At 34.9% G+C, this 144,179-nt stretch overlaps 1 protein-coding gene across 1 annotated transcript; it reads left to right on the forward strand.

Moving 5' to 3' along the window:
- Positions 1–7,633: 7,633 nt before the first annotated feature.
- LOC140748133 (neuroligin-1) lies at positions 7,634–88,631 on the forward strand. The gene is made up of 15 exons (XM_073080868.1): positions 7,634–8,143; positions 68,522–68,580; positions 68,757–69,091; positions 69,350–69,567; positions 72,331–72,477; positions 73,908–74,096; positions 75,399–75,484; positions 77,170–77,337; positions 77,696–77,816; positions 79,359–79,555; positions 81,555–81,677; positions 82,143–82,288; positions 83,791–83,918; positions 85,488–85,640; positions 85,915–88,631. The coding sequence occupies exons 3-15, from the start codon at positions 68,901–68,903 to the stop codon at positions 86,802–86,804; spliced, it is 2,757 nt and encodes a 918-aa protein (XP_072936969.1). The 5' UTR covers positions 7,634–8,143; positions 68,522–68,580; positions 68,757–68,900; the 3' UTR covers positions 86,805–88,631.
- Positions 88,632–144,179: the final 55,548 nt, after the last annotated feature.

A 144,179-nucleotide genomic window follows, 5' to 3' on the forward strand; every position in this document is an offset into this window, starting at 1 on the left:
ACGCAAACAGCGGGCCCTCGAGGACGCGGCAAATATCGTTCGAGTGCCACTCGCTCACGATATCGCCGCGCGCTGGGCCCTTATTCGAACTGTACTTACATCGCTTTTACAATATTTTCAACTTTACCCTCTTTTGACGCAGAACAATTTGACAAAGATTTGCAAGAACTTGATATTCAATAGCTTAAAGATTTTCACCTGTCCTTGGAGAAAATGGTAGGGAAAGCAATCGTGTACAATAAGAACTTGACAGTGTTACCTACAACAACAACAACAACAACAACAAATACTCTTTATTTGTACACCACAATACAAGAAATACATAAGAAAATATTAGAGACGGTATACAAGAAGGCGGTCTTATCGCTAATGAGCGATTTCTTCCAGACAACCTTTGGACGGAGTTAAAGATATATGAGACATGTAGAAGGTAGGGTGTACACAAAAGCAGAAAGTATATAATTAAACTACAGATATATCTTATGTAAATGGTATTGCATAGGTATAATAGGTACACTAAAAGGAAATACGTGTTGGAGAAGAAGGATGAAAAGAGGAGGAAATTCAAATCAAAGCAAGTAATGAGCCTTGACTTGATTCTTGAAAACATGTAAGGAACTAGATAGTCGGATAGATTTAGGGAGTGAATTCCAGAGACGGACAGCAACAACAGTAAAGGATTTATGGTAGAAGGAGGAAGAGTGCATAGGAGTGCTGAGGACAAGGTTTTTTGTAGAACGTAGAGAGCGGTCATGGGCTAAGTGGAGGTAGTTGAAACGACATTTAAGATAAGGAGGAGTACTTGGATCAAATAGCACACGATAAAGTAGTGAAAGGACATGGGCATTCCGACGAAAGCGAATGGGGAGCCACTTGAGTTTAGTGCGGTATTCTGAAATGTGGTCATATTTTCGTAGGCCAAATATGAACCGTATACACAAATTTTGAAGGCGCTCAAGTTTATTAAGTTGCTCTTCAGTAAGGTCAACGTAGCACACGTCGGCATAGTCAAGAATCGGGAGAAGCAAGGAGTGAGCAAGCATAACTTTAGTTGGAACTGGTAATAGATTTTTTAATCTCCGTAGTGAACCTACCGCAGCAAACAGTTTCCTGCTTACCTCTGCAATCTGTGGCGCCCAGGACAAATGCTGATCAATACGCAGGCCAAGGTTTTTCACCTGACTGGTGAAGGGTATCGGCACATTGTCCAAGGTGAGTGATGGTAGGTCGGACCAATTAATTTTGACTACCAGCCTTGAACTTCCTACAATTATAGACTGAGATTTACCTACAGAGTCAAAAGAGACTAATTTAATTTAGTTGTATACAAAACCCAATGTACTAAAACTTTATTACAGCTACACAATTCTAGTACACGTATATGTATACACCCGCTGATATGAATGGCGTTTATCTCCTTAACATTAATTAAATCGAGATTATCCTAGAAGTAAGGCTGTAATTACCTTTTCATTTGATTAAGTTATTATAGGAGTACTTAGCCCGATGATAGTTAACGGATTTAGCCATTTAGATGGCATTGATTAAACCTAATTACCTAGTAACTATTGTCAAATTCATAGCAATAGATGATTTAGTGTAAGATAAATAGAGAGGAAATGGTGATTTAAATAGTATTGTAACATAAAAGTTAGTGTCATAGTTTATATTTAGTAAACTAAAAGTAAATAAATTTCATATAAACGAATTCCGTAATTTCGTTGTGGGTTTTAATAAAACTGTAATTAATTCAAACGGCAAATGAATAATTATAATTGAAAAATATTACTTACACATAATATTATGAAACAAAATAACTTCAGTTAAATATTAATCGTATTTGTAGTGGACTAGTTCACAATTAGTCAAAAATAAATGATTTTCCATTTACAAAGCGGTCTCGGGTAATTTGTGGCGTACGTAAAGCTGGCTCGTTAAAATTGGTTGTTGTATATGGGCTTGGCGCTGTCTGATAAGCCTTTCGTTGTTAATTAAGCTATGAATATAATTTCGCACTGTTCTTTAAGATTTAGGTTTTGTGTATTATCATTCTTATGAAGTTCTAACTTAGTTCGCGTTAACTTGACTAATCAATGTACAAAGACTTTGTAGCAGTTTGAATTATAATGAAACTATGTAAAAACTTCGACATCAATTTGATTACAAATGCATAACGATAGAGATGTTTCATATATGCTTGTGTGGGTGTTGCTTATGTAATATATCAAACTAAACCATAAAAAGATATAAGTGTGACGGTTTTCTTAATCGAATTGGCGTTAAATCCTGCAGATTCTATCACAGCTTATCTCATGTCTTAGGGGCTTCTAACACTACGCATTAATAAGGTTATATGAAAAGAAAAGGAAAGTGACTCCTCGGAGGTTTGAGCACGAGGAAATAAGATTCTCACTTTACACATCAAACATATTTAACCGACTTCCTTTAAGAATATTTTATAATTATAATAATATAAATTGGCTTACTTTGAATATAGTAAAATAACATATTTGTTTGCTTGTTACAAGGTTGTTACTCATTTTTTAATTAACAATGAATATTACGCGCCTTCAGTTTTCTCTAATCAACTTAACTATAGCTTAATAGAGATGAATTGTTATCCTGTGATGTTTGTACAAAAGTACGTGTGAGGCAAATTGCCTCACAACTTACTCGTGTAAAAAGTTCACGACATACATACATAAGTAATACATAAAGCAATTTGTTTTAGGTACACTTAAAATAATAGCTATTTAGTCAGGCATTTTCGAAGTATGATTAAACATACACGCATTCCGTAAAAGACTTTTAACATGAATCAGCGAAGTCAAATAGGGCTTTGTAAATTTTTTACTGAATCACGACAGCCTCGCACGCTTTTCTAAGAATAAGGACACACTATGCACTGAGGTCGAGGGTTAGAGTCAACCTCCCCGCAGCCTGACTCAGCTCCTTGTGGCTTCCTTTCTTTGCTCGCTAAAAAAGAAAATAATACACAATTCCAGTGTAAGAAAGCCGACCAAAGTTTACAAAAGTTACAAAGGTTTGTTACATAAATGTAACATTTTTGTTAATTAATGTAAATTTACGAGTATATTACAAATTACGATTGTTTTTTGTAGCAAATTGTAAATCACGAAATAGCTTAGACGCTCAAACGAGCAACTATTATATTATATTGATGATAAAACAGCTTGGGGCTGCTCAATAACAAAAGTATTAGCTAATTAAGAAAATGTCAAAGTGTAGCGTATCTTGCCGAACAAACTTCTTTTTTTAGATAAATGTAAAGCAACATACTGGAGCTAATGCTTTATTCATTATATGTAAAAATGATGGCATTTAAAAAAAAGGGAAAAAGAGAATAATTATTATTAAAAAAAAGACAAACCCACTGAGTTTCTTATCGGCTCTTCTCAGCAGAGGTCGCGTTCCGATCCGGTAGTAGTTTAAGAAAATATTGTAACTGACAATTTGTAAGTGCCGCCGTTGGCCTATACAAAATAAATATATTTCATTTCATTAAAATTATAGGTTCAAAAATATTCTCCTGTAAAAATGTAACGCAATACATAGAGGTCAGTTGCGTATATTATTTAAGGCGAGGGTAACTTCACTGTGTTCCTTTTTATAGGCACTTTATTGTCTGGAATATTCACCAAGAGAAAGTAATACGAGGGCAGTAAAAAGGAAACCAATAAATATTGTTTTTTGTCATCGGCCGAAACACCTGCTGTATAATGAGGTTTTAGTTGTTTTAGGTCCAAGGTAATATTGCCGGATGATAAGAAATATTGTATTCAATAAAAATATTGAAGAACTGTTGATCGTTTCTAATGCTAAGTGGAGTATTAAATATCAAATTAATATCTCGCAATAAATTCTGTTTTCAATAAAACTGGATACTAAATCAATGTTGTCAATCATGTTATCATCAAATAAGTAAAATACGTACCCACCTATAAAAAGTACAAAAGTACGAGCATAATAGAACAGTCTGATCTACAAGTCTAAGTTAAAGATATTTCACACGATTCTCGGTCTTTACTTGATTTTATGTTTTCATTTTAAATGCATCATGCAAGGTGCATATAAAATATTAAAATTTTAAGGTAGTTTTATGGCCGTATTGTTAAATTGCACAAATTTTAACGAACATGATACGAAAATATCTTGTCTACATGTAATGTAACACTTTAGATAATATAAAGTCATATCTATTTTCTCGAATATCAAGTGTTGTTGTTTTTGTATTATCAGGAAATGATAGTATAGGGAGAAATATTTTCCACACACATAGCTGATGTCTGAGACAATTATAGTGTTATGCGCACTATTTGTTAAATACAAGTAGGAATGCCTCATGTAAGATCTACAACATAAGCTCAGAATCCGAGCGCTCTAGGAGTCTACTGCTTTAATTTAAAAATTGGTATAGTCGTAGTGTCAACTAATTTTAATTTCCCTATATCAAAATAAATAATAAGCTACATGCAACAAATATTTTTATTATCAATATAATTAGTAATAATCATTGTGTGTGAAGTCCATGCATTTTAACTAGTAAGTCTTTAGATGAGCCTTAAGACAACGCTACCTAGAGTCCCTACACTCCACCTTGTTACTCCTCACGCCTCAGGCTACGCAAGATACAAAGACTCATGAAGTTTGCTGTCTTCTAAATAAATACAACAATGTCTTTATTTTTCTTTGAATTTATTTCAAAAGAAGAATAAAATGATTCTATTGGTGTCTTTGATTTGATGTAATAATAGTTAATCCCTAATAGAGGAAATTGTTTTGTGTGCCTTGGTAAACATTCTACAATTCCTCAATATTTTTGTGTACTAAAATCACTCTAATCCAACCTTTATTATCATGATAACAAAGACGTCAAACTGTTAAGTCCTGTGAATATTGTGTCGAAAGCGAAAAATATTTAGGTGGTGATTGTTACAATATTTTGTGATATGACTTAGTATTTTGGCTTACAAGCACTCAAGCTTTAGTAGCTAGTGAAAAGCGATATATGGTTGTTTAAGTACTTCTAGTCTGAACTGATCAATCCTTGAATAGGTGATCGCTTTACGGCGCTTTCAGTGCACTCGGGAGTAATCACTTAAGACGTTTCAATTTTACACTCCTTTTTATGTCTGCACATGCTATCTATACAGGAACCGAGATACAAAATATGTTTAAGGCCCGGTTGCGAGAATCGTGTCCGTCAATGGGACATATATGGGTTACTGTTATATAAGTTTTATTTGGGAGTAAAATTTCAGCACAGTATGGCAACATCTGGTCGAACCAGATGTTAGATCTCGAGAATTCCGATCGCATATACGTGACGCCGAAAGAGTACTGAATCGAATATTTGAAATTTATTTAAGCGGCTATTTCTGCGCTGTTTGTCACGAAATGTTGAAACATTTGTGTAGAAAGCAAGTATCAAAAATACGTGCATTACTTATTTTATATTCGTTAATGCATCCCGTCTAACAACTTATTGCCAATTTCCCCGTTTTCTTTGCAACGTGTGGTGTAGAAATTGCCATAATTGATCAATAGGCGAGTGCTTGATTATTAGGAAATTGTCGTTAGTGTAATAAATAAAGTAAAATAAATTATTATTACTTTTGATAAGAAACACCAAGTAATTGTTATATTCTGTTCGGTGTTGCAAATAGTATTAAAAGTTCCTTAATGAACATTACTTTAACGATTGTCTGTCGGAAATCCTACAACATCAACCTTTTGTTAATTAACTTGAGGAAAACCTACAACTCGTTCATTGATCATTAATTAGGTACAGTACATGGCTTAGCTTAGTAGTCTTAAATAATATGTCTTAACATTCGTCTTGTCGGATATCTGTTGTGAGGAGTTTTAAGACTATCTAATGATGTATTTAAAATAATATATTTATATATATTATGGATATCTACATATATGCCTATTAAGGATCGGTATTTGACAGTGTCTTCATAGTAAATATTGTCAAATGTACATATTTGTTACGAAAAATTTGATAAAGGATTGATGTTAATGAAGTTTCTTTGACTTTGAATTTTAAATGAATATTTAAGCATTTCTATTTCTGTTGTATCGTTAGTATATAGGTCCAGGTAGTATGTAGGCCATTTGTACTAATATGTGTAGATATTATAACGTATTTTATTTTATTCGGAACTTTCTAACTTCGTCCGAATGAGATGAAGTTGAGATGAGATAGTTTATGTACACTTAACAAAATGAGAAAGTATTATTTTATGACAAATTTCATATTTTGATACCTCCTTCACCTCATTCACCTTTATTTTGATTTAATCCTCAATGATTATTGCTAAATCGTTTACTCGTATCTGTTGAACGGTTACGACATATTCGTGTATTATCCATTACGACAGGAACATTTTAATATTTTACAAACAATTTTAAAGATGGATTATATTCTCAGAGATGGAAGCAACCATGTATATTCTATTTTCTTTCTTACCATTCAGTCTTTATAGTTGTTTCGCCAGTGGGGGTGTTGTTATCGGGGTCTGACTGAGCATGCAATAAATTTGTATTGCTTTTCTACATGTAGGAAACTCGCTCTCTACGCCTGTACGCGAATAGTTATGGCCTACCTACTTGAAGGTATGTTGTTCTTATCTAGTTTCACGGATTCTAGGGTAAAGCCAGTTGTCCTTTAGTCAACGCCTCAGCGAATGGTTTACTTCGAAAGCAAAACAACGAATTAACTTACTCGGTGTAGTTCATGGTTTAATCTCATATAATTTATTACGAGTTGAAAAATTACAAACGTTAAATATAGAAGATGTCTGTTTCATTTACCGTCTGGAGTCTCTGGCTTGTGTCAGGGACTGATAACTTTTTATTGTAATATTTATATTTAATCATGATAAATAACTCAAAAAATGATTATTTTTTACTATGCTATAAAATAATATTGTATAAATAAGAATTAATTTAAAGCTGAGACCTGGGTAGTACGAGAATACGAAGTATTTTTCTAATCTACGACATAAAACTTTTTTTTTTATTATATCGCTTGAAGATATGAGTTTTTCCAACAGTTGTTGTGAAATTAATAAGAATAAGAAACTTTGTGAGCTATTAAATTACGTGTAATTTGAACTTCTTCCCTACATTTCTCATCCGTACAAATACTTTTCAAGAACCGAGAAAAAGTCTGATTACGAATACAGTTGAAAATGCGCAAGATATACTCTGAGAACGTTCCATTTTCCAATTTGTCTTTGTTTACAAGTGGCTGTGTTATTTTTGCATTTCAACAGATGTTAAAATAATACTAAGTAACAGTTAAGTATATTTAAGTTTGAAAAGCTAAAGATTGCATAAGTGTTTTCAAGTTATTCTGAAGCTTTCACCGTCGTCTTAACTTTACTGCAGAGGATATCTGAAAAATCAAGGGGCACAGAAGAGAAGGCATGTCTTAAGTGTGAGCGTCGCGACGAATGCGTGTGTGGGCCGTAGCGCCCCCTGCGGGAGTGTCAGTGGTTGGGGCGGGGTGTATCGATCCCCGGCGGGCGCGTGCGCCGCGGCGGCGGAGCGGGCGGCGTCGAGCCTCGCCATCGGAGCCAGTGTCACCCGCGCAGTCCCCAGCTGGCCGCCAGGCGAGCGACTGCCGACGAACTTGGCGCTCGCGTCACTCACCGCGCGACACCGCAACGTTTGACATTTCAGACGCAGCGCGCGGCAACACTAGAACAACCTCAAACCGTCTCCCTACCAGGAATTGCCCTAGTGTTATCGCTTTGCTCCTATTGGATATTTCAGTTCGAGGACATTTTTGAAAAACTTTTTCCGAATTTTGAGTTAGCGTAGTGGGTACCTGATTCTAGAAATTTGAACTTTATTTTTCTCGAGTACGATTGACGAAACTGTGTGTAAAATATTTATTTGTTGGAAATCGTACTTTCGTAGTGTTGTAAACATACCGAAACAAGTTTGTGTGCATAATTACCTTCTTAAGTGATCGTGCCAGTGACTGAAAAAAAGACATCCGGAGCGTAGCTTACGAGTTCACGGCTCGTTAACTCGGCGGAGGAGAAAAACCGAAAAGGAGGTCTTCGGTAGCGTCCGCTCATCGGAGTGATAAAATTTATGACTAACGGTAAGGAGCCTGTAGTGATAAGGGTCAGGCGCGTTATCGCGGGCGCGCGGGCGGCGTATATCATACGCAGTCGAAGGCGATGTTAATTACTGCGGCCGTTCTCCCCTAGGGATCTTCTCTACATAAGTGACTCTTATCAGATGACACTCGAATATCATAATGGTAATACTAAATGATATATTATTTCAGTAGTTCTTTTCTTTTTCTTCGTAATGAAAATAGAAAATATTTAGTATCTGCATAACACTTAGATATTTATTGACTTAGCATAGGTCGTTACGGGGAGAAATAAATAAATATTATACAGTAATTACAGGTAAATGGTTACTAGATTATCTGTTACTGATGATTTGATTTCGACATACAGATAAAGGCAGATATGCGGGCTGTTATTAGTAGGTACCTATCTAACGTAGACACAATATGCAGAATCCGATACGCCTACGAGTAATCTACGGAGGTTAAATCTACAAATCACCTCCGCAGTATATGCATCACGTCAGAAAGCAATTGAAATTTGATTGCTTTTGCTATGTGTTTTTAATATACGAGTATATGATATTACTCGTACGTTACGCCAACGGTAAATCATGAAGTTGTACAACTTGGCAACATGCTAAATAGCCCGGCGAATGGCTGCGGAGCATAATAAAATAAGAGGTGGGTATTCAACCCGCTTGATTGTAGGGTTTTGTGGAGCTTTCCTCGTTTAAATCTCTTCATGTATCTTTATTTTCAGGCAGGAAATTTGGAATGAAAATTTCTTTCTTACATTAAAAATTTCTTTGATACATTGCTCCAATTTTGGCAAGCGGTTGCAAAAGTGATAAGGCCGAATAGAAATTCCGAGATGGCGTACTCACTGAAATAAAAAAAATGCCCGCGCGGGCTTCCCGGAGCGCCGCTGGTTCAGATTGTGTGAAAATTTACGAGCGTGTAGTAGCGTATGTCTTGCTGAAATATCAGTAATTTTGGAACCGGGTGTCGGGTGAGGAGTGTCTAAGGGTCTTAGGACTTGGATGTACTCCCACTGACCTTTTCCTAATGGCTCTTAATCCCTTGAATTTGATACCTTATCGAGAGTAACGTCCATTAATCTGAGTTGGCTGAAGGTTACATAAATAATAATGCCATAATAAACGATGAAAATAGCCTTTTCGTGTTTAAAAAACTCTTTTAATGTGAAAACACCTTAAAGTGTTAATAAGTTAGCAATAAAAATACTAATCAATAAAATTACAACATTTCAAAGTCATCAACTTGTTTCTTTGGGGTATCTATTAAAATCTAATGTATGACTAATATCACCCAAAGAAACAGACAAGCAGGAAATATAGATATCTGTAAATATACATAAATGGAATTTAGAGATACTTTTAGTAAGCATAATAATATAATTTTCAAAGTACTTAAAGATCAAATTTATTTTTATGTATATATTGTAGATTGTAGTTTAATAAAAAAGTAATTTTATCTATTTCTAATTACTTATTTTTAACTGGAATTGAAATCGTTATTATTCCTGATTGGCGATCGCCACAATGGCCCAGAAAATATAATAGTATACACAATATCTTTTCGAACCATTCTTTTGCCAGTATAATGGGGTGGGTGTTATTGTCATTCCCGTTCGAGCCTGAGACAATACACCCGTTTTTACAATGTTTTCCTTTACCACTATACAACAGAGGATGTCATGGATAAAAGTAGAGAAAACTGAGCCAAAATATATATTATTATTTTTTTTAAATCTTTGCCTTTGATTTTGTTATTTGTATGACACATAATTGCTTGATTCGTAATGTTACTTGTACTTCGCTTTATGTATATGCTATTATTTAATGGTATATTAAAAGTAAGTTATTTAAATAAGAAGGTAAAACTAATAAGGTGAAGTTAGGAATACTTATAAGTAAGTATAGGGTTCCATCTACATCACGCCAGGAATGAATGTACACTATTGCTTTCTAGCATCACCAACACGCCTATTTCTAGGAGAGCCACAATAACCACAGCGTGTGGGACCACAGCTTGTACCCATTCTGAAAGACCTAGCCCATAGCACAACATAACGGATCAGTTACAGTTGAGTAAGTCTGAAGCTTATAACAGAGTAATTTCCCTCTGTTATAAAGCTCAGGTAGGATACAGCTAATAAACCTCAACTAGTAAACCTCATTTAGGGATACGATTAGTAAGACTAGTAGTTTTCCTATGATAAAAAAACAAAAGAAAGCTCAGGTTAAAAAAAATGAAACGTCAAGTCTAGTCGTTTAGTGAAGATACAGTGATTTCGGTTCTTTCTAGCCGACTACGGAGAGTAATATTTTCCCAACTTACGTATGAAGTATATAAGGAGTATGTATGTTTCTTTGACATGCCCTGTAGCCCAATGACTGCTAATAAATATTATAATATATAAATATTAGCAGTCATTGTTTTCTGTTCTTATGATAATTCTCACTTCCAATAAGTTGAAAAATGTCATAGTTCCATGTTTGATTAATTGTGTGCATCAATTCGCTATATTGTCTTATAGCTTGTGAATATGCTAATTTAACAATGTATTTTAAAATGGCAGGTCAATTTAATTTATTTATACCCAACTTATATCCAAAAGCTTTGTAAAAACGCAAATTTGTTGTTATTCATTTATTCGCATATTTTGCGACAAAAGGTTTGACGACCTGTGAAGACTCTTAGTAATCGAGTTTACAAGTAGGTATAGTTGTTTCATGTTTCCAATCGAAGCAAATGAGGCCTACGCTATTTAGTACTATTGGAATAAATAATAATAAGAATGGTTTATTGCCTCAAGAAGTTACACAAGTAAAGTAAACAATTAATTTGGAATATTATATATCTTATTGAGAGCAAATGGAAACGTCTCAGCTAATGCAGACCCAGGACCTAAATCCAGAACTGCGCTGATTTTCAGCCGCCCCGATTTCCCTGAGATGTGCGGGAATTGATGATCAAGGCTCCCGAATGCTGCCACTATACATTTTACATTGACTTTTAATTGATTAAATAGTATGAGAACAAAGAAAAGGTACACAATAATAAAAGTGTCCTCATCGTTTAAAAATGAACGGAAACTGTATCTATATACTTAAAAGACCGTAGCAAGTTCGAACAATAGAAGCTGTCGTAGAGATAATATATCCCATTACTTTTTACAACTTTGGCAAATAAAAGATCGGTACCCAGGGGAACCTAAGTTTTCATCAGTTGTTGCGTCTGAGTATCAAGCGGTACCTACAACGTTATTCATTTTTATCTGCCAACGCTATCCAGAACGTGTCTACAAAATAAATCGCCCCATGACGCGGTAAGTTCAATTTCGTGTGAAAATTAGGGTCATATTTCTTATATCTTTTCTTAGGGCTTGCTTAGATTCGTATCACGTTACCAAACCCAACGGAGAAGCGATCGCACGCTGTTTACTTTGGCTTAGATATATGAAAAGGAAAGGGGACTATACCGTAGATGTATGAAACTTTAATGATTGGAGCATAGATGAGTAAAAATACTTCGCCGCCTTGAAATTGAATGAAGCCACATAAGGCTGATTTGTCATCAGGCTGAAATAAAAAACATATTTACAGAAAATTTACGAATAAATAACGAACACTGCATAATTTACATAATGAATAAGTATTTCAAATATTTTAGGGACATTTTAGCACGTAGACGTGGCAAACTATTTCAATTCTCAAAACTGGTTACATTTTCTTGTTGGGAGTGAGTAATTTTTACTAATCTATGGATTGGAGGTACTCTTTGTGTGAAACATCTAATGTGGCAACTCCGATCGGCCATTGGCGTGGCGACTCTATATGAATATATACTTTTACATAAAGAATATTGTATACTTCAAAGTAACACAATTTTTAGGTCTAAATGTCCTATGTTATATTTATTTTCTTTCTTAAAAATCCTTTTTCAAAGTCATTGGTAGTTTCGATGTCTCATTGGCAGATTCTAGGCGTCTTGTGGCTGTTCATTTGGTTTTTAAGGTAAAAAGAACCTAGATAATTTTATTGTGCTAAATAATGTATGCTAAATAATTGTGCTAAAAATAGTCCTACGGTACTAAACCTAATTGTTGGTTATTAAAAAATAACATACGTTTGTTCGTTTTGCTTTGTAGATTTTGTTACATTTATTACCAATTTAATGGTTTGTATTTTTAAAGAAAAAAATATTCGGTAACTGTTACTGAAACCACATATTATGAGTATGTTGTTTCAGAATTTATGGACATCGCTTACATCTTAGGTATTCTTTTTTTTTATAATATAAGAGTAGCAGACGAGCATGCAGTCCATGGTAAGTGGCTACTGCCGCCCATGGACATTTGTAATAAACCCCAGATAGGATTAGATATTCCTACCTGAGATCGGCCACAGATGCGCCGCTACCCCTGAGGACTAAGCTGGAATGCCTCAGAAAAGTCTTTCTCCCTTACCACACCCTTCAAACCGGAACACAGCAGCACCTAACACTGCAGTTATTAGGTAGAAATAGGTGTGGCGGTGGTGCCGCCGGAGTCGAACCACAAAGGGTTCTACCACCTTCATTTTACGAGTAAGTGCACGATCACGTGGAAAGCACTATATTTTTTCACACGTAGCCTACTTAAATACATACTCGTAATTGCTATAATGGCATTTAACGCAAGTTTTGTTGGATAGCATTAGAGCTGCAGTATACGAACATAAATTTGCTCATTTCTATCTATTTAACATTTTTTGACAAAATTTTGTCAGGTATATTTTCAATCTGTTGTAATATGATATTAATATATGATATATGATGATAATATCTTCCAATATCGTTCCCAACTTACATGGACCACTATTTGTCATGAGTCTTTTCAATTCCACCTCTGTTTTTTGAGTAGGTACTCTATTCTTTCAAAAATGTGAGCTTCACTTAATATGATTGCTCATTCGTTAATTTCTTTATTATTCAACTCATAAAATGCTTTACCGTACCTGAGACGTATATTTTGATAGTTTTATTATATTTATAGATTTATATTTGAAATATAATTATATTACAATAAAATATAAAGGTGGTAGAACCCTTTGTGGTTCGACTCCGGCGGCACTACCGCCACACCTATTTCTACCTAATAACAGCAGTGTTAAGCGCTGCTGTGTTCCGGTTTGAAGGGTGTGGTAAGGGAGATAGACTTTTCCGAGGCGTTCCAGCTTAGTCCTCAGGGGTAGCGGCGCACCTGTGGCCGACCTCAGGTAGGAATATCTAATCCTATCTGGGGTTGATTACAGATGTCCATGGGCGGCAGTAGCCACTTACCATCAGATGGACTGCATGCTCGTCTGCTACTCTTATATTATAAAAAAAAATATATATATACGTATTTAAGTGTTAAGGTTAACAATATTTATTGTAATGTATCCTTACTGTTGCTCATTGGATTTACCTATTACAATTAATAGTATAAAGTTCGACCTTTTTATTTATTTCATTGCAGGGTTTAACAATAACACGGTAACAAATAAATCGCTTACATTTTTTATATTGCAGCAATTATAACTCAATTTTACTTGTATAATAAACACTGCTAATTCACACTGCGGTCGTGTGAGTTTATTTTTCAAAAACCGATGGCGGCTGGCTAAAACACGTAGTTAATTGAAATTTCAGGAAAACGAGTAATTGGATAGGTAAAGGGTTACCGTATAATATACTTCGTGAGCGCTGAGAATCTCCCAATTAGATTAATTGATTTATGTTGAAATTTAAATGTGTAGTTAATTTTATTGAAAAATTTATATTGTATTATACATAAAATACAATCATAACTTTAAAATACGTACAGCTCCAGTCAGAAGGCATTATGGTGAATAAATGAAGCTATACGACTATATGAAATGTAGAATATTATTTAATAATTGTAGGAAAGATTATTTATTTTTTTCAATAATTTTATCAGACTGAGGGACCTGTGCTTTGTAGTGGGATAGTAATGGGTTGACGACATGCCTACATACAACATTTCCTACTATTATAAGATGTAGATAGTCTCAATAATAAGTAATACCCGTATTTCTGAGTAAAAAGAAGCTTCCAAGTAATTATGGTTTATCTGTATTCGGAGCGACTGAACTCGCATTGAATTATATCTCATGGGGCCTCGCCCGTTATTTTATTCAGTCCGTGAAGCGAACTGTAAGAAGGTGTTAAAGAGTGAATTGGCAGAACGAACAGATGAATGGAATATGCGAATAGGTCGGCGCGTTTGCTTCATTCGATCGCCAATCGCGACTGAATAATGAATGGCCCGGGACCGATTACATTCAGCGTTTTGCCAACAAAACCTTAGAAATGTATGTTAGGGTACAGGTTCCGAATTAGATTCTACATTGTGCTCTTTCTGCAAATTTCCATTCACGATTTATTCTTGTAGAAGAAATAGTATTTCTTGTTTTATACTGTGTTTATTTCCGTATATTTGTAAAAATCTGCTATTACTATCTATTTATAAAATGTGTATGTTACCTTTTCTTTTATAGAGCAGAAAAGGCGTCCCTGTGTATCGTCGTTATTTGTGATCTTCACATTGATCATGTCTTTATATATATATATATATATATATTTCTTATGTGCGTGTGTATGTAACTGAACTCCTCCTAAAAGACTGGACTGATTTTGATGAAATTTGTTGTGTGTGTTCAAGGGGACTTGAGAATGGTTTACATTCACAATTTAGTCCGTGGGAAAAGATTTTTTTAATTAATTTTTATTCGTAAGTAGTTGTTAATTTTGGAATGTTTCACATTGGATTGCGGGCGAAGCCGCGGGCACCACTAGAGTATCATATATATTATTGTAAATATACTTTATAAATATAGAAGATGATTCTTTTATAATGACATGTATGCTATATATTAGTAATTGTTACATTTTAGTGGCGATACAGCTATGTGCTTTATTACCCTGGGTTAGCCACAAAACAGGAAAAAACTTCCTCCTTTGGTGTTAGAGGCAATTTTAAACTGACGTATCAATATTTAAACTATGTAATAGTAGATAATGTCGATTATAATGGATAACTAAATAAAAATTACAAAATATATAACAAAATAACCAATACACCCCAGACACTTGAGTCAATATATGAAGTTGTAATTTTGTGCCTAGTTAACCAAAACCTTAGCAAATTACAGTAAAAAAGGTCGGTATATTTTGCGAAGAAGTTGCTTTTCATAAGTATATAACAATAGCAATCATGAACCCTTCATACTGTATGAATCTTTATTTTATGAGTTCCATTACTCTAAAAGCATACCTGTTTGTTGCTCAAGATAACAATTTTTTGTCCACCCTTCTCAAATATAGTTGAGATGCCGTTTTGTATTGAATAAAATATGAGTAATTTTGAGCGTAAAAAACTTTTGGAGTTTTCCTCAGTACGTGGCGAATATTATGTAACCATTCATTCTGGTCACGCGCCTCTGCGCTGTTTATTCACATTCGCTTTGGCGTACACAAATAATGGGGTAACTCCTTGAATTCACCTCACCAGACCAGCGTATGACTTTACGTATTGCTTTAGGGAGAAATCAAATTTCGATTCTGATTGTTACGCGTTTACAATATTGCTTACGTTCAACATTATAAACGTAATGGAAGCATTAACGTTTTCAATTAAGGTGTATTTTATACGCGCACATAATTTAAGTACACATAACTGGTAGAAATCTTTGTAATTGCTTACTAGCTTTTTTAAATGAAGGTGTGTTCTGGTTTGAAAAGGATGACAAGGCAGGGTTATTTATAGGACGCAACTTAGTCTTCAGGACTAGCAAAGTATCTGTGACTAACCAACTTCCTAAATTAGTTACAACTCCAGTTCTACGGTGAACAACATAGGTTATTCTAAATTCAGGAATTTTTGAAGTCTTTCAAATTTTATGAAAAAAGTATTTTTCTGAATTTCAGGAGCACTGTTGAAAGATCTATAAATTTCATAAAATGGGACCACCTGTAGATCTAGCCTTGCACAATAGCGTGTAAATCATCTCAATCAGTCGAGGCATCGCCGTACACAAAAGAAAATTATATACACGCGACAAATTGACTCTACCCTTTGAATTTGGGGAGTCGGTTAAAATAGAAATTGCCAAGATTCTGTATTTGTCACAGTTTATCAAAAGTGCGTAAGAAATGACGTGTGCTAGTATAATATATGGTTGCTCGCTATACTTTGCAAGAAATATGTATGTATTTTCAATCTTTCAACTTCTTAGAACTTTCAACTTCTACGCGTGAAGGTATGCTTGTAGTAAAAGTTCAGAATTTTACACAGCATTTTGTAGGCGATGATCTGAATACCACAAATGGTCTCTATAAAGATAAGAATTTTGTGACTTCATTTCGCCAGTCTTAGGGACGTATTTACGACCGTATTTCATGACTTTGTTCGCATTATGCTGGCCCTTGGTGAGATAAACTGATAAAGGAAAAGTCGCAGACTAGAAAAAAGGCATCAATGAAGCTTCGTGGATAATTGCAACGAAGCATAACTAGCACTTGTGTGAGTGTGATGTGACGTGTGTGATCTGACGTGATGTGTGATGTTAATGTTATGTAAGATTTTTTTTATATAATGTAGGAGTAGCAGACGGGCATGCAGTCCACCTGATGGTAAGTGGCTACTGCTGGCCATGGACATCTGTAGTCAACCCCAGATAGGATTAGATATTCCTACCTGGGGTCGGCCACAGATGCGCCGCTACTCCTGAGGACTAAGCTGGAACGCCTCGGAAAAGTCTCCCTTACCACACCCTTCAAATCAGAACACAGCAGCGTTTAACACTGCTGTTATAAGGCAGAAATAGGTGTGGCGGTGGTGCCGCCAGAGTCGAACCACAAAGGGTTCTACCAACCTTATGTGTACAGTGGTGTATAGTGTCTTTGTTATGTGGTATGAAAATGTATTGTGAGCGCTAATTCTTTTGATTTTTTAAAGATCGAAGTAGCAAACGAGCACCCAGCCCACCATGCGGCAGTGATCATAAGTTATGGGCATTAGGGGCTACATGAATCTGATAACAGATTAGTTGCCATTCCTGAGGTCTAAGGTAAGAAACATAAGAACTGCCTCACGCTAGAAATAGTCGTGGCTGTGTAAACCAACCCATACTATAGTAGTTAGTAGTAACCATATCGTAAAAGTATTTGCCAAGTACTGAAAAGTATTTTGAGGTGGCTATAAATTCTACAATTTATGTATGGGCTTTAATTTTGTTGAACTTCTCGTAAACCTGGCAATGAAACAACTCACGTCGTTGTTTTTGTCGCATTCGTAGGCTTTGGAAGCACTTACAGGGAAAAAGAGCGTAGCTCCTGGGTTTTTCTTACATTCTCGAGTACCTTTTCTTTGCAAAAGTTTTCAACACGTTTTATAAGCGGTAGGTACTTAGCACAATTTCTGTGCTATGTAGGCTGAAGTATCTATTGGAATAAGAAGCAACTAAAATTGCAAACGTTGTTAAAAATAAAAGAGTACCGAGTGAGTAGTAGTAAGAGAAGGTGGTTGCACCATTTGTGGTTCGACTCCGGCGGCACCACCGCCACACCTATTTCTACCTAATAACAGCAGTGTTAGTCGCTGCTGTGTTCCGGTTTGAAGGGTGTGGTAAGGGAGACAGACTTTTCCGAGGCGTTCCAGTTTAGTCCTCAGGGGTAGCGGCGCATCTGTGGCCGACCTCAGGTAGGAATATCTAATCCTATCTGGGGTTGATTACTCGTCTGCTACTTCTATATTATAAAAATAAAAAAAAAAGTAAGGTAAGTGAAATCAATGTTAAAACGTTAATATATTATCTTCTCTACGACGCCATGTAACATAAGATAAAACCTACACCACGCCATTCATTATACCCACGTAAGATTTGGAAAAAAATTCAATGATCCGTATTTATATCAGTAAACTTAACAATCCATAAAAATATATGGATATCAAATCAATTTGACTGTGAATATTAAAGAAATGTCACCGCGGAATGCCTTTAACGTGAGCGGAGGCATTTTTGTAATACGATGAAAAGATGTTAGTGCGGCAATAGCGTACGCTGATGTAAATAATATTGCGAGGAATTCGCTTGGCAGCCAGAGTGGTATGTGTCCGTAGAAATTGCGGTAATCTTAGAGTGGATCACATCTGTATCCTATAATCTTATTTGATATATCTAAATATATATAACTCAAAGTTGACTGACTAACGTAGTGATCTATCAACGCACAACCCAAACCACTGGACGGATCGGGCCGAAATTTGGCAAGCAGGTAGATATTATGACGTAGGCTACGAAAGGATTTTGATCAATTCTATCCCCAAAGGGATAAAATAGGGGATGAAAATATTACTTCGTAACGCGAGCGAAGCCGCGGGCAAAAGCTCGTCAAAAATATGAGGATAAGAGATCACATCGACGTTATTGAAAATGGCTGATTTTTAATTTTGTTGCATTTTGGTTTTCGTACCCAAAGGGTAAAAACGGAACCCTATTACTGAGACTCCGCTGTCTGTCCAACTGCTCGTTTGTGACAGGGCTCTATCATAATAGATACGAGTAGATGATAGATACAGGTGTCCATGGGCGACACTTGCCACTTAAGATCTGGTGGACTGCATGTTTGATTATTTAAAAAAACTTAAATTTAATTCAATTATGTTTCAATCCATTGCAATTGGCCTATAGATACAAGGCAGAATCGTGGGAGAACAATTTGTTAATTGAGACACAACTTTTTTTGCAGTTCACGTGTCACTTCTATTTTATTTTTAGTCCCATTACAATATTTTGTTCTATAATGAAAGTTCAATTTAAATAAGTGTCCGCTTAAAGAACGACGGGAATGGCGAAGGAGCGACGTAAAAATTATAAATAATGGCGTCATTCACAGGATCACATTATTTCCAATCTAGTAACCATGACAGCGTTTCCAAAGAAGCGGTAAGGAGCAAAATAAATATTTTACTTCCTTTTGACTTTGCTCCTCGTTACGTTCGCGATAAGTTCCGTAACTTGTAACTTGTTCATAAACTTATGAAAAAGTATTTGTATTTTTGATTTCAACACACTCAACTAATGCTGAACTTTCTTTGACCGTCATTTTTACGACAAAGTATTCAAGGGGAAAGTTTTATGAATTATGAAATTTTCAACCCAGTATAGTCCGCGTAAAACTGCTAGTCTGCTCTGAATATAGAAATGAATCGCATCCATGGCAACATCAGAGCACGGAGCTTCAGAGAACGGACTAGCAGTTTGGCGCGGACTATACTGTCCCGCAGTTAGGCGGGTTGGTCGAATTCAGATATATACTTAAGAAATTTTTTGAAGATATTCCAGACATCTAGGTTTTCTTGCGATGTTTTCTTTCATTGATGAAGCATGTTTTAAATAATTATTACATTTTCAATCTGAACATATCGTCGAAAAACTGAAATGTGTGTCTGGGACTTAAACTCCGGACCTTTGGCGTGACAGGCCACTTGGCTTACTGCATGTTTTATGAAAAGAGAACGTTATGCTTTCCGGAAAACGATAATTGTTTCAAATGAAATGCAGGTAGACACCGTGGACTGTTGTTTTGCTCTTAATAAAATTATGAGGGACAAAACGAGCTCGGTTTCGTTACGGTTCACTAAAAAGGGACTGGTCTAATTGCTTTGAATAATGTAATTATACCCACGTATTCATGGCTTAAATAACTCAAACAAAACTAACCACAGCTAAAGGGTTTGGGTTTTGTTTTTTGCTCGTTTATAGTTAGGTACTTACGTGTATGTCATGGCCGTAAATTTATGTATGTGAAACATTTGTACTTATCTTAAATTGATTTAGATTACGTTTATGAGATAACATCACGCATTATCATTTCGTTCATATATTTTTTTATAAACATACATTTATTTTTACATTATTGGGTATTTAATAGGGTTCTGCTGGGTTGCTTATAAATTATTATTTTTATTTATTAAATATAAAGTTATTTTTTTCGACTTTGGAATCAACACAATTAATTTTAATTGCACTTTGTATATTCACTTATTATTTACAACTTAAGATAAAATTTCAAAAAATATTATATTACTAAGGGACGCGTCAGGAAATTATTTACAATCCAATTTTTTGTAAGCTGGGAACCTTAACTTTTCTAGTGTAATTTATAATTTCTAAATAAATGAACAAAATAACAATTAAACACAATTTTACAACAAAAGTGGCAGAGTAACATTTTGTACAACGATCGGAAAATAACCCTCCAGTAAACGATCTACAGTGCCCATTTATTTATACTTATCTATACGCCCATTTTTTGTCGTCCTCGTTTGACAATATTTTAATACTAACTTGATATTTCTTAAGGTTTTAAATTTGCAATTCCAAATGCATTAAAATTCTATGATATTTTGGAACAGTCAATGCAATGGAGAATAATTGATAGCTCTCTATTCATTGGAACGAATGCAGCCGTTTGAGCTTTGTGTGATTCAAGAAACAAAGAGAAATGAAATAACGATCTACGTTCTGAATTTGAATGATGCGAGACTAGCGAACAAATACAGTTACGCAGAGAAGTGTAAATTTTAAGCATTTGTCTTAACTTAAGCCGGTTTGAGCTGGATACTAAGATATTAGCGTTAGAATACTAATAAAAGACAATTATGCTTGCATACCCATATGTTAAAATACATATGTTTTATATGCATTAATATTAGTACCTCTATTCATTGGAACGAATGCAGTCGTTTGAGTTTTGTGTGATTCAAGAAACAAAGAAATGAAATAACGATCTACGTTCTGAATTTGAATGACGCGAGACTAGCGAACAAATACAGTTACGCAGAGAAGTGTACATTTTAGGCATTTGTCTTAACTTAAGCCGGTTTGAGCTGGATACTAAGATATTAGCGTTAGAATACATACTAACAAAAGACATAATTATGCGTACGAGACCATATGTTAAATTTTATATATCATATGCAACAAAATTAGTAAGTCTATTTATTGGAACGAATGCAGCCGTTTGAGCTTTGTGTGATTCAAGAAACAAAGAGAAATGAAATAACGATTTACGTTCTGAATTTGAATGACGCGAGAATAGCGAACAAATACAGTTACGCAGAGAAGTGTAAATTTTAGGCATTTGTCTTAACTTAAGCCGGTTTGAGCTGGATACTATGATATAAGCAGTAGAATACTAACAAAAGACATAATTACGCGTATTTGACAATATGTTAAAATACATTTTTATGTAAGTTGTACAAAAGTTGTAAATGATCATACGACCCCTCTGGTATTAAGTAAGCCCTCCTTTCACAGACACCTATTACCAAATACGAATTGGACACGTGTCTTACCTGACGTTACTCATACATGAGTTATACTTGCTGCTGATGCTACATTTTTCAAAATGAATTTAGTGTGCCAAATAAGTACTTGTTGCCTAATTACACTCTGATACTGTTCCTACAAATATGTATAACAAATATGCGTGGAAGCAGTTGGCGTGCTCAAACCTGGAAAAGATATCTTCAGACACGCAGACAATAATAATGAGGAGAGTTGAGATTATTTATAATTTTAAAGTATACTGTTTTAATAAGTTGCTTTAATAATTTCCCAATAACAGCCGTTTTATGATGATACATATATCAGAAGATAAGTGCGTTTCCTTTTACACGCATGTGCGTCCGCGTGCATCATCTTGTAACATTGTTCAGGGGTAGCAACTCATCTGTGGCCAACCTTAGATAGGACTCTAGTTATCTGGAGTTGATTAAAATGATCATGGGCGGAGGTTGTCACTTACACCAGGTGTTACTGCATGCTCCTTTGCTATTTCTCTGTATATTAAATAAAAAAGTGAAATCATTATTAATTCGAATATTTATCCAATCGCTAATGGTAGGGAAGGCGTTATGACGTCAAGAGAATCCGAGTCCGTGGTGCAAGTGACAGGTGCAACAATGGCGTCGCCAAACTGTCGCCAAACAATTAAGTTTTTGTAAGTTTTCTCCGAAGCCATTCCTTTTACGGTTTCGGCGGGTAACTTTAGACGACGTTTATGCGTTTAAGTAACATTTGTTCAAGTAATGCTTGAGGATTTTCAATCGAAAGAAAAATCGAATGTTTATATCACTTTGTAAGATATTTGAATAAAAGTTTTTTTTAATTGCTTTAGGAAAGAAACGCTAAATTCCATGATAAATTTATTTTTAATCATTAACAATGTAACAAAACTATTTATCAACTAATAAATTAACACTAATTGATATTTATTTCACTCGAAAAAATGCAATTTAAGTATAGCCAAGTATTTTAAAATCGTTACTATGCTGCAGTTTCCTACTTCATAGTACTTGATTTACGTTGAGCAAAGTTAGGCATGGTTCGTTTCGTTCCGTTATTTCATGTCGATAGAACTACGATCATTTATATTACCCATCAAAAAGTTATCGCACCGTATACTGGCCGAAAATAGACGTCAATGTGAACACTCTAATATTAGCGGATATAATCAACGGGGCAACGTGCAACAGGTGTGACAATGTAGGCTATATTATGAATTATAGTAGCAGTAAGGTTCCGGCAGACATTCGACTTTCACCATCGACAATCAACGATTTAGCTGCTTCTCAGATGGTAGGTGCACTGAAAAATTGCTACACACCGCACACTCTAGACGCAATTGCTTTTGGATGCTCGAAATGGCAATTGAACGCAAAAAAAAACTATGCAGAATTTATGCCAAAACGTGCGTTTTCGGAACCGCGGCCGAATAGAGCAAATAGTCAGAACCTAATGCAATTTCGATGCAATGCTAAAACGCGAATCGCCGATGCTAAAGGTGCTAAATCACGTCTGCTAGGGCCGTAAGGTGTGACTTCGGTGTTGCTAATTGATTCTTGAACTTTACTTTGCTTGTTAACCTCGGCGCATCGTTAATAGTCAGCCCGCTCTGCTTTGTAACTTTGTGTACGCTTTTACTGATAAATATTAACAGACTTACGAATAGAGTTTGTTTAGAAACTATCCAGTGATTAGTGAATGAATACACGTATAATAAAGACTATCTCGGGTTTTCAATTGCTCTGAAATATTCTGTATGAAAACCTATAGGTACTACGGTGGTAAAATCCTTTGTGGTACAACTTGTGTGGAACTATCATTACACTTATTTCTGCTTTGTAACAGTAGTCTTAAGACACGAACTAACGGCAATTTTACGTTTCTGCTATAATCGTAGGACATAAATAGGCAATAGGCAGAAATACTGGTAAGGCCGCCAAGATGCAGCCATAAGCAAAAACAAAGTGAGAAATTTAACTTTTAACAAAGTTGTGCACAATCTCCGAGTTGTGTATCTGCATATGAGTCATAAATATGTAGTGTCTGAAACAGCAGTCACCTTTCACCCAATTACTATATTAGTTCTGTAGCACTACCATGAGTTTACAAAAGTATTACTCGCTAGCGACTGCGTAAAATAAATGTATGAAAAATTGTACAGCGCCTCTGGTGGTTACTCGTAGAACTAAAATCTGTAGTGGCGTAACTCGATACGTAAAAAACCTATCGAAATCAAATCGCTAGCGAATGTCATTATTATCTATTGCCATACAAATTCGGTCCCATGAGTCATTAATTTGACAGACGTTGTCAAGAAATACCGTAACCATAGATATATCAGTAGGACTACCATGAGTTTACAAAAGTATTACTCGCTAGCGACTGCGTAAAATAAATGTGTGAAAAATTGTACAGCGCCTCTGGTGGTTACTCGTAGAACTAAAATCCGTAGTGACGTAACTCGATACGTAAAAAACCTATCGAAATCAAATCGCTAGCGAATGTCATTATGATCTATTGCCATACAAATTCGGTCCCATGAGTCATTAATTTGACAGACGTTGTCAAGAAATACCGTAACGATAGTAGTTATGTTATTCACTAGCAAAATGACAATAGTTTTCTATTTACCATTTCTATAGTGGCGTTTCTATGCCAACTCATGGTAATGCTACAGTAGGATAATATATCTATGACCGTAACGATAGTATAGTCTGATCATAGATATATTATCCTACTGATGTCTGATTCATAATTAGGTGTCCAAAAAAACGACCATTTGACACATATTTTCTTGATAGGTCAACACCTTTGTTTACAATTTGGACACCTAATTATGAATCGGACTATAATTATGTTATTCACTAGCAAAATGACAATAGTTTTCTATTTACAATTTCTATAGTGGCGTTTCTATGCCAACTCATGGTAGTGCTACTGAATAGCGAGGCAAACTCGCGAGTAAACTTATGCAAAACAGGTGCAACTAAAACAATATTCAAATGTGTATTTACTATGTATTTGAGTTTAATTATCTTTAGGTATATAAATACGAGTAAAACGCTTGTATATACAAGTAGTGCTTGTATATAGCTTATTTCATTGCTATTCAGTTAATTTAAGATATAACTTTATGCATATGTAAAGTTTACTTTGAGGTTTTGTGTCTAATAGTAAATTTATGCAAAGTCACCGAGGTCATTGTACAGAAAAAAATGAGAAATAGTCATTGTTTTAAGACAATAAAAATTGGGCAATTCGGCAAAACTATTGGGCGTTACATTTTATTCTTCATAGTTAAGCAGTCCACTAAGTTACAGGTTTTTAAATTACATAACTTGTAATAAGTAGTATGAGTTACCTACATCTTTATCACCTCGTGTAAAAGTGACAGCTGTCAAAATCTACCAATCTAATTCAAATCGATGAGTGTTATGACTAAATTACTTGCTTTTTTTGATTGCTGCGCCATCTATGAAGAATCTAGATAGATCTAACCAACAATAACAACTATAAAAAAGAAAATAACGCATGTATGTTTTTTTATAATATAGGTAGCAGACGAGCATGCAGTCCACCTGATGGTAAGTGGCTACTGCCGCCCATGGACATCTGTAATCAACCCCAGATATAATTAGATATTCCTACCCGAGGTCGGCTACAGATGTGCCGCTAGCCCTGACGACTAAGCTGGAACGCCTCGGAAAAGTATGTCTCCCTTACTGTTATTAGGCAGAAATAGTTAATGTAGATGCGAATATACAAGCAATCTTGATAAAACATTTTTCGTAAGATGTAGTTTTTGCAAGTGACCTAATGACCTACTTGAAGGACGTTTCACGTCAAAACAGCACGTAGACTTCTGATGTTTGTATTACGATATGAAACATCTAACTCATATACTATTAATTCAGTTTAGGCTATATCTAAACGTTTTGAGAGTGCAGTCACCATTATTATGGCTAAATACTTCATATTATTGTGTGATAGTTCTTTTTATTACTCAACAATCCATTATCATATCACATCACAACCATGTAATTAATTTGTACGAGAGATTGGGGGTACAGAATAGAACAGTCATTACCTTTTAAGTGTTGTAGGAAATTTAAAATTATTTCTAGAAATAATTTTCGTTTTAACTAATTCAAACGTACCTTAAAAGTGTGTCAAGGAAAATTTGAATTTTAATTAGCTATTTGAAGTTGTAGTAACGGTAATATTTTGTAGAAAGTATACTCACTGAAACTTGTTCTTTACAAAGTTATTCCAGAATATTTCTTTCTTATTCGTTGCGCATGCAAAATAATGCTATGACATCGTCTTCCACAACGTACAGTGGAGTCGGTCAAACGGAAGAATTGTTGTTGGCATTTCTCAAGTATTTTATTAATATACATATTGTTTACAGTACACAACTGTTCAGTACAGCCGCTGGCCTTCATCGTGTTCTTATTTGTGCAGTATTTTTCAATAGGCGAGCTTTTGTTAAAGAGAACAGTGCAAGACAAACGAAACAAATACAACGTATACGTGAGCTTTGCTCATTTCAAACAACAAAGCTCGCTTATAGATCTGAGAAGTAACTTTTCTCTGTAGCTTCATCTGAATATATTTTATATTGTAATTCGTCGTCTGCTCGTAAATAAGACTTTTGGTTTTGTTACGCTTATAACATCGAGGTTTCTGAAACTCCAAAGTTTTTGTTTTAGAATAGATGTGCTAATGAATCATTTATGACATGTTCATTACTTTTATGAAATAAATAAATGTTTACAGTTGTCACATGAGTTGAAATTTGTCATTAGGATTCAAAATGTATTTGAATCATCTGTTGTCTAACAATGTTAGTTACCGTACTCCTCCGAAACGGCTTAACCGATCTTTACCAAATTTTATATACATATTCAGTAGGTCTGAGAATCGGCTACTATCTATTTTTCATACCCCTAAGTGATAAGGGTTGTTCACCCTTAACATTTTTTTATTTATATGGCAACACAACGTTTGCCGGGTCAGCTAGTATTACCTATATACAATCTCTCAGACAATATAGAGTTCTACAAACTCTGTAATAATTACCCGTAATACTTCAACCATAAGTTAATTGCTTTATAATTTGGTTATACATATGTGTTGTGTGGTCGGCAATGTCATTGTGGACAGCTTGAAGATAATTAATGAACTGACCGCCTGGGCCACGACACTGGCTAATCAATTGTCCCGTGCTTCATTAGTATGCGAACAGATGTTGTGTTTAAACGGTTTGACTATCTTGTTATTACAATAAATTATTTCTCATATCAATATTGGCTATATGCATGTAAATATCTACGTATTGCAATAACATATTTATATTAGGCAATTTTTATGACTAGTCTTGACTGGTTGAAAAAATTTGGCTACATAAATTATTGAAAACATGAAATTTATTTAACGTTATAAAGCTTGCAATAGATAGCAAATACATAGATATCAGAACCATATAGAAGAGGAATTCTATCTGAAGTCAATATAATTTGTTTTCACTCCTGCGTCTTAAGGTGATCACTTTATCCGGCATCCACAACCGTCCTCCGAAACGCTCCTTCATGCTAGAAATAAGGATGGTTGTGGTATCTCCCTGAACAAATCATTCACACTGATTCCACCATTTTTCAAGTCGACCGATTATTTATTCTACTTGATGTTTTATCGAATAAAACTATTTGAAGAAAGGTATAAAAACGATTCCACCCTTTGCTACCATGAATGATTATAAGCTAAACCCTTCCCATTCTCAGAAGATACGCTTGCAATTTAAATTTTAAATGTAATGTTTTCACACGAAAGTCGCAATTGCCAATTAGCGAGGATAAAAACGGAATATTTTCGACGTGAAATCTCTCAAATTTCAGTGTGAATTATTCGGTTATTACACGGAAATAGCGGTCTCGTTGGACAAAGCACGCACAAACAGTCTGGAGGCGAGCGATATGTTCGCAAATTATTATGATTACATCGTAAACGTAATCATTGCCAGGTGAAACTGACGATTTTAATTTTTTATGTCATTTTTTGCACCCGACGCAGAAAGGGTTGTCACAAATTTAACGTTTATATCTGTGTGCATGTGATAAACCAATTTTGGTTTAGATCTTGACTCGATCAAAAATGTTCTTGCATATACTTAAATAAAATCTGTTCAGCTGTTTAAAGATAGATACTCGGCTGATTTAGTTGGATCTTTTTTTTTTAATTTTACTTTATATTTAAGTTTTCTTATTTGTGTCTACGTAATACAGTAACAGCATTTTAAATGTATTCTTCGATACAAATGCCAGTAACCAATCTCTTCCTGTGCAATACTGAACTGAAAAGATTCTTAATGACGGGGTCAGCGGTATAATTGGCTAATTGATAGATGTTGTTGCCTTCATAAACATGAAGACAAGACAAGAAGAGAGTGAGAGAGTGGAAGAAGCATGTTTATGCTTCTTCCACTGAGCACTGAGCATAAACATGCTTCTTCCAATCTCTCACTCCGTTTGCTGTGTTTTGAACTCATGTGTATTTTACAAATTATAATATGCTAACCGTTGAAAGTTATATTATGATAAAATCTGAATATTGCCTGAGGGTTTTCAAAGGTGTGTCTATTTAGCAACCCGCACTTGTGGTTATACTAGGCATCGTGGTGAACCGCGACCTTAATCCTTCTCATCCTGAGGGACACCCGAGCTGATATAAATATATAGAGCTGACATAAAATATATGTAAATGAGTGAGATTTTCAATAAAATTCATTTTAGGCCATTTGGGTGATACAGTAACTAATAATTTGAAATGTCTGTTAGTGATAGTTTTAACAGTGGTTGAATTTATTTAAAGTTTTTGACTACAAATTTTAAGGTTTTGATAAAAATTATGAACTAGTCTTAGTGTTGAAAAATGTATCCTATCTATGCAATAGTGTAGGACGATGATTTGCGAAAACTTAGTAATTAATAGCAGTACGCAAACAGTAAGACGGAATGATATAATTGATATTCGTAGAACGAAGAAATAGTTGTGATACCACAACAATGCAATGTTGCAACTAGTTGTTAGTCCAAGACCGTGGAGCGGTCCGTCTCTCGCTATTTCACTTTCAGCTCATTTCACTGGAGTTAGGTACGACTTCTCGGTCGGTTAATTGAAATGTTTCGAATGGATGCTTTCAATAAATTGTTTGTTTCTTTATATTAAAACGTAAAAGACTAAAGTCGACGAAGGTTCCAAGAAACAACAGCGTCTTTGAATGTATTGTGTAAACCGTACCATCCTCCATCCATAACAAGCTTCTCTCGTCCTTTAAGAATTGTATTTATTTTTAGATTACCTCAAATGTGTTATTTCTAAAAGAGTGGATAAAAGAAAATTCAGCAGTAAATGTTTCAGTTATTCTTCATTCTAAGGGCTTACGAATGATATCTACTGTACAATGCAGCTATTTATATCATGACCGCAATGGAGACACTTTATTTTTAACCTTTTTATTTGTTAGTATATTTGGATACGTTTTGGCCATGAGTATAGATAAAGTAATATGAAAACATGGTTACATTCATATAGATTGAATAAAAACAGCAAAAATCATATGCGCCCGTGTTCACCCGCTTACCCGCTTCAGTCGGTACCTGCATTTTACATTTTATTACAAAAATTAGTAGGTACGAGCACAATTTTATTAAAATATTCTCAGAACGGGGATCAAAAAGAAAGAGAGTAAGGCGGTTTCAGTATGAAGCCTCTTGTAGAATTTAAAATGTTTAATGTTATTCCCCTGAGGTCGCGTTTTTACTCTTATAATAGTACGAATTGCTACTTAAACAATATTAACCATATAATACCCTATTAGGGTTGGAGCTAATTAACTTAATTACTTATAACGCAAGCCCTTGCCAAGCACTTTTCAAATTTACTTTTGTAAAGGCCTTACAGGTTTCATATTTTTTGTTACGTGAAACTACCACTGTAATAAATTTCTATGTTAAAGGTCTGCATTGCTTTTGTAATAAAAATGATTGAAATATCAGTTTGTATTAAGAGCTAAATGTCATGCTACTAACATTAAAATGTAACGTAGTTTTTTTATGACTAACTAATGTTTAATTATTGTAATCTGAGTTGTTCGTTAACAGGTTTCAGTACAATAATTTTCATTGGAAATACGAATGTAACCCTGTCAAAATACTAATTTTGGTAGTTTTTTAAAAGGCCTTTAGTTAACTTTTAGAGGTTATATATTACTCTGTTACTTTAATAAATGATTTTAATTCACTTTTAGGGGATAAATAGTAGATCAGAGATATTACAAATTCAATTCAAAGTCGTAATTTGTAAGACCTCCCCGTTTGCTTAATGTTTTAATTGAAACTTAGTGTGCAATAAAAAGTATTCCATCTTCTATCTATTTAACTTTTTACTAATTAGAAGGTACCATGGTAACAAAATCCGTAAAATATTTTCACACATCACTATAGGCCTGCTCTGTAGAGCTATTAATATGTGACGCATATTTAAGCCGATTATGACGACATGGGCGATGACGTCTATTGTGTCGAAAGCTGTGCAACAGTAGCACTACCATGAGTTTACAAAAGTATTACTCGCTAGCGACTGCGTAAAATAAATGTATGAAAAATTGTACAACGCCTCTGGTGGTTACTCGTAGAAGTAAAATCCGTAGTGGCGTAACTCGATACGTAAAAAACCTATCGAAATCAAATCGCTAGCGAATGTCATTATGATCTATTGCCATACAGAGTCATTAATTTGACAGACGTTGTCAAGAAATACCGTAACGATAGTAGTTATGTTATTCACTAGCAAAATGACAATAGTTTTCTATTTACAATTTCTATAGTGGCGTTTCTATGCCAACTCATGGTAGTGCTACAGAACAGTATTTCAGGCAGACGTGTTGAGTTATTAAATTATGCTTTAGGCAAACCAAACTATTATAACTTAGTAGTTTGATTTTTAAAATGTCTCCCTAGCTTCCTTAAATATAAAAAAATACGGTAAAATTGAATAACCTTCTCCTTTGGACGTCACTTAAAAAGTAATAAATGTTAATGTTTTAGACGGAATCAAATCTATATTTGGATTTATGTTTCTTAAGTACTTCTTTCCATTTTTCCTTCATTTTCTTGTAAAAGAATATTGAATTACAGTACAAACTATAGCTAACTAAAAAACACGTCTTTTTTTTTCTTCTCGAGCGGGAAACCTTCAAAAGGTATCCGGTGCCGTGGGAGCGACACGGGGTTATGTGGTATTTTTACCACACTAAAACCCCCCCGGTGGCCGTCCTCAGCGCTGCGTAGAGGACTCCGGGATCTCCAAAGGAACGCAACCGGAGTCCTCTCAGCGCACTGCCCCGTCGGGCTCCGCCCAAGTGAGATTGAATCACCCCACCGTCCGATGTACACGACGGTATGCGACCACACATACCGCCGTCCTTCCCGGGGAATATTGAATTACAGTACAAACTATAGCTAACTAAAAACACGTCTATCTGATACTTATCCCCATTATAATTTATTTTAAAAACATGTATATATTTTAATAGATTTTACATTTAGTTTTTGTTAATTTTTGTATCTATGTATATTTATGATTCGTAAGTAACAAAAGGTGTTTGTTACTTAAATTATAAATATAAATTTTAATTTATATAAATTATATAAATTTTATAATTTATATAAATTTTGCACTTTAAAAAAAAGAAAAAAAATGTTCTAGCAACAAGAACGTCAGCAGACAAAGTAAAAGTGATATAAAACTATAATATGTATCTAGTAATTTTATTACGGTAATAAAGTTTAAGTAAATTCCACCCAGACCCTCATAAATTTTTATGTTACGAGGGTTTACGAGTGTGTGTCACCAGTTTCTTGCCTGGTCCTATTATCAAATTTTTCAATTACGGGGGTACTTATGTTTTATTTATTACAATATTAGCGGCAAGCACCGTTACCTTGCAACGCTGCTTAATATTACAATTTTGTAAGGAAATAGATTTTCTCAATTACTATTTACTTTAAAAAAGTTCAATTTTTGTATCAGGAAAGGATGTGTTTGAGTTTGTGTTTGAAATATACTTTAATAAATAAAGAGTAACTGATTAAATGCCAAGTTGGTAGTTTTTTTCTTAATGAGGGGTTCCGCGCGTCTCCTTTCGCGGGTATCTTCTTGTAAGATTCTTCAGTTTTTACATTGGAGTTGCAAATATTTGCGGGGTAAAAATACGTATGCCACTAAAGTATTCTTATTAATTCCCGATATTTTTATTGTAGTTTTTTTGCCTTATGATTAATAAGGATATAACGATTTATGTCACCAAAACAGCGCTTCATTTATGTATAGAATTTATGTTTTTAATATAAAAGACTCGCCTACCAATATCAGATGTCTTTTGTTACCTTAATGCACATATTCTCTCAACTATCCCTTAAAAGCCTTCGTTCTCATAATTTTATTCCAATGTACAACTACAGGTACAGTGCAATAAAATTTACAAGTGTAGTTTTTCAAACTAGAATTTCTACAGAAATAGTTAGAACTTTGCGTTTAAATCACCACAATGAGTTTATTACTAGTGCTGTGTGATTTATATTTAAGTTCTGTTAAACCTAGCATAGACGCCGAAGTTGTATTCAACTGTCGAAGTATTCAGCTCTGAAGCGAATCAAACTCAATAGAGAGTTGCGTAATTGCCCGGTTCGAACAGCAAGACTCTTGTCAAGCTTGTATTGTTGGTAGAGTTCTAATCAAGCGTTACGAGAACAAACAACCTGTCCTTTTTGATTATAATTAGTTATTGATCTTAATAATTGGTTCAGGGATCTATTGTAATGCATCTATTTTGAGATATTATATATAATACGCTAATATAGGTGTTCAAATTAGTTGTCAAGTCTAGTCCATATACTCGTAAGAATTTATATGTATATTTTAGTAATCCTCCCGTTTTGCCGTGTAATTCCACTATTCGAGGAGTCTCAATGTGCCGACTTCGAAGGAGAGCGAGAGTGTGGGAAGGAGGCACGAAGAAACTAATTTCCGTTTTAGTTTTAATATTTGATAATTCGAAATATACAAAATTTAGGAGAACGTCACGTACACAGCATAGTCCGGAAATTGTCATGGCTCTCGTATAAAACTGGCTTTTGCTTTGCAAACGTAGCTCAACACTAAATAATATAGGTTCAGGATTTACTTCATTTAAACCCAGTACGTTAGTACAAACTATTAGTAGTTAGACCCGTTACGGCTACATTGCTGCCAAAGAGACTACGTTTACAACTGCCATTGTTTAGAAATGTAGTGTGTCCGCATTGCGCGTAATCCGCTGAACGAGATAAATCATTGGGCTAAATCTCACAATGAATAATATAATTAGCAATCAGTGGGCTAATATTAATAGTGGTTTCTGCGGTTATTTGTGTAGTATATTATTTGTGGTTTTAAGTCATATATAGTACACCACTACATTAGGACTTTTGTTCATAAATATAGAGAGATCAGTTACATGTGTACTTTTAATAAATAATTAGCACAGTGATAAGAGCCAAAAATAAGATTTTAAAATGCCTTATTTTAGCGAAATACATAAGGCAAAAGATTTGTCAACTGACTTACTTTTTCATAAAAAGCTCTTGACGAATAACACTAAATAACACTTAGTTATTAGTGTCAGTCAAAACATAGACGAGCGTTATTTTTTAACGCTAAGTACACATTTAAAACGTACATATGATGATGTAATTGTAAATCTATTTGTATATTTGAAGGTGGTAGAACCCTTTGTGGTTCGACTCCAGCGGCACCACCGCCACACCTATTTCTACCTAATAACAGCAGTATTAGGCGCTGCTGTGTTCCGGTTTTAAGGGAGACATACTTTTCCGAGGCGTTACAGCTTAGTCCTCAGGGGTAGCGGCGCATCTGTAGCCGACCTCAGATAGGAATATCTAATTCTATCTGGGGTTGATTACGGATGTCCATGGGCGGCAGTAGCCACTCACCATCAGGTGGACTACATGCTCGTCTGCTACTCCAATACTATATAAAAAAATCTATTTAAAATTTTAATTGTATGTAGCACGCGGCTAGTAATATTTGCTTTGGTTTTTACATGAGCACGACTATATAAATCAATATGTTACTGCGGTGGCGAGCGGACATTAATGTACGGTAAATACGCAAATTTAACACACAATAAAGTATTTTTGATAACCGTAATAGGGTGGGCCGTGACCACGTTTCAATTCGGAGTGTAATGGCAGAACAGATAAAAATAATTAATGGGCGTTTCATCGGAAAAAGCTTAAACTGATAATGTATCTAGAGAGAATAGATTTTTTGTATTAAAGTAAAACTTTAAGATGGTATTCTGACTTTCTTAAACTACTGCTGTCTGCTTGGAATGACTTTTTAATAGATACTTTTCATTAGTTACTATATAGGTACAAAATATTATGAGAATTTGTTTTAAGTGTAATACTTAAAAGACTAAATTTATAAAACTACTCGTGAAAATTTTCCGTCTAACATAAAAATAATATGATGATATACTTTTAAGATACGCTCTTCGCATCGCCTACTTCGTCTATGAAGGCGTAGGTCGCGAGTAGTTTCTACAAACTACTTACCAACGTCTTATGCGCAAGTTAAAGTAAAAATATACACCTCCATACTTAGTATAACGGGAAAACGGAGCATGATTAGTGTAAGGGACTCTACATTGATGATTAGGTTTAAAGATCTTTATTGATGATTAGTCATTTAAATACGTTTTCTTTATAATATACATAAGTATGTCTAACACGTAGTAAATGGGTCTCATTCCTATGTCTGATCGTTTAAAAGATATCCAGGGACTACATCTATGGACATATTTACAAACAAGTATAGCGTTTCTATACTCAGAAAATCTTTTATATTTCGAATAATTTCAATATCCAGACCATCCATGATCTCAATAACTGTATGATAACGGTACGGTAACAACCAGGGGGTAACAACTTTACCATGCGTGTCGTCACGTCACACATTTCAAGTTTCCAATACTTAACAGTTCTGCCACGTAGTATTGTAACAAAGTAAGAAGCTTTCATTTCTCCTCAATTTAATGGTGTAAAATTTGGGTCAGCGCATGTGTCGTCAGCTCCTCTGTCAGCACCTTCGCACACTTGAACAATTTTCTTTATCCTTCGAAAAATTCTAAGAGAAATGGTTTTAGTTACTACTTTTGTAATACTGAATGGAAAAGATTTGAACGTATTCTTGAGATTTACCTTTTTTTGATTAATGGATTCAAAATACTTAAAAGGAAAATAAATACTTGGAATATATTATAAATGTGTTTACTGTATCTTGTCACGCGAGTTTTAGTCCGCAGTCCGTTTAATCAAAACATATAATGTTTTGACTCAAAATACTTAAAATCAAAAATGAATAAATACCTAAACTATCTCATTAACGCACTGACGTATGTATGTATGTGAGGACAGTTTTCTTGTCACAGCTTTACCTTGCGCTTCTTCCCCGATATATTCACCTGCTATAGTATCTCTGCGTCTCGCATGCACATAATAAAAGTATGTACGAAACGATGGTATATGGGTGGAGTGCCTGCGGACCGTATCCATACGTCTACACAAATCTGCGTGATAGGAAAAAGTGCCCTAAGTTCACATATATACAAAAACATATTGGCCAAAAAATTCTATTATTTCAAACTTAATAATAATGACTGCGATTGCGATTTAATTGCGATTAAAGGCTACAAAGGATTATACACGACTTGAGCTGGGAGATAAGTGAATTTGTAGAGAAATCTATCGAGATGAGCGTAGCTGAAATTGTAGCCGTGAAAGAAACTTGGTCGCGAAGCGAACACCTCGCAAACTGTGGACACTGAGCTATGATCAAACATTTTAACCAGAACGGGATGAAAATGCTTGTTTTACTTTTATTTTATAAAAGCGAATATACATTTTGTTGCCAGAATTATCAAGCTTGCTTAACATGAATATAAATTATAATTGTCTTTTTAAGTTTTAAAATTAACAAATACTATCTGTCTCTGCTTTAATATCAAAAGTAATTAGGACATTGAAACCACAAATTTCAATTTCATTAAAAAGACATTTGAAAATTCAATTCAATCAGAAGTTTAATTTGAAATTACTTTCTCTCATTTCTGTTGGTTTGTACTACGTGATTTTTTTCTAGTTTTTTTTTCAACGACTATTTTGTTTAGAATACGATTTTAAGTTAATAAATGCTACTAAAGTTCTTTACTTATATTTAACTACCAGAGACTATAATCAGAAAGTAATGAGTAAAATTTAATTCGATTAATTTTCTCTTTAACAATTGTCAACGAATATATTTTTAAAGACAAGTGCACAGTTTGTTTCGGAAAAATATTTAACAGGGCTTTATTGAAATCATGCAAGTTAATGCATCGAAATTATGGTCGAATACATTTATTTGTATTGCCATTTAACAAATATGTCGACAGTGATTTATTTCAATAGCAGGGTAATTGCGTTTACCCTGATGTCGACAACTTGATTTATGTATGTGTTGATTACAACAACTTTATCTTTATTTTATTGATTTTAATTCTTTAAACGCTTGTAGTAGAACTTTTCGTCTTCAACTCTGTATTTATCACCGCCATTATTATTTGTACCTTATAAAAATAGCATTAAGAGCTTTTTTTTTGTTCACGAGGGGGAAACCTTCTAAAGGTACCCGATGCCGTGGGAGCGACTCAGGATTATATGGGACTATCGCACTAAAACCCTCCCAGTGGCCGTCCTCGCTGCGCTGCGTAGAGGACTTCTGGATCTCCAAAGGAACGCAACCGGAAGCATTAAGTGCTGCTGTGTTCTGCGTTGTGCGTAGAAGTGTTGTAAGGTGAATGACGTTTATACAAAACGTTCAATTTAGTCCATAGAGGTAGCAAAGCATCTATGACTGATATCAGACTGAAATACTGTCTGGGAACGATTACTCGAATATCATAAATGGAAAATACTGTCTTGGAATGATTATCTCCTAGATGATCTTGAGCGGTAGAACTCCTCTAATTTCTAAACTATTCACATCGTTAAAGATTTATTAGTATCTAAGCCTCTATGTACCTAATTTTAAGCACGCACTGACTGATTTTAAATTCTTGTTCATATATTATACTTCCAATTGGCAGAATGTTACACTATTAGAGATGGTCTTGGAATGATTATCTCCTAGATGTTCTTGAGCGATAGAACTCCTCTAATTTCTAAATTATTCACATCGTAAAAGATTTATTAGTATCTAAGCCTCTATGTACCTAATTTTAAGCACGCACTGACTGATTTTAAATTCTTGTTCATATATTATACTTCCAATTGGCAGAATGTTACACTATTAGAGATGGGTCTCACTACAAATGTAAAACATTGGAGCATATTCCCTAATGCCATTAGAATAACGTGTAATTGCATTTAAACATAGTTTTGCATTTTGGCGAGAAACATTGTAATCGATATATCTGTGGTAACAGTGATAGAATGATAATAGTTCTAACAGTAACAAATGACAACGAACGCTCGTGAGGCGACTGTTCCGAATCCGGCAACACGCAGTGAGTTACGACGGAACAATCATCAATATTAATGCGATTCAGTTTCGGACGCCGTTACATTCGCATTGAACGGCACGATTTCATCAGCAATTGATTGCAAATGTTAATGCCTCTGTATCTATGTATTATAGTAAGGTTTCAGCAATAGTAAGGCAATTATAGCTTAGTGGTTGGAACTCAGTCTCTCAAAGTTCAAAGCCCAGACTCACAAACCTGATATTACAAAATCATGTGCATTTTAGAAATTAACGTTTTAAAAAAAAATCTGTTAGTTGCATTAACCTATTCGAACTTGGCTAGCGCTAGATTATTGCCTTAGCCCCTGTCACTCCAAGAAGTGACCTGTGCCCAGTAGTTGGACAATTATGGGCTGACGGTGAAGAATAAGAGCTTTTCTAGAATATTACTCTTGTTACGCGGTTATACTATAACTTACGTATACAATACCTTTTGTGTGCCATTCTTAAAGCAGCACATCACATTTTACAAGGTAAAAATAATAAACCTGAAATAATAAAAAAAGTATGATAAACTTTATTAATATTTTGTCTAGGGAATTTGTAAGTATCTTCAAGCCTAAATTTGCAATTTATAGCTGGAAAAATTCTTTGTAGTAGACGGCCAGGCAGACTTATTTATAAGACGCGTTCCAACTTATTTGTTGATATAAGATAGACATCTAGATGATGAATTTTGTTTCGAGGTCGGAGTATTTGTTTACATGGCATCTTTAACATAAAAAACCCTTGAGTTGGCCTTGCATGTTGAAAGATTCAATTCATCATTATTTATGTTTAACCTAGCAGAGGTTCTCGTTATTTCAGATTTTGTAAAACAAACGTTTAAATGACGCGAAGCCGCTTAAAGAAAGAGAGCGTGAAAAAGATTCGTTCATTACCAAGACAAATGGTTGAAAGTTATTTAGCAAATTCCGTTTCTGTTGAAGAAATTTTCATTTTCTGTTTCATTAGTAAAATTTAATCTTATTAGAACGCAGAAAAGAAAAGCAATATCCTGGAGGAATCGCTGTAACGAGTGCGCAAAAATGGTCGTTTTTTTCCGTAGCTGCGGATTTAAAGAGGCTATGAGGAATTTTGCCCGCTTAAATACTGACCACTTTGTGAAATATTTTTTCAACTGCAGTTTGGATTATAATTTTTATTCTTTCGCCGGAGCAGAAATATAAAGGGAGGATAAATCCTTGCTTTAATTTCGCCCATTCAAAAGGCGACGGCGATGAAAATAATATTCCTGTTGTTGAAATATTGTGTGAATATTACTGTAATTGGCAATTTGGTAGTAAGATGAACTATTTTTTACTTATTATAATCTGTTTTTTGGAAACGTGTTACTGTATAAAACATATAGAAACAAATTGTTAACAATTAAAAATATTTGCTACTTTTGAAGGCTTTTAAGAAATCCTTTGCATTCTTGAATGTATAATAATATAGTTTTATCATTACCACGCCGTAACAGCGACTTTCGTGTAGACGTTACAGCATTTTCTGGTTAAATTAAACTTTCAATATTTAAATACTAATTCTTATTAAACAAAGTTCTCGAACCACCTTCCTGTGGAATAGATCAGGTGCAAGTTTAAATGGGATAATCGCTAGGTGCTAATGAAAGCTATCAGTCAGCCGTGTCACGCATCAGGGCAACTTGGGTCCGAGTAACTACGAAATAAGATTAAAGGGAAGATAAATTATTGTACATACATGCTTCTAAATTGCTACTTCCGCAATGAATCCTTTATTAACCTTTTGTATACAATGCTTACACGAGAGTGTGGTTGTGTGGTTATATTCATTCGTTATCTGAATGGATCGTTATTCAGAATCGTTTTTGTAACATAAATATATTTTAGGTACACATTTTGATAACGTTCCCGGAGATAGTAATTATTTACGAGTACCTATATTTAAATATTTAAATATAGTCACGAAATAAAGAATATTATAAATTGTACAACATACTAGTAAAATAGTTACCAGTTATATTACGAATATTGCCAATTTGTATTAATGTACTATCGTCTGATTATTAAAAGCTTTTAATTTTTTGGTTCTTATTGTAGTTGATACTTTGGTTATTAGTTACTATTATTTAAATAATTTTAATTGAACTAGTAAACGTGATCCCATCCATCTGGTGTTAAATTATTGCTGGCGATTTGCAATTAACCCAAATAGAAAAGATTGGATATCTGTATCCAGCATGGATACAGATATCCAATCTTTTCTATATTATCCTGCTTTGTTATCCTGCTTTGCTTATCCTGCTTTGATGGTCACGATAAACAAATTGGAACAACACGTGTAAATCTTTGTCCTATCACACCCTACAAACAAGAAACCTCAAAAACCATTTAGCATGACTACATATGACTACATTTAAATAATGTGATAATTTTCTTCTATGTTTGTATAATTTATATAAAATATTTCACAATCTTTATCTTTCGTAGTAACTTCAGCTTTTTAAGCAATAGGCTTAAATAAACTTACAGCGTGAATTAAATTTTGAAAAAGCCCATGTGACCTAAACACACAAGTTGACGGTTAATCTTTTAATAAGTATACGTCTATCTTTGACGTCGACAACCCTTTTTACCTTTGACCCCTCGGTCAAAGGTTTCGGTCTTTATAGTTCAGCTAGCTACTTCAAAGTAAACTATCTTTAAGCCGTATTTTATATATTATACAATATATCATATGCTACAGGGTGGAAGGATACGCGAAGGACATATTTAAGCCGCTGGTTATGAAAATGTCCCCCATGAAAAGACTACTGCGTGAACGAACCATGGTATAAAATGCGGCTTTTTTAAACAAAATTAACTTACCTATTTTGCCACAAGATCGCATTACAATTTGTGAGTTTTCCGCGGTCAATGTTACCCAATAATGTATTTAATGGATAATCCTGTCAAAAGTTAAAGGCATATCCTTTTAAGTATTTAGGGCGTGAGTCGAATATTGAATAGTCTCCTGAAATAATTCCCTTTGCTTGCCGACCTGAAAATCTATAGCGCCATACAACGTCTACAACCTAGTACGCCCCTGTCAATTGCGAGCTTATACCGAGCTTTGTGGAGAGTAGGCGGCGTATTGCGGTCCGGACATTTTTCGCTTTTTATTCAAGAAGGAATGCCACATAAAACCTTTATCTGTTCTTTCCTCTATCTGTCTTGACCGGTCCCAAGCGAGTCCTTTGCTTGAAGTAAGAAAAACGAAATAGTATTACGTGCTTATGTAATCACGTACGCTCGCTGCAAATGTTTTCTACTTAGGTGTATACAAAGAATTGCACAAAGAACGTCCCCCTAGGTACTAATATCTTGAACGTACTAAACTGCGAGACCTGAGTTTATTTATACTTTACTCTATTCTAGCTTTTTAAATTAAGTTTCCGGAGAAAAACCTTAAGTTTTGACATAAAGGTCGGCGAAATCATATTTTTGACGACGAAAAGTGAATAACGGTCTTATAATTATGATCTTATGATTAATTGATGAATTATTATTGGTTCGTGATTTACAAATGTCACTATGGTTTGTAGCTGATTAAGAAAATATTTCGATATTAATGATTAATATATTCGTTAAAACAGTACGTTTACTTTAGAAACCCTTTGATAACATTTACGAAGATTACAATTTTCAGAGTAGAATTTAGTACTAACAGGCATTCAAATTGATCGACGCACGATCGATAGGTGATATACAGTGGAAATCTAAAATGTTTCTCTCTGGATTGGAGAGACGGATTTTCAACCGAACTAGCGACAAAAGTGCGCGAACAAAATAAGTAAATTGCTATCCGCCAGGCGAGAAAACAAAAGTTAATTCGAATGTCTAAATCGTTTGCACAAGAGTACGCTTTGGTAAAATTACCCAATCAACATATAAAGTGGCCGTGGAGCGTCGCTTTAAATCACAAAGATTAATGAATATCCCTGATTAGATGCAATAAAACCTTAATGTTCCGTTCGTATCCGAACTAATTGTAGACGACGTGGTAAGGGTTTTTATTCTTACTTACAAACCTACTACAGTAAAGGTTTTGTTATTTGCGTTGTGAATGCTTATTGAAGCTTGGATTAAGCTCTCGGTGAACAATAGTAGTTAATATTCTTTCACTAATACATTTTCACATTCCATTCATATGAGCGATGCAGCCAGTTGACTTATAATGACTTATATGTGCCTATTTAACGTTGGAAGCGGCAAGCTTACCCGCTTGATTGTTCACTCGTTAATATGCATCATGCTCTCATTCTACGTACAAAGGACTATTATGCTACAAAATGCCTATGTTACGTTATACAAAAAGTCAAAGATAATGTTACTTTAATTTTTTATACAAACGTAATATGTAAATGAGAACCAAAATCAGCCCACTAGGCTGTAAAGCAAACTAGGTTTCTGTGTTACTGATTGTTTATATAATATTTTTTGGATAAACCCGATCCCGTTTTTACCCTAAAATGGATATGGCAGCTATAATAACAAATCCTAAAAATAAAAGAAAGTTTTTGTTATGAAATGGTCTAAGGTTACAATTTAGTTGACCTAATTATTTACCTGTCTCCGAGACGGAGAGCACTTAAACAAACATAGCATTTGTTTCAGTTAATTAATTGTTTTTACTGCTGTGTTCTATTACAGTTTATGCAACTGTAAGTGAATATAGTTTTTAAGTATTAAACAAGCTAATTGGGCTGGAGTTACATATTTTTCATAATATAATTGCTAAGTAAAAAAGTTAAGGCCACAGTCTAATTTACGCTGCCCAAATGTGCAGAATATACATATATTATGTAGAGGTCTCGCAGATCACAATGATCACAGTGAATAAATTATAATAAAGGTAAAGGTGGTAGAATCCTTTGTGATTCCACTCCGGCGGCACCACCGCCATACCTATTTCTGCCTATTAACATAGTAGTTCTGGTTGGAAGGGTGTGGTAAGGGAGACATATTTTCCGAGGCGTTTCAGCTTAGTCCTCAGGGGTAGCGGCGATTCTGTGGTCGACCTCATGTAGGAATATCTAATCCTATCTGGGATTGATTACATTTGTCCATGGGTGGCAGTAACCACTTACTATCAGGTGGACTGCATGCTCTTCTGCTACTTCTATATATTGTAGTGTGGAGCTAAGGCATCCTTATATAAGATAGGAATAGAGTAACATTAAGTTAGTAATAATAAAGCCTTCATTCAATAACCACGCCTCTCAATACATACGAGCCTGCTACATACATTACATGGCGACCCTGCCAGGACTCGAACCTGGAATCTTCTGATATAAATGTCTTTTGTAAAATGTCTTATATCGCTTAATAAAAATAGATTATTTAACTTAAACTCTAACCCTAACCTCAAACGTTAGGGTCCGAAAATCCCACCACTTTTAATTACCTGTTTATGTTACACAATTGTCATACACGCCAACCACGTGTACATGTCACGGTGGGCCAACGCGTAATTAATTACACATCTAGAATTCATGTGAGCGTGTTTATGAAACCAGTGCGTGTGAAATTAAACGCAAACGGTATAATAACACTTGTCGCTAAATCATCTTGGGGTTTTATGGATCCAACGGACCCCTAGCCCGTGTTACATTGTTTGTTTAAATTAATTTGCATGGGGACATGTTGACATTGGACTGTTAGACAATTTTTATGTAATTCTCGTAGAAGTTTCATAGGATTTGAATATCTTAGTCCTCAGGAGGTAACGCATCTGTGATAAGCTTTAGGTAGAACTCCTGATGCATATGAAGTTAGTAAGTTAGATATTCAAGATCCACAATAATTTCTTACCGTTGCTAGAACTGCGTGCTTGATTTCTACTCCAATGCTATAATAAAGCCCATATGGTGACTCTCGCGCATTGACATAATTATGTAATCAACTTTTCATAGAACAGCCGTCCTACTTAAAATTTATTACAGATATGTTGCATCTTCCGAAGGCTGAAATGATATATATGGATAAGTTGGATCTGACGTATGTTTCCTTTGCTATACTGGCTCTATAAGATAGAAATATGGGTAGTGGTTCTACAACCCTTCTACGATTGTAGGTCTGTATTAGCTTGTAAGGGTTAAATTATCTGAGTCTTAACTCACTTAGTGTATTCTTTATGGAGTCGATCCTGCAACCTTGTTGATTCTTGTATCTTTTTTCTCTCACGAAGGAGAAATCTTTATAAGGTACCCGACGTCGTAGGGAGCGACGCCGGGTTATGTGGGATTATTATCGTACTAAACCTTCCCTGGTAGCCGTCCTCAGCGCTTGGAGAATTCCAGGATCTTCGATGGAACACAACTGGAATCCGAGCGCTATCGGGCTTTATCCTGGAGGGAGCTGTTTATGTTCCTCACGCACACCTGGTGTTTATGACGGTATACGACCACACATACCGCCGTCCTTCCCGGAGCTGTTTGCTGTACGGTTCGAGTTCCACTCTTGCCGTCCGCAACCCCGGAAGCCTCCTTTTAGTCGCCTCTTACGACAGGCAGGGATACCGTAACCCTATTCTAGCCCTAGACTACTTTGTACCTACGATACCCACTTTGGATACAAGTAATTTTGTGTCAAAACTATTTCTACAGATAATACAAATAACACAATTCTACCTACACAATCATGGGTACATAAATGGGTATAGATTGAGTAACAATAATTGGATTGTATCCGCTAAACCGCGATTGGTTATAATTTTGCGCGATGAAATGCTATATAGGTTTTGCTAATCATTGTCAAAACAGAATTATGCGATAACAATTGTCGAGCTTTGATGTGCTGCGCTAATGAATGCATTTAATCAGGAATACATTGCTACAATTTTGATAATGTAACGTTCATATTGTATGTGAGCAGCTAAATCGCTGGATTTAATTAAAAACTGTGTTGTGTGGGCTTAATCATTTGTATTTAATTATATTATGGATATGAAAAACGAGCATGTAAGTCACCGAATGGTAAGTGGCAACTGCCGCCCTTGAACTTTAGAAATAAACCCCCGATAGGGTTAGATTAGAGGGGCTGCATTGCTATCTCTGAGAACTAAGTTAAAATTCCTCGCTTGGAGCCCTTTCCTTTACCACATCGTTCAGATCAAAACAAAGCAATATTAACAATATTGTTATTAAGCAGATATATATGTGGCGATAGTGTCTTCGGGGTTCAGCTCCGAACCTTACGAAAGATTACCACAATGTCAAAATCTATGTTTGTACGAGTAGCACAAAATTCAATTGTCCTGTAATGTACATATCATTTATCACTTAGGTTCATAGTAAAGATTACTCACTCCTAACAAGAAAATGTAACTAGATTTGAGAATTGAAATAATTGCGTAAAAAAGATTTGCCACGTCTCCGTGCTAAAATGTCCCTAAAATATTTGAAATAATTATTTATTTATTATGTAAATTACGCAGTATTAGTTATTTATTCGTAAATGTTCTCTAAAAATGTTTTTATTTGTCAAGAATTAAAAAAAGAACTTACTAATAAGCCGTTTGTGGCTTCATTCAATTTCAAGGCGGCAAAGTATCTTTACTAATCTACTAGGTTATAAAGAAGCCAAAGCTTCACATATTAATATGTTATCTCGCCATGTAAACTGTGTCATCTGAAGATTCAGTAAGGCCGCTTATCTCTACAATGTGGAATTCACAAGGGTTCCTTAAATTAAATACGTACTATTTGGGACCGAGTTTAAACGCAAATATCTTAAAACCATCGTCATTCATTTATGTTTATGGTGAAGCATGTAGAAGGGTGCGATTACACTCAAGTAGGGTGTCTTGGTTTTGTTTTGTTCATTTGTTTACGATATGTGGGCGGTTATGTTCGTATACTGTTGTTATCAAAATATTTGTATGGAACTTCAGTTAGAAAGACCTTTCCTTTATTCGTAAAAGTAGATTTTTTTTATATATGTTTAGGTTATTTAAGTTAGTAGAAACACCATATTAAAATAATTTTATGCTAAATAGTCAATAACGTGACAGATTATTTGTTAGTTGTGCTTTTATGTGGTGACAGTAATACTAGGCTATGTACGTGTAGAAAAATGGCAAAAAATTGATTTCTTAATTTGGGCGGTCTTAAGTTCGAATTTCAGGTACGGATTTCTGATTACTGCCTGAAACGCGTATAAGAAATTGATTATTATTTCCTTTAACAGCGAAAGAAAACTATTAAAAGAATGTTATCAATGGTGTGAAGTCTAGCAATCTGCATTTGGTTCATGTGATGATCGGGCAACTATATATAACCCCAAAGTAATTAAATTAAAACAATACAATATATTTGTATTATCCCTTTACACCCGAGATGATATGAGCGTGAGTTTCACTTTAAAAAAATTCCCACGTGATAGCTTCTTATTTTTCGAAACGCAACCGATGCCGATCGATCGTGAGGAGAATATCGCACGTGATACCGGCTAAGTGAGCGGGGTGCAGGCGGTCAGTTGTGCTAGGGACTCGTCCAAAGATGGCAGATATTTTCGACCCGCGCACTGTCACAGGTATATAATTATTTTTGGTATTAAATGTTAAGTATCTATTATTAATTATTGCTAATTTAAGAGCTAAAAGAACACTAAATACGTGGACTTTAGTAGTTTATTCGATTAACTTGCAATTTAGATACAATTAGGTTGCAAATCTCAACTGTTACGATCGTGTGCCTACGGGTGTTGGTGCAGAATAACGTTTGATGAAAATGCTTTTATTGCTATTACCAGTTATGTGTAAGTTTCGTCAATAACAATTTTGTTTGTTTCAATTTTAGGGGTACATTTAAATGACGATCAGATTTTGCCAGTGCGGGGTGAGGAGAAATATATCGGACATTGAAGATCTTCATGAAAGTGAAGAGCTTCAACCAAATAGATTAGAAGAGTTGCAATTTGAAGAATTGTGCCCTGAAACAGATCCAGAAGCACATGCAGACCCTCAAATAGAAACTAACCTAGAATTGGATCTGGAACTTGAGCCTGAACCTCAACCATCTACTTCAAAATCATCCCTAGAAATTTCTCGCCGCCGAGCACCTTCACGTCCAACACATCGAAAAATAGCTTGGAAAAGAATACGTTTTCTGTCTTGAAAAGGTATATACATCCCTACCAACATCTCCAGTAAAGCTTACAAAGAAATATTTTTATTAATATTTTAATTGTGAGGCTCTTGATATGTAACCAGATGCACAAATTTATATTATCTAAGAATAACCGGTCGAAAACTTAATTTAATTGCAATAGATATGGCTAAAGTTTTCTCTATCTGCATTATCATTGGATGTATTCCCTAGCCAAGAATACCTACGCCTTGGAGACCTGGATTGAAGACGGAGGCAATAACGGAAGAAAGAAGAATGTTGATTTTCATAGAATTACGTAGTTTAGGTTTCATTGCCAAGACAGATTTTTTGTAAAGACTAATGAAAATAAAGACAGTGATGTTAAATATCTCCAAATTGTTTTAATTTTGTAATATTTTTTGATAAAAAACTATTTTTTTTTGCAATTTTCACGATCGTGAGTGTAACAGTTCCCACCGGAGACTCACGATCGTGCGGGTCGATTTCTGGATTAAGTATAAACTCTGGATTTTTTTTCCTATTTTTTGTGGATCCCTTAAGCTATATAAAAAGCCGTAATAAACGTTTTGAATCGGAAATTGCGAAAAAAAATCTTCGGTTGTAAAGGGTTATACAATGATATCCACTGTTTTATTTAAATATGTATGTATCAATATTTTACTAACAGCAATTATTTACGCGTATGTTAAACTATATTGTGAGCTATGTGAAGCTCATAGTTTCGTACACCACTCAGCTATATATCCGCGTTTATGTGACAGACCCTTTTATCAAGCGCTCTTTGCCTTTCACGCTATCCATCAACGTTGGTATCCCGTAGAACCTAATAAAGATATTAAGACTGTAAATGGATCCTGATGCAATTACTCCTGATGTAATTATTTAAGACGAGTAGAGGCGAGCCAGTGGTATGAATTTCGGTTTCCCGCTCAGAATTGTTAGTTTCGATTTCAGGTGGAACTATTCTGTGTAAATTAGTTATGAATGTCCATAGGCAGTGTTCAGTTTTCAGCGGATGGATTTATTGTACAATATTTTATCTTATATATAAAATTCTCATGTCACAATGTTAGTTACCGCACTCCTCCGAAACGGCTTTATCGATTTTCACCAAATTTTATATGCACATTCAGTAAGTCTGAGAATCGGCCACTATCTATATTTCATACCCCTAAGTGATAAGGGTTGTTCACCCTTAATATTTTTTTATTTATATGGCAACACAACGTTTGCCGGGTCAGCTAGTTTTATATAAGTTTGAAGAAATAAACATGCTTGCCGTCCACCTGATGGTAAGTATTCTCTGCTGTCCATAGACATCAAAATCTGTGAATAACTCTAAGTACATAGGTGTATTCCTGTTGGCAAAATTTTCATACTACTTTTGATTCCAAAAAAAGTATTGTTTTCGTGTATAAATACAATATAAGGTCGCCTTTTCTTTTATCTTGATAATCGTGGTCACAACTTAAGGAAAAGCTTAGCAAATTATTGTGCTGTGACATGCGACGCTAAAAGCTATTTTTTGTAATAATACTCGTATTTGTAACTCGACATTTCTTTGTAACCTACAAATGAAAAAGTATTTCGTTTATATTTGAGTGAAAAATGTAAAGTAATAGAACGAAAGCGAGTGTGGGAACGAAACATTTTAAAAATTTGAAGCATATCAAATGGATAAATCGCATAAAACTGTTATCGGTTTTGGTCTGCGCTCTCTGCTGTCAAGTTTGTTTTTTAGTGTGCAGCAAGCTCCTATATCTCCAAACTAGTGAAGACCTGGAATATGCTGAACAAAAAACTGCAAAAATAATCTCTGTCATACTACGAACTTATACGTTTAGGCATTTGAATAACCAAAAATGTACAGCCAGTTCTAATAAATGTAAAACCTTTTATCGATCGACTATCGATAGGTATAGTATATACCTATATTTGCATTATGATAGCAATATGAATCTGGTTTTTAAGGCAGAAATATTCGTACCAGGACAAGTATGTTTTGGTATTTGTTTACGTATTTACCCATACTATTTCCAATCAGCGCCCCTAGCGGACTATATCAGAACTTCGAAATTATACCGATACGAAAATGGACCGATACGTAAACAAATACCAAAACAGTCATATTTGTCCAAACGTAAAAACTCCTGGTAAGGGTACAGTACTCAGCAACACATCCACGGAACTGTATTTGTTTTGTAGATACAGGTGTGTGAACCATCTGTGATGGACTTCAGGTAGGACTTCCATATTCTCTGGTGTTGATTAAAGATGTGTATGGATGAAAATGGTCTCTTACCATTAGGTGGACTGCGTGCTTATCTGCTACTTCTATATAACACAAAACAAGAGGCTTTGCAACTATAGTCCTAAGGAGTAGATATGCTTATAGGTAGTATATTTCTGCGGAAGCGTCTATAGTACAAATGTGTCCCACTGGTAAGCAAGATTTCTTGTGGAACTGTGTAGAGCATAGAATATATCCTAATGCTCAGTTTATTATGCTGAAAATTATCAGAACTTGCAAGAGTGGAAATAATTGCTTGTGCCAGCTGAAGCATGGGAAATGCATGCATGAATTATTTTCACAAATATAGGATGACATCCACAAATTCTAAATTTAAAACGTTAATAATTATATATTTATTTATATTAATGACGTTTCAAAAGGGGATTTGGCTTCAATGAAAGTGTTTACAAATTCAGATTTCCGCAGCGGGTAAACGGAACGGCCGGTCTGTGGGCGTGATTCTCGGAGCATGTTCCCAGATATTTATGGACCAATCCGCCTCGGCTTCCTAGTATCAATAAATATTGATTATTTATATAATAGTGTTGTTAACTGTACGATTTGAAGGCAAGGTGGGCGTCTTTGTCGTATCAATACGTTTCAGAAGCTTGTTAGGTTCTATTGTTCAGTTACATGTAATTTTCCATCAGTGATTCCATTTTACTTGCGATATAATATGTAATAGTTTCTTAGAAAGCGTACAAATTTGACTCCCACGCGGATGGAATATTGTTCATTAGGTACTCTCCTTCTTTAATTATGTATATTAACTTATTTATTGCACTTTGAGTATGAACTTTGAAATCTTACCGGTATTTCTTTATATTCCAACAGTGTATTTTCAAAACGCTATAACTGTTGTATGCATATAAAACGTTATAAGTTATAATTTTCCGTTACTTTGTATATGAAAAATATTTAAAAGTTTTGTAAAAACTTATTTCACCTTCAGATAACCTTTAGTATAAATATGATTCGTAACATATTTTTGTTTTCATTTCATTATTATTTGTAACTTCTCTATGAAATATTATTGAAGAGGTTTACAATTTTGTGTAAAAAGGTCGACACTCTATTTCTCTTTTAAAATAAAAATAAATTGGTAAATGTATTTGAATATAAAAATTTTGCTAATAAAAAAGTTGGGTCTAAAATATTTTTAGCTTGACATTGTTTTGTTTTTAAAACATGTTGTAAACTAAAATGCTTTGAACAGTTGTTAGTTCAATTGATGTTCTGTATAACTACATATGTTCTTCGTCACCCCACCACTGTCCCATCGACGAGCTCAGATTAAGAGGAGTTTAGCCCTCAGACCAAGTTAAGTCCAAGTCTAAGTCAAGTATGCATTGGTAGACTCATTCACCCTTGAGAACTTTTTAAACTCTCATGAGTATACATATAGGTTTCCTCACATTCTTATTATTTCACCGTTAAACAGTCCTAATTAATTTGTAATATAATTATGTACATTACACATAACTTACAAAATGAGATGATATTTTTTACAATATAAATTAAACACGAATTAACGTGCTTGCAACCATGTAATATAAATTATAGATATTACTTATATCATTTTAGGTACTTAATATTTGGAATATTTTATTATGTTTGATTTGTGTACATTACATGAAATATGACAAAGAATTACACCGAAATAACAGTTTTATAAGGGTGTCCTAACTTTAAGTTACTTTTTAGAAACCATAATTTTGTTTGTGACCCGTTATTTCGTGAGCGGCAACACGAGGAAATTCATTTGTGATCCTTTTGTTTCAGTTAAAACCATTTCGTTAGATATAAAAAAGCGTGATAAATGTAGCTACCTACTGAGAATGATTAGACAGACACGACACTGACAAATGACACGGCTTGGATACCGAACATCTGTTATTCACAAGAATAAGATACTCATAAATACAATGTTTTTTTCATATACGCGTATTACCTCATATGAGAATTTCGAGTTACACGAGATCTATCACTGTTCCACTCCAGTTACATTAAAAGCCACTTAAAGCTCGCAGTTACGCGTATTTATAGTAAATTTCATAGAAGTAGTAGTATCTTGGGATATATAGAAGAGTAATCAAAGAACTGAGCTGAGCTGAGAGCTGTGGTGAGCTGGTGGTTAAGTAACTCGACCTCTCGATCGAGGGATCTGAGGTACAAATCCCATGCACGCACCTCTGATTTTTCATAATTATGTGTGTTTTAGAAATTAATTATCACTTGCTTAAACGGTGAAGGGAAACATCGTGAGTAAACTTGCTTACCTGAGAGATTTATAAAAAAAGATCTCAAAGATATTTGAAGTCTACCAATACGCACTTGGCCAGCTCGGTCGACTATGGCCTAAACCTTCTTATTCTGAGAGGAGACCCGTGACTAGCAGTGAGACAATAATGGGTTGATGATGAATCAAAGAACAGGGAAGTTACTTGTTACATTAGATATTACATTAGTTACATACAATTTTTAGAAAAACTTTATTATATCTTCTGCTTTTATTGCGAAATTCTCATCAATTGGAACAGTAGACCGACAGCAATGGATTAATGTTGCTTATGATCGTCACAGGATTCCAACTTTTTCTTTGTATTAATACTGCCTGTTACGCCTGTAATTAATATTATTTTTACTTATCTATAATAGCTGTCATTGGTTCATTCTTGTTATTATATTTTCTTGCCAATGATATTATCTTACATATGAAATTCTCGTGTCACAATGTTAGTGACCGTACTCCTCCGAAACCGGCTCCGGCTTTCCCGATTTTTACCAAATTTTATATGCTATATATATATTCAGTAAGTCTGCGAATCGGGTACTATCTATTTTTCATACTCCTAAGTGATAATGGTTGTTCACCCTTAACATTTTTTTTATTTATATGGCAACACAACGTTTGCCTGGTCAGCTAGTAACTAAATAAATTCTTGAGGAAAGAAGGAAACGGATCGGAATTAAATGTAAGGTATCACCTTAGATTCCATTAGAAAGCAGGGTTTTACTCATGGGGATAAATTCATTTAGCCCATATTTAATGTATTCATTCATTGGAAGTAATTGTGAATTTAAATCCGATCCTAAATCAAGTTGTCTTTTAAAAGCTTAGTACATTTTGTTTGGGAGGAAAACAGAACCGAGCTTAGAAAACGTATTACAATACATTTGTGTTAAGAAGTTCTTGTACTAAAACGAATAAATAAATTAAACAAGCGAAACCTTTTAAAAAGGAAAAGGTGATTAAATACAATTGTGTGCAAAGTAAATGGCATGGGTCGGAACTCGATTACATAAATAAGCATGGAAGTAATCCAGCGAGGCTAGTTTTAAACAAATGTTGTTGTTAGTACATTTTAATGGTATTTTAGTATCGGATTTTTTATTGTGACATATCGCAAAAGTTTTATCGCTAAAATTGGCGTACAAACAAACTGTCAAAACTGGAACGGTTTATTCAGATTTGAAGTATTGGTTATCGAGGCAAACTGCGGAGCAAACGAAAAAAATGTGTCGAACTTTTTTTTTTATAATATAAGAATAGCAGACGAGCATGCAGTCCACCTGATGGTCAGTGGCTACTGTCGCCCGTGGACATCTGTAATCAACCCCAGATAGGATTAGATATTCCTACCTGAGGTCGGCCACAGATGCGCCGCTACCCCTGAGGACTAAGCTGGAACGCCTCGGAAAAGTCTGTCTCCCTTACCACACGCTTCAAACCGGAACACAGCAGCGCCTAACACTGCTGTTATTAGGTAGAAATAAGTGTGGCGGTGGTGCCGCCGGAGTCGAATCACAAAGGGTTCTAATAACGTTAAAGATTATAAAGTGTACAATTGTACATAGTTGTGAAAATATTAAAATGACAAGTCAGACGGGATTACGGAGGGACCGATTTTTTGTTATTTCCCTCAGTTTCTTGTGCTTAGGCCACTAATGGTTGTCCAATTAGTGAGACGAGGTTGATTAGTTACAACGGTCAAATTATGTCCGTGTAAGGGATAATGGAATTATCAAATTAGTTTCTTCTTGCTGTTTTTGTGTTTATAAATTCTAATGTCGTAAAGTTTGCAAACATCGAATTCATGATCTTAATATACGAAAGTTATATTTGTGATCATATAGTAGAATTTAAACCGATGTACAATTTGATCAATATTTTATAACAATAATACTTTCATATATACTGTCAACTGGCGTTATTTTTGTAGATATTTGGGCTACCTCTAAGCAGTAATTGAAACACTGAAAAAACATACAAAAAAGGAATTTGTTTATTCTTGACATATAAAGACACTATAAAGCTTGTAAATATTTATAAGTAAGAATTACACAACACTCACAGAATACACTTGTTGGCAGTGATGGTAAGAGTAAGAAACTTTAATTGTCAAATGCGGGTATTAACTAAAAGTGGGCGTATAAAAGGGCACTGTAGAACGTCTACTGGGTAGTTATTTTCCGATCTTTGTAGAGAACGTTACTCTGCCAGTTTTGTTGCTCATTTGCGTTGAAATTGTGTTTCTGTTAATTTATTTAGAAAAGTTAAGGTTCTCGGCTTATAAAAAAATTGGTTGGTTTTCAAATAATTTCCTGACGATATTCCTCACACACTTAAATAATTTTACGTTATCGGCACTATAAAGAATAAAGAATCGTAAATCCATCTTTTTTATAGGTACCTATGTATATAGTGGCCGTGATTTTGGCATAATGACACATTTATTTTTATTCTTAAATTCAGTGAAAATTTTAAAATATTTCGTCAAATGATTGACACATTATGTAAGACATTTGGCTGATCACTCGGTGATTTGGTCCCATTTGTCGCTATTCTGCGCGATTTTTTTGCGGACATTCATTTGGCGACAATTTTAGCCATTACTCAAGTCCGCATCGAGTGGGATTTAAGCGGAGTTTCGAAAGTCGACATGGCTATAATAAGTCACAATTTTTATGTTTAACATTATTTTTAGTAAGCTACGTATTGATTAATCTACACACTGATTATATACTCCTACATAAGTTCTATGCAAAGTGTTAGTCTGTAAATCTAAATTATATATTCTTGTTTCCTTATCAGTATTCTTTTTCAGAATGGAACTTTAGTCTGAAAGAAAAAGCTTGAGTGTTCCTTGATAGAAGTTGTTTTTAGCACTTTTCTCTTACTCCAAAATATCTATTATTTCCATAATATAACTCATAAAGAGGAAATCAGTTTAAATTATCAAATCAATAAAATATATTATGCAAACGAATCGTAGCTGTGTTAATTGTTCAGTTTAACATCAAATGAACAGAATTAACAGTAAGCGGTACTTAATTAAATAACAAATAGGGTGATTTTCGGTGATATTTAGTTCTTTTGTCCATAAACTTGTAAGGGTCAGTTCGCCTCAAAGTGGCTTTGGCAAATTGATTTTATGTGTATAGCCGACTTAGTCCGTTCCTGTATTGGCGACCGTGCCCCGGGAATAGTTCGACTTTACTGAAACCGTTTGTTTTTGGATAAATCGTTTATTGTGTGCGAAGTAATGCTGTACACTAAACCCGGGATCGTAAGAGTTTGCGTAGCTCTTCAAACTAGGGTAATCTACAAAGTTCGTCGCTTGTATTCAATTGTATTGTTCGAATATAATTAATTTTATCCCAATGAAACGGAGATTTGTTTTTGTAAGATTGAAGGAGCATAGCAGCTTGCATCTAATGGTAGCTGGTCACTGCCACCTCAACCATCTCTACTAGTGTACTATATTAAACAGGTCTGCTACTTGAAGCTGATCACAGACGCTTTGCCACTCAAGAGGACTGTGATGGTCATCCATGTAAATCAGTCAGCAACTTCACGCTACTACCGAAACCTATAACTACTTTACACTAGAAACAGATCTTACCATAAACTTTGTCTCTACACAGGTAACTACACTACCTTTGTAAAAAAGTGTGTCTTACGAAGGTAGTATAGACTGTTCTATACTACCTTTGTAACACACACTTTTTTTAAATAATGTAAAAATAATCTTAGTACCTACTTACCTCTTTTGGATAAGTAGGAATGTTTTACAGTGAATTAACTCAAATCGTGTATAAGACAATGAGTGTAGTGATATAAATAGCATAATTAATTTATTTCCGCTAGATTCCTACGTATTGTTCTATTGTAATCGCCAATTATCTAGTCAAGCAGAGTATTGGATAAAATTAGGTTATCAGTGTTAAATGCTAATTAATACAATTATATGCTAGTATTGGAGTCCGCGGTGAAGCGTTACATGCATATTATTACGGTCTGACGCTCTTAATTAATTCATTTGTACTAGAATTATTGATTTACAGTTTAGTTCAGGCCGTAAGTGGCGATTAGGTTAGGCTATTCAAACGTGACCATAACTACACATCGACGGAACTGCGTGGGCGGGCTTTTTATATGAAAATGCTTATTTTTCACACGCACAACATTTTGCCGACCAGAGCAGCAGCGACGGTACTGACAGCAACGCAATCACAATGCAACTATAAGCGACTCGTGTCGGCTTCTGTATAACTACAATTTAGCGACAATAAGCCGCAGCAAGGTAGGCATTCACCTTGCTGTCGCTACCTAATCAAAGCTTACCGACATTTTATCGCTGCCGTGTGATGTACTTGTCGTAAGTGTGAATTAACGTTAAAAGTGTGAAACATTGCAGAACAAACAACAATAAAACACGTTTTACTGCAATGTTTACTGATAAAAATATAATTTTTAAATAGGTAATTGTTGATCTCTGATGAGATTAAAACGAAGCCGAAATTGATTTGTTGTGATATTTAAAAAAAATTCTTCATCAAGACAATTATATTTTTTTAAACTGCTAAATGATTTCGAATGTTTTTATTGAGATAAAAATCTCGTAACTACGTACTAGTAACATTTACATGTATATTTGAGAAATGCGAACACAGCGGAAATGTCAACGGAAAGCGAAACTTCAAACAACAAAGACTTGAATGAATGAAATATTTCGTTCAATCCAATTGATGTTGTTTTTATAAACTGTCAGTGTTGATTGCTACATTCCACCACGGATTGATTTCGTTGAGTGAATCACACACCACAGCGAGTCATTTAAAGTGTTCGTATTTATCCGTCGCGTAGTTTAAATGCCTTATAAAAATAAATAGTTGAAACATTAATTAAAACGTAAATGATACGAGTATAACGCCAGGTAGTCGCGTTAAATATACATATTTGCTTTAAGTGCTAATCTAGTTACAGAGTTATTTCAAATCTTCGTTGATAAAAAAAACGATATGTGATGTAAAATTTTCTATATTTTTTAAGGGTTGACAATAAGGTACTCAATAATTACACCGATACCTTAAAGGTAGTTGAATTCATTGGTTCAACTCCGGAGGCACCGCCGCACACCTGTCTCTACCTAATAGTGTTAAGCGCCACTGTGTTGCGTTTTGAAGGGTATGGTATGGGTAAATAAGTTTACTAAGCATGTTTTTAGGGTTTATGTGTTTGCAACATGTCTTTGAGATTCCGCATTTACTCTTTAGTAAGGAACCCTAAAACATGTTTGAAAAATGATTTATTGCGCAAATGGATACAGTCACTGCGACTAAAATCCTTCATATCACGGCATATACAAGAGTGAGAGCAAATATCAGATATTCCAGCAAATCCACGTGCGAACAATGAAGAACACAAGCAGGTAATAACATCTCACATGGAAATATATTTAGTAAGTTTAACAAATTTTAAAACAAGAAGCAGATCAGAAATCACTGAAACGTGCCCATTCGAGATAATGGATCGTTGTAACAGGGCTTAAGAACATGAGAACATAGGTTTTCCGGTGCTTGTCTCATAAAGGTGGAAAGCGTCGGTCGATATCGGCTGTCGACTGAAGTGGCTGCGAGAAGAAATGTGGGGCTATTTGCTGGGGAGCTGGGCCGCTCTCATCGTCGAGCACCCTCCGACCGCGCTACGAACAAACTAGATTAACTCGCCGACCTTGCACCCAGACGCTTCATAGAATTCCTGTCTTATGTTCAACTTCTATAAATAAAATTTTTATCTCGCCTTGCTAATTTTTTGTCTAAGAAGATTTGGAATATCTCTGTAGTTGTTCGATTACAAATATGTTTCACGACTAATTCTGGTGTTCGATTTTTTATTTTTATACTGCAGTAGCAAACAAGCATGCAGTCTAACCTTAGTGATAAGTGGCTACCGCCGCACATAGATATCATAAACAACTCCAGATAAGATTAGATTCCTATTTGAGGGCCAGGGATAGCATAAATGTATTGCTATCTCTGAGGATATCGTGGAACGGAATAGATAGAGACTTGATTTTTTACAAAATATATACATATAACTGTGGCCGGTATAACCATAAATATAAAAGAACATACATATATAACAAAAATAAAAATGTCTTGAAAGTTAATGGTGGTCGTCATACAAGAAACCGCTATTTGCGGCGCTTTTCGTTTTAACTATTGAAGCGGAATAGGTAGACAATTAGACATTCATAGAGTAAAAATAAAAATAAATAAAACAAAGAAATTAAAATTAAATTTAAAATAAATAATATAAATAAATAAAATTTTAAATAAGGTTCGGAAACCTCCGTGCGCGAGTTCGATTCGCACCTGGCGAATTATTTTGTTTTAATTTCAGGTTTATTTCTGTGTTATACTAAGTAACCGTATTAAAATATTTAATAAATGTAAAAATATCAATAATTTTGACCTGAAAATAGTATTTTAGAACACGAAATCCTCTAAAGTTTTAAACTAAAAGTGTCATTCAATCAATTTTTAAAATATCAATAAGGACGAACCATCTAGGTAAGCAACTTAAAAACTTAGACATTTGATTGATCGAGAATCTGATTTTGCACTTTTGTGAGACTATTATACTGTTATACGAAACAAAATTGTTTTAGTTTTTATCTTTTCATTATAAATTTGGGACATTTATCTCTTCTTTAATATACTTATATACAAAACTGATTTGTATAGTCCGCGCGAAACTGCTAGTCCGCTCTGAATATACGAGTAGAAATGAGTCGCGTCGTCATAGCAAATTGTATAGTGGCTACATCTGCTCGCAATAACTTCAGAGCGGACTAGCAGTTTGGCGCGGTCTATAACATAGAAAATATCATTATTGTAGCTTAATTAGTAAAAAGCCTTTTCTGTATTAAACAAACTTAATTAATAAAATATGGCGAGTTCAAAACGCAATTTTAACACCACTTAATTTATAACATTTTTAATATAATCTAACTTGAGTTTACATTTTCAGCAAATCACTAACACCAGTAAGTAACCTAGACTCTACTCTAGAGGTCAACACTTGCGCTCTCTGCAAATTAAAGAGAAAATATATTTACTGATGTTACGCATTTTAGTCATAGATTAGTAAAGATTACTCACTCCTAACAAGAAAATGTACCCAGTTTTGGCAATTGAAATAGTTGTGTAAAAAAGTTTTGCAACGTCTCCGTGCTAAAATGTCCCTAAAATATTCGAAATAATTATTTATTTATTATATAAATTGTACATTGTAATTGTAAATTACGCAGTATTAGTTATTTATTAGTAAATTGTCTCTATAAATGTTTTTATTTGTCAAGAATTCAAAAAAAGAACTTACTATAATAAGCCATTTGTGGCTTCATTCAATTTTAGGGCGGCGAAGTATCTTTACTAATCTATGATTTTAGTAGGTAAATTATTGCATTATATCCTTTATTACATTTCTTATGGCTTTTGGTGTGCCTCTATATTGTATTCCGATATCGATGACTCATGTGCGGCGAATATACAGTATCTTCCAAGTTCTGACACAATCCGCTAGGGGCGCTGATTGGAAATTGTATGGGCAAATAGGTAAACAAATACCAAAACAGTCATATTTGTCAAAACGTAAAAACTCCTGGTAAGGGTACAGGTTTGATCTCCGACCAAAAGATCGAAAGACGAAAGACCGGAAAGACCGAAGATGATGTATTTTGATCTCTGTTCTGAGCCTTGATGGCTTCCAGATGGATTTTTGATTTCATCATTGAACTGAGAACTAACCTGGAATCATCTGCATGGACCGGTGTGGACCAGTAGGATATTGAATTTAAATAATGGACCTCGTACACATCACGTTGACGTGGTATAAATGTAATAATGTCCCTGTCTATTACAAATTGACAAATATCATCTTTGATGTAAAGATTTTTTGGTTAGATTGATTATAAATACTAGGCGTTGATCTTGGAACACTTATGATAAGGGTTTAGTACATTTTTAACAGGTACACATATTCTACTAGTTTTATATTGTATAGTAATGGAACATATAAAATATGCATATAATAATGTTGACTGAAAATGTTAAATGAAGGTTAAATTTTACATTAGTACTTACGGACTTTAATTTCAACATTAAATTGTAAAATAAAGCTAAACTCGTGTAGAGTTGTTTAAGGCGTAATGTCACGCGAACGTTTCAACGATTGAAAAGGTTAATTGGGCGTAGTCATAATAATCACGGAACGACCCCATCAAGGAACTATCACGAACAAATTGCGGTCTTCGTGTAATATGTGCCACTTATACCGGTGCTTTACAAAATTATTATGGCCTATATGAAGTGTTCAAGAAACTGACTTTCTTTTTTCATAATATTGGAGTAGGAGACGAGCATGCAGTCCACCTGATGGTAAATGACATTTGTTCCACCATAGATAAGATTAGATTCCTCGAGATCGACCATAGAAGCCCCGCTACTCCTGAGGACTAAACTGGAATGCCTCGAAATAGTATGTCTCCCTTACTACACTCTTCAAACCACAACACAGCAGTGTTGAACAAACTACTGTTATTAGGCAAAAATAGGTGTGGGGGTGTCACCGGAGTCGAACCACTAAGAGTTTTATCACCTTTTCTATAGAATGATCTGTCAATATACTCTACCTATTTTGCAAGTCTTATCCGCCATTTTACATTTCAATTCAATTTCACGAGTCAATGGCAGAATTGAATTACTTATTGTGATGTGAACAAATAATGGAATTTGCGAAGAGGAATATAACAGGTGGCTGTTGATGCATTTATTGTTATAATCAGGTTTAGCAACCTGTTTAAACGTTAAAAAAATTGCGAGGAGTAAATAACACAAAGTACGTAGTGGTTGGGGAAAAGGTTGCCCATATGCGTTGTAGACAATAAACCTTTAAAATCAAAAATAAGTTTTATGAGAATTAACGTCTTTCTGGTTTTAAACATAAAAAAACTTACACCCAATTTTTTTGTGTACTTAATAAGTCAAAATGGTTAATTTTTCATGTCAAAGTTCAATCTGATTTATAAGATTCAAGAATTCCAAGATATTCACAAGCTTTCGAGATAATTATTAAACAAACAGTTTAAACTGAGTAATTCACATAGAAGTTAGTGTGAATAAAGTTCTTATCTCAAAACTTCAGATGTTTGGTTTAACATAAGTGATTACAGTTGTAATTAATAGGATGTTGGTAGTAGTAAAACACATTAGGTATAGCGATAAGCTAACGACGATGAGCAACTAATTTGTGTCTTGTGGGAAGGCTAAAGCCTTAGATTTAGCGCCTGGTGGCTATTAAGGCTGGCGACTACTGTGACTAAAGCACACTAGAGCTACTAGAGCATTCAACATCGAAGATAAACAACTTAGTTTAAGCATTGTTGCATTATTGGCTTTTTTATTTCCTGTTTAAATTGGACATTTGTTTATGTTTTCTGTTGCTATAGTATAAAAATCGTTGACTGTACTTGTACTCGTAGTAATATAAGTTACACTTGAAAGTTAAAATAAAAAACAAATAGGAAGTACATGGTTAGGCATATTGCAAATATTATGTAAATATTTCATATCAAAAAAGTACGTAATTCAATCATTCACTTACTTAAAATAAAACAATATTGGTTTATTTTATTTTTAAAATAATAACCAATCTTTTTTGTAAAACGTACTACATTTTGTATCGAATATTATTAATCTATAGATTTTAAACGTGCACCAGGCCTTACTTTGTGCAAACATTTAAATTGAAATCTCGTAGACGGTCTACAATTGTAGCAAAATTTCCATACAAATGTTCTCTGACTCAACTGTACGTCTATTATAGTAATTACTTTTCTAAGACAACTCATTCTAACCTTAAGTTCGTAAAATTAATTATCGCTAAAAAGTATAATACGTAAAAGTAATGTTTTTTTTATCTGTGTTTGTGTCTATGTTGACTATTTAAAAATGATTACTTCATTTTAAATCTTATATATAAAATTCTCGTGTCACAATGTTAGTACGGTAACTAAACTCTTCCGAAACGGCTTTACCGATTTTCACCAAATTTTATATACATTTGCATATTCAGTAGGTCTGAGAATCAGCTACTATCTATTTTTCATACCCCTGTCTGATAAGGGTTGTTCACCCTTAACGTTTTTTTATTTATATGGCAACACAACGTTTGCCGGGTCAGCTAGTTGTATTGTAAAATCAACGCAGTTAAATTTTTATGGTTCGATTGCTGCGCTACCAAAGATAAAAGTATAAGCCGTCACCACATTTAGTTTGCGCTGTTACAATAAGTACATGACTCAACAAGCACGGAGTGCGTTACCCAAATTCTGGCAACGCACGCAGTAGGTACTTTATGCTATACTATACTAAAATTTTAAGCGTATTTTTCCCCTATCGTAAATTTGTTATCGCTGCACTTAAATGCATGGAGTTTTTTACTAACATACTAACAAATCAAATCTAATCATTTTTTTTTATTCAAAATAGGTTCTTTACAGACCACTTTTTGAATGTCAATACAACTACCACCACTTCACAAGGTTTTTCGTTATAGAGAAGAAGCGGCGAAAGAAACTCCATAACACACATCTTTTAAAAAAGAAGTATTTTACAATGACAAACTTAACGTAATGGTACATGTGGAGCTGGAGCTACTTCAGACCACACGGTTTTGTCAGTCAAATAATCGCTTAGTTACTCGTAGCTTATAAAAATAGTATTCTTATTACCTGTGAAAAAATTGTGAAAGTTATGACCACGCACACACCACACCACACCAGTTGTGTTTTATGTTTACCATTACACGCACATGGATGTTACATATAATCTGATATATGACTTTGGTAGTTCAATCTTATAAAAAATACTCTTTGGTTTTGGTTATTCCTGGTCAGCGGTAGATGACAATCAATAGAGATACTTTTGTCCATGCAATAGGGAAAATAAGAAAAAAATACCGCCAGTTAATGAATAACTGAACAAAGAGTGATTACTGTATAACAATATAAATACAAAGAGCTGGTACGCCCTAGTTTTCCTTTACTTACCAGGATTTATTCATTACGTTACGTTGCGATTGCGTATTCGGCGCCCCTTGAGACTACGGCGCTACGTTCAATCATTGAGATGAAACTTTCATCTTCAACCGAATAATATTTTTCCACACCTTTTCTCTTTACTATGTTAATACATAAAAGTATTTTCGATTTATAATATGAAACTATATTGTAGCTCACATTGTAATAAATGTTTGTAGTATACATAATTATCATTTTTAACGTAAGTTTGCGACATCACATAAAATAACTTAGAAATCAGTTAAGGATGACGTAACCTACATTAAAAATGTATATGCATGTATTGAATGATATGGGAGTGTCTGTGCATTCATATTTGACATAATTTCGATAAGTGTTCGTTAAGTTATATCCATAAGAATAATAATTTTTCCATAAAGTCTTTAAAATAACAAAAATGATGTCGACTGCGTAATTTGATCTGTCTGCCTTTATGGTCATGATTTATTATTTCCGCTTCGGAACCACAACTCCAGTCACTACAACAATTGTCAGTCCGCTTTATTCGACGAAGTTGAGGAGCAAGTCAGAAATTAATTTTAGTGAATTTAAACTCGTTCCACAATGTCGCAATAGCGACAATGCTTTGTAGTTACTATACTATGGTTCGTAAGTAATATATACCATTTTAATGTAATGTTAGAATATTCGTCTTTGTTCGAAATAGTAGGTTAGTTTTATACAATCGTAGTTTCAATTTATTTGTTTTATTTTTTGAATATTCTACAACTACCTATTCGGAGAAGTGGGCTGCATCGTTGAGGAAATTGTCATATTGACATATTTTAAAAATAGAAACGGATACTTATTACTAACGACTTACCTGCATAGATTCTCATATAGTATCTTTGATAGTATAACATAATATGAAAACATTCTATCAAAAAGATTTAAAGCAAAAGTAAAAAGGAAAGCAGACAGTTTTGCCAAACATAGCGATTCTTCAATCGGACATCGAAATTGGAACGGTTGACGTAATGACAGGTAGGTAACTGGCGGTCGGGTAAAAGTTCAACCGAAATCGTAAATAAATGATCATAAAATCGTATTGGAAAGGGTTGGTAAATTTGAAACGCGTCAGCGAAATGTCGACCGATGTAGACGGGGCAAAGATTGGGCAGGATTTCTGAAGTTAATTAGTTTAGAACTGAAGAGAGAGAACGTGGTTGTCGGGCGTTCAAGACGAGCGTGCGTCCATTAAAGCTCTGCGGAGGACGGCACGTTGGTGATTGATGGAGCCAATTCGCCCTGTCCGGCCGCTCGCTACCGCACCGCCAGCCACCCTCCCGAACATCGTTACACCACTCTGGCTAGTTCAATTCCACAAAGCTTTTTTGTTGCAATACGAATTGAATTACGATTCCGAATCGTCGCAGATTTGTACTTTGTTACAGCGAAACTTTTATTCATCAACGGGATTGGCGGAATGGGTACACTTTTATCTTATGTTGATTTTTCCGCTCGTTTCACAGGTTATTAAATGATGTTACAAGCGGTTTTTTCTGGAAATACTAAGAACATAAGTATTGTGTTTGGAGTATTTTGAGTTAGTGTATATCTAGAATGCGTATTTATATTAAAAGTGAAGTTAGTGAATATTCCTTAAAATATAAGTACCTAATACAAATTATATAAAGCAAATGTATTTCATATTAGATTTATTAATTTGTATACAGTTTTTATAAAACCCAAATAAAATAAATCTCTATACCATTCGCTGTTATGTATGAAGAAAATAAAGGAGAATTGTATAATGAAATAAAGATGGTGACACAGATGCTACAGGAAGAGAGAGCGTTCGTCCTCTAATGAAACCGACGTCGCCAGTAACGGGTCGGTTGGTATTTATCAATTAAGTTTCATCAAATAAATTCTCCTCGTACGTAAATTAATTAACACTTTGTGAACACCTGCGCGAAGAGATACATGAGTTAGATAATCCAAGTTTGTTCGTTCGGAGCGAGTGGAACTTGGCTGAATAAATTGGTACGCCCGTAGTAATAACATTTGTAGAGCTGTAAATACAACGCAATGGAAATGAAATGTAATAAATTACATTTTTCCGCTACATAAAATGTCTAGCTGCAGTGTGTAAATGATAGTTACAATTTGAAGTTACTCGTAGATTTTGAAAGTAGTAGTACTCTTCAAATCAAATCAAATCAAATCTCTTTATTTGTGAATACAGGTATTAAAAACACAGGTATTAAAAAGTTACATATAGTGCGCTATATTCCACCTTGTCAGGTATATATAATAAATATATATTAAATTAAATTATCAAAATTTATTACAGAAAAATAAAGAAAAATGAAGAAAAGTAAAGAAAACCTCTCTTGTGGTACTCGTTATTCAACTCTGGAAGCATTATCGTCAAATCTGTTTTTACCGAATAATAGCAGTTTTAAACACTGCTGTGTTCCGGTTTAAAGGGTTTGGTACGGGAGAGATGTTTATCCGACGCATTCCATCTTAGTTCTTAGGGGTTCTGGCGTATATGTAGGACGTCAGATAGGATACTAATGTTTTATAAGGTTGATTAAAGACTCCACTTTTACTGTATACACTTTTTGGGTTACTTGATAAGTGCCTACTGCCGGTGATCATTTGCCATTACTATATTATAAAAAGTAGTTTTCTATTGGTATGTGTTGTGGAATTTACGTAACGAAACGGAAACATTTGTGAATATTTCTATCAACTCGCTTTAGTTAGTACGATGCATTTCATATTTTCATTTGAAGTCATTTTCATTCTAAATAGTATTAAGATAAATGCAAAGTAGAGAGAAGTTATGTACATAATATAAACTTACCCCTTGCGTAATTGTTTGATTATTTTATTTGAAGGGATGGGCTAAGTAGCAGATGTGAATTAACTAGTATAATTTTAATATTTTTAGCTGACATCTGTAGAAACATCAATCAAGTCTTTATTTAGAGACTTTATTTGATGTTTCTGTACTTTATATTAACTTGAAGGCTTGTTGCATAAATAAAATTCTAACGGCAACCACTAACGTTAAGTGTAAAATATAAGACGCCAACATTTCTGTTGTGGTTGAATGGGCAAGCGATTGATCACTAGCGGGTAATCGGCGTGTTATCTTAAATGGCGTCAAAATCCAACCACCTTGAAAAATATTAACATGTTACTCCATCGCCATGTATCGCCAACATTTTTAAAGAAATAAAGCTAATAAAAATTAACAGTATATAAAACCCCTGATGTTAGGAGAGCGACCCGTCTTCAAAATTGGCTATTACAGAAAGTTTCGAAGTAAATACACTCTTCGCTCGAGATCGTTAGAAATAAGGACACAATAAGCTTAGCGTCCCGGCGGTAAAAGGAAGAGCAATGATAAAACGAGCTAAAATATTTCTTTGACTCGTTACGAAGTTCCTATTATGGGTTTATTCGGTCGAGTACTGAAAAGTGTACTTCAATAGTTTGTACAATATGTCGTAAAGTATTGTCGTAATGATTTTACTTATAACGCTTACCATGAATACACAGAAGGCGATAGAACCCTCTGGGGTTGACTCCGGCGGCATCACCGCCACACCTATTTCTACCTAATAACAGACATTTTAAGCGCTGCTGTGTTCTTGTTTGAAGGGTGTGGTAAGGGAGACATACTTATCCGAGGCGTTCCATCTTAGTCCACAGGGGTAGCGGCGCATCTGTGGTGGACCTCGGGTAGGATTATCTAATCTTATCTGGTGTTGATTACAGAGGTCTATGAGCGGTAATGACCACTTAACATCAGATGGACTGCATGCTCATTTGCTACTCCTATATTATAAAAAATATATAATACAAGATTTAGAAAAAATGTGGGATAATTTATATTATGTATACTTACCAGAAAGTGTAAGTATACTTGGTTTACCTCGTATAGCGAGATATCACATGTCGTATTGCGAACACTTGTGTCGGTGTTTACGGCCTCATCGGGTCGCGAACGGCCCACAAAAAGAGCTGCGGAGATCCGCCATCAATCAAGGGCGTGACAAGCGAAAGCTTTGTTGTCACGCCGCATTTTGTTGCACGGGCCAAAAAACTTTATTGAAATCAAATTTATTGGGGAAATAAATAAAATAAAAATATTTAGGTATCGAATTAATCTTTTACAAACTTAAGTTACTATAGCTTGAAAGTAACACAAGTGTGTACCGTTCTAAAGTGACTTAAAGCCAGATATTTTATACTTTAGGGAGAATGTATGTATGTGTGTTTTATACTTAAGGATGAATGAACTGGTTAGTTAAGAAAATTCTAAATACTATTTTTTTGTGTTGAATTTCAGTTACAACTTAACTGGTTCCTTTAACTGCATGTCATTAATTATATAACATCATTTAATACATATTAAATCATTGCACGTTATGATACTTTATACAAATATACACTTAATTTGAATTTGTTTAACACATTTAATATTACTCCATACGATTTAAGATTAACTTAAATAAACACATAAATCTCTCAGATATGTCAAGCAAATATAGCTTGTGGTATGCTGCGCTAATAAATTAGGGTAATTGTTTTAAATTATTATTAATATCAAGTGTTATTAACAGAGAATATAATTCAGTGCAAACCTTTTTAATTATGCCCATTTGTTAACGGAAAACACGGCGCGGTTTTCGCAGCTGTCCGAACCAAATTACAAGGAAAATGTAAGCGCTCTGGTATAATGTTTTCACTTGAGCTATATTTTAGATTTCTCTCGTTATATTTTAGTACGGAAAAAATATCAGCTAGCATTAAGCCAATATGTTATACTGTAAAAACATCTTTTAATTGAATTTAAAAAAAATACGTGTGGCACTCGGAGACTGCCGCGGTAAAGCTATTGCATAGCATTTTTTATCAACTTATGCAATTACAATTATATATTTATTTTATTTATGCAGTATGCAAAAAGTCATTTACCCGTCAACTGGCGTGTGCGCCCCGGGGCGCACAGATCGCTACTAAAAAGTATTACCGCTGTGCCTGTCGGAGTGGGGGTGTTAGGTTTTTTCGTTACGGAATTTCTGGATTCGGTCTCCACGCTCAAAGCCCGCGATAGAAGCTATGCAATAGCTTAAAAATGCATAAGGGTTTCTGGACTCATTTTTTGAATGTGCGTATTAGGTGTATAGATATGATGACCTTATAAGAGACCCCGATGATTGTTACTCTTTATTGAATAAAAGAATGAAAGAATAATCTACTTAATATTAAATTATTTTTAATGGCAAATTTAATTGTAAGATATTTGAAAAAGGTAGTAGGCAAATAAAAGTGTTATTTTCCATTGCTTCCTATATTTTCTTTCATTTTGTACAACAGTTTATTTATGAACAAAGGAATGTAAGATAGGGTTGTGAAAGTAATACAACGTACAATTACGTATTGCAAAAGTTTCCGGAGCATACGTTAAAATTTGTGTTCAATATGCAGTTTCGTATTCTACGATATTGCATTCGGTATGCATTTTGCTTCAAGTTTGTTCTGCATATGTACTAATAACATTTTTGTTTGTAAATGGCGAGTTGTTTGCGGTATGGAATACTTATTTATTTTATAGAGTAAATATTATTAATGCCTGTGAAAGGGCTTTTACCAAAAACATTTTTAAAGTTATAACAAAATTACACATTAATACTATCCGCACTAGATTTGAACTATATTTTTATTTAATTTTTCAAGTGTACAGTATGCATTATTACGCATATACTAAAAATTTATTAATTACTACTAGAAATTAAAACTATTTTCTTCCTTTTTGTAGCCTTGTTTAGAGTCACGATTTTAGGCATATCGCCGTTTGGTCTATAACGGTTAATCTATTACTGCATTCATAAAAATAACACGTTGAAATACGTCCTATATATATATACGTCGTATTATTACTTAAAGACGATCGAAGAAATTTATCGTCTAAACGGATTATTATTTGTTCAGTTAATCAAACTCCTTTATAGGCACAGAACTTTACTATTAACGAAGCATAAACCGTTGAAAATTCGTTGATCAACATTAAGATTGGCAGCGAGTCGTTACTCGGTGGCCCAAATCCATCAAGATCCGTGAGAAGAGATGTTATAATAAAGTTTAATCGGATTGAATATCAACCTAATAAAATTTACTGAAATCGTACTTGAATCGCGCAGGCAGTTTTCTCAGAGCTCGCACCGAAAATGGCAAATTTCGTTTAAAATTGCGACGTTGTTGTCGTGTTTGTGTTCCATTAAATTATACGAACGTCGGGTTAGGTTTGTTAAGGTAAACATTTTCCGTTACCTACTCCATTGTCCAACGTCGAGCTTACACTGCTGATATTTGATTAAAATGGAAATTATTATGGAAATTTTCATGACAATCTCTTAGTTTTAAGCCTCATATTTAAATATATTTTTACGTTAATTACTTTTAGTAATTAATAACGTATTTTTGTTACAGGTTAAACCAATGGTTGGCTCGGTAGAACAATTTTGCAACACTACAAAAACATGATTTGGGTAAGTAGATAAAAATAAGAAACAATATTTTTGTTCATCATTTTATTCAAAAGTAAATTTTACTAAGGGAAATATTTCATAGGCTTTGATTTTTTCTGTCATGTACGCTAAAATAGTTATAGACAATGTAAAAAAATAAACTAAAAGTAATAGCTACGAATGTACGGCAACGGCAGTGGCCACGAGCGCGCGTGAAACGTGTATCGGGATGAGCGGGCGGTGGCGGTGCGCGAGCGCAGCGCGACGGGCCGCGTGATGCGCAGGGGCGCGCGCGGAGCCTGCGGCGCGTCGCCCGCGCCCGCACCTGCGTCGCGCGCGTGATGCGCGCGGACCGTGCCGCGCTCTACGCGTGGCTCGTCTGCTGCGCAGCCGCGCTCTCCACGCACAAGTACAGCACGCGCGTCGTGCGCACCAAGTACGGGCCGCTGCGTGGGATCGTCGTCCACTCGCACCCTCAAGTTGAGGCCTATCTCGGCGTTCCGTACGCTACGCCTCCTTTGGGAAGTCTTAGGTGGGTGTTGTTTTATTAGGTATATTTTATATGATCTATTAGCACAAATAAGAGATTTTTATTCATTTAAACGAGTTAAAAATGCAAGTTAATAGTACAAATAAATTGTGTATTACTTAGCCGCGCGCAATTTCTCACGCTAAAAATATGTGATACATTGGCGCGCGTACTTTTATTCCACACTAAAAATACAACTTATTTGCTATTTAAACGCGTCATTAACTGAGACTTCAATAATGCATATCGCACTCGTGGCAGATATATGCCGCCGGTGACGCCATCGCAGTGGCGCATGCCGCGGCTGGCGGACACGGCGGGCCCGGCGTGCCCGCAGGTGCCGCCCGCCGCCGCGCCGCTCGACGACGCGCTGCTGCTGCATCCGCGCGCGCGCATCCGACAGCTCGAGCGACTACTGCCCATGCTCACCAACCAGAGCGAAGACTGCCTCTACGTTAACCTTTATGTTCCTGTTAACGGTACGTGTTTCATATTATGCAATTATATAAATTAACCAATTGTGCGATTGCATATTGTTTTCACTTCTAATTTTATACCTATGTGTTTATGTAAATATACTTAAAGCAGAAGTTGTCAAAAAATGTGCTATATAAATATATATGTATGCAAATGTTTGTATAAATCTGTAATTTACAATAAATAAAATAATGTCGATAATAGATTAATATAAAAAATTCAATTAAAAAAAACTGTGATGCTCATTTACTTTGAGGTTGTAATGATTTTTTTGGAGTTTATTGGAGTTTACTCCTTAAGAAACGATTTGAGTTATAAGGCCCGGTACGGAAATTTTATGAGGAGTAAAATCAAGTGTAACACGAAAAGTTAAGGCGTTACGTAGAAAGAGACAAACATATATATCCACACTTTACGCGCAACACCAGTGAAGTCACTGAATAGAAATGTCATAATTTTATTTTTTTGTACTAGTGACGTGAAGGAATGCCTTGTATCGGTAAAACAGGTTCACAGACTACATATTAAAAGTATTTTTAGCCACAAATAAAACATAGATAATTTAAAATAAGCCAAATACGAAGGTGCTAAACTCGGACATGTATACATGTCCGTGGACGGTTACGGTACATTTCGTTTCGGACATGTATACATGTCGCTGGTCGGCAACCATTACAATCCCTCCTTTTTATTACAATCATCATATCCTCTCAAAAAGGAAGTAGCGTTTTTAACCAAAATATGAATCAAGAGTGCTTTTATTAATTTAAAATACAGTAAGTTCAAATCCCATATGAAAGTAATTATTACAATAAAAATAATTAGCAATATATAAAACATTAAAACGTCATTAACTATTTTCTATTCGATATATATCATAATTATCGTTCGTAAGGAGTAAACTCCAATCGTGCGTCGTAGCTAACACACACACTTTTTTTTTACCTTGGGTAGCTGAATTTCTTACGATGAACTAACTCTATCATCGTAATCTGCAGCACGTTGAACTCAATTCTGTTACAATTTATTGCTTTTCTTATTACGGCAGCATCTGATGTCTGGAATGAAACAATAATATCATAATGGGCCTTTGTCTGTTAGAACAGTGATTCGCGGCGAGGTCTCGTGGCGCCCGTTAATCCTTGCCAACGGCTTATTCATAATTTATTCACGCCATTTCGCCGCTAATTCACTGTCCGTTAAATAAGCCGCTCTTCAAATATGCATTGCTATGCTCTCATCGTATGCTGCGAAAGTTTTCATATCGTATAGATGAGCTTATTATAAAGTAGATTGTACATAAAACTATGATATAACTTACAAGAGACATCTCGTGACTTGGTGGTCTATAATTAAGAAGTAAATGTAACGTGTGCTGTGAATTGTGAATCTCCCTCTCCCTCTTAGATGAGACTTAATACTATAAAGAGATGACAGAACAAAATAAATAATCTTACCATACTTATAATTATTATTATTGAATTGTGTTCAATAAACAAAATGAGTGCTTGCGGTAATGTGAAAGATATTATTAACTTTATATCAAATGCAATGCTTCCGGTGGTTCAATAAGAAGTAGAAGAATAAAGAAAGAAGAACGAAGACATGTAAAATTACACCGACTATTTAGAGAAGAAAGAAGAAATAGTAATGGCTGTCGAGACTTCAATTCCGTAGTGCATTGCAGTGCAGTTGGCTCCCTGCAAGCAGTGCGGAAGTGAGGTTGAGGCAGCTAGATTCCACAGAACATGAACATAAGAAACATGAAAATTGAGTGTCCACGAAGATTTCGAAGAATAAAAGATAATTATCATTATGAAAATGTCTGACATGAGATGATGTAAAGAGAATCTATGTGCTTATGTGTCTATGCGAAGTCGACAGTTTTGTAGGGACGATTTTGTCGGATATACATATATTGGCATATTATTTGTCCACATTTTTATATGTATTTCACACTAGAAATCTGTCGGAATGAAAGAACAGATAGTCGTCGAACGTTACAACCTATGCATAAAAGTTATCTGCGGGACTGTCGGGCTGGCCTAACGTGAACTGGCACTATGAGTAAGTCGATCCGACTGCCTGAAAGGTATTACAGTCAAATGGGAATCCGGTCATATACTCTTAATAATAAAAGAAACAGTTTCAAATTTATCTACGACCCTATTAATCTTCTCACGCCATATATTTAGTCGTAACTCTGTGATAAAATTTGGATTAAAGGGCTTTGAAATCTGATTTTATCTCATAATATGTTCAGACTGAATGCGAATCGGAATAGCTATTTTTTTGGAACATCATTGTAGAAGATTATTAATCTTTAGTTTTGTCAGTTACTGAGTAATGTCGTCGTCTAAATATTCTCTCTTCATTTGAAGTTATTAAGGTTATAGTAGCATTTATTGTACGTTTAAGATTTATTGTTTCAATTAGCTTTATTTAAATATTTAGGTATATTTTTAAATCAATCAAATTAGTCGTAACTCTGTGATATTATAAATGATGATGATAATGGTATTTATTAATGGTAAGAACTGTGAATTTATTTGTCATTGTGACATATGCGCGAGCGCTGATACGCTGTCACCTGACAGTTAAGCTACCCTTCCTCCTATGCAAAAATCCTTCATTTATTTCTTGCCGCCGGCTAGAGTAGACGTCTACAGAGCGCTTGCATATTTCACCTCTCGGTGCTCTTACCTTCACATAAAACAAGGTATTTTTATATTCCGTATTTAAGTGTACCTGTTTGTGATGTAAAGGTGAGAACGAAGGCGGCTTGCCCTGCTTGGTGTTCGTGCACGGCGAGTCCTACGAGTGGAGCTCGGGCAACGCGTACGACGGCACCACGCTCGCCGCCCACGGGAACATCATCGTAGTCACTATCAACTTTAGATTAGGTGTACTGGGTGAGTCAGTCAACTGATCTGTATCTTTCATTAATTATTTTTTTCATTAACTATTTTTAGGCCCGGAATTCTGAACGAGATAATTGTACATACGTAATAAATTCATGTAAATTTATTGCCAATATTTAACTTGAATGAATTTAACTTGAATGTCGAAGGTGGTAGAACCCTTTGTGGTTCGACTCCGGCGGCACCACCGCCACACCTATTTCTACCTAATAACAGCAGTGTTAGGCGCAGCTGTGTTCCGGTTTGAAGGGTGTGGTAAGGGAGACAGACTTTTCCGAGGCGTTCCAGCTTAATCCTCAGGGGTAGCGGCGCATCTGTGGCCGACCTCAGGTAGGAATATCTAATCCTATCTGGGGTTAATTACAGATGTCCATGGGCGGCAGTAGCCACTTACCATCAGGTGGACTGCATGCTCGTCTGCTATTCTTATATTATAAAAAAAAAAAAAAAACCGACAGTTCCGACCGAAAGGTTCGGTATCGGTCAAATTTGAGTCAAAAAAGATGTTTCGGCTCAAGTTTCAGTTTAGCCGAAATACACGTTCGTAGACTCTCGGGTTGTGTTCTGATACAACTGATCGCATCGCAGGATTTTTATGATCAGATTAAATATTATATGTGGGTTAGATATTTTTTAATTATGAAATTAATTTTATTTCATTTTATGTACCCATAGTAAGCAAAAAAATTAGAGTAGGTAAGTTATGCTAGTGCTTCTATAAATCTGTTGATCTCTAAATTCCAAGGAATAGGGTAAATTTTTATAATCTGTAAAAAATAAACTTCGAAATATTGAAATTTACGTTTCGATTTTGACTGTAAAAACAAGTTTTGGTCGATCATTATACAAAATTTAAGTTCAACATTTGTATTCACTTCCGCCTTCCTGTAAATTTAACTTTGTTGTTTGAGTAATTAATTTGCAAGTACCTATATTATTTTTACTCGTCTCGTAAAAACATTGGAATGACGAGCAAAATGTAATACGCTGAGCGTAGAGCGATTTTAGCGATATTTTACTATTTCGTAATTACTTTAAGCAAGTAATTAAATTACGTTTTTGTCGTATTTTTCGTAAATTATATTACTGAACGTTAAAAGCTCTTCACAACTGCTATAAATAACTATTAAGTCGCCAAAACAATCTCATTTCAGCTTTATTTGTTTTAATAATTTGGAAGTTAAACACTAAGCGACTACAATAGATATTCCAACTTAATTCTCAGTAGTAAAAATTGGCCCATGACCCGTTTTCAAGTGAAATATACTAGATATTACGATAAAACAGAGAATAATCTAGTACGTTTATTATTTTCTGAAAAAAACCCTCGTAAAATTCATGATAACTTTTGATGAACAACGGTATTAGCTTAGTTATTACAATAATATTAGGTTTTAATATAAGATATCTTTTTTATGTAGGTTTTTTAAAGACTGGTGCTAAGGGTTCAGCGCAGGGTAACTTCGGGCTCATGGATCTGGTGGCGGGACTGCATTGGTTGCGGGAGAATCTTCCGGCATTTGGCGGTAATCCTGAGAAGGTCACCCTCATGGGCCACGGGACTGGAGCAGCTCTGGCCAACTTCCTCGCTGTATCGCCAGTTGCAAGAGGTTTGAATGTTAACACTGACACAATATAAAAATAACCACGATCTATACCTAATATAAATTGGCTAAGGCAAAACAGTCCAGTGCCTTTTTTCTCTTCAGTTTGTCAACCAATTTTAATTTGTTTGTACCTTGTACATTCCCACCAGAGTTGTGCACTCGTAATGTATGTGTGTCAAATCCACCAATTAGATTTTAGCATTTTCGTCTATTTAACTTAATTCAGTTATCTCAGTAATGTTTTGTATGAAGAAATGCGGAATCAATCCTTCCGCATGCTACTAATGCGACCTATGTGTCGCGATCTTGTACATACATAAGTGCGTAGCACTTTCGTAGCACATCTTACTCGCTTAGCTTAGTGTAGCTTCGTAGCTTAGCTTCGTAGCTTGGTGGAAAGGCATCTTAAGTATGATCAATAAAAACATTTGCAAAACTTGTGGTTATGTTTGAATTTGAGTAAATTAGTCGTATTACAAAATGTAGTTATTATGCTGATGCTGAAATTACCAAAAAATAATCCAAATACATAGCACTTGTGCCAAGTTAGTATTACATTTAGAACTTCATGAAAATGGTGTAATATATCACGGTACTTTATTACAATCGCCATTGTATAAAGACAGGCCGTGGCCGCTACTACTATCCTTTCAGGAGTGACGCATAGGCCAGCTATTGTTCGTAATTAGACTATTCTCTGCCAGATTTCGTTATATTTTCACATTTCGCTCACTTAGATCTTTGCGTAATGAGATTATAATGGCCGCATTTTGAATGCATTAAAGGATTGTTCTCTCCGTCTGAATGAAATAATTAGTATTATAATTTTGTTTCCAAAATTCTGTTGTTTAAAAAGAGAAAAGGTTAAGGTTAAGGTTGAATGGCATAAAATTAACCATTCTGGGGTGACCCTGGAGACTTATTTCTGTTTTAACTTTATTCTTATTTGTAATAACTGATATGTAAATTACCTCAATACAATTCAAGTAATCTTCCAATAATTTCAAGAAGCTTGAAGCGCAAGCAGGAAGCTTATTAAATGTGGCCACTAACGGTCACCCATTCAATATTTGACCAAGTTAGATATTGCTTAATTTATATTATGGTATTTTTCACAAGATGCGTTGAAAACCGTTGGCTCTTGAATTATATGTGCTCTGGCAATACTGATCACTTGACATCTGAATTATCGCATATTCGATTGTGAATGTAAGTATGCAAAGTAAACATTTCCCAACGAGATTACCTTATCACCTTAGTGTTGCTCCATCGAAAAGGCAAATGAAATTAGGTTATTTGTTTCAGAACTACTGAGGCGCGTCATCTTGTTAAGCGGATCGGGTCTGAGCTCTTGGGCTTTGCAGAGGGAACCACTGACAGTAAAAAGAAAGGTAAGGCCAAATTAACGGCATATTGAGTGCCGGTTCCGAACGAGTTGCTGAAAATCATTTTAGTAAACTTTGTCTTTTGTCGACCTCTTTTGTTATCCTCGTACACTTTTACGGTCCATTCGGTGGTTCGCGTATTCTGGCTTATGCTCCGATAACGTTTAATGAAAATGCAAATGTGCGACGTAAACTTGCAAGCAATTTTATCTTGTTATTTATTTTTATTATACTTGGAGATAGTGACTCTCGTGTACTGGAAGTTAAATATAATTTAATCGCACCTACGTGAGGCGGTCCATAATAGTTTCATGAAGTTACGGGAGTTTAACACTCAATCATAACTGACCTTGGGTAAGGTACTATCATGTATTGGTGTTTGTATGTGTATGTATAGACCCTGCATATGGGCAGGCAGTCGGATTTGCCATCCATGATAATGTACTATTGTAAAGTTTATTCCAGGAAATACAAAAAAATAGAGACATCAATTAACGAATATCCGTAAAGGTTGTAGAACTCTATGTGGTTCGATTCCAGCAGCAACCACAGCTATTTTTGCTTAATAATAGCAGTGTTAAGCGCTGCTTGAAGCGTTTGGTAAGGCTTATCCAAGGCAATGCAAGTTGGTCCTCAGGGGTAACAACACATCTGTTGCCAACCTCGAGTAGGAATCTAATCTTATCTGAAGTTAATTACAGATGCCCATGGGTGGCAGTAATTACTTACCACCAAGTGGACTGTACGCTCATTTGCGACATCAATAATTTAAAAAGGAAAGGTTTTATTTTTTTTATTTTTTATTTTATTTCCATTTAATTCAGACATAGTCCATATTTTGTTAGTATTTACATTGTACTTAAAAACCTATGTTGGTAAAATTTATTATAATTAAAAAGAAGAAACAAAAATTAATAATAATAAATAACAAATATAACAATACAACTAAAATTATTTTCTATGCGACATTCCCGCGGAGATCACGTGCACCATATTCCAGTGGCTCATTATTGGGCTGTTGATCTTATTACTGATGATTTAACAAATCTGAATTTGTGATTGTTCCCGTTTAACTTATATCTCGAACATGAGACAAGATAAGCCAAAGATACTTATACTCACCCACTACCAAGTCTGCATACAGAGTGAGTTCCTTCAAACAACGACTACTTGAAAACTACTTACGAAATTAAACGTAACTAAGTATGTCATCGTTTTCGAGTATTTAGAGTGTTAAATTTTAACTTTAGATGTGCTGTGAGATAAGATTTATGTAAGAGCTTACCGTAACTTTAAAACATCTAAACAACAACTAAAGCTTAACTTTAGTACAACATAAGCTATAATTGCAGACAAAGTAGATGATTTGTGTCTCGCAAATTACTGGAATTTTATGTACATTCCAACGAGATATTGAATAAATGATTTAACACTCAATTTATTGTTCGAAGAACTTTGAACATTGGACTCACATCCGCAAGGCCAATAAAGAGAGCACAACAATAAAAAAGGACGAAAAAAAACAAATAGAGACAGAATCTTTTTTATATATATATTTTTAATAATAAATCGTGTTAAATGTATATCGCCCATCAATGCAGTAGGTGCTTTATACACAATACATCTAGAATGAATTGTGTAGGGTGGTAGCGCCACCAAATCGAACTACGAAATTATATATGCTTCTGTAGGTAGCAGAACAGACCGGGTGTCACGGGGACCTATTAGAAGATGACTTGGCACCGTGCTTGCGCAACAAGCCGCTCGTCGAGCTGCTCGCCGTGCGGATCGGAACGCCGCGCTTTCTGCCCGGCTTCGCGCCTTTCGTTGATGGCACCGTTATCGTCACTCCTTCTTCGGTATGTTTTCTTACTGGCATTATTTGAATCCTAAGTAAGTTTTCTTCGCATATATGCGTTTTTTTAGGTAGAAATATTATAATGATAACCAGAAACATCCTTGAAACACCAAATTATATATTTCGTATTAGGATGTCGTAGTAGGCCAATAAGAAATTGATTACAGAACTTATTAGTCTTCAATGCAAAAGTAGTTCATCTACTACATCACATAGGTATATCCAAAAGCATTGACCGAGGTAAAATAACTTTGGTTATGGCAGGCTTATCAAGCAATGGTTTTTAATTGATGCATGCATATTTGTCGCTACATAACCTATGCCTATGCACACGCCTTTAACCACCCGAGGTGTTGCAGGCGCCGCCGCCCACGGACAGCTCGCGGCTGGGCGCGGGCGCCGCCGCCGTGGCGTCCGCCGCGGGACATGAGCTCGCCGACTTCTCGCACCGAGAACTACTCTTCGGACTCACTACTACCGGTAACTAGCTGTGTATCATTTGAGGAGTTTAAAATTTAAGTAAAATATTGATGAATATACAAAAATCCGTTTATGAAATAATATATTTTTTACTTTACAAGTTATATACTTTTTCTCTCTTTTCTTTACATTGTGATGTATTATTTTTTCCTTATATCCTTCTATCTTTCCCCTTTAATTATCTTTAATATAAATATGTATTTTGTGCCTTTGTACCTTTTTATATTTTCTGCTCGTCCATAAAGTTGACTGGCGGAAAATGCTACTTACTTCAATAAAGTGTAAATACATAAAATAAATAATAAATTTAAAATCGCATTGTCTGTAAAGGGATGAAAAGTTATCTCAAGGTAAGTTACAAATAGAGTTTATACAGCAAACACCTTACCCTTTTGTTACCCGACTGATAAGGCAGGGTTAGCATATATTTTGTTCATATTGATAACATTATTTTAAAGTCTCCATTCAACTTAGATGGGAAGTTTGCGTAAAAAAAAAGGTTATTTTAACTCCTCTACGTCCGTCACTTAAACGGGTCATCAAACCAGCTAGGGTTCATTTCAACAAACTACCCATCGCTACAATGTAATTTTCCGCGAGAAGATTAGATACTATCTAATCTTTACAAGCCCGTTAACTTTGGGACTGCCGTAGATTGGAGCGAGTCACTTACTTTATGATAATAACAGTATCAGTGATCGGTGAGCTCTAATGCAAAAGGGTTCAAAGTATTACACGTCTAACGACTACACAAACAAATCGTCGATTCGCTTATGCCACCAAATTATCGCAGAATATATAATAGGTATAATATTTAATGCTGCTGAAATAAATTATGAAGTGTTTATATCTCTAGGACGTTCGAAAATTGTACGTATACAGTACGTCGGGTAAAAAATATTGATGCACTAAAACAATGATGATCTACTAGATGATCTGAAGATAATACGTGTTCGTTTGTTTTGTTAAACATCCAGACAGAACAAGGACTTTGTTCTGATTTTATAGCTAAAAGTTGTTGAACATACTTCCACTAAGTTATCCATAGTATGTGTATATCTAATTTGTAACAACACAGTAGAGTTTACTATGATCTTCTCCCAATCGCAAAGTCCCATCCTTGCCCAGCAGATTTGTACAGTTTGCAGCTAGAAAAAGTGATATAAATATTAAACGTTTCTGTCCTCATAAAACTCGGTAAAACTAAATGCAAAATTTCATTATTTCAAACCGAGTCCGTCTTCTCATAAGAATTTTATATCTTGGCTTATGAATTAAAAATGATAGGATGAATTATCCAAGATTATCTTGTCATCAGCTAAGCATCTAGAAGCTATACAATTTTCATAATAGGTACGTCACAAAAACGTGTCGAGTAATTTCCTTTTTGAAATATTAAAATATTCGCGTTTACTGCGAGGCGACGATGCAAAAAATGCGGAGACATTTAGCAGAACACCGTACTTTTTAATTAAATAAATGTGAATGCGGCAGTGGGAGCTCATAAATTTATGCAAATGAATGACATGCCATTACTTGCAGAATCTTACTTGGAATTCAATGCTCAAGACTTGGAGTTCGGTTTCAACGAGAGCCGGCGGGATCGCATTCTGCGCACCTTTGTCCGAAACGCCTACTACTATCATCTTAACGAAATTTATTCCACTCTCAAGAACGAATACACCGATTGGGACAAACCCGTGCAGAATCCGCTCAGCGTGCGTGATGCCACTCTTGAGGTAAATAAATATATTCTTTAAATAGTTTCTTTTTCTTTGTTTACCTTCGAAATATAACTTTATATTTTCTATGAAACATTAAATTGGTCACTAGGAGAATATGAATTAAACAGGCACAATAAAAAAATATGGAATTTATACAAAACATACAATAATTCAAACTAAAATACTACCATAAAAACTATGAGCATTACTGTCTTTGGGCAAGGTTCCCAAAAAGCTGGCAGCACTTCCTCTTTGGGTTGCTGCATCAATTCGTTCAAGGCGAAATGCGTTGCCGCGCCAGAGTAAAAACAACCTACTGGCACTTCCTAAGAATTGTCACGCGCATATTTTTATGATATGATTATGATTTTTATGATTAAGATAACAAAAAGTTTTCATAATAATTTGTAACATTCGTTAGAAGTTATTGTTTGTATATTAATTATTTCAAATATCTGCATAATTATTTACTGCGATAATTATTACTGCATAATTATTTCTGTATCATGAAAATAATAACACCATACACAAAGTAAATCTGAATCCTATATTTAGTAGTATGAGTACATAACTTAATTTACTGAGGGCAAATAAACTAAAGAATTCCAATGGGAATACAAAACGTATTTTATATTTATTAAATTGAAGCAATTTTATTACTAGAACAACTTTATTTCAATATAAGTATATACGTATGTTGTCTGTTGTGCACATATTGTGGGCATATGCTAGAGACCAGTGGCAGCGTGATGGAACTTCATTAAATACGTGACTGCAGTTTTATTAAACATTTTATTTACCGTGTCATACTATATTTTGTGCGACCATATCTAGTTCTTACAAAAGGTCGTGAAAACTTTATTTATGCTAGTTGCGAAACATTTTTACCTAGTCTCCTTTAATGCCATAGTCATATAATTTATTCAACAATATTATATAATTTAATATTCAATAATTCAATATTGCAACCTAAAACTAAAAACAATATAAAAAATATTTCCATAAATTTCTTATCATTTTATTAGGTACCACTTCTTCATTTATGTTATTGTAATACTCCATTATATATGTAATTGAAAATATATTACAAGCATAACCAACTTAAGTAATGATGTCATAGTATTATGATACAATAACATAATATCACTAAACTTTACTTATCATCATCTTAGTTGTCGTAATCTAATCATTAGCTCAACCTACTAGGCTCGCATCAGCTCTAGAGATCTCACGTCGTCGTGTCGTTTTAATATCTCCGACGATCTTAATTTAGCCCCAAGTGGTTTCAGCAACTCACCGCGCTCCCGCGCTGTACAAAGGGAGTTAATGACGCTCGCGTACGCTGAATACAAGATGGCCGTTGAAAGTCTTTATTGGAAAAGACTTGCATACTCTTGCAAAAATTCCAACGTCATCATTGTCACAACGCCACGATGCCACGCCGGCGTCTAGGTGGCTATTTTTTCTAATTTTCCCCCGTTTGTCCGGTAATTACGGGCGCTTTTTGAATAAAGTGCGCTTGACTTGCCGGCGAAGTGGGTAGAGTGGCTTTGTTTTAAATTATGTCAGTATCCTTTAGTTGTCTGTTTAGTTTTCATATTGAACTTATGGTTTAAATAATAAATACTTAAACCTTGAGGATTTTTGTTGACAAAGTTTAATTTAGAAATACTGAGCTTTGCGCGGCAAAACTTTTGGCCACGGAAACTTGAAAGCTTGAAATTTGTATACTTACTGGCTTATATTGTCATGAAATGTAATAATAATAAAAAAATAGAAAACAAAATCTGAAAACCAAAATACTGACAAATGACAAACTGACTACATCAAATATCATAACAAACGAATAAGTATCCTTATAAAGCCCAACAAAAGAAGTATGAAACCTAAAACTATGCATAATCTTTATACAATCATAGCCAAATATTTAAACTCTTCTCTTAACCTTCCGATCTTCCGAGAGTCAGAAATTTGATAATAACTGAGTGAAGACGAAATAAATGTCTATCTATAGGTACTAAGCGACGGACGGACAGCAGCTCCGCTCATACGACTGGGTTATCTGCACGCTCTGCGCGGCGGCACCACATACTTCACGCATTTCCACCACCTTTCGCAAGATAAGGATTATCCGCAGGTAAAACGCATGACAATGGCGGTCGCTTGTTCCGCACCGAATTTTAAGCAGGCTTTGTTTAAATAGGTGCGGAATTTTAAAGAGAAGTTTAAAGCTTAGTGTGTGCGCTGACGTAGATAGTTTTGGTAAATTTAACTACTCATCTAAGTTGGTAACACTGTATGTAGGTCACGTGACGATGAAATAATTTTGGGAAATACTTTACCATAGTATTAAATTAATTGTTGGGAGGAATATTCACTTTTACGTTCACAGAATAATTAAATTGAATTACAAAACCAGTGATCATTTTGCAGTACCCATAATTCATAATTTTCTGTGATTAATCTTCTTTGTTGTTTGGTATCTGTGCCTTTTAAACGAATCTAGTAATTGATTTTACCCCCTACCAGTTAATTATTTGGCATTTGTTACACACATTTAGTTTAGATAGCAATACAATTATTTTAATTAGCGTATTTGCAGCGGCCGGGCTCGGTTCACGGGGAAGAGTTGCCGTACTACTTAGGAGTTCCGCTGTCCACGACGCACCACCAACAGAACTTTACTCTACAAGAACAACGAGTATCCAAACTTTGTATGCATTACATCTCTAATTTCGTTCGACATGGGTAAGTTTATTTTATTAACTATCTGATTTTGAAATTAAAGTTCAAGTTTTAAGTTATGTATATCTAATTATATTTTTGTCTAATAACCGATATGTAAATGATCAAGGGTTGATATTTCTTACTACTCTTAAAGAAGATATTCTCAACAGTTGTTATAAGTTAAACAATTCTAATATAAGAACATTCTCTTCGAAATATTAAATTTCTCCTTGAAGCACCAGAGCAAAATTAAATTACGGCAGGATTAGATTCAGCATACATTTATAAGGACAGACGAGTATTCTTTAGGGCATATGTAAGACGTAGGGCGTATGTACTTATATATTAATTTCTTACCATGCATATAATATTAGATGTTGGAAATGAGAGAAACATAAAAGGTTACATAGGGTGTAAGATAACTTCCACCCCATTTAATTTTCTTGGCTTAGCGGGATGTAATTTAAATAATCTGCTGAAACGGTCTTGTAAACATTTGCGACTTAAAACTTTTTTGTTCTGGGGCTATTCAAAATATTAAATAAATCTTAGATGACTCTTGACACTTTTGTACCAAAGTCGTCAAGTCTGATCACTAATATGTAAGTCGTTTTTAAGTTTGAGATGCAGTTATTAGATAAATGTTATTTGTTTTTACAATATTTTTATAACATTATTACATGGAAAAAGAAAATTAGTGGTTACAGCTAAGAAAAAACTCTATCAATTAGTTATTGATTGGACACTCCACTGAACCTCGGATTACTGTGAAATTCCGTACAAAAACCAATCGTATATATACTTCTATCCAGGATTAAATTCGGATCGAAATTGGACCCTCGCTTTACCGTGGATTGAGCGCATGAAAAAGACATGATAACCATTTTCATTGATCTCTTGTGTATGTGATGACGCATACTACAGAGTTACAGAGATTTCAAGTTACATCTGAAGTTCTTTTGAACCGAAATTATTTAAACATGTCAGTATTTAAATCTGACTGCGTTGAAAGCATATTTTCAGAGTATGAAATAGGTACCCATTTTAATTAATAAAACTATTGACCGATAAATGAGTGAAGCGGGACCCGTCAACAAAGATAGACAGGGAAACCGACAAAAAATATTCAAATATGATTTCGACATTCGCCGCAATATAAACTGCCGTTACAATTTTATAATATTTTATATATTGAGTGGTAAAACACTCACAAATAAAACTGTGGTTCGACTTCGCTGGTACTACCACTTATTTCTGCCTCAAAACAGCAGTGTTAAACGCTGCTGTGTTCTGGTTTGCAGGGTATGATAAGTGACATAGTTTTCCGAGGCGTTCCAACTTAGTCCTCAGGGCTAGCGGTACATCTGTGGCCGACTCAGGAATATCGAATCCTATCTGGGGTTGATTACAGGTTTCCATGGGCGGCAGTAGCCACTTACTATCCAGTGGACTGCTCGTTTGCTACTCCTATATAATAAAAACAATCTCCATGCTTCTGATATTTAGTGTTTTTTTTATAATAGTAACCCTAACGATCCGAGTGCTACCCCTCCTCCAAGCCCAATGTTGGGCGACGCACCACACGCTGGACCGGACCAGACGCCGTACTGGGACACGTATGATACTATCAATCAACTCTACATGGAAATTAGTAAGTAGCGCATTCTTTCGTATGACATACTAGTCTTATGTAGTCTTAAATTAAGTTAGCCTTACACAATTCTTATATGTACCTATTAATACATGTGTTAAAGTTTTTAGCATCAATTATGTAGATACATAAAAACTTTTTAACTAAAGTGTAGATATTTGAATTATATTTTTAGTTAAATATAGACTATAATATACTTTGTATTAACGTTACCAAAATATACATTTTAATTTGTTCCACTTTATCAGATTTAATTAATTTCTTCGGTTTTCATGTAATAATATTATCATGTTATAATTTAGTTCAAAGATTATATTTCTTTAAATAAAACTATCTGTACGTTAATATATCTAGATAATGAAATGTAGGTACGCATTTTTCATGGGAAATTTTATTCACTACTACAATAAAGTATGTAATGATAACAGGAATCTTATATTAAAACTTTAAACAGGTCATTAAAAAACCTATGTAAAATATCGAATTATAAAATAAATTATTACATAAAGAGGTCTCTGGTCTGGTATTAATTCAGCTCGATTTGCTTGTTCTTAGTTTGTAAAATATATATTTATGGAAAAGATAAATATTATAGAGTTTCTTTATTCCCTTCTCTATAAAAGAAATGCTTTCAGTATCAGCCTGCCATCAGATATTAAAGTTTACAAATATATTTATAAGGATAGATTCCTTAGAATAAAAAAAATCGATTAGATTTTAAATCTAGGTTTTTAGACTTTACTAATTATGATTGATACTTCGCGCTTGTGCCATTTATTAACTTATCATCATGTAGGATACTATTTATCTCTTATAACAGACTGGTAGAAGGGATTTGGTCATCGGTTTGGTCAAGTACGGGTTTTACTCGGTACTCCCAAAAAAAAATCATTATTAACTTTTCAACACATTTCGTTATGGCGAAGGTTGTAAATGTAAAATATTACATTAATTATCATTAAAATCCCATAATGACCCTCGTTCCTTGGCCAGTGGGAACACATCAACGTCACATAACGCTGATGTACAAAGATGACTCATTAAAAGTTTGAGGGTCCTCCCATTGCTCCCGTTCGTACGCATACCTCATTTATATCAATTTGAACTGGTATACTGTGTGAAATCAAGAAATTGCTCTACAGTCATATAAAATCGGGGAACTGTTCAAAGAAGCTGAAATTTTTAATATTATAAAACTTCACAATCTGTATAATGTTCGGCTGCTTATTAGTCTTAAAGAAGCTAAAATGTTTAATATCATAAAACTTGTCAAAATGTATCAAGTATGTAGCATGAAATGTTATACATAAAAAGATATACTTTAAAGATGATCATTACAGGAAAAGAAAAAGATATCTCTACTACTAAATAATCAGAATTAATTCCCGAGCACATTTGTGTTTGATGTTACAGCTATCATTAATTATTTTTATATCCATATTCGTATGTTGTTTACACACTTGGAACCCATAACCACCTCATAAAACACAAAAATGGTTCATTAAAAAGTTTGAGGCAACATTTACCAGCACGGATCATTTGTTTCAATTTGAATTCGGAACGGTGCAGGCGGGAAGCCGGAAATGAGGAGTCACTACCGCGGCCACAAGATGTCGCTGTGGCTGTCCCTCATCCCGCAGCTGCACCGGCCGGGGCCCGACCTGCCCGATGCGGCCATGAGACACCATCATTTTCAGGATGACAACGCAAATTATTATGAAGGTAATATTTTACAATTGTGATTAAGTTATAAACTATGATATATTTTTAAATGATTAAAGCCCGTTATAAATAATCAACTAATTCAATCTTTGTTTATCAAAGGTTTTGACATTTTGTAGTAGGTAGAAATTAAAAAAATAGGTAGGTAATTGTAATAAAAAATGTATATTAATGAGGGGCGTAAGTTACAACCGATACTATAAAGTGTTCTGTGTTACATATAGTAGACTGTTGGGTATTTCGCTGTAAATGTAAGTGGCAATATTGAATATAGGTGTGGTGCGGCCGCAGTCGAGTTCCCGCGCGCACGTGCCGCACGCGGTGGGCGCAGCGGGCGGCGGCGCGCGCGCCACCCCAGCGCCGCGCTCGTCGCCCGCGCCGCCGCCTGCGCCGCCGCCTTCCACCGAGTGCCCGCCCAACGCATCCGCGACGCCCGTCCAGAACGACGATGCCCTGCTCCGTCGCCTCGCCTCCTCCCACTACCAGTCCTATACCGCCGCGCTGACCGTAACCATCGCCGTCGGCTGCTTCCTCTTACTCCTAAACGTCCTTATATTCGCCGGCATTTACCACCAGCGGGGCTCGCGCCCTCGCCGTCACAAGGACGACCTCGCCGAAGCCGGCAGCTCGTCTTCCTCTGACAACTACGACGGTAAATTAGATTATGAGGTGCGCGCGTTCGACGGAAAGGGTTTCGGTTTCGACTGTAAATCCGCACATGTGCCGCGCGGATCCGGTTCGAAGTTTGACTTGAGGACGTTATCCGATTGCGGTGAGCCGACGTTCGGTGAGTACAGTTGCTACGACGAGAAACACAGGGCGGCTCGGAGTTCGTTACCCGACGTGAGTGTTGGCAGTGCTATAGAAGCGGGTAGTGTTGTGTGCATCGATACTCAGAAGCCCGATATTCAGAAAGTGGAGGGGCGGATGCCGGACCCGGTGGGCAGGACGAGCACGTTCGAGCCTCGCGTTGTGGACAGTTCTACGCAGGTGAAGTTCGGTCCGGGGCCAGATTGCGTAGATGCCGCAACGGAGTCTAATGGCGATTCGGAGTCCATGAACGCGGGAGGATCTGGAATCCTTCGTGTCCCCCCTGCCCCCACTACGCCCGCTCCTCCAGGAATCATGAAAAAAAGAGTGCAAATACAAGAAATATCCGTATGAGATTTGGACACACTTGACATCGTCGAGGTTGTTGTGAACGAACGGACAAAGTTGTGATTTTTAACCTAACGTATAATCGTGTAAATAGCGTTTATTATACTATTATTATATAAATGTATGTAAATAAATATGTTAACGTCAAGTAAATCTAATATTCTTGCGTATGTATTAAGAAGCAAGGCTCAGCCTTATTGCAAGTTGTGGCTGTAAATATTATGTAGGTTGGTAAACATGTCTTCATTTTACCGCGCTACTTGCCATAGGATCGAAAATGTAGGAATATGTGACAGTAGATGGTACTCAAAACGGTTATTTCTTTAATATGATACTCGTGATCGTGACTTGTATAAATCTCGTCATGTATGTGGTTTTGTTACAATTTGCTTATTTGGTACGTAACGGTACTTTGGTAAGCAACGGCGTCCTCAAATCTGAAGAATATAACATTCACATCTACTGCTATCTTATTCCGGTATATTCGAGTACTATGTATGTGACGAAGGTTTAGTAGGCTCTTGTGAATGTAATCGTAAATATAACAAATGTGAATATAACAATATGAAATGCAAAAAAGACTATCGGTCCGATTCACATTAGGTGTACATATATAAACAATTATAATTTTACTGAACAATGTTTCGAAAGTAGCGAATAATCATTTAAAATATTGCATAATATGTTGTGATTTTTTGTAAAGTTAATTTAAGTAAGGTGTATTCATTTGAGTAGTTTTTGATAAGTAAATGTTGAAAACTAAATAGAAATCGACAAATGGACGGGTACATGCACTAAGTATAGCATAGTATACCAGAATTTAGTTTATCATTCATCAACTTCTTACCTGTTAAAAATAGTCAAAGGTATACAGGGTAATAGACCTCAACTCCGTAAAAGCACTACCTACTCTATATTTTTCTTTCATCTCGAAATCTACATATGGTATTAGTATAAAGTATGTATCTGTGTTTATCGACGTGTGCTACTCTTACATTGACGCAGCTGTTTTATACGGGTGTATTTTTACTTTGGTAAGATAGTTAAAATTGTAGGTCCATTATCACTAGCTCGGGACCAGACGGAGTTATCACGATTTAAGTTTCCTTAGTGATATGATTATTTCTAAAACTTTAATTTGAAGAGTTTGTGTTGAATATTTTTTATATATCTTTCATTTATATCGTCACAACTTTTTCCGCTATGAAGCAGTATAGTTCTGCTGTTTTCGAAATCTCAGTTCTACTAAACTTATCTTACATGAATTCCAAATTAGTTGTGCTTTATTTGTACTTGTTTGGACATTATGATACACCGCCATTTTATACCTATAATATAAAAAAAATCTGCGTAATATTTCAGCAATGACCACTTGTAGTATTTTAATAAAACACGTCAATATATGTATGTATTTATATATCATTCACTTAGCTTGCAATTGTACTCGTCCGAATTTTTATCTTCTCAGGAATTGAAAATGATCGAGATAATATCGATGAGTGATTAATATTTAATATTGAATAATTATCCACATTGTGACAAAATGTGACTGTTACATTAACGAATTGACTTGTTTAAAATTATTTCTAAAGTTTAATAGATAGGTGTCAAGAGTGTTAGTACGGAATTGATAAAAGTTAGCTAATAAATTACTACTAATATAATGGAATAACATTGTTATTACCTCTATGTTACTTTTATACGGATTCAGATATGAGTAAGGGCCTTTTTCCTGTCACACGGGTTGTCTGAGCGCCGATTTGGTCCGTATGCGTTTAACTTGCATACTATCGTGTCATAATTTTTATATCATGTGTGCCGCACGCGGTTTGCAAAGGGCAGTTAATACACGCGCCTATATCTCCGCGTGACAAGAAAAAAACCGTAATTCTATTCAGTGTAAAGGGATTAGAATTTTTTGAAATGTTTCGATTGTATTCATGTGTATTCGTGTTAAAATTCTGGAAATGTGTGAGCATGTTGATGTGTCTGATTTACGTGTATAGTCCGTGCGAAACTGCTAGTCCGCTCTGAATATAGAAATGAGTCGCGTCGCCATAGCAAATTGTATGGCTACATCTGCTCGCAACAACTTCAGAGTGGACTAGCGGTTTGGCGCGGACTATACTTATATTATAATTATTTGTTTGTTTTAAAATTGACTGACTCTTTATTGAAAAATAATGTAGTAAAATTGTTTTTCTTCTACCGAGGAATTGGAACTAACTTGTGATGCTCAATTTTCTTGTTTTAATATTACTGCAATTTCAATATAACTTACCTCTATATAGGTATATACTTTTTGCAATTCAAAAACACTTTTACATAGCATTAATAACAAATTCAAGGTTTTCTTTTCTTAACGTATTAGCTGAGTATGTGCTATTTTACCGGCACGTTAATTAATGTGCTATTATATTATATTATTTGGAAAATGACATAATTAGGCATATACAAAATAGTGTTGTATTGTGTCTTTCAGTAATTTTTTGTTGTGTCTTAGATTGTGGATCCATGAGCTTGTATGAGAAAAATGTACGAGATGTCCTGAAAGTTAATATCCAGATAGACCAATATCCAGAAATTTACGAATTTAGAATTTAGAAATTCAGAATTCTATGAAGCTTCATAAAGACGTATTCCAGGTTTGTAACTCGTTTTTACCGTCACTTCAATTTGTAGGTAAAAGAATTTTACATTTTAAACTCTTCGTCATTGATGTGGTGTGCAGTGCAATGTGAAAATTAAGATTCAATATTTTTTGATTTCAAACTTATTTTCCTCATACAGCTCTGACGGACAGACAATCTAAGTTTACCTAAGTGTACCTATACGTAGTTTGCTTGAACTATTCCAATTATTACTCGCTGTATATTGTTTTGTTATAATCTAATTACACTCATTTTATATTGATGAACCGAATTGTTGCGAACCTAATTTGAATAACAATACATTTAATGACTGCGATTTTAGTGGTGTTGCTTGCGAATCGTGCTCAATATCAACATTTTGTTACAATTTGGTGTTTAAATGGAGTGCGTAAACTACGATGTCGAATAAACATTTGGAATTTAAACTAATTTTTGTCTTTTAATTTTATCACCCGTTATTTTTTAGAACAGGGCTGTTTTAAATTTTTTTAATTGACGAATGATTTTTAAGTCAAGAAGATATAAGTAAAGTATAAGTCAAGTAGATTTAAGTAAGTAAATTTTATTGATACATTTTAAGGACTAAAATCAAGTTTATTAGTCCATATTTTAAAACGTATTATAGATTGTAGGATTAAAAAAATACATAAATATACAACTGCCCTCGTTATCTTTGTCCTAAAAATATTATTTGTGATCATAAAAAAAGTTGATCGAAGGTAGTATTCACTTTGATTTTTATTATGAAAGGTAGCTATCTAACAATAGTAGTGAATTTTGAAATCCGTTACATTTACAACTTTTGTACGAACAATGTTTTACCAAGTGCAGACTAGACTTGTATAATTGAAACGCGATTTTTAAGTAAAATAATCCTATTAACGTTAGTCTTAAAATATAACCTCTGAAGAACATACGAGTAATTGGTAAAAAGATTCATTGCGGATTTAATTTCTATTCAAATAAATTGATAAAAAATATCTAAGTACATAATAAAAACACCTCAATTCCAAATCATTATTGGTGCTAAATACGGTGTTATGTGACGGTATTTCACTTGATAGACACGAACAGAATGTGTTATGTGAGGTATTTAATTTGTAAGTTGACGCCGTGCTGAGCTCGTGAGCTGAGTTCCGACATCGCAACGTCTTGGGGCATTTCATTGGCACTTGAGCGACGCGTCTCTTAAGCTATGCTGGTAAGTAGCTCGTGATATATTGTAAAAAGATTTTCGAAATCATAGTTAGCATTTTATTATAGAAATAGCTTACGAATGTGCAATTTATTTGGGGGTAAGTGTCTTTAGTCGGCTATGGAGTCCGTTATCAAACCCAGATAGGATATGACTCCTGCCTGCGGTCCGCCACAGATGCGTCGCTATTCTTGACGTCTAAGTCTTTTTTTACCACTTTTATCCAAAGTTGTATTGAAAAACACGAAACTAACCATATTACATAACCTTTTAATGATCTATCTATATGGAGTATACTGTACGTATATTTCTTATATTTTCATTGAATTAACCTAATTCTGTAATATTTGGCAATTCTTCATATTTTATTTGTGTACATGGCTGAATGCGCGCCACTGAAACTGTTATATTTTCAACCCCTATTAAAGCACGTATGGGGTATGATTACCTTATAAGTATTTTTGGCTTGAGTGTGTACAAACTATCATATAATAGTGGACTAACTTAGTCCCAGCCATCCAATTCGAAGAAGTGTCATACTAAGAAGGATGTTGTTGTTGGATGAACTAGTTGTTGTACCATGAACATATAAGTCTGATATGTCCTGTATATTAGAAAAGTTACCGAAGAATTGAGTATTAGAAAACTTTCATAGAGCACCGGAACGAGTATGTCTCTATTCCTACATTTTCCTCATCATTTCATGATAACATAAATTTGTAGGAAGTGCGTATGGCTTTACGGTGAAGGAAAAAATAAGACGTGCATTTATAACTGTGGCTTCTTACAATATTATCAAGTGTGTATAGAATAAAACTATGGGTTGATGATGCTTACAGCCGTATTATGGGTATAAATGAGTAGCAATTAGTTCGCCTAGTGTTCCAAATTAGATCAAAAAAATCCAAATAGTGTTTCCCAATTTTCTAATAATACACCTACTTACACTAAAACTTGTTAATAACTACAAAACAAAAATAAAATAGGTTAATACAGAGAAATGAACTTAACCGTTTTGTTTTTGCCTAATTATACATAACACATGAATATACCATAATATTACAGATGAAACATCATATTCCTCCTAAAACTCTTTTTAATCATTATCTAAGTACGTCTTGTGTTTTGATAAATTTAACCTCAAGTAATTAAAGTATAATAAAAGGTGGATAGATTTTAATTAACCACGGTCCTGCCACCCACTGTAACGCTTATAATTATAATTCAAATTGTAGAAACTTGTAGGTCCTTCATAGACAATCAAGCTACAAAAGGGTTATAATTTACTTCGATGATGTTATAAATTTTAGACCACTTTTGTGGTATGGAAATTGTAAATTAAAAAAATTAATGTCCTCTAGATTATGATGAATATTTTTCTTTTTTTCCCGAATGTCTGTATATATGTAGTAATAATTGAGTTACTTTAAGATTACTGAACGTGTACCGGGATTCGAACCCCAGGCATACAGATTTTTAAAAGTTATGTGTGGGTTAGAAATTAATTATCTAACGCAGACGCCTGTGAGTTATTTTAACAAAGTTCTTAAATTGAATTTTAACAATTCGCACTTAAACCTTCCTTAGAGAGGATGCCCAGCAATGGGACATTAACTGACTACAGATTGCAATCTTCTTGATTATTGTATTCATAAAAAATATTACACTAATGATAGTAAAAATCAATAATTCTAAATTATATTAAGAACTTCAGAAACGTAATGCGGAATTTCTGTTATTTGTTTGGAAGTCCTTGTCCCTCGAATTAGAATATTATTAATTTTGTGGGAATATTCATCAATCTACACTAAACTTCTACGAGTTTACTCCGGCGAGTTGCGCAAGTCTAAAGAAGTAAAAGTTTTGTGCTTATTTAAAATTCTTCTTGGCGGAACACTACAATCTGCAGTTTATTTTAATCCTATTTGTTTTAAGTTTAACTTTTTGTTTTCAACGTTATTTATAATGAGATAGTTCTTCTATATGAAGTGCCAAAGAAAATCCTAAAGGATAACATGCGATTCATTATCAGTACCCTTAGTATGAGTTTTTACGTTTTGACAAAAATGACTGATTTGGTTTTGTTTACGTATTTCGCATATATTTCCAATTAGTTCTGATACAATCCGCTAGGGGCGATGATGGGAAATGTATGGGCAGATACGTAAACAAATACCAAAAAAGGTTTTTTTTGTAAAAACGTAAAAACTCATACTAGGGGTACTGTTACAACATGTTACATGTTCTTTTATTATTTAAACTATCACTACTTACATTTAATTACATGAATTGCAAAAGGTCAAAATTTCTGCTGGTGATTACATTTAGGCCTACTTGCAGGTATCAAGGATAGTAATACATTGATCTATTTGACGAGTGATTACAAACACTTTTAATTGTAAGAATTGAGATAAAAAATATGCCACAGATTCAGAAATTATCACATATCTGAGAGATAAGGTATGACCTTATGTTGGTATAGTCCGCGCCAAACTGCTAGTCCGCTCTGAAGTTGTTGCGAGCAGGTGTAGTCTTACCATTTGCTATGGCGACGCGATTCATTTCTATATTCAGAGCGGAAACATATCAAATGTTTTGAAAGAACTCATTATACAATTTTAAACAGAAATAATTATTTTACATTGAATAATTAGTGTTTGTGAAGAATAAGTGTCATAAAATACATGGTGAACTGGCGTTAATAGTCGTGTGAGCTTCTTTTAAAACGATCCTGCATAAATAATAGCTTTTAGATACGGTCCCGACGTTTTACCTAAGCAGGTCCGTCATGCTTGTGGAAGTATTTAAGTATGTTGAATTCATAATGAGAGTCCTCTCATTACCGTCGGGTTTGCATTTTCAGGTGCTGAAATAATTCTTATGTTTTAATTTATCTCAGTCGAGCTATCTAACTGCTTCATTAGAAAGCAGCAGATTTGTTAGAGAATTTTCAATTTAGATGATTTGAGTCGGACTGCTGCCGCACTACAGCCGGACGATTGTCGTACTGTGCACGGACGTTTGTGAATTTTCATAAAAAAATCTGGATATCGCAAAGCTACCTGACGTGCACCGGACGGCTTCCGCGCGGTCTCTCATCAAGTCATTCGCGTGCAGTGTGACATCCATCCTGCTACTGGGAGACAGCAGTCTAATTTAAAGCATCTAATTTGAAACTGCCCTTATAGATGAAGGTTTCATTTAATAACAATATGCATAAACCGAGTTCCATTGCGCAAACAAGCGGCTTGTTCTCCGGCAATAAACATTAAAACATTCCCAAGTTACCGGAAAATAATTGCGTCCAGCTTGTAACGGACGGAGCGAGCGAATCAAGTGGACCGCGAAACCTTCAAATTGAATTTTAAGCATCCAATTTGTTTGCGCGGAGCTGTCGTGTGTACCAGGTTATTCGGGATCGCGTAACGCACGCCCGCGGATTCCCACACTCGTAAAACTTATTTCAGTGGGGCTACATAATTGCTTCATTATAAAGCAGTAGAGTGGTATAGTTTCAAGTAAGACGATTTGAGCCGTACTGCAGCCGCACGATAGCCGGACGATTGTCGTACTGTGCACGGACGTTTGTGATTTTTCGTACAAAATCGGGATAATCGTAAAAGCTATCGTTCTGTTATCGGACGTGTAACGGACGCCTCCCGCACGGTCTCTCATAAAGTCATTCGCGTTCAGTACGACAACCGTCCTGTTACCGTAAAGCATCTAATTTGAAACCGCCCGTATAGATGAAAGTTTAATTGTACAACAATGCGTAGACAGAGTTGCATTGCGCAAACAAGCGGCTTGTTCTCCAGCAATAAACATTAAAACATTCCCAAGTTACCGGAAAATAATTGCGTTTTCATTCGGACATAGCGTCCAGCTTGTAACGAACGAAGCGAGCGAATCAAGTGGACCGCGAAACCTTCAAATTGAATTTTAAGCATCCAATTTGTTTGCGCGTAGCTGTCGTGTGTACCAGGTTATTCGGGATCGCGTAACGCACGCCCGCGGGTTCCCACACTCGTAAAACGATTTTTGCCAGCCACTCGCAGCCTCTGACCGGATTGGGATGAATTATTTATGTATGGGCGCGTGCTGATACATCGCGCACTATGTTTACGAAATTATTGTTTACTTAATTCGAAATTATGCACCGTAGTTTGCAAGCTTTAAACGGATAAGGCATATTAATCACAGAAGTGTTGTGTTATGGAATTATTTATTAGTTAATTCTTGCCGGAGATTGTAATTAATTTTGAAAGGGTTGTTTAGCATTTAAATTAATGGGATTGTTTTAGGGTTACTCATAAAATGTTTTCGATTCGTAAAATACCGTTTGTATAAGCGGATATTATTTATGTATGGTGGTAGAACCCTTTGTGGTTCGACTCCGGCGGCACCACCGCCACACCTATTTCTGCTTAATAACATCAGTGTTAAGCGCTGCTGTGTTCCGTTTTGAAGGGTGTGGTAAGGGAGATATACTTTTCCGAGGCATTCCTGCTTAGTCCTCAGGGGTAGCAGCGCATCTGTGGCCGACCTCAGGTAGGTATATCTAATCCTATCTGGGGTTGATTACAGATGTCCATGGGCGGCAGTAACCACTTACCATCAGGTGGACTGCATGCTCGTCTGCTACTCCTAAATTATAAAAAAATGTATTAAATGTTATAATTTTAAAACGTTAAATTATATATATATATATATAATTATATTTTAATAATATATATATAATTATATTTAAATTATAATTATAATTATATTTTAATTCATCAACATTTAGGTACAACTTACAAAGTTTGCTCTTTGTATCTTCTTTGACATATTACAACCTCCATACCAGTCTGTTTCGATATTGCCATATGGCCACCTACAAGGCAAATCTTACCTAGGGTCACATGTTATTAACATCAGGACTAAATTGAAACGTTTCATCTCGATTTTTATACGAGTACCTATGTAATTTGGTCTTACCCTTGTTGCATTAAAACACAATAACACCGACCCCTATAAGTCAAAGTGCCATAAGTTACCAAGAATATATAATATTATGTTTTTTTTTTTTATAATATGGAGTAGCAGACGAGCATGCAGTCCACCTGATGGTAATTGGCTACTCACGCCCATGGACATTTGTAATCGACTCTAGATAGGATTATCTAGATACTTAAGGTCGGCCACAGATGCGCCGCTACCGCCTGAGGACTAAAAGTATGTCTCCCTTACCAAACCCTTCAAACTGCAGCCGATCATAATTGCATTTCCGCTCCTAAGAAGTAAGATGATCGCCTCATATGTAATTCAGCAGGCATCCACAAAACGCCTGTATAATACATTTCGGCACTTTCAGTAACACTCCATCATAAATTGATCTGCGGGAAGTTTGATACGTAGGTATATTAAGCAAGTACCGAAAAATAAAAAAGAGCTCAGAGGCTTTTTGTTTTTCATTTGAGTTTTACATACTTTTTGTTAATTTTGATTAGTTTTGTTGTGAATTGTGCAGAAAATGAGTTTGTCGACGTGAATGAATGACCTCAGGCGATGTATGTACCTGAGGAAATAATCTGTGAATTTAAGTGGCTTAGTCGTCTTTTATTGCTCCAAGTGTTCTGTATTACATTATGGAAGAAGTAGACTGGCGTATGATTTAGTTAGGTTAAAATGTTAATACAGTCATTAACAGTAAACTCAGGTAACAGATGACTTAATTGAGGTCCATTACAAATGATTGGTTAACTCCTGAGGATGATTTGTCATTGTCGTGATTAACCTTAATACTGAACTACATTAAATAATATTTGTTAACGAATCGGTAACAGATCCAGAACAAAGGTAAACATTTTTTTAATTAACCGACAATCCACGTGGTACAAAATTAAAAATACTTTAAAAATGTTTACAGTCTTATTTGTCTTGTACAAACTGATATAAATTAAGTCTATGCTCATCAAAATCTAAAAAATCAAAAAGAAATGGTATATTGTTAAAGGAATAATGCCCTTACAGGAAAAATAACGCAACAACATACTTTTTATTCAAACACAAATTATGTTAACATATGATACGTTGTTCTCCAAAAATCTTATGGCAAGATTAAAATCGCCTGTGTTTACGGGTACCTAAACTTCCAACTCGTGGTTGCCTTTTGTAAAATATTTAGGAGGGGCCGACTTTTTTAATAAAACATTCTATAAGGTGCCTCGTAATAAACGTACTTTTTTGTTCTTCAGTAAAATTTATAATCTGATTTTATATTTTTTCCCTCTCGTGCTGAGCTGTAATCAGGCTTGGATTTTATTTAAATGATGCAGAAAGTAATAAATGGCCTGATGTAAAGATGATTAATTAGTTCCATTCAGTAAAATAAATTACACTGGTAGATTAGATTAGGTAGACTGCATACACAGATAATGAGAGCCAGTATCTCATCAATTAATTTCTTTCCCATCCTGATTCCATAATATATTTATTTAATTTAATTTTCAAAGATATCGGTTCGATTAGTATTAGAGTTGCCGAACGAAAACGAAACAAATATTATACGAAATTAGACGTGCGAATATTTAGATATTTTAAGATCATCTACGGCCCTCTACCTATTGCAATCTAGTAAAACGCTGAGATCTCTGCCTACGTCTGCTTATATTTTTCTTTTATATGCGGATTTCTCGAGCGCTGCGGTAAACGAAGACACGATACGCGTCGCCACAAATCTCTCCTAGTGCACACAGTTGTATTTACAGAAGCATATTTCATATAAATAGCTGGGATAATCCATTTTCATTTCCGGCTAAAGGACAGCAAATAAAGAAAGTAGACACAAAAGCCATCCGTGAGTAAATGAGTCACGGCCTAGTAAAAGAAGAGTAGTATGTTATGTTTATATGAGCGTTCGTGACTTGCTATTTGATGTGTACATTTCATATACAGCTAGTACAATATAAGAGTTCACACATAAACTAGTAGATTTACTATTATATTAATCACATATTACAAACAGTAAAGTAAAATTGACTCACATATAAAACTCACATTTCCACAAAATAATTTTATCTGGATGTAATAACTATGTCTAATTACGATCCTATCTTAGTATCAATTTTCTGGTAATTGTTACAATTATATTACTTTTCAGTGGGACGTTTACATACAAATCGTAAGAACAACAATAAAAAGGTAGTGTAAATTACTTTTATTAGTTCAATTTTCATATTCGAAAGTATTATAAACTTCCATTTTCTTATGAGAAGTAAACATTAATCAACTTATGTTAGGTATAGATTCAATTTGGATTTCAAAATTCAATTACAAAATATTTACAAAACCTGTCCTATGATGAGTCTGAGAGACTCACAGTTGACACTCACTCACACACATACACACACACACACACAAGCACGCACAATTCTTACTGTTGCAGTTGTTTACGAATGTACAAATTGTGAGAATGTTTACGGTTTCAATAAATCTTTGATCTTTAATCTTTAATAGATTAAGCGTTACTGTGCAATTATGACAAGAGAGAACTTTTCTTGTCAATAATATAATACATAAAAATAATAAGCAAGGAGCTTACATCAACATACCGTTCTCTCTATACTACGGCAGGTGCAAAGAAAGCTTCAGTGCCCGAGTGCTCGTGTTACCTCCTACATAATTTACGCCTTCCTCAAATGTTCACGCTTATTTTTATAGCTTACACGCGACGCCTTTGATCTGCTCGCAACGAAATTATTTTTTACGACTGCAATTTACTCAAACCATTCCCGTTACTGGCATGTGTAATTAAATATTTTACGGGTATACGCCTTTAGGGAAACATTTTCTCACCTTTACCTTGCCTTACGTTATGTTTAAAACATCATTTATCTCAATATATGTTAATTACTAGCTCGTTGCCAAGGGCTTAGCATGTGTAGCTATGCTTTTGTAAAATATAATTTCATGAATTTGTATTTTTGAATAACATGAATATCTAAGAACAAAAAGGTTATGAAACCTTAATTAATGTCGGACGTTTTTTTAAATGATTATCTGTGAGATACTAACAATGGCTAGCTTTTTAAAAATAGTATAAATGCAATAAACGTTATGTTTTTATTATATTGTTTTAGATATAAATGGGAGAAATGTGGTAAACGCAGCATTAGTAAACTATGATACAATAAATATAATACAATTTTACTCCAAAAGATATTTGAATTTTAGCTTCTATCTCGGTTTTGTTAACCGTTGCCTCTCTACGACATAACCCTGATTATTATAGTGAAAATTTTAGTAAAATAATAAAATGAAATTGAGATTGATTCATAAAAATTGATTGCAACATGGCTAGACCACGCAATATATGAAAATGTAAGAGTCACGACTTACGATGTTTTCCTTCATCGGAAAAACATTTAGCAATTTTTGGCTCGTAAGCTCGACTAAACTAATTGCCCGAGGTCAACCCTGAATCTTCCATTTACAAGTCAAGTTGCTCCCATGTGAATTATTACCATTCGATATTCCGCCGACGTTAGGATCTTATTGGAGTTTCAGGTTTATTTTGGAATTTTCTTTCCTTGGTACTATCTGGTAATGAATATGTTTCTTGACGTTATTTGGATTATCTTGTAATCTATATCATTCAGGAATTATTTTGTACGACAGTATGAGCATACGACCTGCACCCTTACCAGGAGGTTTTACGTTTCGACAAATATGACTGTTTTGATATTTGTTTGCGTATTGGCCCATACGATTTCCTTGTTCTAACACATTCCGCTAGGGGCGCTGATTGGAATTTGCTGCTGGTAAGGGGACTGTCCACCATAGCTCTACAATCAACTCCAGATAAAATTAAAATCGCTATACAGACTAAGTTAGAACACCTTGGATAAGTATCTCCCTAAACACACCCTTCAAATTAGATACAGTAAGGCTTAATAGTGTTATTACGCAGAAATAAGTACGGTGATGGGGAACCACTGTAGTAATCAAGAGACGAATAACAAAGGATTCCAGTCATACAACACCACAACATAAGCTTTAAATTCATGTCACTCATAACTCTACATAAAAGTGTTCTTAACCGCGTTATTCTATTTAATCCAACGTTTAAATATATTTTCGTTTTTAAAGTACCTATAAATAAGCTCTCACGATATTTAAGAGCCAAGGCTATTATTATGAACTTAGGGATTACTTTATAATGGCTCATTTGTGTAATGACTTCGGTATAAGTGGCGCGCCTGATCGATTATGTTAATGCAACTGCTATAAAAGCCAAGACGTTTACGTTTTAAATTTTATCCTGACATTTTAAACGGTTGAATTTTACTTACTTTGTCAATATCGTTCTTTTTATGTAATACTCGCTGACCAGGCAAATATTGTGTTGCCGTATAAATAAAAAAATGTTAAGGGTGAACAACCCTTATCACTTAGGGGTATGAAAAATAGATAGTAACTGATTCTCAGACCTGCTGAATATGCATAAAAAATTTGTGTGAAAATCCGTAAAGCCGTTTCGGAGGAGTACGGTAACTAACATTGTGACACGAGAATTTAATATATATAAGATTTTGTTGTATTTTAGCGCTATTTTTAAGTTAAACTTTCAAAGACAGGGTACGAAAGCAACTGGTGTTTCCGATTCGAAATTCAAAGTGGCCGATTCGATACCGAACAATTTGGCACTTGAATTTCAGAATAGTTACTAATGGCCAACCAAACGAAGACACGTCTTTCAGTTTGTAAAAGTTAGTTGAGTTTGTATGTGCTACTTCTTTGATCAATTCTCTTTGATGCGACTAGTCTATTTATTTTTACAATGATTGTCATAATTATTAGATAGCAGGTTTCAAACTATATCTATTTAATTTGGTGGTGTTTACTGTGACGTGGTAGGCCAGCAGTACTAACTTACCTCTCAACCATAGATTAATAAAGATTACTCATTCCTAAGAAGAAAATGTAACCAGTTTTAAGGATAGATTTTTTTAATTATAATATAGGAGTAGCAGACGAGCATGCATTCCACCTGATGGTAAATGGCTACTGCCGCCCATGGACATCTGTAATCAACCCCAGATAGGATTACATATCCCTACTTGAGGTCAGCTACCGATGCGCCGCTACCCTTGAGGACTACGCTGGAACACCTCGTAAAAGTATGTCTCCCTTACCTTACCCTTCAAAACGGAACACAGCAGCGCTTAACACTGCTGTTATTAGGCAGATATAGGTGTGGCGGTGGTGCTGCCGGAGTCGAACCACAAAGGGTTCTACCACATATCGTTTAAATAGTTGCGTAAAAAAGTTTTGCCACGTCTTCGTGCTAAAATGTCCATAAAATATTTGAAATATTTATTTATTATGTAAATTACGCAGTATTAGTCATTCATTCGTAATTTTTCTCTAAAAATGTTTTTTATTTGTCAACAATTAAAAAAAATACTGACAAATCAGCCTTTAGTGGTTTCATTCATTTTCAAGGCCGCGAAGCATCTTTACCTATTAATGCTCTCAACAGTACTGTTGAGAGTTACCTCCTTTGCGGCTGACCTGAGGTAGGTCTTCAAGCCTATTTGGGATTGGATAAAATATTCTCATAAGCAGCATGACAGGTTATCATCAGGCGTCTGCTTAATACTTGCTACTCGTATTTCAATTACATATGAGAAATGATTTCCCTTGAGCACATGTCTGAAGCAACCTTCATAATTTAAAACTATAATTTTATTAAGTAGGTACGATATGTGCGAGTAGCTTTAATTTGCAATATATTTCTCTGGCGAATAAATTGGAAATAAGAGAATTTTTGTACTTTTAGTTTTAACATTACGAGACTTACGATACGAGGGATTCCAACTAAGCCTTTCAGAGTAATAACGCATTTCTAGCCGACATTAGTATTCCTATCTGAGTTTGATTATAGACGGCGGTTGCGACTTGCCAAGGAGGCAAATTAAACCTACTAAGCGATCTTTAAAAATATCTCAAAGGTGTGTTAGAAGAATTACTACCATTAAATTGCTATTGAAAATATTGTTGCGTATGTATATTGTTAATTAAGTTATTACTTCGTCGACATAAAAATATGAAAGGTTAAACATTCAGAATGAATACGTTGATTTAAATAATCCGTTAATTATATTACGGTGGAAAATTTTCATTCAATATTTCAACAGCATTTACACTTGATTGATTTTTAATTAATTAATCTTTGTAGGTTGACGTTGCTTAACATTTATAGCATGTAATTAAATTAATGCCGATGCTATTTTTGAAAATAAACAAAAACCTTTGCGTGCTACTTAATTAATTGCTGAACATATATGTTGTATGTATGGTATGGTGTGACGAGGGAGACATACTTTTTCATGGCGTCCCAACTTAGTCCTCAGGGGTAGCGGCGCATGTGTGGCCGAACGTAAGAGTATATAATCCTATCTGGGGTTAATTACAGATGTCCATGGGCGGCAGTAGCCACTTACCATCCGATGTACTGCATGCCCGTCTGCTACTTCTATATTATAAAGAAATGTAGTTTATATTAGATGGTATGATAGGATGTAATTCAGTAGTAGTGGGAGCAGCAGTTCGACCACTACCTCTGAGACTAAGTGACTGCTCAGTGCTCACTGCAATGACGTGCAAGTGAAAACAAGTGAATCACGATTCGTGACTGCAAGTCCAACTCCTTACTCACTATTGTATTGAAGTATTTGGTGTTGTAGATCCCCGTAACATTCTTATAAAATTCTTCAAATATTCTCGAGTAACGAATGCATTTTAACACTTATAACAGTATTTAGGGAACTTGAAATGTAGTGTGTCTAATGTAGAATTGTTTTACTCGTATATTGTGTAATTTGAAATGATTAACTAAAATTATAAAGACTTAGTTATAATAATACCTTACATTCGAAAACGATATTTTTGCATATGTGTATATTATACAATCTACGAAACGTTAATAAAATTATTTACTTATATGAATAGAACTATACGCAGAATATTCGCAGCGAAATTACACTAAAATAACGCTATAATGCTTTCTACACTCACAGCCTCATACTAGGATTCCCTGTATCGTGGGTGCCATGGATACACACAAAGACAAATACACAAACACCCAGACCCAGAAACAGAAACCTAAATACATCATTTATATTTCTGTATGGCCGGGGATCGAACCCGGAACCCTCGGCGCGTCAGACCGGTATGGTGACCGCTCCGCCACGCGGGTCGTCAAATGTCTTTAGGACAGGATTGTAACTTTTATGCGCGCGGATTTTACTTGTCAATTACGTTATAAACTTCCGCCTACTGCGTCTATACGCGTTTGATTCAAGCTCGAAGGCTACGAGATTGTCTCTTCGCATTTTATTACAGTATAAAACGCCTTCTTATGTATTATATGCGACGGTTTTTTGTTTATTGCTTTGTCGTGTCGCGTTTTGGCGCTGATTTAATCGCGCGTTAAGAAATGCGCCTATAAATAGAGTATTGGATATTCTAATAAAAATTAGGTATGTTTGTATGTGGGCTACATTTGATTATGAATATGTTTGTGATAAGACTCATTCATATTGATTCAAATTTGAATCGTGTGTCGGTAAAAGTGTGCATACTTACATGCATGTGTTGTGCGGTAGAGTTATTTGATATCGTAGATATCGCCGCGCTTACACGTTAAAGAATTGTCGGCTTTTTCGCTTTTTATCTAAAGATGATCATATACATGTTTGAATGTTAAGTATTTTGATATCAGATGGAAAGTAGGTATGACCGTTTGTAATTTGTGGAATATCGAAATGAAAATTATTATAGCTACTTTCAATAAAATAATATTTCTAAATATATACAACTCAAAGGTGACTGACTGACATAGTGATCTATCAACGCACAGCCCAAACCACTGGATGGATCGGGCTGAAATTTGGCATGCAGGTAGATGTTATGACCTAGGCATCCGCTAAGAAAGAATTTTGATCAATTCTACCCGGTATTCCCGGAGCGCTATGACATGGGGCTCTTCAAAAAAGGTGCAAAAAGAGCTCTCATACAAAGCCGGCGATGCATTGGCGACTCCTCTGGTGTTGCAAATGTCCATAGGCGGCGTTGACTACTTTCCATCAGGTAGCACGTCTGCCTAATCGTAAGGTTATAGGATAAAAAAAAAAAAAAAAAAAAACCCCCAAGGGGAAAAATAAGGGATGAGTTTGTATAAATCTTCTTACTTAATAATATTACTTCGTAACGCGAGCGAAGCCGCGGGCAAAAGCTCGTCTTTAACATAATGAAACATTAAAATACGAACTGTATGTAATAAATCCCGTAATTAATAAAATCAATCTATCAATTTTTGTCTTCCAAAAAGCGAATTTGACGAAGGCATAAATTCGATCTTTGGTAAGCAAACTCGGCTAACTTTAATCACTATTATTTACTATGGTTTTATCCTTATTGATAATAACAATCCCTATTGTTAATTAGCGGCTGAGGGATTAATTAAATAAGGTGAACGTGTAGTCAGTTCGTATTTTCCCAACTATTTCTTGATCGGATATTATCGAGAAATAAGGAGATATGGTTACACCACAATCTTTTGGGTATAGATAATTTGGTTAAATTGTAATCAAACTAAATACAAAATGTGTATGGAAATCTTAAAGGATGAGTATAGGTATGTCGTACGAGTCGTACGAGTATAGGTATTAGGTCTTATTAGTTTTCCAAGCATATGAAGGTAATTATTACTATTAAAGGTGGTAGAACCCTTTGTGGTTCGACTCCGGCGGCACCACCGCTACACCTATTTCTACCTAATAACGGCAGTGTTAGGCGCTGCTGTGTTCCGGTTTGAAGGGTGTGGTAAGGGAGACAGACTTTCCCGAGGCGTTTCAGCTTAGTCCTCAAGAGTAGCGGCGCATCTGTGGCCGACCTCAGGTAGGAATATCAGGTGGACTGCATGCTCGTCTGCTACTCTTACATTTAAAAAAAAAAATGAAAACTTATTGCATCCATACTAAGTTATAATATCAGAACTATTACGGATTGACGATGAAAACACAAAGAGACTACCTACCTCTTTACTAACACTTTCTCATTAAAGGCTATTTACTTATACAATCTTATATATAAAATTCTCGTGTCACAATGTTAGTTACCGTACTCCTCCGAAACGGCTTTACCGATTTCAACCAAATTTTATATACATATTCAGTAGGTCTGAGAACCGGCTACTATCTATTTTTCATACCCGTAAGTGATAAGGGTTGTTCACCTTTAACATTTTTTTATTTATATGGCAACACAACGTTTGCCGGGTCAGCTAGTTGTTCTATAAAATAGTGTAAAATTGTGAAATAATTAATTATTTCATCTGATTTTTTTCAACATTATGATTGCATCTGATATGTTACATTTGATCGATTGGGTCTCTTGCAAATATGATTAATCCTACGATCCACGATCATAGAGACAGCTGGTATGAAAACGTTTAGAATGAAAGATGAGCCAAAAGACATCGTAACGTCCTCTAAGTTTCTTTTCGATTCTATTAAAGGAAAAACTTGTCGTATCCGAACCCGACCATGTCGTCGGTTACTATCACTTAACTCATTTTTATATTCGCCATTTTGAGTTGCTTGTCCCAGATTCGCCATGAATACAAAGTGGGCCCCATAATACGATACATGCCCTACTTCGGAAGGTCTCTACTTTATATGAGTTATTTACATGGACTTAGACATTTACTAATAAACATTTTATTAACGGGACGTGTGGGACTGTGGGTACAGTCAGGAAAATAGGAGATAGCCTAGTAGTATCAACTTTGGCAGCTGAGACTTGTACACGGGCGTCTCAGTTCAAAACTGTTGTCTCTAAGATAGAATCTTGAAGCTATGTATATATTCGAAATAAAAGTTTTAATGCTGTAGAAATACATGAAGTAATTTTGTTGAAAGTTTTTTATAATATTCTCAAAGGAATGTACCTAAAGTCTGTCCCTTAACGCTTGGTCCGCGTGCTAAAGTATGGATTACATGGTAAACTTTTCATCCGCAAGGGAGATCTGAGCTCGGCAGTGAGGCAGTAATTGTTTGATGATACCATGTTTATTAATAAACAAAAACGTTATGTATAAACAAACAAAATGAACGACGTCGACGCGTCCATGATGATGAGTAACGAGTCAATTTAAAAGCTAGAAACACCCTGTATTATTCCACCATCGGATAGTGTTGCTTATAATGATAAAATGCACACAAACAACATTTTTTTCATACATTATGTTATTCTACTTTCATACTCGTATAATTTATTAATTTTGATAAAGCCAACTATATTTTCATAAATGTTCGCGTATTTTACGTCTAAATTAGGGTGACAAATCCCAAACAAGAGTTCACCTCGAAAAGTTTAATATAGAAATAATCCATTTCTATATTATAATACGGACAGAATTAGGCAAACTTTTGCAAACTTCTGGACAGATAAGGAAAGTTTTAGGGTTGTTCATTTTATAACTCCGCACGTAAAGTACTGGATCGACAACGGGTCGACCTTCCTGAATCAGCGTACTTTATCGAATAGCGAATAGCCGAAATCCAGCTTAGTGGCAGTGGTGACTGGTAGATAAATAATACCGGTTATTTCACCCCTAAGTAGTAAACAAATAAAACTGTATTTTATATGAAGTAGAACGGGTAACCTGATAAGCTTAGGTGACAATGGGACAACAAATGCAGAAGAAAGATATTCGAATGCTGACGGTGCCTTCTGTGATTCGTCAGTAATGAGTTGGATTCATGACCTGAAAAAGGGAACAGAATATTACTGGATGCAGAATATATAGGACATCTTTGCAGTGTCTTCAGTATGTCCTTTTATTTGATATTTAGTAACGAAACTAGTATTAGTAGGTAAGTAATACTATTATATATCTGAAGGTGGTAGAACTCTTTGTGGTTCGATTCCGGCGGCACCACCGCTACACCTATTTCTACCTAATAACAGCAGCGTTAAGCGCTGCTGTGTTCCGTTTTGATGGGTGTGGTCAGGGAGACATACTTTACCGAGGCGTTCCAGCTTAGTTCTCAGGGGTAGCGGCGCATCTGTGGCCGACCTCAGGTAGGAATAACAGATGTCTATGGACGGCAGTAGCCACTTACCATCAGGTGGACTTCTGTTACTCCTATATTATAAAAAAAATATAGATCTACGTATAATCACAGATAAAACTCCGATTGACGTTCTAATTTAGGACTTCATTGAGGATCGCTTAATATCAGAGAAATAGGTTTTGCTACTAATATAAGTTGTTATGTAGTAATCATAATAACATTTTTCTATTACTACGTCTATGTTGTTGTCAGGAGTCCGATCACAGCTGTCCACATGATTGCTGCTTCATCTTTTCTGTATTCGGGCAAGTGCGTAAATTAGCTTATTTTATTGAATAGTAAGTAATCAAGAACCTGCTTAAGGACAGTGATGGCCGCGAGAGGAGTAATAAGGCGCGTGAAGCGGTTGAGCCTTGTCTTAATTGTCAATAAACGTAGTCCCGGACCGCTTGAGACTACTCTCGCTGAATAATTAACGAACTTCCGCGATTTTCGAATTTGTAAATTGCCTCATGGTCTCGTCGACCCGCGCCCTGGTTTTCTTATATAAATTATGAGCACAGTCAAGTTATCCTTCAGATTTTAAAATGAGGATGTTTTTTTCTTTTAAGCTTAGTATGGACAACGATAAATTAGTTGTAGCAACGCTGCGCGCTTAGACTCGGTAAGGTCTTCGGGGATAAGATGCAAATCTTTTCGAGTGTTTTTGACCTTTATTATACTTAGTTTGCATTTGGTTCTAGGAATAATTCAAAATCTTATTCACGATAAGTAAAATATTATCGATTGACTTGTAACTTCCTGATACTATTATTTGTTTTCCTTTCAATAATTTATCGTAGCGTCATACGTTCGAGTATATTTTTTCTTCTTTAAATTAGAGGACATCAAAAGCTCAGTAGGTCATAACTGTATGCGAAACAGATTTCTTTTAAATTTCAACGTTCTAATTTACTTCTAGGACTTTAAAGACTCTCGGAAACCGTCTTCACGGGATTCGCAACTGGTTTAGCGAGTTTACATTTTCATGCTTAAGTCTAAGTTGTATAAAAGTTTCGAATACATTTTATGACAGATTCAGTAGCTTATGATGTATACATGGACTATTTTATTTTATGGTCAGGTATAAAATTGTCAGTCTATAATATCAAAAAGAACTTTGGTGACTGAGCACATTTTATGACTTTCAAAATAATATATAAGATAATTGTAAACTTATTTGTAAGATAACAAAGTATTCAACTTGTATTTTTATTTTACAATTCTGAGTAATAAATGAAGAAACGAGTAACTCGTTAGTAATTATTTTTCTTTATCTTATTTCATCGAATACGAACTTAGCTTTTAACGATAGTTAGAGAACATTATTTAAATTTCATAGCTACATTAACTCAGAATTTTTGGAAGGTTTGGAGATGCTCTTTTTTCTTTCATGTTGACTTGTTTTCTCCGCGCCCAAGGGTAAGAAAGGGCTTATCAGTAATGTCGCAGTATTTTGGCGACTTTTCCCGAGAGGCTTGAAAATAAAACCTTTATAAAATAGATACAAATAATATACATTTTTTTTATAATATAGGAGTAGCAGACGAGCATGCAGTCCACCTGATGGTAAGTGGCCGCCCATGCACATCTTTAATCAACCCCAGATAGGATTATATATTCCTACCTGAGGTCGGCCACAGATGCGCCGCTACCCCTGAGGATTAAGCTGGAACGTCTCGGAAAAGTCTATCTCTCTTACCACAACCTTCAAAACGGAACACAGCAGCGCCTAACACTGCTGTTATTAGGTAGAAAGAGGTACGGCAGTGGTGCCGCCGGAGTCGAACTACAAAGGGTCTACCACCTTCTGACCATTATTGTTGCCTTTTAACTGATACTACAATAAGTGTCAGTGCCATATCCGTCAAGTTTGTTTCCACAATTTATTTGGGCGTAACATTATAGGCCGTTCTTAAGGACCTTGATTATGTACAAAGTTTTCACGCGCCGCAGAGGTCTATTTTATGTAATTAGAGTGCCTAACTCACGCGACACTTCACCATTAGGGTACATTTCACTTTGTTCTAAGTAGGTTTTCAGCTAAGTAGGGAGAGTTACTGATAGCGCGCGAGTATAAACAAAGAAAAATGTCCTTGAATTCATTAAAATATTGAAGGTTCGTGCGTCATTTTGTAGACTTTTTATTAGTATAAAAAGTAATAAGCAACAGGGGTCGCTACCACTTATGTCATCAGTAACTAACAATCTGAATTAGGACTAGAATTGTACCTGAACATGGTCAATACCCGAGGTTTAAGTGGCTCGTTTAAGTTTTTTATAAGAAACGAGCAATCACAGTGGCAGTGTCCTCGACGAGCATACAGTCTATCCGGGGGTAAGTGGTAACTTCCACTGTACAGCGGTGTTACCTGAATTCAATTACAGACGCGTCGCTACATCTGAGGACAATGGCCTTATATGCAAGTTAGCTGGCAAAGCCTTTCACCGAAACGGGGTTTTTTCAGGATAGATATAAAAGTTTTAATACCTCTCTGGTCAATACAAACCCCTTCTACCTTTGAAGTATGTTCGCTGTTCGCCTTACCGCTTCCTTTAAACAACTCCGGAAGTACAAGCGATAAGGAAGAAATATACTTGACGGTTTTAGTGCGATAGTTGGAACAAAGAATTGTACACTACTTTTCAAGATTAGAAGAATTCGATTTTCACTTGAGGACATTTTACAATGGTTAAATAATATTTAAAATATTTAATCTCGAATTAATTATGCGTAGTATTTTTATTATATGTGTTATAAGTATGTATGGGAATTACAGGGAATATTCCCTGACGTTCACAGGAACTATGTATGTATTGTTATACTGTTCTTATTACAACAGTTTATTATCTACATCTTTTATCATACTTTCTTAATTTATATACTTATTTTCATAATATTTAAATGTAGTTGGTCTATTTCAATATTGAAATGTTTCTCTGTCTGCTTGTCAGAATGCGTTGATTTTGGGATCTACTGTAGCACTTAGGACGGAACATTTATTTAAATTTAGAGAACTCTATAGTACCGTTTTCATATTTCATGCGTAAAAAATAATAAATGCACGTTGATGTAATAATCGCACGGAGACGTTAGGTTACTTATAAAGAGGCTTCAGTGCGACATGCCTTATTTAACACATGTGTTAATAGTTGCGGTCGGTGACGTACAAAGATGTTTATGGTCAACATTAGCAGTGGAATGGCTGTTACAGAGTGTTATCCCATAAACTAAATCTACCATAGTAAAACCTAAGTGTAACTATTTCGTCACCATTACGTGAACAGGGTATAAGTGCATTATGACACTGTGACGTGAATTGCATTTCTTTTAAAAAAATAAATAGGTGCCTTAAAATAGGTACAGATAAATAAGTGCTATATCTATTTATAACTTCAAGAATTGCCAATGTATTCTCTTTCGGGCGTATTAAACATTTTAAAGATAATATTGCATTTAATTTCGTAAAAGTGTAGGTGTGCTTTTGAGCTCGATAAAGTGTTGATTACGAGAAGTGATATAATTTCACTATAAGTTTATATACCGAGAGGAGTACATCACATCACATCGTATGTAATATAGTTTGCAAATTTTGTAAACGTAAAACTGGAGTTCAACTTGAATCCAAATATGAAAATTCAAACATATTTGCTCTATGTTTGTCACAGACCAAAGCGTCATAAGCTGGCAGATAAGGTGTATCCAGGACAGGTTAGGTATTAGGTTTTAACGAGGGTCGCCTGCTGGCACTAGTAGGGCGTGTATACATTTACAAAGGGTAGGTAATTCCTGAGCGAGTCACGTACTCGGATAATGTTAACCTATCTCGCTATTATGACTGAACTAGCATTGTAATCACTGAAAGCTCGTATTTATGGTCTCTGGTTGTTCATGATATACGTTTAATTAAAGATTTATCTATATACAGGGTGATTTTTTCAAATAGGCCTTCAGAGCTCAATCTGCAACTATAAGGATTAGCGAAAAATGCTGAAAGGAGTTACGAGGTCGATTTTGATAAAAACTAAAACTCCATCATTAGTTTCGGAATTGGCCCTGAAGGCCCGTTTGTAAAATTCACCCTGTAGTTTGAATTAAAAATTGTCTATATTATGACGATTAAAATACGTTAGAAAGACTTACTTATTCGGAAAACACGTTACTAGTTTGATAAAAAAATGATTTGTTCAAAAATAACTCCTGATTTAAAGTTATAAATTTAGCACACTAAAAATCTTCTCAAAAATTATATTGAGAATATATATATTAAAATCGATTACCCACAAACCCAGTAAAATGTAAGCTGAAATTGTCTATTTTACAATATCTTCAGCTTCTGTCTAACTTATCTGGATTGAGGTTCATAAAGATTTTAGAATCCTTCATCGTTTGACCCCAGGCGAATCACCCTCACACCTATTTCTGCTGAGTAAAACTTTTTCTCATTGAAAGCTGTCGTGAGGGAGATACACTCATACAAGGCATTTATGCATCTATGGCCGAAAATAGGTAGGATCTGATTCTATCTCTGTATCATCATAGATGTCTATGTGACGCAGTTACCACTCATTATTAGGACTTATTACTATAAATAATACTTAATAATATATTGTTAGCAATATATTCAAATTATTTAATTATAGTATTATTTTAATTAATTATTTTGTATTATATTTATTCATGATGTGTTATTTTATAATAATAAGGTGCCCATTTGTATAGTCACTGGCTGTATGGGTTATACGATTGTGTGCATTAGTATAAAAAAAGAAAAAGAACGCGCTTGGCGCGAGACTTGTATTTTACGCGGCAATAAAAAGTTGTAAATTGGACCTAGAAACTATTTTATGTTATTAATATGACACTTTATATTGTAAGCAGATTAATATACAGATATATCGTAGTAGTATAGAGTTATCTGACCTTGGTTCAAGAGCAAGCCAGTCGTTATAATTGGCCCGCATAGCGTTACGACTTCGCAGACTGATAGTGAGGGCTCGAGTTCTCACCGTCTATATAAAAATAATGTTTATGTAAGTTGTAAATGATGAAAGGCGAAGGTAACTTAAAATTTAAATATTTTATAAGTTAAACGAAGAGTTAAATTGTAATAAATAAGTATTATAAAGGGAATTTAATGGGATTGTGATGAAGATGATTTAAAAGTAAGGGGCTTATCACGAACAGGTACAAACCTGTGGTACAAATACACCCGTATTACACTTTATTAAAAATCGTCTATTACGAAGTTAATTACACATAGCATTACTAAGCGTTCTCATTGCTTTTTCATTACCAGTGGATGACGTAATACCGTAATAGCGTAATAAAAATGAACAAAATTCCAATTTAAAAAAATAAGCATGAAAGACGAAAATACACGTAACTACGCAAAGTACGTAACATTGAAAAATATTAACTAAAAGCAAAGTATTTTGAGAGCTTTTAGTGTTTCCAACTCGGATGCTTCAATAATTCCGCGGCATGTCAAATTTCACTGTAGAGCACGGAGCGCCGCGAATGGGAGGAAAGTTTTTGTTTTTTACGTGATTAATATTTCATAACTTGTACGTGTCTTTGGACTCTCTTGGCTCGACTTGCCCTGCAAATTATTTTACACACTTGTCGACCCTCGTCTCGGTACGACCATAAATTGTGCTTGATATAAATTTCATCTCACTCCGACGGGAAGCAACCTTCAAAAGGGGCATGCCAGCGCATTGATTTTCTGTCAATTAGCTATCACTCTAAATGGAACTGATTTGTGTACATGTAATACAATATTTGCTGTTTACATTTACATCACTCTATCAGTGCGGGCTTTTATCAGTTAGACATAAAACGTAATGTATATAATACGTGCCATCGCCTGAATGTTTCGATTTATATTTTTTGATTCGGTGGTTAATCATAACACGGAGCGCTATAATACAATGAGTTTTTCAAAAACGGTGTAAAAAGAGCTCTCCTCCTAAGTCGTCGATGCATTGGCGACTCCTCTGGTGTTATAAATGTCTATAGGCGACGTAACTACTTTCTATTAGGTAGCACGTCTGCTTTATTGTTAGTTTCAACTATAGAAAAAAAATCTTGTAATACACTGTTTAGCTCTTTCAGTAAAATAAGTAGTATCAATATTTGATCCTTAATATTATTACTCATATACTAACACTTTTTTTCAACAATTTGTTCATTCTCAGTAAGCATAAGTACAATACTTTACGGCAGATAAGACAGATATATTAAAAGCACAGCTCATTTGTTTTGTTTGTAAAGCTTTCGTGAAGGTTCGTAACTATTGTAAGCTTCAGTAATTTCAGTTGTTGCGGACTGCCTATCGAGAAAACATAGTAGCTTTGAAGAGAGAATATTAATTTTTTTGAATAAGCAGTTCTACAAAACGATATTTTACGAACAAAAGGCTATCGCCTCAACGGTATTTTCCCTTCTTTTGTTTTAATTTGGCACGGTATTAAACACGAATTATTTAAAATTTGCTATTTTGTTTTTCAATCAAACTTTTACTGTTTTAACAAGCTTTTATTTAACTTGCTTTGTTCGTTCGTGTGTATGTGAGGTCTACAAGACTTAAATTTTAATCAGTGAACCCTAACCGATTGTAATGAAAATTTGCATACATGTTTGATTGCTTAGTGACGTCACTTTAAATCCAATGCGGCGAACGCTCTAAGATGGCGGACCAAGTTTTTTCATGCCTATAATGACGATTAAAATATGTAAGAAAGACGGACCATACTATATGGATATCAACTAAAGGTTTTTTGGGAAGAATACGAAAAACCCTTTTTTAATTCATACACAATCGAGTAAATTGACTTGAAATATTAAATGGTATTAAAAATTGGGTCTCATTATTTTTTTTTACTATCTTAGAAGTTGCTATCATATTGAAATCTTTTAATTCTCATAATATTTTAATTCTTTTAATTCGTACTGATTTTTTTAAACGGGTAGCCGGTCTGCCTTTTTGTTATATAAGTAAAAAAATGCCCCAACCAAACACTGGTATTTTCAATGACACTTTTTCAGCCCTTAAAAGCAGTATGAAATCTACCTGCGTATAAGAAAAGCGCATTACACAAGTACTTTTATGTGCCGCTTAGACTGAAAGCATTGCGAAAGCACTCGGGCACGCGTCACAAACCCTATTCATTAGATTACACACAGTGTTCTAATAGTGTGCTCTAAACTTACCGTAAAAGGCCAAGAACAGTTAAAAAATGTACGCAGTGGTTTTTATTACGGGCTAGCTTTTAGCATATTGTTCTCCAACCTCAATACGAAAACTTCTCCATTTCATTTTTAGGTCTGCAAACGTACAATGTGAGAAAATTAATTTTGCTTTATTAAATGCCGTGAGTATAATTCCCGTTATTATAAATTAAGTGTATTGGCTATTTTAAAATGCGTTGTACGAATATAAAGACGCATAGATGGACAAAAATCTTATAATTATTATCTTAAAATCTTGAATAATTGGCCAAGTCGAACTCGCATATGGACGGTTCCATACCGTTCCGTATTACGTTTCAGGAGATAGAGACCTGTGACAAACGGACAGACCGACAGACGGCCAGACGGACAGACAGCGGAGTATTAGTAATAGAGATCCGTTTTTAACGTTTGGGTGCGGAACCCTAAATATTAAATTCGTCAAGTAGTTTGGACTGTAGGGCGTGCTAAAGAATCAGACATATATATACATGTGTACACATATATGTATACGCTCTATAAATTTTACCCTCCCCAAAAATATAATTTAGACTCCTATATTACTTATTATAATTATAACTCATTCAGCCTTTGTTATGTAGCAAAGAGGTACTTTTAAAGGCAAATTTTATTTCTTTAGAGGCTTGTAATAAAATGTTATATTACTGTGTCACGTAGACTGAAGAGTGTAATATTGCACTATTGTACTATTTGGCACTTTGCGACGCGTCCATAACTCTTTTCATTAGATTACGCAGACACTGTACGCTTACTTAACTTACTATACAGTTAGTTATAACTATAACTACTACTACTACTGTTTTTAACTAAAAAGAGTAGTATTTTCTTATAGATCCCGCTTGGCCGGCAGGCCACTCGTATCAAGCACGGTTTGTATAACTTATTCCTATTACTGATAACAGTGATATTTAAGATAAGTACAGTACTTGCTAATTAAGATAAGTACATGCTTGCGTTAATTTTAAATTAAAACAAAATAAAAAGTACGTTGACAAAATAAAATATCCCGAAATAATAGGAACTTAACAATATTATTACATATTTGCATTACATTTACAAATTTTATAATGCCGTGTACTTATTATTGTCCTGCTTGATAAAATTCCCGGTTTAAATTATTTTGTTCCATTTTCATAAAAAATGTTCCATATAGATGAGAATAACGAACAATATTGAAAACTCATTACTATTCAAACCATGTGAATGACGATAGCTTATATAATATAATTTACGACTAGGGACGTTTGTGTTATGAATGTGAGTTTGTATATAAATTTGTCCAAAACCTGTAATTTTAATTAAAAATTCGTCTGTTTTAAGCAAATACAGTCATAGAGCCGGCCTTCGGTTGTGGATCTAGACTTCAAGTTTCGAGGTGATGTGTGTATTAAAATCACTTATCATCATCTGGGACTGGTATTGAAACATCATGAAGAAGTTTACATGCCTGAGAGTTCCTTATGATGTTCTCGTATATTTAAAATTCGCCAAATCACAATGAGCCAACGTTGGCCGTTTACCTTGTTTAAGAGCGGGGAAGCGCTATTAATAAGTTTAATATAATTATGTATATAATATAATTATGTCTTGTGATGCAGAATCTAATGGCACGAAATAAATTTGTTGGGTTTAGCTAAATTAAAAAACATCCAGTCTAATCTCGTGCACTAAGGTGCATAAGGTGACATTCTCTCACAAGACTTTATTAATAGACAGAGGTGTTCTCAACGACGGATTTAATAAGAGTTTACGGCTTTAACGAACGAAGACGTGAACGTAGTGAAACCTTGTACAATTAAGTTGAGACTTTAAATTCGTCAAGACTACACGCCACTTAGGGAATATGAGACGGCCATAACTCGCGTAAATGAAGGACGGGCGGATCAGAACGGGCGGGAAACGTAATGGAAGTGACAAGGGTTTCTCAAAATGATGGAAGGAATTCCGAGGGTTGGTGGAGAAGCGAGTTTTACGAGCCCCGCCGTGGATATCAGCCCTCCGCGCCATATCTAAAACGTAATGCGGTTCGGATCACTGTAGGACTTAAGCACAGCACGATAAAAGATTTTCTTATATCACTCGTCCTTAGAGACATTTTACTTTATGTGATTGTGTAAGGGGAGAAAATTGCTATCAGTACTTCTATAATTTTTACTTAGAGAGACATTTAAGGAAATTTTACATACATTTTTTCGTGAAAATTGAGGTGACAAGTCAAAAATAATTACGTTACATTTATTTCAGACAATTTTGATTATTCTTTTTTAAATTAAAGAAATTGGAAGAAAATTCTTCTCAAAGGAGTAAATTATAAAGTATTATGTAATAAATGTGAAATTATGGGAAAATAAAAAAAAAACTAAACGCGACATTTTTACGAAAAAATATGCTACACTGAATATTGCTTTATGTTCAATTCGTTAATCCTGTAGCCGTAGTTCGTGTCCACGCCTAAGGGAAGAAATAAACGAGCCCATTGTCCCGAGCTCGTGCCCAACCCATTTAAAGATAGACAATACCTATTGTCGTACAGTCAAATAATCCCAAATTTGTTCGGATGTCTTCCTCTGGTGCGAAGTTCCCAGACAAGCTAAATTGAGCAGTCGGTGCTTTAACATTTTAAGAGTCCCAGTATAATTGGGAACCGAGATTTGACGTTGAAGGAATTAATTATATGGAATAATTCCTTTATGGAAACCGACAAAGGAATAAGGGCATTAAAGCGATATCAGAAGTGTCAATCGCCCGCCGAGACGGCCGCGGTACTATGAACTAGAACGTAAAGCCAATTTTATAGCAACCCGCAAACTGCGATCGTAAACCCCGAATGATACATAAACACAAGACGTGCAAATGAACCTCCTGTAACTACTTCTATAAATTGAAATGACTTCTGTCATATTTAATGGGCGATTTTTAAACACAGGACAGTCGTATAGATAGCCAGAATATAGAGTTATTCCTTCAAAATGGAAACACTATTAGAAACTTGAGATGGAACTGAGACGTTGCGTAAGTTTGTTTACTGATTTGTCATTTCATATCTAAAATATCTATATATACATGCTTACTATACAGTTGGCTTAAAATTCCACCATGAATCGACCGTCTTGTATTCAAACTGATTCTCCATAAATAAGACTAATTATAGAGTTCTATACGATAGTTATTCTGCTAGGAACTGTGCTTAGTAGGTAATAGTATTTTATATACTGGATAATAAAAAATACCTTCCTTACCTTTACTACAAACGTTAAATATAGTTATCGATGTTATGTCGAAATTTCGACACAAACGTCAGTCGTAACTATTATTCCCAAGCCAAACGCTCTGTATAAAGGGAATGTACGCTCATCAATTCTATTGTCTTGAATGTCTTAGATATATAGAACCAATCTTATCATGTACCTGCTCTTAGGTAGAATTTAATAAGATTGATCAGTAAAAAAGTATTTAAGAGTATATTGCTGAGGTGTTACTCTTATATAACCTGTGAATGGGGAGGCTGCTCCAATACCTATACATTTAAGGTTTTTTTAATCATAGAAAAAATATTAATATATGACAGTAGCACATATTATTACAAAGTGCCTTGCACTGTAGGAAAAATATGCAAGAAGTTAGGCATTTTTTCGTCGATGCAAAGTTTTGCTCACGCCTTTACCCAGCAGCGTTCTCATTCTGAAAGTAGGCAGTAGATTGGACGTCAACTTTTCCGTTTTTACAAAAGATACTGGTCGGTGTACACAAAAACTTATGAAGGTAACTTTACTCATTCGTCCGTGAGCTTTTATGAAAAGGAAAAATATTTTCATTCAAAGGAATGCAAAATTATAGGAAACATCGCACTTCATGTCTTCCATTTTCTCTTTGCATCTATAAAGTTTTTCGACGAAATAACGTTGTGACAGGAGGTAATAGCGTGGTGCATTTTGCTACAATTTCAACTCGAATGGTCATTTGCCATAATGGATCGCGCCAATTTTCCCTACATTTAAATAACTACGAACAGCGTACGAAAGATGAATTGACGAGTAACCATTCAGGTTCTGTGATAATATGTAAAGTAATACAAAACGTATACGAATTAATTCAGGAATGATTTTTGCAAATTAAATTAATATTTCAATTCTTTAATTACTGATTACTATAATATGTAACGCGATATTATTTTACAATTGCATTTTTAAGTAACTTTAGTCATTAGCTTGCTTAGAATATGCGCCCGTTATTTAAAATTGATTAAAACAAATGAATTAAATGTTTTACCAATCAAAATTTGTCAATTTCTGCCTACGAGACACGAATTGGCGATAATCATATCACACAAAGATTCATAATTGATAACAAACACAATACATCAGTGTACTGACAACGAGTTGAAGTGTTTGAAGTCAAGACGCAGCACGAGTGACACAGACGAAGCAGCGCGCGTGCACTGGCATAAGCCGAGCACATCTCGCCACTCGCGTCATGACACTCGAAACAATGGCTACGTGACCGCGCAGACAGTTGCACTAATCCTGTACTCGACCAGCGTATTATCAAACGTTACCTATAGTATATTTAAATAAAATTCACATTGGTATCATACAAAATAAATATGTATATACAAATGAAATACATCTATATTTTGATTTAAAGCTATCTATGTGAAAAGTACTGGCATTGCACCCATGTCCATTTATTGTCTAAACTGCATTAATTTGTTAAAAAGTACAGCCAATAAGTTTAAAGGTAGAAATTCATACACTAATGCTGCTCATAAATAAAATTAACCTTCACATTTGCTAATTTGTCATTATTTACATACTACGTGACACCTTTAATATTTTTTACAATAATATTACATATTGCATAATATAAAATTTACAAAATTGACTTTGCTCATCGATGTGGCTACGACATAATCTTAACACACAAAGCTGAGATTCATAATTGATAACGAACACAATACATCAGTGTACTGACAACGAGTTGAAGTGTTTGCAAGTCAAGACGCAGCACGAGTGACAAAGACGAAGCAGCGCGCGTGCACTGGCATAAGCCGAGCACATCTCGCCACTCGCGTCATGACACTCGACACAATGGCTACGTGACCGCGCAGACAGTTGCACTAATCCTGTACTTGACTTGTGTAACCAGTGTACTATCAAACGTTACTTTCGCATAAAATAAATATTTATTTATATTTTTAACAAAATATTTAAGTACAAATAAATTAAAACACTTTTATTTTTATTCATATATGAAAAGTACTGGCATTGCAAAAGTATCCATTTACTCTCCATACTACAGTAATTTACTAAAAAAATACGGTAAATGAAATAATTAATAAAAATTAATATACTAATGGTGCTCGTTAATTAAATTAACCCTTAAACTGTTTAATCTGTGCTTATTTCTATATTTTGTTATACCTCCAATATTTTTTACAAATATATTACCAGTTGTGTAATATAAAACTTACAAGATTAACATTTTTCACCGACATGATAACGACATAATCTTATCATACAACGCTGATTCTTAATTGATAACAAACACAATACATCAGTGTACTGACAACGAGTTGAAGTGTTTGCGAGTCAAGACGCAGCACGAGTGACAAAGAGGAAGCAGCGCGCGTGCACTAGCATAAGCCGAGCACATCTCGCCACTCGCGTCATGACACTCGACACAATGGCTACGTGACCGCGCAGACAGTTGCACTAATCCTGTACTCGACCGGTGTAACCAGTGTATTGTCAAACGTTACTTAGTATTTAAATAAAATCCGTATAGGTAACTGGTCTGTATGTACAAAGACAGGGAGCGCGGGGGCAACAACTAATACACAGCGCAGTCGGATGCAAACTGGTTTATTGCAAGTAAGATGGCGAGGCGCAGCTCGCACCTAACTCGCTCGTACAAAAAGGTATAGTTATATAAGAATATATTTTGATTTTTAAAAACTATCAAGAAGGCATCGCAAACACAGACAAGATACATGTCTGTAATCGCAAAAAATGTTAATCTAATAATTAGGTAAACGATATTACGATTACTTTATATACGATAAATCAAAACGAACGAAACGAATTAAAACTTTTGCTGCAGCTGTAAGCGAGTTAAATAGTTAGCTGCAGTATGGGTGACGAAGCAACACATGTGCACTAGCGATAAGCCAAGCACGTTTTGCTGTTGTGACGACACTCGTCTCCTCGGTGACGTGACTGTGCAGACAAATGCACTAATTTTTCAGATAAGTTTACGTTACACGATAATTTTATTTTTAAAGGAGCTCACAAGGTAGTTCTAATGATAGCCTATGAATAGTAGCCTATGAATCTATAATCAGTCCAAGATACAATTAGAAGCCTACCTTATATCGGTTATAAATGCTTTACTACCTTTGTATTTAGTACACATCTTATTACTTACATACGTATTCAACCCATCAAATTCTAGGACACACAACTGGGTACATACAATACCTATCTTTGTAAAAAACAATGAAAGGAAGAAAAGGTATTATTTAAGCATAAAAGTAAATTCCCAGTCACGTACATGGGCCCACTAGGACTACCTAAGAGTACGATTTCAACTTCCCCGCGCGATCGTTTATCGGTGACAGAACGGCTAGCGCATGCAAAGTAAATGGTGCTGAAATACCGAATATGCTGTTTTTCTTATCGAACTTCGTCTATATATCAAAAACTACTTCCACTATCGCGCTTTATGTGCGGGTTCGGTTGAGTTACATGAATGTGATAAACCAGAATGTATGTAAGAATGTAGGTATGTATATCTACCTCTTTTTCTTTTTTTACGCTTTCCTTTTATCTTATGTGTACTTCTGGAAGTATTTTTAAGTAAATCTTTTTTACAAAGACAGGATACATTGATCATCGAAATAAAATTTAGTAAGCCAGAATATCCGTTAACACTGTGTTTTAATTATCAAGTATTATTACTTCATGTGTAAGAAAAATAAATTATATAATCAATCTTAAACATATCGTAAGTTGAGATTTTCATGATATTCATTTGATTTTTTAATATGTCAAGTAGGTACTTTTAAATTAATTTATATTCTTAATTGTTAGTGATGTCAAAATATAAAAAAGAGACAAAAAAGGAATAAAAAATTATACTTGCAATTGAGAAACGAACGCTTCTGGGAAATATAGCTGAATATCGCAAAATTTTGGAAAACATTTGTGTTGTTGCCAAAATGCTCGGTTCTGTGAGTTTTGTTTTTTGGCTTACAGTAAGTAATTGTACTCGTAAAGTCATGCAGTGTCGATACAATCGTTTTCTCGTTTATACTTTCGAAAACAATAAGACTAGGGAAAATATTGTCCTGCTAAGATATGGTCGAGTCAGTGTTGCCAAATGAGTCGATTTGAAATTAAGATTTTGGCTATGGAGTTTGCTGTTCTACCCGTGAAGTAAGGTAATGGTGATACATCCGTTGTATTGCGTTTGTATGTTTCATTTTTTTGTTGTTGTTGTATTGGCATGTATAATATTAAAATAGCAAGATCTTTTTTCGTAGAGAAATTGTCGACTTACGTTAGTACCACGCATTCGCTACCATAACGATCGTTAGTGATGTGTTAGTGATTGTTAGTGTTTTCGATTTATTATCGACCAGACAGAATTTTATTCATAATATTTATTCTTAATCTACATGTTTGTGTAATTGTATTGATATACCATTGCTTTGCAATATACATAATACAAATAATACAAGTTCATACTTTTCAAACCAATCTGCTCAAATGGTTGTTGTTACGCTACTAAGTATGGTTGAGTGGTTATTGTCCACGGTATGCGTATTGTTTTGCGACCAATCGTGCATTGTTTCCAAAAATCAGACCATAGTAAGGATTCAGGACGCAAACGCTTTCCTTTTGTGCTTTTAGAGGTTTGGAAAATCGGTCAGAAATATTCGGTTCCAATAGTTCGGTTTGTAGGTTGTACTTTGGCAACCAACTAAACGAAAACAACATCAGCTGATGGGTTATGGGTTTTAACCCATTTCTGTCACACTGCTGGGCTCAGGTCTCATCTCAGAGTGAGAAGGGTTAGGCCATAATCCAGCACGCTGAACGAGTGCGGATTGATAGACGTCATACCTTTTGAGAATTTTGGGTTTAACGAACTCTCAGCCGTATAACCGTTAGACATAGCCAACAAAATAAGTGAAATTTGTTTTATCATACGCACATAACTTCAATAAAATTCGAGGTGGTCTAACCCTGTGTGATTCGAGTCTAGCGGCACCACCACCAAACCTAGTTCTGCCTAATAAGTACATCGATAAGCGCTGCTGTGTTCTGGTTTGAACGGTGTGGTAAGTGAGACACATTTTTCCGAGGGGTTCCAGCTTATCTAGGGGTAGCAGCACAACTGTGGCCGAACTTAGGGAGGAATATCTAATCCTACCTGGGGTGGATTACAGATGTCCGGCGGCTGGGGCTACTTACCATCAGTCCGGATGCTCGTCTACTACTCCTATGTTATAAAGAAGGTGCTTGCCTTAAAACTTCGGACCTCCAGGCTCAGTTTCAGGCTACTAGTCTATCTATGCGTGAAAGTTTTCAGCTTATTTGTTGTAAACTTCAAAAGCAGTAAACTTCTACTTATAGTACTGAAAGCCATTATGGTATTGTGGGTAATAAAAATGAACCGTGCCCGCGCGAGAGGTTACTTACTTTAAGTGAGTAAAGTATTGTCTCACCTGTTGTACCGACTGCAATAATGTTTCCGCTTAACCAGCTACGCCTATTACTTAGTGGTTTAGTACTTGTGTATACGTATAATTGTTATTGTAATAGGTAGCTAAATGAAACCGATATTTTCGTTAACAAACACATTGTAACTTTACTATATCTGTTTTTGCCATAGATATATAGCGTAGCGAAAAAATCTAAGTCTATGGTTTTTGCTGTAGACTTATGTTGCGATACGATTTTACGAACGATACGAGGAAAAAATATTCTTCATCACTTAGGGAGCTGCATAGGGGATGAAGGTTGTAAGTTTAAATAAGTATATTGAAAAACTGTTTCTACAAAATCTTGTATTTATGTATGTACATCACATTATATGATATTTGAGAGTTTTTATTAGTTTGAATTTGAATAATAAACAAGCATGCCGTCCACCTGAAAGTAAGTATAAGCATCTGGAAGTAAATCCATTAACAGGGGTTTTATATGAAGTTGATCACAGATGCGTTTTCTCTAGTACGGATTAAGGCTATATCATCAAACTATGACATCAAAATATGACAGCCATCATCCACACCATTCCACAAAAACGCAAAACTGCGTTCTGATACTGCAATGTTATATACGATAGAGGCATAAAATAATTTTTGGCACATGCAGCTCAGGTGAAAAAACTTTGAACCACATAGGTATTTCAAGATTTAATAAACAACCCTATTTCCGTATTGATTTGTACGTCCTCCGTCAACATTCCAACCCTTAAGGAACTCATAAGGAACCGCTCAGCCCTTATCTTTACCCTTTCCCGCGCATCTCGCAATTCGTACAATGAAATTCAGGTGTGGAATTCCCCTACTTTCTTTTACGGCGCCAAATATTAAATTCCTTGGCCGACATATTAATATTCATATACATTTTCTCTCGCATTATAACCAGAATTTGAATTCGAGAATCATTTCATGTGATCGAAGCGTTCAATGATGTTATTGTTAACGTTATTTACGTTATTTTATGTCAAGATATTATTTTGATTTTATTAATGCCCATCAAAATTTATTACATAAAATTGACTGATAAATATATACGAATATCATTATTATATTTCACTGTAGATATTAAAAATTGTAGCCCTCACTGAATCATTACCGAATATTATCACAATCTGGCACACGTGAAAAAACACTTAGATATGTCAACTTTCATGGTGATCAGTAAAACGGCTTTGGAGTTAAACGACACCATACGTATGTATGTTGTATATATCAATGAAACCAAAATAGATGTTTATCTCTTCAGATTTCTTTTATGATGAACGTATTAAATTCATCTTCAAGTAACTTGGCAAAATCTCTACATATCTCGAAGGTACGAAGTGTTTACCTGTTAAACAGATAGCTTACTTTAAACAGAAGGTTGAGTAAAGTAAACGTTTTGCATACAACAACATATACAACAGCAAAGTAATTATAGCGTGAAATATTTCTTCGCTTACATGAAACGGTTGAAAATTGCATATTGCATGGAAACGAGGCGTTGGGATTTTACTCCGTATATCTTAAGTTTCTCAGGATGAAAAGCAAATATCTGAGGTAACTGAAGCTAAACCCAGGGTTAAAGTACCATCATAGCACTGGGTCGCTCGTAATTCTAAGAAATACATAAGCCAAGAGCTGGTAAGACTAATTTAGTGAAAATAAAAAGATTGTGTTTTTCTACGAATTACCCTATTGGGAAATTGTTTTGCTATGCTATTTCACTAACTTGCAGAAATTTTGAGTTGTAAAAACATAGTAATGAAGATAGATCTAGCTTCACCATTAACATTAAACGTTTTGTACCTTTATTTCTAAGAAGTTAGTAAGTAATATAATAATTATGGTGAATTAAAAGCAATTAACATTGTAAGATGCAAAGGAGACATACATTTGCAGATAGATTTAACCAAAAAGTCAACAGTAACGTGAAGTATTACTTTGCTTATCTGGAGCGCATGAAATCGTGGCTTGGGGGAGACTGGTGTAGGGGAACTATGCGCTGCGAATCTTAATTTGCGTGGAATAAAATGCAAATATCGCAACCACTGCCACATTGCACTAACCAAAATATATTGTGAATTACAACACCGCATATAACCCTCACACTGGCATGTTACCAAACATTCGCACATTTGACGTAGGTATTACAAAGTTTTGTCGTGCGAACTTTTGACGCTGCCAAAATTGTTGTAAGTTTTCTGTAAAGAACTAAAGCATAACATATTCTAGTAAATTAAGTATGAAATTTAACATAAACATAAATTAAACAGTGGTTTTAAATTCGTTTCTCACTCTAAGGGGTCCAAGATTCGAATCTCCGGCACGCACATTTGGTTTTTCTAAATTAGTCACGTATTGATCACTTGCTTAACCGGTGAAAAAAATATCTCGAGGAAAACTACATGCATACAATTTCTTTTATAAATATCTCAAATTTAACCAATCCGCACTTGGCTAACGTGGTTGGCTTTGACCTAAACGTTAATCATCACCCGTCGGCACTTGACCTAATCTGAGAGACATTTAAGGATTAAAGCATAGATAAGTATAGATATCTCACCGCCTTGTAATTGAAGGAAGCCATTAAATGACTTAAACGGCTGACAATGTTGTCAGCCTTTTAATGGCTGTCATGGTGTAATTTACGCGGAACAGTGCCGACATGCGCAGTTAAGACACGAAATCAAAAAAAAAGTGCGAAGAAATATCGTTTCATTCGTAAATGATCTAAAAACTACATTTTTTTTAATTTTTTCAATCACGAAAATAGATGACAGTGACAATTGTCAAAAGGTTACATTTTATTGTTAGGAGCGAGTAATCTTTACTAATCTATGGATTAAATATACAAAAATTAAACATTGTAATATTTGTATAAGAGATGACATTCAAGATTAGTTTTAGATTACGTATGGTTAGGTTAGACCAACAGAAGAAGCAATAAGTTGATATTACCAATGTACAGGGACTCCTCGGACCTCACGTCTTATTTTTATTAATATTTGTTGGTTCGCATCTGGACGCCTATGCCAATAAAACGTTGTTTATATGATATTGTAGTTTGGGCGTCTAAAACTTGTGTGGTTTAAGCTGTGGAAGAACACTTTCAACTAGTTTTGACAATTGAATCACACTCTGACTTTAATTGTTTATTGACTAAGATTGTTGATAGATTTATAGTTTACTGAGGAAAAAATAAAAATAAATGTCATAGAAAAATGGTTGGAAATCTCATGCGGTCTATATACCACTGAAGTGCCCTTTGAAGTTGCCCTTGTCACACGTTCTGAAACCGTATTCATCTTGAAAAATAACTAGTAGATACAATTAGTATTAGTTTCGAATAAGTGGTGTCCCCGTAGTTCCGGGACCAGAATAGCGCTACGGTATCCCCTGTCTGTCGTAAGAGGCGACTAAAAGGGGGCTTCCGGGGTTGCGGACGGCAATAGTGGGAGCTCGAACCGCCCAGCCAGCAACCCCGGGATGGACGGCGGTATGTGTGGTCGCATACCGTCATGAACACCAGATGGTGTGGTGAGTTTCAAGCTCACCTGGGCGGAGCCTGACGGGGCAACGTGCCAAGTGGACTCCGGTTGCATTCCGTTGGAGATCCCGGAGTCCTCTACGCAGCGCCGAGGACGGCCACCGGGGGATTTTAGTGCGGTAAAAATCCCACATAACCCTGTGTCGCTCCCAAGGTACCTTTTGAAGGTTTCCCGCTCGATAAAAAAAAGATTCGCATAAGTGTCGGATATTGTTGAACCGTAAAACCCTAACAAGTTTCAAGTTAACTCTTTAATATCGTTATATACTCGTCGTTTACTGCTTGTGTCGCCTCACGGCTTATACTCATGAACTTTTGGCTCAGCAAACAATAGAAGTTGTGTACTTAGAAATAAATTGGATATTACTAAGTTGCGGCTAAAAATATTGCTACATCAAGAAAATATTATTTCGTAATACCCATAATGGGCATTGTCACGTGCTTTGATTTTATAATAATATAGGAATAGCAGACTAGCATGTAGTCCAGCTGATGGTATGTGGCTACTGCCGCACATGGACATCTGTAATCAACCCCAGATAGAATTAGGTATTTTTAGCTAAGGTCGGCCACCGATGCGCCGCTACTCCTGAGGATTAAGCTGGGACGCCTCTGAAAAGTATGTCTCCCTTGAAACACCCTTCAAACCAGAACAGAGCAGCGTTAAAGTTAAACGCTGCTATGTACTGGTTTCTTTTCATTTTCACATTTAAGGACGGTTTTCTAATAATTTTACAGGTATATTATAAGGGTTAATAACTAATATGCTATTTACTATAAAATGCTGAAAGTCCCATCAAAATTGGTTCACTCGTTTTCAAGAGTAACACAAAAAAGATAATAATGGAGTATTATTTTTTTGTACCGTACGAGTACTATACAAGAAAATGTCATGGCAGGGAATAACCATAGAAGACAAACACCATATCAGTCGGAAAATCAGCAGTTAATTTGATATTACAGGAAGTTATGGTATAATTTCATTTTATATCCTAAAAATTAAGCAATTAACGAAATTAATCTTTGTGATCAGAACTTAGTAAATTGAGCTTTAATTTGACGCGTGGCTGTCTCAATAGCCGCCTGAATCAATATGATACACGTGTTCACAAAGTTGGGACGTAAATTGGAACACAAGCGATTTAGTTGCGACACCGACATTGCCACTTGCTTAGTTAATGACCCGACACTCCGTGCCGAGATACGCTAATGGCTTATCGCGAGATATGCTAATGGTTACTTCGAATAATCGATAATTCAAAGTCAATATTATATAATCGGTAAGTATAACATTATAAGATTATCAAGATGAACGGTGGTAGAACCGGATCGCAGGGTAGCGTGGGTGTGCACTGCTCGGGGCCGTAATTTTATTCGTTGTCAATATTTGGCGAAAAAAGTTTGTAACACCAAAAAGTCTTTGAAATTTATACACGGCTTCAGAAATGTATCTTTTCTTTAACCTACGTGATAACTGTCGGCATGGAATTAAAATTTTGCCGCTCCATAAACGTGCCGGCCTGAGGCGGAAACTGAGTGTCAAAGCTTCTTATATCTACGAAAAAACTGATTTTGCCGTCCCCCATACTATGCCGCCCGGAACATCATCTTTTATTGTTGCTAATTTTAAGCTTATTTTTTAATATTTCTGCAAAGAAAATCCTACGATTGTCATATATTTATTCTATTACAATAATAGTCACCCAGAATCCAGTTAACCTCACATCAACCGCTCTTGATCTTGGACCCACTATAACTATTGCTCTTCAAAGCTTAACGATGTTTGCCTCGTTAACTAAGTTTCGACAGTTAGTAGAAGTAAGTGACGGCCTACAAAGTTTATGTAAACCGAGTAAAATGAGTTATGTACTTAAACCCTCGTATTGAATTGAATATCCTTTCACTTTCGTAATTGTGCTGTTTGTATATTTTATTGAGGAGTTCGTGCGTTGCGTGTAGGGTTCTGAGCTTAAATCATAAATATTTTAAAGGTGGTAAAACCAGTATGACTCGATCGGCGTGGTAACACCGCTACACATATTTTTGGCATGAAAATATTAATTATTAAATTATGAATGTAAGTATTGTACTTAATTATAAGTTATTGTTCTCATGTAAATGACAAATGTCTTCTATGAGAAATAAAGATCTTTAAACCTAAACAATTGTAGCGTTTTGGTGGAAGCTTGATACTTATTTTGTTTTTCGGAAGGCAGGATGAACATTTCTGAGATTGACTTCAGACAAAATCTCCGTTCTGTATGGAACTAGCTGGTATAGATGCCTATGAGTGGGAGCGATTAACCATCAAGTCGCCTGCATGCGACTGTTTACTACTTCAATCGTACAAAAAGGATTAGGTATTGAGATACAATTTAGGTCTAGGTGGTTAGTGTATTGGCCTTTGTGTACTACTATGGTTATGTAGACGCAGCAAACCTTTGAAGCCATATAACGCTTTACATGCCTCCAATAGGGTTCCTTTTATTAAATCGTAAAATATTGTATAGTATGGGGGTAGTAATAGACTACTAACTTCTCATATAATCAACGCCGCAAAGGAACATAGATTGTTGTTACCAAACATTCTATAACACAAAACAGCTATAACTACACTTTGTGTAAGTCGACCAAATTCAAATTTCGCATTTGATTTGGAAGGCAGAATTTTAATGGACTTACATTCGTTTCGGAGCTCTGCAAGGTCTATCAAATTTACCGCTATCTATTTTTGGGATGTGCTCCACTATCTTTCAAGTTGAGGGCCGTAATTTACAGCGCAAGGTATAGCTACAAGCTACGCTCCATTCTCGCTCTACTTTTTGCTCCGTATCATAAAGTATAACGCGTCTCCCAAGTTCATTAGCTTTGGATGGGAACGAAATGCGTTTATTTTTTATAGAGCTCTACAGGGACATTTATAAGTTGTCGCAATATTTTTCTGCATCTCTATTGGAATTTGAATATAACTTTAACTGAGATAATTCGGTAGGAAACAGATGAGCTTATGTTATTCATTTTCTTTTTTTAATATCTATATTTAAGTCTTGTCCTTAACCTTAAATTTAAACCTCAATAAGCCTTAAAATCAATAAATTAATTGGCAAAGTGCGAGTCGAACTCGCACACGTAGGATTGCCAATTATCACCCAAATCACCCAAAGTATCACCCAATTTTCAATTTTTTTAAATTTATTTTTTAGTATTTCTTATAATACGAGTAGCAGGCATAGAAGTGAATACATTGTGTACATTTTAACTGTCTATCCATTACGGTTCAATAGATAAAGGGGAAAACGCCGAAAGGTTTCTTGTATGGCGACCCCCATTTATTTTGAAGATTTTTTTCAAGTGAAATTTCATGTGTCTATCTATTACGGTTCCGGAGATAGAGCCCCGTGACAGACGGACAGACAGCGGAGGCTTTGTAATAGGGTCCCGTATTTACCCTTTGGTACGGAACCCCAAATTGTTACTAAGTCCCAAGTTGTTTTGTCTTCTAAGAAATGCGAAATTTTGTAGTAGCCCTTTGTTGTTGAGTTTAATTGTAGTCGTTTTAAAGTTGCTAATGTAAAATAATGAATTTCATCCGGAAGTTTATTATAAAAGCGTATAAAGTCCTACGAAAGTAGATTACTACGAGGACCTGGAAATATTGTGTATTTGTGACCTTTTCTCAAATATTAGTTCACTTTTGTTAATTGAATCGAATTAATAGAAACTTAAAAATTAATTTAATTAAAAGCCCAAAAATAAAAGATTAAAAATGACAAAACATAAAAGTATGTTTAAAACATTTTTGTATTAACGAGAGTCAATATTGAATTTTATAAAAAATATTTACAAATGTTGTGATTTTTGAACAGCTGTTTCATAAGTTTCAAAGGCCGTCATCTTATTATTTGCCATGCTAATAATGCTAGGATGATACTTAATTTGATACAAATTGGAAATTAGTTTCGACCGTCGACTTCAATCCTTAGATAAAAGTGAGTTGAGAATGTCTGGATAGATGATTACTGAATATGAATGTATACGATGTTATTTTGGGTCTTATAGACGCACGGAAAATTATATAAATTTACCCAAGCAGACCAACTAACCTGAATAATTTAATCAGGAGATGTAAGCAGGATATTCCAAAATATCGGTTTTGGTTAAACGGGGATTAACATAGCAATAGCGAGAAGCTCTTATAATTCGACTGAAGGAAACACGCCTGTTCTAGGGAGAGCAGTGTATAGGTTGGTTGCCGGTGATAAGAAACTTCGCATGAAAACTGAATATTTCATAATGTAATGACTTAATCACCTCTTACGACACCAAGGAGTAGAAAGTGATGGCAAAGTAAGTTTTATGGTGCTTATGTAATAGTGGGTTTAAATTAACATAAATATAGTAACATGAGTAAGTTTATGTTCTACCGAAACCCATTAACAGTTAAAATTTATAATGACATATTCGATCAGAATGCAAAAAATTGTAACAGTACTAATTGCGATTTTTTGCATTCTGGTCGAATATGCCATTATAAATTTTATTATGCATTTATAACAACATTCTTATGCTAAGTAAACACACTGCACATTGACTAACCATGGTGGCTATACCCCAGAACACATAAAATATACGAGATTTTATGCTTGATCGCGCGCCGTGAGTTTATTGCCTACTAGTAGGTAATAATATTAAATCAGTCAATCAGTTTTTGTTACTTTTCCGTAGAAATATCATAGATAGTTACTGTTGTTAGTGTTGATGTTGATACTCCATAGATGAAACGAGTTTGTATCAGTTTTGGTTTCTGGTCAATAAATTAATATACTATGCGTATCAACGTATACTATTGACATATATTTTTTTAAATAATTGTTCTAGGTAGAATACCTACATACTTATTAATATACCTATTAAAAACTTGTAAATTCCACCAAAAGGGGTCCATCAATTAGAAAACTTGATAAATTTTCCAAATCGCCGGAATTCTTCTTACATAAACTTTGTAATTAACTTAATAATTTATTGACAATCCGGTAGAACTTTGTGATTTATTAAAATTATTAGTACTGAGTTAGATACATATTTGAAGTTTCACACCATTATGTTTTACTTATTGTATAAATTACAACTTTTTATCAATTTTCAATAAATGATTGTTTCGTCAATAAATTAAGCAAAGGTAATGGATTCTTTAACTTTAAGTCAAAACACCTACATTGTGAACCTTATATGTGTTGAACGAGCTTTTGCCCGCGGCTTCGCTCGCGTTACGAAGTAATATTTTCATTCCCTATTTTATCCCCTTGAGGGTAGAATTGATCAAAATCCTTTTTTAGCGGATGCCTACGTCATAACATCTACCTGCATGCCAAATTTCAGCCCGATACGTCCAATGGTTTGGGCTGTGCGTTGATAGATCACTACGTCAGTCACCTTTGAGTTATATATAAAGATATAAGAATAAAATATTAGCACACATGCCGAATTGTACATTGTACCTAATTTTAAAATAAATAGGCTAAGCTTTCATTATAAGTGAAAGTAAATTCTTATGAGAAAAAGTTTTTAGACCGAAAACATCCTTAAAGATAAAATACATTGGAGCGAGAGTGAAAGTCTTATTATATAAATATGTCAGAAAGGAAATCCGATATTTTTGGCTTGATACACGAAAATGGACCAATTCCACACCTGAACATTATGAAGTAATTACCTAGGAGTACGGAAACGGCTAAGGTTTCAGTAATTGCTTACGAGTTCCCCAAAGAATTCAAATTGTTGACGGTGTAATAAAATTATTATTTGTAAACTTTTAACTCTGAAAAGGTTGAAATGAAATGAAGTCCCGCTAGAGATGTAGGCTTCCCATCAAAACCCGGCGAAGCTGTAAAGGCCACGAGGACCAATACATAATATGCGGTGTTACTTATTTATTCGTATATCGATATACTTATGTTCACTTTGCTGATGCAGTAAATTTAAAGAAATGGACATTTCATATATTTCATCAAGATTTTGAATTTAACTCCCAACGCGCGAAAACAACTCATCAAAAATATTTCCATTTCATCGTATATAATTCTATACCGTGTTATGTGACAACGGTCCAACTGTTGTTCTAAACAAAATAATGACCTTATAAATTACACGTACCTACCTTGTAATGAAATATACTGTACGTGTGGAGTCCCGAAAAATAAAGGGGTCGTATTCTCTTCTCTGGGGCGTCGTAAAAAGTGACGAACTTAGGGTTTGGAGACTTTGGAGCATGTTGGGCGATAAGCTAGTTATTCACTAACACACTTCAACTTACTAACCAACTTTAACTAACTTGACTAAATGTAGCTTATAGGACGGCTTGTGAGTTACACAAAGTTTTACATTTGTTGATCTTTTAGATGTCCAAACGCTATTTCCATTCTATTACATTAAATAACATGGATGGTTGCCTTTATATAGGTATATCTTTATGTATTATATGTTTATGTTGATTCGATATATAAGATTAACTATAAAGTACGGATACGCAACTCCAACAAGTTGGAAACGCATCATTTGTACGAATTCGAATTACCAATATTAATAATATTAGACTAGAACTTAAGCGCTTTATCAAATAAGCACACGAAATGTAGCTTTTCAAAAGTTTATAAAGACTTATGACGGCATTTGGTCAGGGTGATAGATGAATCGCCCATTTTTAATCTAAAAGAAGATTCGTGCCTAGCAGTAGAACAGTAAACGGTTGACGACGAATCGTAAGTGGTAGCCCTATGTCTATCTACGGATATTTAGCTTTTAGTAAATAAGAGCCACAAAAGTCTATAAAATTATATAATATATCGTAATAATAAAAAATAAGTACAATATTGTTTTATGTATCAACAAACGACAAGAACAAACTAGACAGATCAAAAATAGAATACATTTTGATGTGAAACATTTATAGCCGCACGTAAAACCGATTTCTGGCGTGGCGACGCATGCCGTGCATGCCGCATGCCGTCGCCACGCTATACGATGGTATATATATACAGTCTATATGCAGTAGTGTGTACGGTGTGGCGACGCGTCGCCATGCGCAATCGAATTCAATAAATAGTCATCGTTATCTGGAAAAAAATCGTAATATTTTATTTTATCATTATGACATATTTAGTTCCTATCACAATATGTTCTTTTCTGCATATTACTTTTACAAAATAATGTCGATGTTTCACATCTGCCAGGCGTCCCGTGACGGCTCACATTGTTTTAACCTTAAAATACAAAAAATTGACCCAAACAAACAAACGGGGTGAGTTAAATAAAACCGTTTAAAAATACAAAAAACAGAAACAAAAATTAAAACTGACACGATTTACACAGTAAAACGAAAGTTGCAAAAGGTAAATCTATAGAAATGTAAGTATGAAATATATCTGAAGCGGAAACATTACAACAGGTGAGGCGATCCTACACCGGTATCTCCAAGGTAAGTACCTATACGTAGCCGCGCGCTACCATTCACTTTTATTACCCTCCTGCCATGTGGGATCCCCCAAGAATACTTGAGAAACCTAAAAACTGACTGGATTATTTAATAAAATGTTCATAAAACTTTTCTCGTTTTACAAAGTTTAACGGCTTATGTAGAAGCGTGTGTTCGTGTACCCAGGGTATAAGATAGAAAAAGCTGTCTAAATGAGAAACTTACTTATTTTAATATTAAAAATTCTACACTTCATACCGCCCAGACTTCTATCACACTTTTTCGGCCAGCTTTGGAATTTACCTACAGGTATTTACTGACAACTGAAAAATAAGAGGGATTATTGTTAAATTATATTATTACTAGCTGACCCGGCAAACGTTGTGTTGCCATATAAGTAAAAAAAATCTTTAGGATGAACAACCCTTACCATTTAGGGATGTAAAAAATAGATAGTAGCCGATTCTCAGACCTACTGAATATGCATATAAAATTTGGTGAAAATCGGTAAAGCCGTTTCGGAGGAGTACGGTAACTAACATTGTGACGAAAATTTTATATACGAGTATAAGATTACAATATCAATACTGTTAACTTAATACTGGTTTGAAAGGTGGTGGAGTCAATATAGTTCAACTGAGAAGTGACACCGCTACACCCATTTGCAGCGTGAAAAAGTTCTGGTTTCAGTGGTAAGATGTGAATGCCATATTACTTTTTTATAATGTGGTAGCAGACGAGCGTGCAGTCCACCTGATTGTAAGTGGCTATTGCCGCCCATGAACAAACGCCAGATAGGATTAGATACTTCTACTTGAGGTCGGCCATAGATGCGTCGCTGCCCCTGAGGACAAAGCTGGAACACCTCGGAAAAATATATGGTTTCAGATACTCGTAGAATCACTGTTCTATATAGAGCTGGTTACAGAAGTCCATGGCGGTACTGACTAAGTAGTCAGGTGGCCTACAAGCGCGCTTGCAACTTCTTAACAAGTAATTAATTAAAAAAATCAAAAACCCGACTGCACCAAAAAGGCTGAAGTAGAATTTCCAAAAGCAGTGAAATAGGCATTTCGTTATTTTTATCCAGAAAGCCACATACAAAGTTGCATAGAAGGTGTCTGCTTTAAAAACAAAAGATGTTCAAACAATATTATCCTATTTTATCCTCGTAGTGCTCATTTACGCTATATAAAGAACCTAAAAAAATTGTAAAATTCCAGCACGCTTAAGTTCAGCGGTTTCCCTTTGCTTCGATCTCTGGTACAGCAACTCACTCATTTAGTCAGACAGTCATCTTGATGTGTATAATGTATATACGAGTATACATGTACTAGCTAACCCGGCAAACGTTGTGTTGCCAAATAAATAAAAAAATGTTAAGGGTGAACAACCCTTATCACTTAGGGGTAAAAAAATATAGATAGTGGCCGATTCTCAGACCTACTGAATATGTATATAAAATTAGGTGAAAATCGGTGAAGCCGTTTCGGAGGAGTACGGTAACTAACACGAGAATTTTATATATAAGATATATTATATAACGTATGTGTAATCTCCTCTTAATATCCTGTATTTTGACACCCTACTCGATAGGTTTGGTTAACTTTTTTTAAAACGTGTTACTATTTCGCGAAAAAATCCACCATTTACGGTCTATAAAATATATAACTTCAGTAAATCAAAGTTTCGGTCATTATTTTACCTCGTTAGAGGTAGAATTTCATTATTTTATATCCAACAAGCCTGATACAAAATTTCATAGTGTTTGCTTCGAAATTGACGATTGTTCAAATGAACTTTTAACCCTTATTTTACCCTCTACGGGGTTGATTTTTCGGAGGGGAATAACTAAGTGCGTCCTTGTTCCTATCCAGAAAGCCAAATACAAAATTTTATAGTAGTTGCTTCAAAATTAAAGGATTTCATAAAAACTGTTTTCCCCTATTTTACCCTCTTAAGGGTAAAATTTCCAAAAGGCCTTTCTTAGTACTTATTCACGCCATATAGAGACCCTATGTGCAAAATTCCAGAACTGTAAGGTCCTTGGTTTAGGGTGTACGTTGATTTCTGAAAAATGAAAAAGTCATTTAGTTAGTCAGTCAGTCAGTCACCTTGCTGTTTTATATATATACAAATATGTTTTTATAATCTCCCTTTCATTTTCTTTCATTTGATACCCTACTCGATAGGTTCGGTTAACTTTCTTTTTTAAATGTGTTACTATTTCGCGCCAAAAATCCGCCATTTTGTTTTTTTTTTACTAACACCTATCTAAGGACACTTGGGTCATTGAGACAAATATAATGATACCTTAACTGTTAAAATTCATCCAGCCGTTTTTTAGATCGGATCAAATAAAGAAAGACAAACATACAAGATACGCGCGAAAAACATAACCCTTCCTTGGCAGTCGGGTAAAAAGAAAAGAGAAGGACTGCGTTAGTCATTATTTATTACTAGCGGATGTTTTATATCGTTCTTGTGATACATATTTTGTTTAATATAAATCCCATTCTTCTTATTTTCCGGAACTTATTGAATACAAATAAACATCCACTAATCTTCGACTACCCGCGAAGCCTAACGTTCGGAGTAAAACCATTAGGATGATAGATTGTTCAGAGAAGTTAGATTTCAGTTACCGAGAGTGATAAATGGAATCAGCCATCATTTTTAAACACTGCAGTGAATAATGGAAAGCTTTATGTCCCTTCTAATAATAATGAAAAGAATTTAATCTGCATAAGTATTAATGAGTGACTACTTTTCAAAACAAATGGCTCTATACATGTTCATGACGTAAATATGTTACATAAAAATGAAACAATATAATGGAAGTAGGTGAGTACTTTGAATATATTGCATGCAATTCTGTATATTATTCTGTTTTGTATGAAAATGTTATTTTGGCTATATTCTTTTTTTATAATATAAGAGTAGCAGACGAGCATGCAGTCCACCTTATGGTAAGTGGCTACTGCCGCCCATGGACATCTGTAATCAACCCCAGATAGGATTAGATATTCCTACCTGAGGTCGGCCACAGATGCGCCGCTACCCCCGAGAACTAAGCTAGAACGCCTCGGAAATGTATCCTCCATTCCTAGCAGTAGCCACTTACCATCAGGTGGACTGCATGCTCGTCTGCTACTCTTATATTATAAAAAAGAATATAGCCAAAATAACATTTTCATACAAAACAGAATAATATACAGAATAGCATGCAATATATTCAAAGTACTCACCTACTTCCCATTATATTGTTTCATTTTATGTAACATATTTACTCGTCCTCGGAAATCGGAACACAGCAGCGCCTAACACTGCTGTTATTATGTAGAAATAGGTGTGGCGGTGGTGCCACTGGAGTCGAACCACAAAGGAACCACTTTCAAAACCTTACGGGATTTATTATTTTACACGTTCTTAATTATCTCACCATCTGATTGTTAAAAAAATGTAGTCTTTATAAGTATATGTTGTTTGTTTATTAGTTACTATTTCATCGTCAACCCATATTGTCCACTGCTGGAAACGGCTTTTTTCTAAGAAGGGGAAGGATTAGGCCATAGTCCACCGCACTGGCCAAGGGCGTATTGATAGACTTCACATACCTTTGAAAACATTTTTTTGATGTGAAACATCTATAGCCGCATGTAAAACCGATTTCTGGCGTGGCGACGCATGCCGTGGCGCGCGTCGCCACGCTATACAATGGTATATATATACAGTCTATATGCAGTAGTGTGTACGGTGTGGCGACGCGTCGCCATGCGCAATCGAATTCAATAAATAGTCATCGTTATCTGGAAAAAAATCGTAATATTTTATTTTATCATTATGACATATTTAGTTCCTATCACAATATGTTCTTTTCTGCATATTACTTTTACAAAATAATGTCGATGTTTCCATCTGCCAGGCGTCCCGTGACGGCGCACATTTTTTTTTAAGATTTCTCAGGTTTCCTCACGATGTTTTCCTTCACCGTTGCAAGTAATAATAATTTGTTATGCGTACATACTTTGAAAGATCAGAGGTGCCTGGGATTTGAACCTCGGACCCCTCGATCAAGAGACCCAGTTTCTTAACCAGGCTATCATTGCTTTTCTTTATACTCATGCTTAATATTGTTTATATCATTATAAATATACCGTCTTACCTGTATATTTCTTTTTACGTTACCCCTAAGTGGGTAGATACCCGTAAATTTGTTTATTATACTTATTTCCCTTTCTAATATGGCGTGTAATGAAACCAATTACGCATACGTCTTTCTCATTTTTCTGTTATTTACTTTTGTTTTTTAGTTATTTACTGTAGATAATACATTTAGTATAGTGTAATTGGTGTGGCATCGTTGGTCACAGTTGCACGACGTACAGGGCCGCACTGAAAACCAGTCGCCGGAGTCTGTTATTTCTCACAGGCATCGGCAGAGACTGAGTGCGACCATTTTTGCTGCTATACTGTATCGTTTACGTCACGTGTTATTTTATTTGTTATTATTTTTATTGTATCCCTTCCATTGTTATTATTTTCTTTTGTATGTTGTAACTTGTATAGCATGTAAAATAAATGGTTTCTTTCTTTCTTTCTTTTCTTTCAATTTGTATGGTAGATATGTATGTGTGTAATTTTGGTTACTGTTCTGTGTGTGTGGTATTTCTCTAGTCGTCTTATTATGTTCATAATTTTCACGAAATGGGTATGCTAGTACCCTGTAAATATATAAAGGGTGAGTGTAATTACCCATATTAAAATTATTTATTATTATCATGTGTTATTAATTTGTCACAAACGTTTTCAATACAAATAAATTATATTAATTAGTACATTACAATACGAGGACGAAAAATTTTTTTCTGACAAGTGTGAGTTTGCAGGCCGAGCCGCAGGCGAGGACTGCAATCACACGAGTCAGAAAAACATTTTTCGTCCGCGTGTTGTATAAAATTTTATATTACGGGGTCGGAAATGGGGGTTTTGCGCACGCGAAGCGTGCGTAAAACGTCAATTTACGCACGCCGTGATATAAAATATATTATATCAATACAAATTAATAATATTAATGTCTAATAGATGCCAGTGTGAATGATAAAATACCATCGTAGAGTTTGAAAAGTATTTTCAGTCGAGTCTTTGAGATTACTAATGTAACGTTTAATTACTTCAATTGAAGTTATTTTTAAGATTGCTTAGAATGCGGTGTACTTTACAGAAAATCTTTTAGTTTAAGCGGCCTATGCGGTTTCCTGTGCCCTTTTTACTTAAAACTTCTTAGTAAAGAAAGTAGTAACTTAGCAAGTTTCGAGGTGGTAGAACTCCCTGTGGTTCGATTAAGAAAACGCCGTTACTTCATCTGTTTATACTTACTGCTGTATTTTAAATTGAAGGATGTTGAAAGGAAGGAATTGTAAAATTGCATTTAACAATTACATATCAGGTGTCGTATTTATACTTGTGTATGGGAGACATTTTTCCAAGGCATTCCAGCTTAATCCTTAGGGGAAGCGGCGTCTGTGGCTGACCAAGTTAGCAATATGATATCCAATCTGGGGTTGATTACAGATGTCCATGGGCGGGATAGCCACTTACCATCAGGTGGACTGCATGTTCGTCTGCTACTTCTGTATTATAAAAAAACGCATTTAAATTAGTCCCAAGAAGTAGCAACATGTTCATCAGATGAAGTACATGCTCGTTTGCTTATATTTATAACGTAAATAGCATAACGTCATTAAACTTCGTCGGAGGCCTTAAGGCGTTTTCAAAACTTCCGCACGGGTTGGCCACTAACCCGGATCTTACTTTAATCCTAATTGGAGCAGCATAGTGGAGTATGCTTCAAGCTTCCCTAGTTGTGGGGAGGGACCCTTGCCCAGTAGTCGGACATAAAAAGGATTGTAGCTATAAATAACACATCATACTTGACATAAAAAAAAATTGAAGCTACCTTTAAGTCAGATTGCTACCCTGTTTGGAGTAAAGGCGTAATGTTGAGCGCTGCTTTGTTATGGAGGGTGTGAAATAGCTGAGCCGCAAAAATGAGACGTTCCAACTTATGCTTAAGGAGTATCACCGCTACCTTGCTAAGCTCGATTAGGACTTTATTTTGTGGTAAATTATAAATTTTCATAAACATCAACGATCATGTAAAAAGTGGAGTAAATGTATGCTACTTCTTTAAGCTTAAACAGGGTCATGTTACATATACAATATTCATATGTACGAGTAATATACGTTTTCTTGTAAAGTAGGTACTCGTTGTCAATCACGCATGTTCGTAAACAAGTAATCTAATTTGTTTTTATTGATGCCTTGAATAAATTTCCTCCGCCCTCGTTATGTATCTAGTCCGCGTTTATTTTTATTGAGGGTTTGCCCGTGTATAAATGTACAAACTAATCCATTATACCTACGTAAACTGAGATAATATTTCCATTATTCCAATAACAAGCAATGTTTTTGTTCTAGTGCGTAATGTGCGAAGGATATGTTGATAAAGTTTACTTTCTTAATACGTTTTGTAACGAAATAGCACTTGAGGGTAATAAAAAGCCAAGAATAACAATTCCGAATAACACACTCGGAGATTGTATTCCTTATTTGCTTCTGAAAAATATTTAAATTCTGTTGCGTATTTAATCAGTAAATGCGGGTACATTTTCACATCGATTGAATATCCCCGTGAGTGGAGTTGGCTGTAATACTTGTTAAGCTTCCCGAAAATAGATCTATATAAAAGATCGGTCCGAAATTTCACTTCCGTATTCGAAGATTAAAAATATTGTTCCGATAATTGTTTGAATGTTCACAATTCTGAAAACATTTTATTTTTTATCCTCAAGAAACTTTTGCGAAGCGATGAAGGCTTTGACCGGCTTCTTTAATAACTAGGGATCGAGATTGTCCGGAAGTACTTCCAGTCATTTTCATGGCACAACGGAAACGCTAAAGAATTGAAATTTATGGTACCATTTTATTTAGTATCTGCTTTATAAACTTAGTTATATTTTTTAAGAAATTGTTATTAGAGGGAATCGGTATTAACGGTAGAATCCTTTGTTGAGACCAGAGACACCACCACCACACCTTCTGCCTAACAACAGCAGTGCTGCTGTGATCTAGTTTGAGGGGTGATATGCATATGCATAAGCATATCCTCTACCTGATACCTACCTACCTACCTACCTCTGATAACAAAGGTGTCCCAACTTAGTCCTCAAGAGTAGCGATACATCTGTAGCTGACCTCAAGTACGACTATTATCAAATGTGGGGGTGAGAGGTATCCAGCGGTGGTAGTACTATTTGCGATCAGGTGGACTACATGCTTATTTGCTACTTCAACATTATAAAAAACAGAGACACTTGCAAAAATAGAGGACTTATGAGTAATTGAACAATGAACAATGATTCAGGGTAACACAGATAAGTAAGCGGACGGATGAGAAAATATGTAAAATTAATAGGAATCTTTCGCTAATATGTGGTGGAAAATAAAATGCATTAGATAGAGCTTTTCAAGTTAATAGCTTTAAGCTCTCGCAAGATTGCGGGAGACAGATATATTGGAAAATCCGTCGAATCCTCCCTACTTGTCAAATGTCATCTGAATTTAAATCGTATTTTAAATTTGATCCGAACTGAACTATTCATGTCATTATTTGCACTTAGAGGTGACAGATACATGGTTATTTTGGAACAAGAGCTTAGTTAGCTATATTCGCTTATATATTACTATGGTCTGGTTAGTCTTAGTATCAAAAGATCTCAGATCAAATAAATATAAAAATATTATTTGGTATTTGAGTCTTTACATATCAGATATGTGTTGAAAGTATTCATTAGTTATGTTTGTGTGTGCATGTGTGCTTGCACTACGGAGGTATCGCTGCCATAGTTATTTCTGCACAATATTACGTTTTGCTGTGTTCTGAATTTGAAGTGTATGATAAGGAAGATTTTTATAGATACATTTCTACCTCACACATATATGAACTATCAAGGGAAGTTAAATAAAAGCTTGTAATATATTGAGGACACTATATGTACCTGTTTATAATGAAAAAGAGAGATATTATACATATTCCTTATATTCCTCATACATTCCTCATTGCGTTATTTGCTTCTTGATTGATAGAGATTTACATTGAGCCACACATCGCCGACAAATCTCGAGATGTTCCGTCAACGCTACGTTCCCCTACCTTCGGGATTGCAACATAAATCTCTGTCGCGAATGTGTATCTACTTTGTTTTACATTACGGCTTTTTGGTCCACAACACTGACATCCTGTGGACATCACTTTGTTTAATTGAGATCGACGACATGGGATCCCCTGGGAAACACCCTGACTAAATACTTTAGAGATTCTTTGTGAACAGTCATTTTGACATTTTCTTTTATAACTGGCGTCAATTTATAAGTAGTGAACTTACTTAGACAATATAGAGAAATAAGGTAAGTTAAATAATTAAATAAGTAATTAATAAAATATGAAAGGCAAATAAGTAAAAAAAGATAAACGTATAGTAAATATTATTTAACTTTAAACTATTTTTTCTACGAACCTCCTCGTATTATGTCGTTCACTATACAATTAAGTATAAGTAATTAATGCGAAGTATTTAAAATAAAATAAATAATTAATTGTCTAAATATAACATATAGGTTTTAAAAACTTGATCACCTTATGTAAATACTTAAAACAATTACAGGTTTTAATTTATGGACAAACAAGCATTCATAGGTATTAAATGTAAAGATTAAAGAAGTTAGGTAACCTAACAAATCCCTTTGCTAGAATTGTACTAAAGACACACCTTTACGTTATCGATGTGTGCGTTATCTGTGTATGTGGGGGTCATAAATCCGCACGAGAGGTCGTTGGCAAGACATTCGCTTGGAATCCTACCAAATTTAAATATCCTCTTTCGAAAATCATAAAAATCACATTACGTGTGACAAAGAGTACTGCACCGCTTATTCTTCTATTATGAATTTCAATAATCAGTGTCAAATGCGATATCTTTAAGACTAAAGTAAACGTTGTATAATAAATGAATAAAAAACACAATTATGTAACTTTGTATCACTATAAAACACTATGAACGATGGAATAAATTAATTTTACAACCAGAATCATTGGAGCTGATATAGATTCAACGATAGCTGGTCTTAGTTAACGGAAATGCGGTTTGAAACTAAATTCTTGTTCTAACTCAAACATCATCATCATCATCATCAACCCATTATTGTCCCACTGCTGGGCACGGGTCTCCTCTCAGAATGAGAAGGATTAGGCCATAGTCCACCGCGCTGGCCAAGTGCGTATTGGTAGACTTCACATACCTTTAAGATTTTTTATAAATCTCTCAGGTATGCAGGTTTCCTCACGATGTTTTCCTTCACCGTTTAAGCAAGTGATAATTAATTTCTAATACGCACATAAATTTGAAAATCAGAGGTGCGTGCCTGGGATTTGAACCTCGGACCCCTCGATCGAGAGGCTGCGTTTCTTAACCACTAGGTTATCACTGCTCGATACACTGTATCTGCTTCGATACAGTGTTTGAGTTAGAGCAGTGACTCGAATGTACCTGTTGAATAAAGACGTTTTTCATGTCACGCGTGTTTACAGCCCCACGCGCGTGCCACACGTATTCGGGTCACTTACATGTTTTTTTTGTGTCATTCGCACTCGCTCACGAGTTGCGAAGAGTCTGCAGTGAGCTAATTTATGTGTTTGTGATGCGTGTGTTTGTAAACACGCGCGACAAGAAATCCACCGTTACAGTAAGTGAAGTACTAGTGAAGTGAAGTACAGTACTAGGTATCCTATTTACTGAATCTAGAGCATATTTAGAGTAGATATACTTTACCTACGTTTATAAAACTATATAATTTCAACCCTTTAAGAATTAGCAAAAAGTTTTTACAAATATAAATGTAAGCATGAAAAATAAGTAATTCAACCAATTGATTGCTTATATCATAAATAAAATAGATACAGACAACGCAAAGAGAAAAATGAAGAAATATAAAATATTCATAACATTTTTGTGACATGTACTGATAGCAAAAATATATCTGTAATGACCTTCATATTATTGTATTCAATAGGTGACCCTTCTTGAGGATCCAAATTATATTTACGACAACATACAACAACAATAGATGGCCCAATCCCACATATTCCTGATTGATCAAATCCAAAGCTTTTCTACTTATAGTGGCTTCCAAGGAGCTAGGTAAGTCCCAGCCAATTTCACAAAACCTATTCTTACAAGGATTGAGTTTCTCTTTGCGGTGAAGCTAAAATTTATTAAACTTTGAAGA

The sequence above is a fragment of the Epargyreus clarus genome, unplaced genomic scaffold (genome assembly GCF_041222505.1).
Source record: "Epargyreus clarus isolate Ecla_fem2 unplaced genomic scaffold, WU_Ecla_fem_2.2 ptg000015l, whole genome shotgun sequence".
Classification (NCBI taxonomy): domain Eukaryota; kingdom Metazoa; phylum Arthropoda; class Insecta; order Lepidoptera; family Hesperiidae; genus Epargyreus; species Epargyreus clarus.

What these genes read in the sequence shown, in the direction of transcription:
- LOC140748133 (XM_073080868.1), top strand. Translation starts at nt 68,901, where the DNA reads ATGCGCGCGGACCGTGCCGCGCTCTACGCGTGGCTCGTCTGCTGCGCA. An exon ending in CCTTTATGTTCCTGTTAACG is followed by an intron (nt 69,568 to 72,330) that starts GTACGTGTTTCA and finishes TGTGATGTAAAG; the next exon opens with GTGAGAACGAAGGCGGCTTG. An exon ending in TGTATCGCCAGTTGCAAGAG is followed by an intron (nt 74,097 to 75,398) that starts GTTTGAATGTTA and finishes TATTTGTTTCAG; the next exon opens with AACTACTGAGGCGCGTCATC.